Here is a 127213-nt window from a genome sequence, read left to right as displayed (position 1 = left end):
TGCTCTGAACTGTTTTTGTTTTGTGAAGGCAGTTGATCTTCACCCAAGTTCTTCTCTTCAATGATTAGCATTGACACCAAATCTGTGAAGTTGCCAATTACCTTGACCTCTTTGACTCCCCCTGCCTCTAAATTGGCCTCTTCCGCCTGTGTGTTGTTGTTGTGAATCCTCGGACTATTACTGCTCTGCTGACCATAATTTTGATTACCTATTCGGCCACCACTTTGGCCATATCCACGACCTCTACCTCGTCCTCTACTTGCACTTGTGTAGAAGGCCTGCTGCTCTGAACTGTTTTTGTTTTGTGAAGGCAGTTGATCTTCACCCAAGTTCTTCTCTTCAATGATTAGCATTGACACCAAATCTGTGAAGTTGGGAATGTTCTCCTCTCGAGTTTGAATAGACATATTGAACGCCTTATATTGTGGCCCGAGACCACGTAGACACACTTCCACCTTATTATGATCATCTACAAGAACACCAATTGATCCAAGGGATTCCATAATGCCCTTGATCTTTAAGGCATAATCATTCACAGACATATTCTTCTTCTCCACAGTATGAAGCTCATTCTTCAACTGAATCTTTCGCGCCTTGGTGTTAGTTTCATACAGCTTCACCAAGGTGTCCCATGCCCCCTTAGGTGACTTAGAATCTTGTATATGCCCAATCATGGTGTCCTGTATACTAATAGAAAGCCAATACATGACTTTCCTTGCTCCTTGATTCTAATCCTTGAACTCTTTTACATCTGTAGAGCAATTGGATTAATCTCCGGTATCTCCAATTTGTCAATCTAAACCTCTAAGCATGGAAGTTGTTCTTGTCAAGCTTCTCTCTGCAACAATCTGGTTTATTCTATCATTTGACATCTTGTCTGCAACATAAATTTACCAAAAATAGCACTCTTGTTTGACCTGCACAAACTGTTGTATTCTCTGCACAGCGGTACTACACTGCACCCAAACTGTCACAACCAATGAGACCTCAATTTGCATACATACACCCAATGGCAACTTTGAGATCTCTTTGCAGTACACACAGTGTCTGCACAACCAATTGCCTGTCCTGCAGTTCCAAAAACAGGGTTATGCTATAGAGAATTGAAACTTACCCCGCAGTGCCCGTGAATGCTTGCAAACTGAAAAATGGAGATCCAGACACGCTCGAAATGCGTTTTCGGTCCAAAAAAAGTATAGTTTCCCTATAGCTTTGCTCTCGCGACGAAGAAAGCCCCTCAATCAGAGTTCGTTTGCCAGTGCCTCTCAAAGAGCTCCTGACAAGGGTGTAGTAGCCAGGGCAAAGAGGGAAGAGTAGATGAAGCTCTTACCCTCGTACCGCTTCCTGTGCTTCTCTTTCTTGCCACCACTCAGCCGCCCTTAGCATGAACCAGGCTCTGATACCATGAAAAGATGTAAGGGGGAAAAGAGCTTGAGCTTTTGCAAGCACACACACACTCACACAAACCCTAGAAGAGAACACACAAGGTGAGAGGCTGAAAAACCCTTCTTCGTCTTCTTCACACAACAAAAGAGGTCTACAAAGAAGATAAAATGACTAACACACATAATAGAGTATATACAAGCGGTCTATAATGTGAACACGCTAAGAGGAGTAGGTAGATATGGACTAGTCAATGTAGTCCAGTTGTAGAATCTCTGGCAAAGATATGTCAGTGCCAGCTACCAAACCCACTAGTGATGTAAATATTAAATGGTCATGCAAGCGCCTCGTGATTGTTAGCTCATATTGAGCTTGACATCTCAACAATTATAGCACTTATGACAAATAATTGATTGTTGTCATGCATGCATTAAAAATTTGGAAGCATTATCTCATGGGTTTAGAATTTATTATTAACAAAGCATCAAACACTTACTTTCACAACCTTTGATTTTGGATAGACATATTAAGTGGGCATCTTTTATTCAAAGTTTTCAGCCAGCTATTCAATACACTCCTAGATGCAAAAATGTTATTACTGATGCTTTGAGTAAGAGACCTAGCATTAATAACATATTTGTTTTGAGGGTATTTCATTTGATAACATGAAAGGAATCTATGAAAATGATTTTAATTTTTCTAATGCATATAACAAAATGAAGGATAAAGATTGGTTTTCGCATTTAGATTACTCATATGATGATGGATTTCTGTTATTTCAAAAGAAATTGTGCATCACTCGACCATTTAGGCAAGTTATCATTGAAGAATCTCATCAACCTTCTTATGTTAGACATAGAGGTGTCTCTTCTACTTTTCAAATTGTTACTTGATATTTCTTTTGGCCTAACATGCGTTGTGACATTGCAAAGTTTGTTTCTGAATGTGTTATATGTCAAAAGATAAAAAGTCAAAAAGGAAAGAAAATTGGATTGCTTATGCCTTTACCCATTCCCAATGAACCTTGGGAACAAATAAGCATGGATTTCATTTTTGGTTTTCCTTTAATTGCTAGAAAGAATGACATGATTTGCACTTTTGTTGTAGATTTAGGAAACATGCTTATTTCATTCCTTGTAAAAAGACATTAACTGCTTATCAAGCTGCACATATGTTCATTAAACAACTCTTTGTGCATCATGGATTATCTAAGATTATTATCTCTGATAGAGATAGAAAGTTTTGTAGTGATTTTTGGACTACATTGTTTAACAATCTTGGTACAAAACTTGATTTTTCTAATGCTTTCCATCTTGAGTCAAATGGTCAAACTGAAGTTACAAATAGCACCATTCTTGATTTACTTAGATCTTATGTTTCATCTCAGCCTAAGCAGTCGGATAAGTATTTACACATTTTTCAATTTGCATATAACAACTGTCCTCACACTGCTACCAAGAAAGCACCTTTTGAGATAGTCTATGGAAAGGCTTTGCCAACTCCTACAACTCATCTTTCACATTCTATAGAGGTTGCAGACTCCTTTGTTAGAGACTTTGAACAAATCCATAGTTTAGTGAAAGAGAACATTCAAAAATCTCAAGAAAAGTACATGAAATATGCGAATCGTAAACGCAAGCATGTCATCTTCAACAAAGGCAACTATGTACTTCTTCGCATTGAGAAAAGGAAACTCAAGTCTGTAGAGACCAACCCTATACTTAAGCTAGCTCCTAGATTTTATGGACCTTTCAATATCATTGCAAAGATTAATGACAATGCCTTTAAATTGGAGCTACCTTCTCATTGGCATATTCATAATTCTTTCCATGTTAGTCTTTTGAGACCATTCAAGGGACCTCTACTTTCTCATCCTATGCTAGAAGAACCTCCCAAATTAGTAGATGAAGAAGAGATTCTGGAACTCGAGTCTATTATTGACCATGAGACCACCACTACACGTACTGGCAACACTTATGTTAAGTATCTTGTGACCTTCAAGAATCATCCTATTGAAAATGTTAGATGGATGCCTAAGCAATTTTTCCGTTCTTTCCCAGATCTCATATGCTCTTACCAAACATGCAACTGAGGTTAGTTGCAACCCGAGAAAGAGAGAATTTTAGGATGTGTTCCATGCTATGTGCTTATTTCCTCTATGATCAAATGGGGATGCATGTGCAATCATTACTCACACATTGGAATGTGGGTAAAGCCATTATTTAATTCCATATGTGTGATGTATGCTTATCGGGGGGTGCATTTTGTTTTTGGGTTATTCTTGATATCTTTAAGGACTAATGTGTTTAGTTAGTTATGTGCGCTCAATTTAAATGGTCGAGATTAGTTTATTAATAAGTTGTGTGCATTGACAAGTTATTTTATGGTTGGGGACAGGCGATATTTGAGCAGCGGTCATTAGTTCGAGCGGGACATGTGTTGGACCGCAATGGGATTTGAGAGAGGGTGTTACACCCATTTAGCATATTCATATTCTAGTATTTATTGTCTTTGCCAATATCCTTATATATATCATTTTGGTATGCTTACCTTTTTAATATAGGCTCAAACATTATTATTACCCCTTTTGCTATTTTTGTGCACATGTCGTGCAAGCTCTCTATTTTGCAAGCCTTGAGCTATTTTTGTAAGGGAGCTAATTTTGTAAAGGGATATTGTAAATAATCAATTAAAAAAATATGGGTGAGAAGGTATAGGAGCCTCTTCTCACGTTAGGGGAGATTCAAGCCAATACTCTTATCGTCGATGGTTATTTTCCATGCTTGTCAACTATTTGTTTATGTTATGCTTTTGTTGTTAATTTGTGGAGAGTCTTGAGCTAATGGATTTTAAGCATATGAGTTTGAATCTCTTCTCTCAAGTGGTACAAAGATCCTGACAACAGTTCATGTCGTGAAGTAACAGCCTTTGTTTCACGTCGTGAACCATGTTTCATGCCATGAACTGTTTTTGTTTCACACTTCAAAATTTCAGTTTAGAATTGCATTAATCCGAGTCGTGGAGACTCCTTTAGTGCAAATATGGTCCTCTCTTAACTCTGGTATAACAATCCTTAATCTATGAACTCCGTGAAATAGCAGACTACAATTCACGTCATGAAGTAGCAATTTGTGTTTCACGTCGTGAACCAGAATATGGTTCACACCGTGAGCAGTTGCACCACTCTTTCACATCGTGAACCAGCAGACTACAGTTCACATCATGAAGTAGCAATTTGTGTTTCACATCGTGAACAAGAATATGGTTCACGTCGTGAACAGTTTCATTGCTCTTTCACATCATGAACCAAAATATGGTTCACACCGAACAGGTTCACTTCTCTTTCACGAGATAAGATTTTCCATTTCTTTATGTCAGACATGTCAGGATAAGATGCCCTAAATTTAGTAAGGTAATCCCAAAATTTCCAGCGCTAATGGCGAATAGTGTTTCACTTCGGTGAACCGTGTTTCATGCCGTGAAACGCATTCTTGCACTTTCATGTGTTTAATAGTTGAGTCGACATAATGATGTTTTGATTGAATTAGAGTGTGATTTCCCTACCCAAAAGATCCAAAAAAGGTTGTGCCTAGCAATTGAAATGCAATGCAAGTCACCAACACAACCAATAACTCCTTGTTTTTGTAATTTTCGCGATTTTTTTAGAAAAAACATAACAAAGTGTGTCACCACTGCTAGCTCACGGTAGAAAAATTGGTGACGAAAATAGCAAAATTGAAAGGAAATCCCATTATTTCTTTCCTCTAGGAAATACCACGTACTCACCCACACTTCCAAACACACAATTTTGCTCAACTACTCTAATTTCTTCTCTTCCACACAAACCTTATCTACACAATTTTTCACAATGCACCTTTAGAATGCAAAGGCAATAGTGAATCTTGCATAATGGGAGGTGGAGCTCTAAGAGAATGGAAGAAACAATAGTTGTTTCCCTGACAGTGGCGCCAAAAATGTTGGGGGTTACCGCACCTCCCAAGAGGGAACTTCACACATCCACAGTCGGAAGAAGCAATAGACAACACTATCATTGGGTGCTTATCAATGCCTTAAGCTCATGTCCCTTGGGGATCTCCAAGCTTGCTTTTGGAAGCTCCACTCCTCCAATATCCACCTCCACACATGGAGTCACTCACACCACAATGTAAGGCAATCTTCCTCTCACTCTCCCACACATGTGCATAGAAGAGGAACATGCACTAGAGTAAACTCTCTCTCTCTCTCTCTCTCTCTCTCTCTCTCTCTCTCTCTCTCTCTCTCTCTACAAAGCAAGAGCTCTGATAGCACAAAGGGGGATTGTGTGTTTCCATCATGAGAAAATATCTTATATACAACTGGCCCTTATTCATACTTGGGTGCCCAAAACTTACTAACTAAAGCCTTGGCTAGCTAGTATCTCATAATGTACAACCTTTATAGTGCCTTTACATAACACTTATTAATGTCCTCAAATGGAGGAGCATCTTTGTTAATCCAAAATGGGATTCAGAGGGGTTTTTAAATGCACAAATAGCCTATGTGGAAGCTTAAGAATCAATGGCAAGGCAAACCAATTGTTATGGAGTGGTGAGTGTTTGTAGATATTTCACACGTTAGTCACAAAATAGAATGCAACTAACAAAATATCTTGGAGTGGTGGGTGTTTTGCAGATATTTTACACGTTAGTCACAAAATAGGATGCAACAACAAATATCTTGAATTGTAAGTAAATTAACAGAGAAAGTACCCCAAGTGGGGATTTTTACCTATGACTTTGGATCCTTACAATGTTTTTTTTACAAAAGCATGCCTATTTGCATTGCAACATGTGGGGATTTAGGTGAGAGGTATGACGTCACAATTGCAAACCTACCATGCTGAACATGTCTAGATTTTTAGATGAGAGTAGGTAGGGGACATCCATTTGTTAAGCACATATATTTTGTCCATCTGTATGTACTTGGTCTGGATGGAAAAAATAACACGTTTATACACTAGCCACATCTCAAAAAGGAAGACTTGGCTATGATTTTGAGTGCAAAAAGGTCTATCATGGAGTGCTTAGGGAATTTTCGGGTCTATCTCTTTTTGAAAATGTCATAGAGTGGCGCAATCTATATTGGCTTAGTCATTAGAGGGATCACTAAGTGGGATGAAGTCACAAGAAATGTCATTCAACTAGAATATAATATGACGATCAAGGGAGCCAAAGCATCAGATTATAAATCTATTACTTCTGGAGTCATGGGACACATCGCTTCTATAGTTAAACCCACTACTACTAAGGGTAGCACTTTAGTGGTGGAGATGAATTTCATAGATTTTGTGAAAGCACTCCAAGAGGGGATGAAGGCCAATAAAGCTCTAGAAAACGTACATATGTGTCCAAGGAGAGAGCTTCAATGGTGCTTAATCTGTCGACAAGGGCATTCGACTAATGCGTGTCTAGTCCTAAGGACACTATATAATGGAAATTATACTTTTTGTGGATGTTATGGTCATGAGGCTTCACAGTGCCACACGCATTTGCAAACCCTTTCTAATGCTTCCAAACCTCAGTGCTCCATCATAGCCACAAGCTGTTACATCCACCATAGCTCAAGAGGCCAAGGAGCTCTAGTCACCATCTTGCCATAGAGGGGAATGTGGATAACTCCACACTCCTAAGCACTTATAAGGGCCTACCCACCCATACTCCTACCCAGCCGCCCAAGAACTTTGACTTGGGTGCCCTCACCCCTAGACCCCAAATGCACTTGTCGTTTGCACTTTAGCGTTCTAGCTCTGCATCTGGTCAAGCTCCCACATGCTGTTACAGGCTACCTGGTCTAAACAATTTTTATCCGCAAAAATAAACTGAGGAAAGCTTTTGGTAAGCGCATTTAGCTCTTCCCTTCAAGAAGAGCTTTCGTTTACAAAAATGGTTCAGAAAATTGTAAACAAGTGTCTGTGTGTAGACTATATGGTCATCTACGCTTGTAACTTCCCTAAGTACTACAAGGAAATCAAGATACACATCACATATTTTCCTTAAGTACTATGACCAAGGAAACATGCAACACTCGTGTTTCATTTGGAACACCAAACCAAGTCGCCACTTGCAACTATGAAAGATGTCAACAAAACACAAATTTCTACTAAGGCATCAAATAACACAAGCATTTAGTACATGCCAGAATTTCTCAAATCCTCAAGAACTTCATAATGAATGTGCTCGGACATTCAAGGAATTCCTTTGCATGTTCTACAACATCAAAGATATTTTTCTCTTGTGGTTAGAAACCACCAGGACTTTAATTCAATAAATTTACATAAATGTTACAAGTCTTTAGCAAATTGTTCTATAATGTGGTAAAGTTCAATTGACCTTATACATAGTCTAAGGAAAGCTACACTTTCCTCTCTCCAAAAGTTCTTGCATTCTTCAAAGAACAGTTTACACATCTTACAACAAAGATGATTTCCATTACAAACAGCGTCTATGTGATGTATAGTGTCTATGCACTACTAGAAAATCAAGAGAAACGTGCACCAATGAGAGCACCACTCCCAGCCCACAAGTAGATATATGCCTATCCACATGTCTACTCCTACAACCACTTTGGTGGCTCGGCAATATATATCTATGTCTCTACGCCAACCATGTCTCTATAGACATGTTTATAGGCTATATATGGTCACATCCAAAAGCTAATAGCACCATCCAGACACACCTCTACAAGTGTGGTCTCACTAGACGCCTCTACTAGGTGAAAATATCGTAAACCATTTCAATTATGGAAAATGATGTAGCATAGGCATATACAAACTGGGTAAGCAATAAATGAGAATTATGGGAAATTATGAACCATAGGTATATTCAAACTGGGTAAGCATGAGAATTTCTTTATCGCTTACCTAGTTTGTATATACATATGCTACAATATGTGGATTAGGTATGCCTCCAATACACCTTACACACTGATAGATAAAAAAACTTAATCTTTGTACTTTGAAACTCCATCCATTCAACCCCTTTGCAATATTGTTATACTTGTAGAGAAGAGACCGATGTAGGGAAGGACCCACCCTAAAAAGATACTAAAAAACAAGCTATTGATCATGAAGATGATCTAAACAAGATACATATGATGGTTACCTTCAATAGCTGGGGAGCCATCAGATCTACATGGGTTACACCTAATGGTGAGAAGCTCCCTAAGATTTTACCACTACGAATGATTTGGGATTTATCTTATGAGGCCAACAGGATTGGCTGTAGTGAACTTGAGTCCACATGGGATGATTCAAGCACCAATAGTGGTGAGGAGTCTGAAATAGAAATAGAGACTGGAAGGCGACATCAACTAGCACCAATAGTGGTGAGGAGTCTGAAATAGAGACTGGAAGGCGACATCAAACTAGCACCAATAGTGGTGAGGAGTTTGAAACAGAGGCTGGCAGCGACATCAACTCCTCAGCCACAATAAGAATAGAGCTGACAACATCAAAAGAAACTGTAGGGAGTAGCTCTAAATCTGATATGGATTCCCAATCTAAAGAAAGGGATGAAGTCATTCAAAACACCAAGGAGTATCTCTGAAGATGGCAGAGACATAAATTCTATGCGGCAAATCATCATAGAAGGCTGCAAAAGAGACTACTACTGCTGCCCCATGGCTCTAGTACATGGGTGCAGAAAGTTTATAGACGATTGGGGAGAGGAGTTATAAAAGGTCAAGTATTGTAAGCCACCCCCAATTGATAAAGCTAAGGTGAAAGTTTGTGATGAATCAAAATTGAGTTGTTCATCCAAGAGGAAATAAAATTTTTAATTTGCAAAGAAGGAACAAGAGGCTAAGGGTGCAGTTGAAGCAGTTGATAAAGGAAAGGAAAATGAGCATAATTTGTGCCCACACTTAAGCATTACAAGTCATACACCATAGGGGAATGCAAGTTAATGTGTGGATCTCAAGATGGTGAATGCTGCCAATCTGCAAGGATCACTACCCTGTCTATTTTCCAAATATGTGCTAGAGTGAGTTGCAGGCAAGGAAGCCTATAGCTTTTTTGATGGATACTCGGGCTATAATCAGATTTCCATTGCACCTGAGGAACAAGCTAAAATAGCATTTGTTACAGAAGGTGGGGTGTATGCTTATCGTGTTATGCCACAAATGCCATACATGAGAGTACTCCTAAGATGAGAATGACAGTTTTTAGCCCAGACATTGGTGGGCATCTCAAAGTTTTTAGATTTATTGCCTATGTACATGTGTTGAATGAGAAGAGAACAAAATTGAACCCAAAGGCTGAGAAGTGCATGTTCATTGGTTATGCACAAGATAGAAAGTTTACAAATGTTACAATCTGTAAACTAAATAGGTGCTCATTTCTAGAGATGTTGTGTTTGATGAGTTGGCAAGTTGATATGAAAACAAAGATGATGTTATGGTTGATGAGATAGATGCAAATGTGCATGTGAACTTGCCAAAAGAGAGATCTACTTCATTGTGTATGGAAGTGATAATGTAAGTCCATGGCAAGGAAGGTTGAGACATGGCAGTGTGAACACAAGTGGAAGTGTTATTGACAAAGGCAAAAATAAGATTGAAGGAATTAGTATAGCAGGTTATGAGTCATTTAGCTCAGAAAGTCTAGATGAAGAACTTGGCATCCTAGCCTTATGTACTCTAGTAGGTGTAAGGAAAGAGAGATATGTTCCTCCACATGCGAGAGCATAGGGTGTACAAAGGGATCCAGAAGGTCACAAAGGATAAGGTATCCATTGTGGAGGGATTGATATATGATGGGTATGCAATGCATTATGCATACATAACATCAATGGTGAAGCATATGGAACCATCATGTTTTGGAGAAGCGATTGGAAAGCATGTATGGGAGAAAACAATGGACGAATAAATGGATGCCTTCGTACACAATGATACTGGGACGTGGTTACATCACCAAGTGGAAAGAATGTCATTGGTTAAAAATGGGTGTATAAAGTGAAATGCAAGTTAGATGGATCAATAGAAAGGCATAAAGCAAGGCAAAGGGATATGAGGGATATGCACGTACACATGGTTTGGATTATGATGAAACATTTAGCCTCATTTGCTAAGATGGGAATAGTGAAATCTGTGATTGCATTGGCTGCATCAAATGGTTGGGAAATTCATCAAATGGATGTAAAGAATGCAATTCTAAATGGTGAATTACAAGAGGAGGTGTTCATGGAGTGTTGAAAATACAAGTAAATAGGGTGTGTGCGGGAACAAGCCCTTGGTTAGAGGCTGTAAAAGAGAAGATGTAATTGTGAAAGAACCTGTGAAAAGGTGAGAAGAATCTACTGGGAGAGAATAAAGGGTAGCATGAGAGAATTTAGGAGTGTGGAGTTATTCTGGGAGATATTCAGGGAAAAGAGAAGAGGTGGAGAGAATCAGGCAAGAGGTGGAGATATTCTGGGAGTGAATCATGGAGAAATCAATGGGATTTGATGCTTGATGTAAACTCTATAAATTGAGGCATAGCCCTAATGAGAATTTGCTGGTTTTTGAGTATCCATGCCTACATTAATCTATTTGCTAATTACCCACTAATTACATCTTAATTAATTGCTAATCACTTTGTTAATGATGTTGATTCTAGTGTTTGATCATTATGCTAAAATTTCAACATGGTATCAGAGCCATGCCTAGAATCCATCAGGTTTATAAGCCCATTAGTTAATTAATCAAGATTAGGAGATAAGTAAGAAATAATCCAAATTTTAGTTATTTTTCACTTCCCCCCTTCACCCCCAGCCAGTGGAGGACTCCATTCAGCTTGCACACATAGAATTAGGGCAAGCCCTTCTAACATAAGCTAGCCAACTCACTTGGCTTCAAGCACATCAAAATGGCGCAGCAAACTGCGAAGGCATTCAGGAGAAATCGACGATTCTGCAGGCGTATTTTTTTCTGAGGAAAATGAACATTGCAGCTTCATCAAATCAAATTGCTTCAATTCCTCTTAGCCCCGAGGGTTTTCAAGCATGCTCTACAAGTTGGTGAAGACAGAATTCAATTTCATCAAGTCTACATTGAGATCCAAGCTCTTCATCAAATCTGTAGGTGACTTTGGTAAAACAGAGATTAAGCTTTCAATATTTGGTCAAATCTTGTGTTTCTTGGCTTAATCCTCTACTAGACTCATTGCTATTGATGCCTTTGAAAGCATTTGAGCTCATTTGAAGTGTAAGGCACCAGATCTGGACTCCCCACATTCTCTGTTTTTTGCACACAAAACAGAGCATTAATTTGCTAATCAATGATTAATCAGTGCTAATCACTGTATTTTGGTGCAATTAAGGGTTCAAATTAACCATTAGGTATCTGATACAGATCCGTATAGCTTCAGATTGCAAATCGGAGTTGGTTTGATACTCCAACCATCCCGTACAAATTGGTTACCCTTAATTTAATGTAATTTCTGGTGATTTTATGCTGATAAAATTATTGTAATCATCTATTAAACACCAGATTGAGTTGTAAAAGGGTAGACATTGCCCTTGAATCTTGAAATTGGATCAAGAGGTAAGACCCCCTTCACATCACCATGAGTTCAACATAGGAAATAGCCAAATTTAATGGGAAACAATTTTATACATGGCAGACAAAAACCATGTATTTGCTGATGAGGAAAAATCTGTGGGGATTAGTTGAAGGGAGAGATGAATGCCCAGAGAGAGGGAAAAATGAGTGGAAGAGCAGGAATGAAAAAGCATTGGGACTTATTGCACTCAGTTTAAATGATGAAATCATTCATCACATCACAGGGATACAATGGGCAAAAGATGCATGGATGAACTCAATAAATTATTTGGTACACAAGCAAAAAATTCAAAGATAAATCTGTTAATGCAATTCTACAAATTGGACATGAAGGAAAGTGAACCTTTAATCACACACTTAAACAAATATAAAAGCATTAAGCAACAGCTGGCAGCTATTAGCAAAAAGGTAGAAGATGATGAAGCATTAACTGTACTTCTGAAGAGTGTGGACAAAGGAGATTATGAAAACATTGTAGCAACACTAAAGAATGTACCTGAATTGAAGATACACGAGATAGAAGCAGCTCTACTAGAGCAAGAGAGCAGAGGCAAAGAGAAGAAAGGGCTCAACTCAACAGCAGGAGAGGAAAAAGCATTCTTCACCCGAGGAGGATTCTCTCGAGGACGAGGACGAGGAAGAGGTAGAGTAGGAGGAAGGACCTTCACTTGCCACAAATGTGGAAAGCCAGGACACATGGCGAGAGACTGCTACAGCAAACCCAGTGAAGAAGGAACGACATCGGCAAACTTCATGGAGGCTCCAAAAGGAGGTGGAGTCGGATCATCTTTTCTGAGAGAGAGAGAGAGAGAGAGAGAAAGACCCCACAACCTAATGTAACCTGCCCCAACAAAGTAAAACCACCTCTGAGCCACCGATGATGTAGGCCACGTGGTAGATGTATGTGTGAGCACTTTAGTCAAGGTCACGGGCACTTATAGTAGCCTTGGACACATAGAGAGAGAGAGTGTGTGTCAAGGACTATGGAGTTTAGGGACTTGAGACACTGGTTGCGGGCTATCAAGTAAGAGGGAAACTTGGTATAGGGTCCAGGTGTGCTAGGATTATTCACTTGAGGGGAGGTGTTGAAAATACTGTTGAAATTTGAGCATACATGATGAGCTATGGTGGATCATACACTAGAATCAACATCATTAACAAAGTGATTAAGAAATGATTAAGACATAATTAGTGAATAATTAGCAAATAGATTAATGTAGGCATGGATACTCAAAAACCAGCAAATTCTCATTAGGGCTATGCCTAAATTTATAGAGTTTACATCAAGCATCAAATCCCATTGATTTCTCCATGATTCACTCCCAGAATATCTCCACCTCTTGCCTGATTCTCTCCACCTCTTCTCTTTTCCCTGAATATCTCCCAGAATATCTCCACACTCCTAAATTCCCTCATGCTACCCATTATTCTCTCCCAATAGATTCTTCTAACCTTTTCACAGGTTCTTTCACAATTACATCTTCTCTTTTACAGCCTCTATCCAAGAGCTTGTTCCCACACACACCCTATTCACTTGTATATTTCAACACCTCCCCTCAAGTGAATAATCCTAGCACACCTAGACCCTATACCAAGTTTGCCTCCCCTTACTTGGCAGTCCGCCGACCAGTGTCTACTCCTCCCCTCAAGTTATCTCAGCACACCTGGACCCTGTATCAAGTTTCTTTCTTACTTGATAGCCTGCGAGCAGTGCCTCAGATCCCTAAACTCATAGTCCTTGACACTCTCTCTCTCTATGTGTCCAAGGCTTACTATAGTTGCCCGCGACCTTGACTAAAGTGCTCACACATACATCTACCACGTGGCCTACATCATCGGTGGCTCAGAGGTGGTTTTACTTTATTGGGGCAGGTTACATTGGGTTGTGGGGTCTCTCTCTCTCTCTCTCTCTCTCTCTCTCTCTCTCTCTCTCTCTCTCTCTCTCTCTCTCTCTCTCTCTCTCTCTCTCAGAGATTTTCACATGGCTCCTCACTCTTTGGAGCCTCACATCTTCTCTTGTCTTCAGTCTTCTTGTCGTGGGGCAGCTTCTCTCCACGCATCCGTCTCTTCTTTCAGTCTTCTTGGGGCAGCTTCTCTTCTCTTGGCAGCTTCTCTTCTCGTGTCCATGTCTTCCTTCAAATCTTCTTCTCGGTGTGGATCCTCTTCTTGGGAAGAGATATTCTTCTTCTTTCATGGCTGGGCCCATGAGCTCGTCCGTCAGGTCATTTTGCTCCATGTGAGCAACATGTTTCAATGTTTTGCTGACAGTTCCGTTGGGTTTTTGATGTTTATCTTGTTTCATTATGCAATGCAAACCCAATTTTATGCGGGAGGTCTTACCTCTTGCCTTATTCTGGACAAGGGCAGTGTCTGTTCCCATTTTTACACTGATGCAATGTGCCCAATACATAATGCGTATAGCATTCATTCTCATGCACATTCCCAAATGCAACTATGACTGTGAATTATCTTGAATTTGAGTGAGATTTACAGGCATTAACCAAGGATTAAATGCAAAATGATGATTTTCACAAATTTATCAGCATAATTTTACCAAAAAATTACATTAAATCAAGGGTAACCAATTTGTACGGGATGGTTGGAGTATCAAACCAACTCCGATTTGTAATCTAAAGTTATAGGGATCTGTATCAGATACCTAATGGTTAATTTGAACCCTCAATTGCACCAAAATATAGTGATTAGCACTGATTAATCACTGATTAGCAAATTAATGCTCTGTTTTGTGTGCAAAAAACAGAGTATGCGGGGAGCCCAGATCTAGTGCCTTCCACTTCAAATGAGCTCAAATGCTTTCAAAGGCATCAATAGCAATGAGTCTAGTAGAGGATTAAGCCAAGAAACACAAGATTTGACCAAATAATGAAAGCTTAATCTCTGTTTTACCAAAGTCACCTGCAGATTTGATGAAGAGCTTGGATCTCACTGTAGACTTGATGAAACTCAATTCTGTCTTCACCAGCTTGTAGAGCATGCTTGATTGCCCCTTGGGCTAGGAGGAATTGAATCAATTTGAACTGATGAAGTGGAGATCTGCAATTTACTCAGAAAAATCAGCGCTGGAAAAAACGTGAAGTTCTCCTGAACCCGCTTTGCTGCGTTTTCTTGATGGGCTTGAAGCTAAGGATGTTAGCTAGCTATGGTTAGAAGCTTTTGCCCTAATTTGATGTGTGCTAGGTGCTAGAGATCCTCCACTGGCTGGGGATGAAGGGGAAGATGAAAAACTCACTAAAAATTGATTTTTTTGCTAATTATCTTACTAATCCTCATTAATTAACTAATGGGCTCATAAATCTGGTTGATTCTAGGCATGGCTCTGATACCATGTTGAAATTTGAGCATAAATGATGAGCTATGGTGGATCATACACTAGAATCAACATCATTAACAAAGTGATTAAGAAATGATTAAGACATAATTAGTGAATAATTAGCAAATAGATTAATGTAGGCATGGATACTCAAAAACCAGCAAATTCTCATTAGGGCTATGCCTCAATTTATAGAGTTTACATCAAGCATCAAATCCTATTGATTTCTCCATGATTCACTCCCAGAATATCTCCACCTCTTGCCTGATTCTCTCCACCTCTTCTCTTTTCCCTGAATATCTCCCAGAATATCTCCACACTCCTAAATTCCCTCATGCTACCCATTATTCTCTCCCAGTAGATTCTTCTAACCTTTTCACAGGTTCTTTCACAATTACATCTCTTTTACAGCCTCTATCCAAGAGCTTGTTCCCACACACACCCTATTCACTTGTATATTTCAACAAATACAATTGAATAGGGTGTGTACGGGAACAAGCCCTTGGTTAGAGGCTGTAAAAGAAAAGATGTAATTGTGAAAGAACCTGTGAAAAGGTGAGAAGAATCTACTAGGAGAGAATAAAGGGTAGCATGAGAGAATTTAGGAGTGTGGAGTTATTTTGGGAGATATTCAGGGAAAAGAGAAGAGGTGGAGAGAATCAGGCAAGAGGTGGAGATATTCTGGGAGTGAATCATGGAGAAATCAATGGGATTTGATGCTTGATGTAAACTCTATAAATTGAGGTATAGCCCTAATGAGAATTTGCTGGTTTTTGAGTATCCATGCCTACATTAATCTATTTGCTAATTACCCAAATTACATCTTAATTAATTGCTAATCACTTTATTAATGATGTTGATTCTAGTGTTTGATCCACCATAGCTCATCATTATGCTCAAATTTCAACATGGAGTAGCTAGAAGGTTATGTACATCGCAAATATCCCACACATGTATGTAAGTTTAAGAAGGCCTTGTATGGATTGAAGCAAGCATTAATCCATGAGCATTGGTTTTAATGTGGGAACATCAGATTCATCACTATATACAAAGAAGAAAGCACATGGTTTTGTGGTGATTGTCAGTCATCTATGTAGATGACTTGATTGTGACAGGTGATTCAAGCAAGGATAGTGCTGATGTGAAAGCTTCATCATGTGGTGGATTTGACATGAAAGAATTAGGAGAATTGAGATACCTTCTTGGCATTGAAGTGGTGAAAAAAAGAAAGGAATTTGGTTGGTTCAAAGGCAGTATGCATTGAATATGCTAGCAAAGTATGGCATGATAGGTTGTAAGACAATGAGCACACCATTGGAGCAAAATATAAAGCTAAGGGCTGATTGTGTGGTGAAGAGATTGAAGATGTGACAATGTATAGAAAGATGGTTGGTAGTTTGATATACATGACTATTAGTAGTCTGGATTTATGCTATGTGGTTGGGCTTGTGGGTCAATTTATGCAAAGCCCAAGGAAACCACATTTGGATGCAGTGAGAAGAATCTTGAGATATGTGAAAGATACAGTACATTATGGACTCCTTTATGAGTATGGCAAATCTATGGATGTTCATGGATATACAGATTCAGATTGGGCAGGTAGTTCTTTTAACAGAAGATCTACTAGTGGCTATGCTTTCACATTGGGAAGTGTAGTGGTGAGTTAGAGTAGCAAAAAGCAACCTGCATTTACTTTGTCTAGCATAGAGGTAGAGTATAGAGGAGCAGTTGTGGCTGCATGTGAAGTGGTATGGCTGAAAAAACTATTCGAAGATTTGGGACAACTATGTGATGGGAAAGTTTTCATACATTGTGACAATATAAGCAACATATAGTTGGCAAGCAATCTGGTCTATCATGCAAGGACCAAACACATAGAGATCCACTATCATTTCATCAGGGAGAAAGTGTTGTATGGCTAGATAGAGTTGACATATGTGAAGACTGAGGAGCAGTTTGTAGATATCTTTACCAAACCACTTTTGGTAAAGAGAAGTTTGAGTACTTCAAAGAATAGGATTGGAGTACATGAGATGGATATGGTGAGCTTGAGGGGGAGTGTTGAGAATGCAAGCTCATTGGGATTTGGTGGATAGTGGTAGCATGTGGAAACCAGTCTAGCAATGTGTGTGTGGACAATAATGGCCGTGTCCAACTGGCTAAGTGTGTGGGCATTAGCTTTAGGTTATTTTAGTGTGAACTTAACATTAGGAAAATGTGCTGTCTTTTGTGGAGTGCAATGAAGGAAAGCAATGGAGCTTATCTACCTTGTGTGTGTTGATGAAATGAGACTAACTATGGGTTAGTTGTGTCTCTTGTGTATCCCTCTATTCTCTTTTCAATATCCTGCTTGAGGAGACCAACCTTTTGAAAAATGGAGTCTAGATTATATCGGACCAACTAGTCTTGCTCCACAAGGAACACAATCATTGTCGCAACAAATTGCGTTACCAAATGGGCTAAAGAAAGAGCTTCAAGGAAGGCAGATGCCTATGCAATTGCAGGCATCTGCCAAATTTCTTTATGAGAACATCATACCACACTTTGGATTCCCATTTGAGATAGTGAGTGATCACGGGAGTCATTTTATCAACGATGTGATCAAATATCTCACTAGCACTCTCATGATCTCACATTGCAAGTCAACGGCCTATTACCCACAAGCCAACGGTCAAGCAGAGAGCACAAACAAAGTCGTAATATCTATACTTACTAAGACAATAGAAGCTTGACATGACTGGGAGCTTAAACTCACAGTAGCTTTATGGGCCTATCGCCCTGCATACAAGGTTGCGATTGGGTGCACACCCTTTAAGATGGTTTATGGACTTGAGGCAGTGATGCCTTGGGAGTTCATGGTACCTAGCTTAAGAGTGGCTGTAATTGAAAATCTTGGGGGTAATGAGTTAGCTGAATGCTTACTCACTTTGGAATGACTTGAGGAGGAGAGACAACTAGCAGTGCAAACTATGCTAGTTAAGAAGAACAAAAGGAATAAGTGGTTTGGCAAACATGTCAAAGATAGGAGATCTTGTACTTATGTATGGTGTCCAAAATGAAAAGAAAAATCTTAACTATTATGCCCCAAGGGACAGTACATGTGAAACTCTAGGTAATTGTTGGCTTCTTAAACAAGAGTAAATTTAAAAAATACTATGGTCCTCTCATTGAGGAAGCCACTTTGGAATGACTTGAGGAGCAGAGACAACTAGCAGTGCAAACTATGCTAGCTGAATGAAATTGAAAATCTTGGGGGTAATGAGTTAGCTGAATGCTTACTCACTTTGGAATGACTTGAGGAGGAGAGACAACTAGCAGTGCAAGCTATGCTAGTTAAGAAGAACAAAAGGAATAAGTGGTTTGGCAAACATGTCAAAGATAGGAGATCTTGTACTTATGTATGGTGTCCAAAATGAAAAGAAAAATCTTAACTATTATGCCCCAAGGGACAGTACATGTGGAAACTCTAGGTAACTGTTGGCTTCTTAAACAAGAGTAAATTCAAAAAATACTATGGTCCTCTCATTGAGGAAGCATTGCATGCTGCCCATGATAAGCAAGCTATAAAAGAACGGGATACTCAAAAGAAAATTCAAGCTTGAGAGGAAGCTTGAGCTAGACAAATCAAACTTCGACAGCAACGCGAAGAAATCTTGAAAGCTACATAAGCTTATGTAGGAGAAGTTGTTGGAGAAATAGAAGATCACATTGCTCCTCTCAAAGTGTAAGTTGAATTACTTAGGATAAAGTGCTCTACAATGCATTGCTTGATATTGGAGCAAGTCATAATTTACTCTCTTTTAAAATGGAACCAATTGGAAAATCCTCAGTTGTTTGGTAACTTCTCCTTTAAGACTAAAAGGAATCAATCACAAGAATACTAAAGTGCTAGGCATTCTAAAAACTATTATCTATGGTGAAAACGGTGAGCAATTTTTTGGTCATGCCTACCGAGACAATGAAGAAACAAGTCATTCTTGGCCGAGCATGGATGAAAGCTGCCAAATGCACTATAGATTGAGCCATAGGCAGTGTCTACGCTAACTCTACACCCTTACACTCAATGCACATTGCAATTGCACACTACAACACTTCGCACACTAGAATGTTGTAAGGATTAAGCCTCAACATCAACTCAACCCAAGGCTACTTCTTCTATACCAACCTCAACGTCATTACCAAAACTAGGTCATTCGCTTCCAACTTTGCATCCACATCTTTCCCAAAGAGGGACCAATGCCCAACAAGGAAAGAAGCTAAGAAGACTCAACCTACCTTCAAATGGGTTCCCAAGGCTACTCAACCTATTACACGCCTACAAGAAATGGTCCAAAAGCCTAGGAAAAGTCATCGCTCAAGGAAAGCCAATCCTAAGGTTACTTCAAGGTGGATTCCCACTCATCTTCTTCAATCTCAAGGCTTCTACGAAGGTAACGAAAGGATTTGGGTTCTAAAACACACCGTAGTCATTCCAAGAGAAGTTAATGCACAAGCCTCACCAACAGCTTGTAAATCCATCCACCCAAAATCAGACAAGAGAAAGGAGGTCATGATTGAACCCTTACCCTCCCTCCCTCGAAAAGTTCCCAAACGCATTCAAACATTGGAATCTACCTTGGGAAGGAGGGAAACAAAGGATGCTTCCACTTCAGCAACGTGTAAGAGAGGCTTGACATGTAGCTCTTCTTCATTAAGCTCACCCTTATCTCCCACAGGTTTGTACGACGAATCTACTATAATTGATATGCTTGATGTACCACATGAACTTCCACTACCCACATCTTCTCCACAAGAAGAACCCAACCTGATTAGGTCTTACGAGAATCCTTTGCCAGCATTACTTGTAACTAGATGTCAACATTGCTATGGTGCCAAAGTATTCTTCATCAAACCTACATCATCCTCAAGGAAGATGGACAAATTGGCTTCACAAGGCTTACATCACCCTTTGAGAAGTCCACGGATGATGAGAAGTAGGAAGGGGGGCATACAACCAACTTCTATATTTGTACCCCTAAATAAAATACAACGCATACCAAATATTTCACAAAAAAATAAAAAACCCTAGAAAAGACGAAGAACTGAGCACACAACAATACAAAGAGAATGCTTGAAAACACAAGGTTTTCAGAACTCCTTTGGCTAAAGTACATGCCTTGCGCACCAATTCTAGATCTAGATTGCCAAGAATTGTATTATCAGGGAGTGTAGCATACCACCTTTCCAAACACATTCACGTTACTTTTATACACCCTTAGGATCAACTTATTGTGGAGGTAATTTTTAAAATTTTCTTTCTAATTGCCTCTTAGAGGAACTTTAAGGCCATATTCTTTCTTAGACTTAGTAATGTCCATACCTGTCCATGACTGACCTTAAAATATGCTGATGGAGTATGCCAAGTACTCCCACTCACCTTTAGTGACCTTTAGCTCAGTTGTAGGCGAGAAAATAAACAAATAAACAATTTTTTTAAAAGTAGCAATCTTGGTTACTAGTGATGGTACCTTGCGGACCGATGCCTTGTTAGGGTAGGACCTTGTGTCATGAAAAAACTAATAAAAAAAGAGACTAACCCATCGCCATCTTAGGATATCCTTGGCAATCCTTAAATACTCTTGGCAGGTGGTCTCTTGACCATTTCCTGGGTCTCCGCGAGTTGGTGCCTTGTCCCTTATATTATAATTACTAAACCCAAAAAAAGCTGCACACTTAGTGCTAAGTCCACTAAAGTCTGTGTATCTTGGGATTGAACTATAACCGAAGGCATATGACTACTAAGACTAGTTTAGATATAGATAGGCTTCTTACTAACCTCTAAGTTAAATTGACCTTACCTTTCCTCTTCATAGCACAACTTGAAGTTTACCCAATCAGAATGTCAACAAAAATGCATGCGTAACCATGTTTCATCTTATTATTACAAGGAACTCTTTACTGGTTGATTTGTTTTTCATGCAAGTAGCCAACACTTGTCCTTCAACTATCATCAACTTCCTCTCAACGGCATTGACTCATCTTCACCAACATATTCCAAGGACAGAATCTCCATCAAGAAGGGGGGTATGTTAACCCTCATTGGACACCTCTCCAATGTCGACGCCATCCATTAGTAAACGTCACTTCATTTGACCATTGGCATTAGAAATGCTAATGTTGTATACGATCATCGCTCGTCTATGAAAGGCGTGCCATGAGATTAATTATTGAGATTGTATGCTAGATTAAGTGTTTACACAAGCCTAGGCGGCTTTGGATAGCAAGGGACCTATATTTTAAGTATGATCGGCCAAGGTGTGAATGCTTGGGACCTAATAGAGTGCTCTTCTTCTCCATTCTCTTGCTTCTTGCCTAATCCATTATATGCTCTTGTGTCTGTGTGAGTGTAGGTAGTGCTCCTACAACGATGGCAGCCATGAGAATCCCAGCAACCAACATTCAATGAGGTGAGTGACACACCCCCATTTGTATTTTGTGCGCAGGCCATGGTAGATTGGCTTCTCGGTTGAGTTGTTTGTGCTCCCAAGTGTGATTGGGTTTTTCCCCACGACATTTGGTCGTTCCTTGCACCTTTCCCTTGGCGTAAGGGCTCTCCATTCATCTTATTCACATAGTATACAAACCAGTAGTAGTGCACATAGCTATACATCAACTCAACAACATCTAATCCCTGCTTTAAACCCTTCTGAAATACTAGATAGCTCCTACAAATCCAAATTTCCCACATACAAAGTATATCTAAGCAGACTAAAAACCACATCAATTGCTCCCTCTAATCCAGTCAATTTTCCCATTAACTAGTCCTCCCAAGAACCCCCTAGACCTATGTTAGCACACACCCAATTGTCTATCTTGCTCCATAACCCACTGATGCAGGGCATCCCCAAAAAGCATGTTTACCATTCTCTACTGCTAATCCACACCTAGGACAAACCCCTGAGGTAAAGTTCCTTTGCACCAACTTGCAGCCAAGAGGGAGAGCCCACGTACATACTTTTCACAAAAGGTTTTGGGCTTTCAAAAATATTTTTTGACCCTAGAGCAATTTCCACCTCTTCTTCCAAGTACCCATGCTCCACCTTACCCTCCAAATTTTGTTGCAGTAGGCCACATTCAACTCACTCTTTATCATCTCCTCATACAGGCATTTAGTAGTCATCTTCACCAACTTGGCCCCATTTATCCATGCTTAATCCTGCAACCAACATGCCTCATTAAAAGCTGTAGAATTTCAACCCCTCCCCAACTCCTCCAACAGCTTCCAACAGCTTGTCTTGCCGCCTCCAGGTCTATTTGATGTATCCCAAACTCATTCCTTACTTGCCCCAAATCCTTCCACCCCACCTAAGACCCATCCCAACAACCTCCAATCCATTTCATTTCCTTGTTATTCAGCCTCCTGGCTATTTCTACATTTAGCTGGGCTAAAGGAGAGGTGAACTATGTGACCACCATATCCCTAAGCAAAACAAAGAATTATGTGTGACCCTTATACATCCTTTTCACTTCATTAGAGTCTTGAATTCTTAGTGGAGTGTGTGAGAATAGCTTTCCTCTCCAATCCCAGCCCCAATGGTACCAGACCCATCCGATTTTTCGAAAACCATAGAAATGGACTAGGTGGAGATATGGCCTCTTAATGCCTATTGCACATAGGTGTCCACTTCCCCTTACACTGTACATTAGACTCCTCTATCACCTCCCTTACCACTCTAGTCTAGTTGCCACTCTAGCCTTAGCATAAATCGGAAAATGCAGTTTTCCCAGCACTCCCAAGTCTTTGGGAATACTTACTTTCTCCCAAGCAAGCTAGGCTGAATATCCCCTGCTATCCCTGTTCCTTTCTCCAGATGAATCTCCTAATCGGAGCCATGATCCTGTTTCAATGGCATTTTCTAAAGTCCACCCCACTGGAAGTAAAAACATCACATATGCATTCAAAACTTAGTTTACAATAGGTCGGTATGAAAACTCTTGATTTCTTTATTCTCTTTCTATGTGACCCTAAGGCTCCAAGGCCTTTAACCTTAGTGTTAATTAATCTCTCGTTAAGCTCAAGGCTCTTTTGATTTACTAGTTTAACGTTATCCGATGAAGATGATAACCCAGCTAACCCTTATGATCTGCTTGAGATAGCTACGAGAGGCTTCCTCCTCACGATCTGAGGGCAAAAATGGTTGTCCCCAGTTCAAACCCAACATCCGGGCCTCACCACAGAAAACGAAAACCTTCTTCAAACCATGACTCCGCTAATTTGCCAGGTACAGCTCTACATCGTGATGCATGTGAAGTGGGGGTTCAATCTGACGCAATTTTCGCCCATAGATGGGAAGTGGGTTATGGCTTGCCCGCATTCACAACATCAAAGATTGCATTATCATGATAGCCATTGCAGAGCACTAACTACACTTCACTGTAGATCTTTTGATTTCTCCAACTGGCCTAGTTAGCTCATGGGCGACTAGTATGTGCTTGGTCTCAAGGGCTATTTTCAAGGTATTATGAGTTGATGTGGTATCAGTAGCCTTCTAGTAATTGTGGGGCAATGTAGGATATGTACTGTGCAGGAGTCACATTGATCTTGTAGAGTAGGTCTTGTGGAGGACAGTCCATTGATCTTGGGGTCGTGTAGTGTATTCACTGTACAGGAGGATTGCCTCATCATGCATTGATCCCAGGGCGATGGGAGTTTACTGTGCAGGACCATCCACGGATCTATGTAGGGCTTATACTGTGCAGGAGCTCCACTCATTATCCACTTGTCATGGGCATTTATCGTGATGGACGATCCACCCATTCTCTGTTGATCCGGATTCCATGTAATAAATTTGCAGGACAATTCACTCATTATCCATTGATTCCAGGGTTATGTATGGTATGGCTACCCACATGCAAGAGACGAGAAATTTAATCCCCAAGCAGTTTGTGTACATTTCTTTGGACCTAGGTATGTGAGAGAGTAAAAAAGAGATTTTCAACGTTTGACGTAAGGCCATCAGGGCCTATGAGATAAATGTTGCCAAGAGTAGGACCTCCAGTTTGCTAAGACTCTTGAGGCACATGGTCTGTGAAAGTGGCAGGGTGGGATCAAAAGGAGCAAATAGATACAGGAAGGGGCACATCAGCATGAACACCATGGATGACAGAGGGAGCAGTTTGGACAGCTTTAGGCAGGCTTTTACCATTGATAAGCAGCTCAGTATAGCATTGGCCAGGTGCCTAAGGCCTGGTTAATGGCTGGGAAAAATGGGGACATCGACTTTAGTTTGCTTGTTGTGTGTATCGAGATCCTAGTTCTTTTATTGCTGTCTCAATGAGCATGCCAATGTTTTAATTTTAAAATCAAGGGAAAAATGTGGTGGTTTGCCAAATAAAACTAGCCCATAGCAGCACTTGGGTCCTGGGATTCTTGATATATGGTAGCTTCTTTTGCATTGAGAGTAAACCTGAATGACATACAAGTTTGTGATATGATGGTTGAGTTTGCATGGTTTGTCTGACCCTCCTGTTGTATGTCCCCGCTTTTTCTAGTGCAGACTTCAAGAAATCTGAAAGTTTGTGGCTCGCTCCAACTCCTAGCAAAAGATGGGGGGAACTCTTCTTTCTGGGTTATACTCCCTTTTGGCTAGCGTTTTGCCTTGGCATCGTTGTACCATTCCGCTTGTATGAGGTTAGTATCAAGTAGAGAGTCTACCATGTCTTTTGTTTCTGCACGTGCACGTGTACACCATAGTAACAGGAGGAAACGGCCATTTCCTAGCAAAAAGTTGTGGATATTCCATTTCTTAGGAGGAGCATTTCTATTGCCGTTCCCCATTTCTTAATCTCAGTTGAGAATTTTCCCACAAGCTTACTTGGTAAATTTTGATTTTCCCCATCTCTAGTAAATAATTTATCCCTAGTTTCTCCACTATTTCTCTCAACTTTTTTCATCGTTTCTATTTATAGATACTATATAGTGTTAAACACATGCTGTTTCCTAGCCATTCCTAGTTCCAAGCCATTTCCGTGTGGAGACATCATCCGTTTCTAATGCATCATGCATACAACTATGGTGCGCACATGTGCGCGTGCACACACACACACACACACACACACACACACACACACACACACCCCTTACATACATATGTACACTCATATACACAGATACATCCATACACGTGCATGCTTGCAATTCTTGTTGTGTATAAGCTATTCAAAACTAAGGCACTCACCTGATTGCTCCCTTTCAGAAATTTGCAGAGCTAGAGTACTTTCTTCTGGGTCTCGTAGCGGCATTGCCATCTGTCCTTGTGCCTATTCTATATGTCGGAAAGGTGATTATTCCACTATTAAATACCCAAACAATTATTTTTTACTTGATTGTGTCTAAAGAGCAGCTCCTGTTGGCCTTTTGTGCATGTATAAATTCGTGCATCTTGCAAGTAAAGTTGAATTATGCTTTTTGTCATGGAAGTTTGTGCTTGGACAAAGAAAGTGTTGCATATCAACTATAGATTGTTGGTGTTGGACTCACACACTCACACACACACAAACCTGCACATTAGGGTTAGGTGCTTGGACAAAGAAAGTGTTGCATATCAACTATAGATTGTTGGAGTTAGACTCACACACTCACACACACAAACCTGCACATTAGGGTTAGGTGCAGGATGGAGAAGCTCACACACAAATGAGAGAGAGAGAGAGAGCCAAAAGTGTGGTAGCCACAAAATGCAAGTCAACCCTTGCATGTGTGTCACATCCATATAATATAGAAGTACAAAATATTATATGTAGAGTGTCCTTTCACACTTGATATCCAAGGGGAAAAACCACATGGGAAAAAGTACCCTTGGTTAAGCCCTGTTCACACAGAGCACTACCATAAGTGAGCATATGCCTACAAATCCCCCCTGCAGTGGAAGTGTGAACCTGTACAAGGTAGCATATCACTCTCTGTATGAGAGTAAGCCCAAAGCTTTGCGGAAAGCTTCAAACTTTTCTCGAGGGAAAGCCTTTGTGAATAGATCTGCAACACATTATCCTGTGTAGGGCAGTAAGATAAACTGATCTCCCTTGCATGTAACCTCTCTCTGACAAAGTGATAATGAATCTCAATGTGCTTGGTACATGCATGAAATACTGGATTTCGTGCCACGGCCGTAGCACTCTGCACTCACGAAGATCAGCCAATAATCTCCTCAACCATACACTATCTACTATAGATGTGAAGACTGCCCTGTACTCAGCCTCAAAAGTAGATGTGGCAACACTGGGTTGCTTTTTGCTCAACCAAGATATGCATGAACCAAGCTGCCCCCCTTGGGATAGAACAAACCAAGATCCAGGGTATCCTGAAGAAAACGGAAAATGCGTTTAACTGCTTGCCAATGCTTTGTGCCTGGGCTGTGCATGAATTCGCTCAACAAAGACACCCCAAAAGATATGTCTGGCCTCGTGTTACACAAGTAAATGAGACATCCCACTGCCTGGCTGTAAATGCCGGCCTCAAAAGGCTCTCCAATATCATGCATAGCAAGCCGTACACCTGGTTCTACTGGAGTAGAAATGGACTTACATTCATCCATGTGAAACCTTTTTAGCAAACTTTTTATGTACTTAGTTTGCTGGCATAACAATGCCATCATCTGTATGCATAAACTGTAAGCCAAGATAGTAGTGTAAAGGTCCTAAATCTAACATATCAAATTCAGGTTTCGAATTAGCTTTGAAATTTGAAATCTGTGCTTTGCACTCCAAGACTGGAGTATGGGCCTCTAAAGGTAACATTCCTGACTCTATCTCTAATGCTGGTTGTACCCAAGTCCTCTCTGGGACCATTTTCAGGTTACTAGGGATTCCTATGGGTTTTGGCTGCTCCATCAAGCGTAGATGGTCCTGGGTTATGGAAAAAGTCAAAGCCAAGTTCAAGCATTGGAATGATTATAACTCTACCCTAGCCTCTAGACTCTTTGTTTTGAAGCACTATATCCTTCCTACTGTCATATACTTCCTTGCTTGTTGGAGGCCTCCTGAGACACACCTTAGAGAGCTTGACAGGCTCACTGCTGACTTTCTTTGGGGTAACAGTGCCACCAATAATAAAATCCATAAGGTGGCATTAGAGAAGTGTACCCTGTCTAAAGATCAAGGAGGTCTTGGGCTTCTGGACATCAGAACCATGGCTGATAAACTGGCTTGCAAATGGATAGTTAGAAGTGTCTCCACCAGAGACTTCTGGACTTTTTTCATTCACAGAAACTGTGGGCGGTTTCATCATAGGAATCTTAAGGCCTGGGACAAATTTTCCCCCAATGAGATATTTATGTCCAATGCTCCATTTAAGGCTAAGGGTACTACTCTTGCTAACCAGTATTGGAATGCTTGGTTTAAGTATAAGAGTTTGGTGAGCTTAAAGGACAAGAAAGAGCTCCTCTACCTGTCCTATGATTCTATATGGTTCAGTAAATTTGTGCAGCCTATCTCTGATTCTCAGCTACGCAGAGGTCACAAGTTGTACAAACTTGGCTTTTGTAGTTGGAAGGACCTCTGGGTATCTAATCACTGGGCTGACCAGTATGACATCCTTAGCATTGCTAATGTCTCTCCTGCTTGTCTTAATCTTTTAATGGAAAGGTTAACACTTATATCTTCCATCTTCTCTTTGTTGATCCCTACCCCTCCTCAGCCTATTACCCAATTGGTCTGCTGGAACAACAGTAGCTCTCTCCTGCCTGTCCCGAACTTGTGCAGAGATAACTCTAAACTTATCCTCTTGCTCAATGATAAGTGGAACCTTAAGTGGAGTACTAGCCAATGAAGCTATAGGTTTAAGTCTATTTGGGCCTTCTCCCCTTCTGTTAAGCATTCTTGCTTTCTCTGGCTCATCCTCCATAAGGGGATCTGGACAGGTGCTCGTGCTGCCAAGATTGGTAAAGGTAATGGTTTGTGCCCCCGGTGTAATGCTGACATTGAAGACATTCCTCACATGTTTTTTCATTGCAGGTACAATGCTAAGTTTCTAAACCTTCTGTATACCTGTTTTAAGAGTATTCACCCCAACCCATTTTCTCCTAAAGAGGTTCTTTTGAGTGAATGTATGCACCTTGATTCCCCATTGTGGCATATGATCAGATGTCTGTTTCTCCATGAAATCTGGAAAGAAAGAAATGATTATGTCTTCTCTAATGGAGGGAGGAACCATATCTGGGCTTTAAAAGCTCACATTTCTAAAGTTGCTGTGCAGGTTACGGGGGAGATGAAGGATGCAGTGGAAGATTTTCAAAAGACTTTCCAAGAAGTCAAGCTTGGAAGATGGCAGACTTGGAAGTCTAGGCTCATGAAGATCTACTCAAGAGATCGACTGTCAATGATTGATGGAATCCTTTCCTCATAGTACAAGAATCTTGTTATTTTGTTAGAAAGCCCTCAGATGTTCCTATGCTGGACTATGTAAGCAGTTGTGCCCCTCGCAGAGCCTTTATCTCTGCTGTAGCTGTAACTTTTCTTTTCTTCTAATTTAAATCAAAGTTTCTACCAAAAAAAAAAAAGAAATCTGTGCTTTGCTAGTACGTGTAATGAGCATGTTATCTACATACAAGATGACTATGAGAATATCGGCACCGGTTTTCTTCACATACAATGTGCTTTCAGCTGGACTATTCACATAACCTTGGCTGGTTAGATGAGCATGTATTTTATCATACCAAGCTCTTGGAGCTTGCTTTAACCCATACAATGCTTTAACCCATACAATGCTCTTGGAGCTTGCTTTAACCCATACAATGCTTTGTGTAATATGCATACTTTATGTTCCTCACTAGGAACTACAAAACCAATGGGCTGATTTACATATACTTCCTCCTGTAAATCCCCATTTAAGAATGCAGTTTTGATGTCCAATTGATGCACTTTCCATCCTTTATGTGCAGCCAATGCAATCACTGATCTTATTGTGGTCATTCTCGAAGTAGGAGCAAAAGTCTCCTCATAATCTATTCCCTTTTTCTGGGAGTAGCCTTTAGCCACAAGTCTTGCTTTGTACCTGTCAATAGTACCATCAGACTTCCTTTTGACTTTGTACACCGACTTCGTTCCACTGACATGCTTGCCTTTAGGCAATTCCACAAGATCCCAAGTATTGTTCTTCATGATAGAAGAGATTTTAGCTTGCATTGCTTGCTCCCAATGCTCATTCTCATGTGCTTCTTCATAAGAAGGCGGCTTTTCTGAATCAAAGAGACCACCCATGGCTAATGCAGACTCCCCACCACGATGTATATTCAATGCATGGCTGGAAGTAGCCCTTATTCTACCTGTGAGTGGAGTTGCAAGTTTGCCATCTTGCAAAGTTTTCAGCAACCATCTTGGCATTGACTTGGCTGTGTCTATGGCTGTTTGCTCCTCCCTGACAAGATCTTCCACTTCTTCCATAGAAGGGGGCTGAATGGCTGGCTGTTCCACATGTTTTACATGAGGATTTTCTTGTGTAGGGGCTGGCTGATCTGAATCCCCCCTAATTGCAATGGGTAATAGTCCATCAAACATGTCCTGTATGCCTGTATCATTACTTTTATACAAGCTGTACATGGGATGTTCTGAATTTTCAGCAAATACCACATCTCTACTGACAAAAATCCTTGGTGTAGTTGGATTATAAAGACGGTATCCTTTGCTCTCATTGCTGTAGCTCACAAAAATGCATTTCATTGCTTTGTCATCTAGCTTTGTTCAGAGTTGTTCTGGCACACGTGCATATGCTAAACACCCAAATGTATGCATATAATCCACTGTTGGCTTTCGGCTATACCAAGCCTGAAATGGTGTTATGGTTTTCAAAGCTTTTGTTGGACACCTGTTAAGCACATGAGTTGCACACATTATAGCTTCCATCCAAAAATTGTGAGGCAACTTTTGTGCTTTCACCATGCATCTTGCCATCTCCATGAGAGATCTATTTTAGATCAGAAAACTTGTCAATGTGGGTGGAATATGCCTGGCATATACCCACAAATGATCTAATGTCATAAGCAGTCTGAGGTACTTCCCAGTTAACAATCTTGGCCACTTTAGCCGGATCAAGTCGAATGCCTTCGGCATTGATTATATATCCCAAGTAATGTACCTGGAACAGATAAAATTCTGACTTCTTTTCATTGACATAGAGCTCGTTGCTTTCTAGCAACTTAAGGACTTTCTCCACATCAATGTCATGCTGCTCAACTGTAGTTGAAAATATGAGTATGTCGTCCAAAAATATGAACACACACACTCCAATCAACTCCCGGAAAATACGCATCATCATGCGGTTAAATGTAGCTGGGGCGTTCGTCAAACCAAATGGCATGACCACAAATTCATAGTGGGCCCGTTCTGTACGGAAAGCTGTCTTGGGGATGTCCCCCTCAACAATCCGAACCTGGTGGTACCCACTCTTTGAATCTAATTTAGAGAACACCTTAGCTCCATTCAGCCTCTCGAGAATATAGTCAATTCGAGGCATCGGGAATCTGCTCTTGATAGTCAGCTTGTTGAGTGCACGATAATCGACACACAACCGAGAAGACCCATCTTTCTTCTTGACAAATAAGATCGGTGCTGCAAATGGCGACACGCTGGGGCGGATGAAGCCAGCTTGCAACAATTCTTGGAGTTGGCGGTCCAACTCCGATTCCATTGCCTTAGAAAGGCGTTACGGAAACTTGCTCGGGGGTTCCGAGCCTGGGAGGAGGTCAATCTTGTGATCCTCCGGTTTGGACGGGGGAAGCTGGGGAGGGAGACTGTCCCGAAGAAAAATCTTCTGGAACTTTTCATGGAGAACCGAGTACTTCTCGGAAGCACTGGCCACCGTCTGGGCTGTCTGGACGTAAATCATCGCACACTGTGCGCCTTTCCTGACTGCTCGCTTAGCCTGCAAGTGGCTTATGAGCGGAAAGTTTGGAATACCTGGCTCATACTTAATGGTCACCGGGGTGTTTGACACATTCCGGTCAATCTGGAATGTGTGCTTGTCCCACTTGACATCAGGAAGAAACTTGTGAAACCACTGGATACCCAAAATTATGTCTGCTCCTACAAGAGGGGCAACCATAAAGTCACGCACAAACTCTATGCCCTGAATCACTAATTTAGCACCTAGAGCTTCATACTTCACGCTCGTTGTCATACCTGTGCTAAAACCCTCAACTTGTTTGTCCACCGGAGTCAGCTCGAAACGGGCACGCCTAGCGGCCTCTTCCGTGATCACATCCTCCGTGCTGCCGCTGTCAAACAAGACAACGACTCTCTGGCCACCTATGTAGCCAAAGGACTTGAGCAATTCGTTGCGCTCATACTCCTGGTCATGGGCGCCCTTCTACTTATCTTCGAGCTCCCGGCTAATAATTGCTCCAACGGAAGCACCGGGGGTTAAAGAACTAGGGGTAGCCGCTGGGGTCTGTGTGGGAGCTGTGCTCACCACGGAAGCTGTGGAGGCGGCGGCGGCCTTTGGAGGCTTCTTCGGACAATCCCGAGAAGTATGTCCTTTTGTGTGACAAAAGTAACATCTACCCTCCTTCCTGTACTGAGCAAGCTCCTCAGCACTCAACTTGCCACCTGTCTTGCCTGCCTCCGCTTTCTGGTCTGGAGTAAGCTTAGACGCATTGTTCGAGTTCTTGGAGCCAGAGGCTCCCGGGCTCTGTCCTGGGGAAGACCCCGTCTGGTTCTGGCTTTTGCCCCCCGAGGCGTTAGCCTTGGGAGAAGCCGGCTGGGAAGTTTTGGGCTTGCCACCATTGTGTTTCATTTCTGCACTCTGCGCAAGCGAGAGTGCGTCCTCAAAGGTGGCTGGCCTAAACATACGCACCTCCCATTGGATTTGCGTGTCCAGGCCATACAAAAACTGCCCTTTCTTGTCCGAATCAGATAAGCCTAATTGTAGACACAAGGTCGAAATTTTATTGGCAAACTGAAGGACTGGTTGCGCGTTCTGACGCGCACCCCTGAACTCGTCTTCGAGTCGCTCAAGGTAGTGGGGCGGTAAAAACCGCTGCTTAAGGTCACGGACGAACTCGTCCCACCCATAAGCTGCCATACCTGATCTGGTGTGGGCATGAGCCCACTGAGTCCACAAGGAATGGCCTCACCTTCCAAGTACCAACCGGCTAAGATCACTTTGTCAATATCTGATTTCCTAACTGCGGCAAAGTAAGCTTCAAATTGATGTAACCATGAATACAGAGTAGTGGGATCGAGTTTACCATTATACTTACTGAAATTCATTTTCTCGGGAAAATGATTCGAGGGCGCCGCCGGTGTCAATCTGGCGTCCAAAGCTCGGAGGTAACACTCGTGTTCCACTCGTCGCATGGCGTCGTCTTCGCGTTGTCGAATCTCCAATGCGCGCATCTGCATCTCAAGCAAGGAGCTTGGCTGCGGCTGTGACCCCGCGAGAGGGTCCCTGTGATGAGGATCTGGTATCTGGGATACGGAAGGAGAGGGAGGAGGAGATGGAAAACGCGACGCTGGAGAGCGAGAACGCTCCTCCAGAGCCAAAATCCGCGCCTTCTGCTCATCCAACTTGGTTGTCTGGTCTGCGATTGCTCGCATCATCTGCTGGAACATGTCTTGTACACTCAAGCCGGGTGCCCTCGCTGGGCTGCCTGGTGCACTCTGATCCCATGGTTCTGGTTCTCTCTCGTTGCCGAAGTTCGCCATAGCGGGAAAATGCAATTCCTTTCCGGAACGCAATCTGACCATCCACTATCTGTGTGGGAGACTTCCGGAGGCTTCCGGAGGCTAAAAACCAACCGTCCTTCGAGGGACAGGAGTCACTCCGAAAAGGGGTAGTCCAACGGCGTCTAAAAACCAACCACACGAGCGAAAAAATTTTCTGGTTTTCTTTGCTGAATCTTTGTCCTTGAAGTGAGCTCTGATACCACTGTAATATGCGGAAGCTTCGGAGAAGGATCGGTACTTCAAAACTCAGAAATCAGCACTCTTTTCGCGACGGAATTAACGCACAAAACTGAAAGACGATGTGCAGAAAATAGAGAGAGAAGGGGGAGATGGAGAGGACACAGTATTGGGTCCCAATTACCCTCTGTAGGGCCCCCACCACGGATGGTGTATTTGCTTTATTAGAATGATGTAAATCTGAAAACAAATACTAAGTACTTGACCTTTTCTTGGCTGGAAAACCTGCCCTTGACCTTCAGTCCTTCACCCCTTTGCTTTAGCAATGTTCTTGGCTGTCCTGGCCCTTGTTTGCTTGGAGCACTTGGTGAATTATGAGATGAGTGAAATGATTTATGTCTTGGGTATTTATACCCTCTACTTTATGCAGTCGGCTGGCTTCAGGGAGCTCCACGACTGAATTTAATTATTAAAGTGTTTTCACACTATGTTAAACACTGTCCAGCCTGTGCATGCTTCTGGGGCAGGGCTACTGGGCATGCTGCGCAGAGGTGTGGGACAGCTCCCTACACCTGGCCGACTAGGTGGGTAGGGTACTAGACCTGGTCGGCGACCTGTCCAGCAGTAGTACAGTTGGCCGACAGCCCCTCCAGCCCAAGCCATGGCTGGTGGGCACAATGTGGGCCCTCCTGGCCCCTTGGGGATGGTTCTATACCTCCCCCATGCCCATTCTACAAGTGCAAATACAAATCCTCACACTGGGGTAGCCCTATGGGCTGGCCCCATCTCTACATGCAACCTACATGCCTACAGAGGCCTGGCATCCAGTTGCAAACGAGATACTCAGCACATCTGACATCATTCCAGAGGGAGACTCACAGCGCGGACTGGCACTGCTTCATGTGCAGGACAATGCACACCTGACCTCGGACGACTGAAATGGATCCCTGGCTGACTCGTCCCGGACTGGGCTCACATGGGACCAGTTCACCATCCCAGGTCCTGCACCTTCTGTACAGAAATGTCTACGTGGCATCCAAGTGCGGGATGCACGTGACAGGCAGCCTGTATGGGGTGCCCCATACATGCCCTACAGCCATGTAAAGGCTGTAATCTCCTGGAATCTGCCTTATTCTTGCCCTAGGGCTGTCCTACAGCCCCTCCATGGCTGGTGGGTTCAGCCTGGGCCTTCGTGGCCCCTTGTCCTAACCACTATCTACTCAGCGATCTGGCATCCGGTACCATACTAGATACACAGAACCACTGACATCATTCTAGAGGGAGACTCACAGCGCGGATTGGCACTGTTTCATGTGCAGGACAGTGCACACCTGACCTTGGGACTGGGCTCACATGGGACCAGCTTACCATCCCAGGTCCTGCACCTTCTGTACAAAAATGTCTACCAGCACCTTTGGACCGAGGTTCTCCAATAGAGCTTGGACTACCTGGCACCGAACGGGTGTTGCCGTGGAGAGAGTCCCTTATCAGATTTATCACAAAATACTTTACTTAAATCTGAAAATTCACTTACTTGTAGGTTGCAGATTGTAGACCAATACCCGAGGTATTCGTGTGTGTAGCTACTTGAGTGGGATACCAAGATGTAGCCACTTGAAGAAAGAAAACACCGCCTATGGAAAGGAGGTACAACCACCTGGCCACCAAGCAAGTGCAACTACCTTGAAGACGGTACAGCCACCTGTATGGAGAAGAGGAACAGCCTTGTTGGTGATGGAACGCGCAACTGCTATGCTGAGTAGGTAACCGCCTACTGGAGGGTGGCAGACAGCCGCCGGCAAGAGTGGTCAGCAGGCTGGTAAACAAGCACAGACACCTGCTGAGAGCACCGCCGCCTGAGAGAATGGGGAACTGTCGCCTGTTGGGTAGGAAGAAGCGCCTGGTTGTAGAGGAGGAGGAGAAGACACTGGCGCCTGCAGGAGGCAACGCTCAGCCTGCAAGAGATGGTATATGCCGGCTCCGAAGATAACGCACATGCGCCTACTGTGGTAGGCAGCGCAGCGTGTTTGGCTGCCTGTCTGGAGGCGCACAAACACACAGCTGCCTTCTAGGTCACCAAGCGAAGGGAAGGCAGCCTGCTGGTGATTCAACGCAGCCTGCTGGTGAACACGCACAGCTTGAAGAAACGATCGCCGGTTCTGTTTGATGGAGGTGGTGGCTTATTTTTAAAAAAAAAATTAGAGTGGAGTTAGAACCTTAGTGTTGGCTGGCTCCCCACGCTTGCATGTGGGCGGGCAGTTCTTTGGGGGTGTGGGTAGGTGACCATGCACCCACCCCCACACACACTTAAGTGGGGCTCCCCACCTTGGCCCCTAAGTGGGTGCCCACCCACTTTTAAGTGAGTGTGAACAAATGACCTTATAAAACAAAGGGTTAAAATATGAAATATTAAAACAACATGTGCAATATACTTACCACCTGTTCACATGCACCAAAACTCGTCAGAAGACAGAGCAGACTTCACGACTCACTGGCAGGCGTCCTCGCTCAATAAGTGACACGTCAAGCAGGCAAACACAAAAATACAAGTCATGCGAAAACAGTTTCAGACATGCAAAATATGAGTGCATGTGCAAATAGTATCATGGACATATCTCCCGTTCATGGAACAAGTACAAAATATCTGTCGGCACAAAAATGGCACGACGTAAAATATAAAACCTGGTCTTCCTATGGAGTGACAGTCCCATAGGTGTGGGAAATGGTTGTTAGGGTTAGGGTTTTGGAAGGCACATCAACAGGAGGCGTGAGAGAGAGAGAGAGGAACACGCTTGCTCATATATTGATAATGATAAAAAGGAGTACAATAGCCACATAAAAGATGTGACCTAAAATGTGTTCACATGGTCCGGCCATAAACTGTGCCAAGTGGACCAAACCACTTATAAATGAAACTAAGCTAAACTGGGGGAAAAAACCTCCACTAACTGAAGTAAAAAGTGTCCCAGTAACCTACTGATTATCACTAGCACTCCCCTGGGTGCATACATGGCATAAAACCCAACAAACCCCCCTGGAGTGATATGTGATCACTGTACATCATCCACCAAAAGGAAACAAATACAAAGCAGTGCGGAATGCTTCGAATTTCGGACGTGGTAGTGCCTTGGTGAAGATGTCTGCCACATTCTGATCTGTAGGGCAGTAAATCAGACTGATATCACCTGCCTGGAGTCTCTCTCGAACAAAGTGATAGTGAATCTCAATGTGTTTCGTGCGAGCATGAAACACAAGATTCTTGGCCACGGCAATGGCACTCTAACTACTATCAGTATAGATAGGTATAGGCTTCTCCACTTAAATATCCATATCAGTCATAAGACGACGCAGCCATACACACTCAACGGTAGGAGTGTAGGCTACTCTGTACTCTGCCTCACAAGACGAAGTGGCCACTGTGGTCTGTTTCTTGCTTAACCAAGAAATACATGAAGAGCCAAGAAAGAAACAATTTCCACTAGTGGAATGTCTGGTATCAAAATCACCAGCCCAATCTGAATCGCTGGAAGCATATAGCTGCATGTCATCCCCCTCAGGATAAAGCAATCCAAGAGACAAGGTACCTTGCAAATACCGAAATACACGCTTCACAGCTTGCCAATGTGACAATCGTGGGCTGTGCATCAATCTGCTCAACTGAGATACGGCATACTGAATATCTGGCCGTGTAGTACACAAGTAAATAAGGCACCCAACAGCCTGAGCATATAGTGGCATTAAATAAAATACTGTCATCTTGTAGTGACAGTTTCATCCCAGGCTCCATAGGAGTGCTGATAGGCTTGCAATCCTGAAATTTGAACTTCTCCAGAAGTTTAGCAACATACCGAGATTGCAACAACCCTCTGTTATCCTGCACAAACTGTATGCCCAAATAGTAGTGTACGAGCCCCAAATCAGACATGGCAAATGTCTGTTGCAGTATCTCTTTAAAAGCTGCAATTTTGTCATCATTTGATCCCATGAGCAAAAGATCATCTACATAAAGACTGATGACCAGCAGATCTTTCTCTTCTTTCTTTACATACAAAGTGGCTTCTGATGATGGACTGTTCACAAAGCCTTGAGTGAGCAGGAAAGCATCTACCTTTGCATACCAAGCTCGTGGAGCTTGTTTCAAACCATACAAGGCCTTTTTCAGCCTGCATACTTTCCCTTCATGACCATGTTCTGCAAAACCTATGGGCTGATGTACATAAACTTCCTCCTCGAGGTTCCGGACCAAATGGTCGGCCAATTGGTGACACTGAGTCATGCTTGAAACGGTGCAGAAGGATCTGTCCTCGAACCATTACTTCTGCTTCATCCACAATGTCTGGTTCTGCTTCCTTCGTCTTTGACCTCTGAAGGGGGTGGACCTGCATATGGCTTTAACCAACTGACATGAAATACATCGTGCATAGTCCAACTCGGAGGTAGCCTTAACTGCATAGACACCTCATTAATCTTTTTCCGGATGGGAAAAGATCCGAAGCTCCTGAAAGACAACTTTGGGCATCGCTTGCCCATCTGCTTCAATCTTTGATTCATAATCCGAAGATAAACCCAATCCCCTTCCGAAAACTTCATATCCCTTCGGTCTTTATTGGCCTGTCGAGTGTAGGCCTCTTGCACTCTAGCCAATCTGTCTTTTATTGACTCTAAGATCTCCTGGTAAGACTCCGTCACTCTGTTCGCCTCCGGTACTGAAGACGAAGTCTTGGTTAACAACGACTGGAAAGGTCTTCCAAACGCTGCCTCATATGGAGTCCTGCCAATAGATGAAGAAAAAGAGTCATTCAAAACAGCTTCAACTAAAGGCAAATACGATTCCCACTTACCTTGCTGATCATGGACATAACACTTCAGCACATCAAAGGCCAGCTGGTTGTATATCTCTGTCTGGCCGTTTGTCTGTGGGTGGAATGCACTGGAAAAATTCAACTTAGTACCAAAATTATGTGTGCTTCATGTCCTCTAGTCCTGTACCAACAAGATCAAGTCTAGTGGTCTGAATCGTAGACACTTGTCCCTTGCTGCCCAAAGCATCGGCCACTGGATTGGCCTTTCCTGGAAGGTACTCAATCATACCACTGAACTGTTGGAATATCTGACTCCAGCGGTGTTGTCGATCACTCCACTGTGCACTTGGCATCGTCTGAATCTAGCGCAATGCCTGATGGTCAGTGCGAACCTTGAAGTCACGGCCATACAGGAAATGTTTCCAATGTTTCAAGGCTTGTATTACTGCTAGGAGTTCACGATCATAAACCGAGTAGTTCTTCTTGGCGGGCAGTAACTTACGAGACATGTAAGCTACTGGATGAACATTTTGTTGTAAAACACCTCTGATTGCGATGTTACTCGCATCGGTGATCACTTGAAATGGTTCGTCCCATGAGGCAAGTGCTAAACAAGGCGCTTCTGACAAAGCCACCTTGAGGTTCTGGAATGTCTCCAACGCTCGTGGAGTCATTCGAATCTTTTGCCTTCTTGTCTTCACTCCCTTTAGCAGATCGGTGAGATCTGTCGAGAGGTCAGAAAACTTGTCGATGTGGGTGGAATATGCCTGGCATATACCCACAAATGATCTAATGTCGTAGGCTGTCTGAGGTACTTCCCAGTTGACAATCTCGGCCACTTTAGCCGGATCAAATCGAATGCCGTCAGTACTAATTATATATCCCAAGTAATGCACCTGGAACAGGTAAAATTCTGACTTCTTTTCATTGACGTAGAGCTCGTTGCTTTCCAGCAACTTGAGGACTTTCTCCACATCAATGTCATGCTTAGCTGAAAATATGAGTATGTCGTCCAGAAATATGAACACACTTTCCAATCAAATCCCGGAAAACACGCATCATCATGCGGTTAAATGTAGCTGGGGCGTTCGTCAAGCCAAATGGCATGACCACAAATTCATAGTGGGCCCGTTCCGTACGGAAGGCTGTCTTGGGGATGTCCCCCTCCACAATCCGCACCTGGTGGTACCCACTCTTTAAATCAAGTTTCGAGAACACCTTTGCTCCATTCAGCCTCTCGAGAATATAGTCCATTCGAGGCATCGGGAATCTGCTCTTGATAGTCAGCTTGTTGAGTCCACGATAATCGACACACAAACGGGAAGACCCATCCTTCTTCTTGACAAATAAGATCGGTGCTGCAAATGGCGACACGTTGGGGCGGATGAAGCCAGATTGCAACAATTCTTGGAGTTGGCAGTCCAACTCCGATTCCATTGCCTTGGAAAGGCGATACGGAAACTTGCTCGGGGGTTCCGAGCCTGGGAGGAGGTCAATCTTGTGGTCCTCCGGTCTGGACGGGGGGAGCTGGGGAGGGAGGCTGTCCTGAATAAAAATCTTCTGGAACTTTTCATGGAGAACCGAGTACTTCTCGGAAGTACTGGCCACCGTCTGGGCTGTCTGGATGTAAATCATCGCACACTGTGCGCCTTTCCTTACTGCTCGCTTAGCCTGCAAGTGGCTTATGAGTGGAAAGTTCAGAATTCTTGGCTCACACTTAATGGTCACTGGGGCGTTTGACACATTTCGATTGATCTGGAATGTGTGCTTGTCCCACTTGACATCCGGAAGAAACTTGTGGAACCATTGAATACCCAAAATTATGTCTGCTTCTACAAGAGAGGCAACCATAAAATCACGCACAAACTCTATGCCCTGAATAACTAACTTAGCACCTAGAACTTCATACTTGACGCTCGTTGTCATACCTGTGCTAAAACCCTCAACCTGTTTATCCACCGAAGTTAGCTCAAAACGGGCACGCCTAGTGGCCTGTTCCGTGATCACATCCTCCGTGCTGCCGCTATCAAACAAGACAACGACTCTCTGGCCACATATGTAGCCAAAGGACTTGAGCAATTCGTTGCGCTCATACTCCTGGTCATGGGCGCCCTTCTGCTTATCTTCGAGCTCCCGGCTAATAATTGCTCCAACTGAAGCACTTTGCCTCCCGAGGCGTTAGCCCTGGGAGAAGCCGGCTGGGAAGTCTTGGGCTTGCCACCATTATGTTTCATTTCTGCACTCTGCACAAGCGAGAGTGCGTCCTCAAAGGTGGCTGGCCTAAACATACGCACCTCCCATTGGATTTGCGTGTCCAGGCCATACAAAAACTGCTCTTTCTTGTCCGTATCAGATAAGCCTAATTGCAGACATAAAGTCAAAATTTTATTGGCAAACTGAAGGACTGGTTGCGCGTTCTGATGCGCTCCCCTGAACTCGTCTTCGAGTGGCTCAAGGTAGTGGGGCGGTAGAAACCGCTGCTTAAGGTCGCGGACGAACTCGTCCCACACATAAGCTGCCATACCTGCTCTGGTGTGGGCATGAGCCCACTGAATCCACCAAGGAATGGCCTCACCTTCCAAGTACCAACTGGCTAAGATCACTCTGTCAGTATCTGTTTGCCTAACTGCGGCAAAGTAAGCTTCAAATTGATGTAACCATGAATAAAGAGTTGTGGGATCGAGTTTACCATTATACTTACTGAAGTTCATTTTCTCGGGAAAATGATTCGAGAGCGCCGCCGGTATCAATCTGGCGTCCAAGGCTCTGAGGTAACGCTCGTGTTCCACGCGTCGCATGGCTTCGTCTTCTCGTTGTCGGATCTCCAATGCACACATCTGCAACTCAAGCAAAGAGCTTGGCTGCGGTTGTGACCCCACGAGAGGGTCCCTGTGTGTCGAGGATCTGGTATCTGGGATACGGAAGGAGAGGGAGGAGGAGATGGAAAACGCGACGCTGGAGAGCGGGTACGCTCCTCCAGAGCCAAGATCCGCGCCTTCTGCTCATCCAACTTGGCTGTCTGTTTTGCGATTGCTCGCATCATCTGCTGGAACATGTCTGTGACACTCAAGCCTGGTGCCCTAGCTGGGGTGCCTGGTGCACTCTGGTCCCATGGTTCTTGGTCTCTCTCGTCGTCGAAGCTCGACATAGTAGGAAAATGCAATTCCTTTCCGGAACGCAATCTGACCATCCACTATTTGCGTGGGAGACGTCCGAAGGCTTCCGGAGGCTAAAAACCAACCGTCCTTCGAGGGACAGGAGTCACTCCGAAAGGGGAAGTCCACCGGCGTCTAAAAACCAACCACACGAGCGAGAAAAAATTCTAGTTTCTTTGCTGAATCTTTGTACTTGAAGTAGGCTCTTTTCGCGACGGAAATTAACACACAAATTGAAAGGAGAAGTGTAGAAAATAGAGAGAGAGAGGGAGAGGTAGAGAGGACTCAGTATTGGGTCCCAATTACCCTCTGTAGGGCCCCCACCACGGATGGTGTATTTGCTTTATTAGAATGATGAGAAATCTGAAAGAAAATACAGCAATCTTGAACCTTTTCTTGGCTGGGAATACCCTGCCCTTGACCTGAATCCTTCACCCCTTTGCTTAGCACCCTCTTGGCTTTGTCTAGCCTCTTATGCTTGAGCTCTTGGTGGAGAATGAGATAAATGAATGGGATTGTGGCCTCCACTATTTATACTACTTCCCAACAGAGTCGGCCAGTAGATAAACAGGCAGCCAGCACAAATGTCCCACGACTGGTGAAAAATCAGCAATAAATGCTGAAAATATTCACATAAAATGCTGCCTTTTTTCCTTAAAAGGCTGGACATGATGCGCTTGCTTCTGATTGGCTGGACACAGCTTTTGCCCACAATCCAAGGGCTGGGCAGCCTGTATGGGGTGCCCCATACATGCCCTACAGCCATGTAAAGGCTGTAAACTCTTGGAATCTGCCTTATTCTTGCCCTAGGGCTGTCCTACAGCCCCTCCATGGCTGGTGGGTTCAGCCTGGGCCTTCGTGGCCCTCATGGGGGTGGTTCTACACCATTCCCATGCCCACACTCAGATCCAGGGTAGCCCTATGGGCTGGCCCCTTGTCCTAACCACTATATACTCAGCGATCTGGCATCCGGTACCATACGAGATACATAGAACCACTGACATCATTCTAGAGGGAGACTTACAGCGCGGACTGGCACTGTTTCATGTGCAGGACAGTGCACACCTGACCTTGGACTCATGTGCAGGACAATGCACACCTGACCTCGGACGACTGAGATGGATCCCTGGCTAACTCGTCCCGGACTGGGCTCACATGGGACCAGCTTACCATCCCAGGTCTTGCACCTTTTGTAGAGAAATGTTTACATGGCATCCAAGTGCGGGATGCACGTGACATTACATGCCCAAAACGAGCATGCCATAGCTCTGCATCATGCATAGCAGGAGTGTGGGCAGCCACTGTATTTGCATCATAAGTACGCTTGTCATAGCTGTCCATCTTATACAAGCCTTTGTATCGTGTTCCAGAAGTGACTATTTCATAACCCTTTGATGGGTCTTTTACCAAATACTTTCCATCTTCAAATTCAACCTTTAAATCTTGGTCGTTTGTGGCTGAGACGGAGAGCAGATTTTTCTTTATCCCTGGAACATACAATACATTTTTCATACATATATTGGCACCATTGGCTGCAATAAGTATGACATTGCCAATTCCCTTTACTGGATATGTGGTATGATGTGCACATGATAGAGTGCGGCCATTTGAAGCATAAACCAAGTGCTGAAATACATCTTTGCATGAAGTGATGTGGCTCGAAGCACCACTATCAAAATACCATGATACATCCTGTCTGTCAAATGCAATGCAAGACATATCATTGTCTGAAGCACTTGGTGTGTCACTAGTGCATGTGACCAAAAAAGTGTACTCTTCCTGAATTACATTAGCTGATTGCTGTGCTTTGTCATTAGAAGAGTCTGCTACTGCATTGCCTGCTTCTTTCCTTTTCTCTTTTGCAATCCGCTTTCTACATTCACTGATGTAGTGTCCAGGCTTATGGCAGTAGTGACATTTGCCCTTCTTTTTGGGCTTGTTTGCATCCCCTTTGTCAGACTTTTCACCACCAAAAGAGGGCTGTCCATGACCAGCCTTGCTAGACTGTTGTCCCCCATGCTTAAAGCTCTTTGCTTTACCCTTATCCTTGGCTGTAAATGCCTTGTCTCCACCACGGTTGCTCGATAAGTTTTCTCTTGTTTGCTCTTCCTGCAAGAGTAGACCCACCAGCTCTTCAAAAGTGACGGGATCACCACCTCCTCTCATAGAGAGGTTGAGAGAGGTGTGAAAGCCCAAGTAGGAAGGTGGTAAAGAATGAAGAGTGTTGGTGACCAGCTGTCTGTCTGGGATAATCTCATCAATGTTGAGCAATTGTTCCTGCAAATCTTTCACTTTGGTGAGATGATCTGCCATGGAGTCACCCTCATCCATAGAAAGAAGATCCAATTGCCTCTTCAAGTAGGCAACTCTTGCCTCGTTGCGTACCTGATACATTGCTTCCAATGTGTCCCATGCAAGCTTCGATGGCTTGCAAGAACGAATGTGCGGAATAATAGTCCTGTTCAGTGAAAGGGCTATCAATGACATGGCTTGTGCATCCCTAGAGTCCCATCTCTTCTGCTCTTGTGTGGGAGCAGGTTCTACTTCAGGAGCTCTTTGAGCACCTTCCCTTTGAGGCGTGGTTGGCTGTATGGTAAGTGGGCGTGTGTCACCACCACACATGATGCCCCAAAGCCCTTTGGCTACCAGCAAATTACGGATCATGAAACTCCAGAGGGAGTAGTTAGATCCATCCAACTTGTCCTCCTGGGTGAGCACACCAAATACATCTGTAGCATTTTGAGCCATGTCAACAAAATATACCTGCAAGCAAACCAAGCACCAATGTGCACTGCCAGGCAACCAAATGTCCTGTGCGAATGTTTGCCTGCAAACTGAAGCAAGTGTAAACCTGCACCAAATTGTCCAATTACACACAATGTGTATACATCTGCGACAAATCACAGGTGTAATGCCCAATTACATGCTCCAATCCGAAAAGCCCCAATTTTTATGCACTCCAATCGCTTCAATGTGCAGTTAATTGGCCAATTTTCACAAAAGTCCCAAATTTCTGCAATTGAAAGAGGCTCAATTTGCTGATTTTGACCTCAATTTGGAAAACCCCCAAATTCCAACCCAAACAGCATGAATGACACCACCTGCAATTTTTTTGGCAAAGGGGAATCTTGGCAAACCCCAAAAGATTGCTAAACCTGCACCAGAATGCCTGCAAACTTTTTTTTTCTTGTTTATTGTGTTATTTTCTGAAATAAAAGTACCTGCAGGCCAGTACGCGGATGGCATAGTACGGAATGGGCGCTGGCGTCAGTCGGCCAGGTACAGGCGGCACCGTGAGCTGGCTAGCTGGTGTGACCACCTGCAGACGGAGGCGTAGGCGCTAGGCGCGAACAGTAGATGGAGGCAGTAGGCGCAGGGCGAGCACGGAGGTGTAGACAGAGGCCGCAGGCAAGCCGCCTGTGCGGAAGGCCGAAACGGGCGGCGGCGTGGGAGCAGCAAGCGGGCCGGCCGAGGAAGCTGAGCCGCTGACGGAGTGAGCCAGTTGGGAGGCGCAGGGCAGCGGCGGCGGTGGTGCCTGCAGCACTAGTGCCACTGGCCGGGAGGCGCTGAGAGGCGGCGGTGGTGCTGGTTGCACTAGTGCCACTGGTCGGGCTGGGCAGAAGAGGCGAACAGCTCTGTTGACGGAAGGTCACAGGCGACGGATGGACTAGCTCCGTCGACGGAATTCTACAGGCGACGGACGGAATTTTGTAGGCGACGGATAGAACTGTGCAAGCGACAGAATTTCGTAGTTTTGGACGGAAACTCAGAGTTTGCTGCAGATTGTAGGGATAGAACTCCACAGGCAGCCCCCAGCTCTGATACCAATTGTTGGTGTTTGACTCACAAACTCACACACACACAAACCTGCACATTAGGGTTAGGTGCAGGATGGAGCAGCTCACACAGAAATGAGAGAGAGAGAGAGAGAGAGCCAAAAGTGTGGTAGCCACAAAATGCAAGTCAACCCTTGCATGTGTGTCATATCCATATAATATAGAAGTACAAAATATTATATGTAGAAAGAAAGAAAGAAAGAAAGTTATATTAACGTCCACGGGAGGCCGAATCCGACCTATGGGACAGATAAGGTACATCCATTTACATTCCACTCTGGGTATCGATGCCAAAGAGGCATAAAACTGAAAAAAAAAAACTCAAAATGAACTCTTAAGACTCTTAAGAGTTTAAATTACAATGGGTTCTATTGCATCTAGTTCGAAATTGAGGTTCAAAATAAAAATAGCTATATTTCATCCATGGATGGATTTGTTCTTGAGGGGGGTGGGGTACGGAATTCTTTAATGATTGCTTGTCCTCCTCTGTATATTGCCCATTTGACATTCTTTCTTGCTTCTTTAACTTTATTCAGCTCTGCCGATCTGTTCTTGAGTTGTAGCGGGGTGAGTTCATCAGCTATCCATACCTTTGTCCCTTGGAGAGACCTTGTTTGCTTCATCACTGCTATTTTCTCATTGTTGTCCATGTAGGAGACTTTTGCCTGTGTACCCTTTACTATAATAGAGATAGGGTCTCCTAAGTCCACGAAGGGGACTACTTTGCTCAGTTGTGCTGTAAGTACATCTGTATCTAATATGTAGTCTTCTCGAAGCTCTTGAGCTATGTCTGCCCTATCCTAGCCTTGAGGAAGACCATTGACTCTGATTACCTTTTTGTTACTTTCCATTCGTTCCTTTTCTTTGACCGCTGATATGACTTCTTTAACAAAATCTAGTGAGTTAACTGAATTTACCTTTGAAATATGTTTTTTTGTTTCTGTTTGTAGTGTTGTAGGTATGGGTCCTTCTTGTGCTTCCTCTTTCTTCGTCTTCATAGCTTGCACTTGCACTTTCAGTTCATTGATTTGTTCATCTTTCTTGATAGTCTCGTGTTTCAGTGCTGCTAATTCTCCCTGGAGTTTCTTCAGTTCTTGCATGAGGTAGGCTTCCCATGGTGTCGGCTTGCTCACGGGTGGAGGAATGGGTGGTAATCGTTGTGAAGCGGTGACTGAGGCAAAAGACTTCTTACTTTCCATGTGTTGCTGCCGATAAAGGAGAGGGCTGTTGGTGGAACGAGTCCCGCCTCAAGGGTACCCTCTCCCCTTTGGGGGAGACTTAGAAAATGCGACCTACAAGATGCTCAGCTACAGGTTTAGGGGAGAGTTATGTTGCTGCCTTGGGGGCTTGAGCAAGGGTGGGTGGGTGGATGGGTGGGTGGGTGGGTGCGTGGGTGGGTGGGGAATGGGTTGCAGAGAGAGAGAGAGAAGGCGGGTGGGAAGAGAAGCAAAAGGGTGGGGAAAGGGGCGCAGAGGTGCAGCCGGGCGAAATGCAGAGAGAGAAGCGAAGAGAGAGAAGGCGGGTGGGAAGAGAGAAGCGAAGCGGGTGGGAAGAGAAAGGGGGGCGAGGCGAAGGGAAAGGGGGCACAGAGGTGCAGGCGGGCGAAATGCAGGCAGAGAGAGAGAGAGAGAGAGAGAGAGAGAGGGCGGAGAGTGAAGTGACGGGCGAACAGTGAGAGAGGGGGCGGAGAGTGAAGCGACGGGCACAGGAGGCGACACAGAGTGTCCTTTCACACTTGATATCCAAGGGGAAAAACCACATTGGAAAAAGTGCCCTTGGTTAAGCCCTGTTCACACATAGCACTACCATAAGTGAGCATATGCCTACATAGATATTATGGGAGACGTACAGCTTTGCACTTTTGTGGTTGATCTCTATGGCAAAGAAAAGAATTCAATGTGATCTCTGTAACGATTGCTTTGAAGTGCACCTGCAATAGAAGCTACACGGTTGTTGGGCATTCGAAGCCTTGTGTGAGTGTGTGTGTCTCGTGTATGAGTCATCTTATGTGTGTGTGTGTGTGTAACCTTATTTATGTGTTTGTGTGTGGACACTTGCTGAGGTGTGACTATCCCATTATATCTGGATAAGATAAGTGTGACATGTGTCGTGTGTATTTGCGAGTGTGATTAAAAAGATAAGGCCTATGCCTATAAAAGCATTGTACTTGATGAGCTTCATCACATCAATCAAATCCCTATCATTTTTAGAGCTTTGTTCTCTCTCATCTCTCTATCTCTCTCCCATGGCTCACCATTTTTAACAAACTCAAGTCTCAATGATGAGATTCATATGATAAATCGTGCGGTACCATGGCCTTCAGATTCTTAAAGTGTACAGTTTGGCAGCTACATGGATGAGGTAAGTGCAATTTAGAGAGGACGATGGGCAAAAGATTTGAGATCCTGTGTATTTAGATAGTTGTGTGTTATTCATAAGTATGCATAGTTAAAAGCTCAGGCTAGGGCTGAAAGTAAGCTGTAAGTTGTATTGCTGTGTGTAAGTATATCTGGTCCATATTATGTGTTGCTGATGCTTTCTGTCTGTAACTTTTGTGTGTGGGTTTGTTTATCAGGGGGATCTCGGGAAGTCTTTGTGCAATCGCTACTGGGTTAAGGTTAGTGGAACCTAAATCTTTCCTTTTGATTGGAAATATGCTGTAATGAACCTGTCGATTCTGTTGTTTTTAACCAGTATTACCATGATGCATTGGCAGGCCTCCTTGTGGATCGCAATCTTTAGCTATGTTGGGAATTTCTTCTGGACACACTACTTCTTCACAGTCCTGGGTGCTTCTTATACATTTCCATCTTGGAGGTTTAACAATGTCTGGTTCTAAACCTCATTTGGGCTCACATACAAGCTTTCTTAAAAAAAAAGAATTCTGATTATGTGGTAAATTTATCTTTATGGGTAGTATTTTACTATGGGCAAATAGTTTACAAGTTATATAAAGAGAATTTCTCAAAATGTTACTGTATGATGGGATACTTTTATTTTTGTTTGAAGATTAATTAGACAAATGCTACATATGTGGACTAGTTGAAAGAAAGGAGCTAGTGTCTGAAGAGGACGACTCTTTGATGGGCTTCACAATCAACATTTCAGAGAAGGGTTTGCTCTAGATCTCTTGACCCACACTTGTGAACCCCTTGATCTTAATGCACATTCAACATCCTCTAGGCCCTTTTGATCCTCACATTTGTGTTGCCATACTTGAGATTGATTACTCTTGACATGGAAAAGTGGCATGAGAAAGTTGGTTTGGAATTCACAACCCATGGCTTTTGGTGCTGCTCCTTTGAAGTAGTTTTTTCTTTATATTGAGTGTGACATGAAACCGGCTTTAGTGGCGTGGTCTAGAACATAGTCATCTCTCACTAGAGAGAACATAGTCATCTCACAGTTGTGTAGTATAGCCCCTTGGAGGATCATCCTCCCTTGGAACCGTTGCCTTAAAGTCTTTCCTTGTATGCCCCAAGTGGCATCCGACTCACAGGACTGCCATTTCCCTTGGGTCTTGTGCACCAACCAACCTCCTGGGAACTTGTTCCATGTCTTGTGTTACTCTCCTTGGACTGTGCACCTTCATCTGGGACACCATCAAACGTTTAGCCTTGTTGAGCCTGATGTTGAAACAATGTTGCCTAGTCCCCACACCACCAAAAGATCAAGACATGGGCGATGGTTTCATCCATGTGCGATGCAGTAAGGCTAGGTGACACATGGGCAACAACAATATCTTAGAACCAGCCTAAAGCTCTGATAGGGAGGGTCTTACCACTTGCCTTGTAGATTGGTCAAGGGCAGTATCTACTCCATAATTACAACAAAAGCTTTTGTGCATGTTGGTTACATGATACCCATTAGGGTTTGAAGGTACAAACTTAATGAAAGTGAGTAGGTGGTTGAGGTAAATGCTCAAACCAATAAGGTACATCAAGGTAGAGCACTTAGTGATGCTATGCTCGACCTTACAACTCATCTTAGAAGATGAAAATGTTGAATATGCAGCAGAATAACATGCCTTGGGCTTGGGAAATGAGAGCATATGGCTTATGACATGCCTATGTCTCTTACAAACAAGAGCCTCAAGGGTGATACACGAAAACATTAAAGATGAGCACTTAGTGTACATGTGCCCAACTTTAAACCACTCAAAAACTGAGTTTGTTGATGAAAAACCAGAAATCTTCAACCTCTTTGACTTATGGGACGAAGACAATGGCTTATGGTTTCACCATTTCTCCTTGGAAGATTGCCAAGGTAAGCATAGAAGCGGGTTGATGATGAAGACTTATAATGTGGCACTTATGGTGTGTGCCCGGCCTCCAATGTTGATGAAGAAGAGCCTCCTTAGTGTTAAAGATCTCCTCCTTTGATGGTTAAGACCACATTAGTGTTAAGCAACACTTTGTTTGGTGATTATGATCACCATTAGTGTTTTAAAACACGATTAGTGCTTAAGAGCACATTTTTAGCGTCTAATGACACTTGTATTGGTGATTAGATTCACCATTAGTATTTAAGAACACTCTTAGTGTTTAAAAACACTTTGGAATAACTCCCCTTTGTTGGATTAGAAGCCTCATTAGTGTTAATCAACACTATTAGTGCTCATAAGCACACTTTGAAGAGCTTTGTGAACTTGAAGATGATGAGGAAGCTTGATGACGTTTTGATGAATGAGACTTATGAATGCCTCATGTGGTTGGCTACCGCTTCAAAATCAAGAATAGGGTCAGCAACAAGCCCTCACAAGATTACTTAGGTGATTAGAGCAAAGAGGGGAGGATTAGAGCAAGAAAAGACTTGGTTTTGAAGCTTCAATGGTGAGCTTCAATGGCTTTGAAGGAGTGCAGCCTAGTTTTTCTGCTGTAGCAGCCGCGTGGATATACCATTAAGCGTGAAATTTGAGTTGTAGACTCCTTAGCGTATGGGCTTCAAAAGCCCTAAGCCTATGCATCCTATTGTGCGCTGCAGACGTCGTATTACTGTACGACATCGACAGCAGCCAGAACCTGCGCTGACCTGCACAGGCGGCAATGCCGCGATGGAAAGCGATTGATTGAGCTGTACGAAAGTATGCGCCCAGGCCTCCTCTTCACTTCTCCAGTTGAAATCTCCCCAAGATATTGCCTCCACGAGTAGCTAGAGGTCCTCCATTGGCAGGGGGTTCAGCTCCACAAAGGAGAAGATAAGAAAAAATGACCTATTCTACACCACAAAGGGACCTAATCAACCAAAGCTCTAGATACCATGTTAGAATTCGTGGTGCTCATGCTAGATCAAGTATGTGGAGGAGAGGGACTCACAAAATACAAGAAAAATATCTTGCTTATTAAGTTGCTCAAATACAACTAGGCTTCTTGCTCAATACCAAAAAAGCCTCCTAGCTCCACCTTTAAATAGATGAGCTAGTGGACCTTAAGTCCCTTCACACACACACCCTTCTCTTCCCCTTTTACATAACCTTAGTCTCTTAATATGCTGCACTAATTAGGGATTAAGCCTGTTCATGTTGAAGATTAGGCATGGCATGGGTTTGCACGTGACAAGCATCCTCTACCTGACCTGAAGTCTGCGCTGGCCAACTCTGTAGCTGCAGCGGAACAGGTTCCTGTTCCACTACGGGGTTCTCTTGCACACCATTGAGCCTGGCTCATGCCCAAAACCTCTCTTTTTGTGCCGCCTATCAGAGATTAGCTCCTGGAACGAGCATTCACGTCTTGCACATGACATCCCAGAAGTAGTACCTTGTTAGGAATATTTGTCGTACGCCGTGACCCCATTATGAGCCCTTGGTCTAGGGACAGTTAGGCAGGAGCTACGTTGGTCAGTCTCTGAGCCATAGAGGTTAGTCAAGAGTTAGTCCTCTTAACCCACTTGGAGAACCCCATCAGGTAAGTGCACGTAGCAGTCAGCCTTAGCATTAGGTTTGCATTACAATCATCGTTAGCATGTAGGCATACTTGGGCATGAATACGAAGGTGTATTGGCAGCCCTACATTAGGCCATGGGCAGCCCATGCTCATGGGCACTCTTGGGCAGCCCATACAACTGCCAAACCAAGTTGTAAAGCATAGTTGGCAGTCCTAGCAGTAGATGGGACTGGTCAACAACAGCTTATATGCAGCAATTATGGGCATTAAGCTTGGCTGCCAGCAATATGTGGGACACCAGATCTGTGCGCAACATTAAATGCTTTACGTAGCATTTTTGTCCAATAAGAACTGGCCAACAGCTATTGCAGCTGGCCGACCAACAGAAGCCCAGGGCCTATAAAAGCATGTGCCCAGTTCTGAGCATAAATCATTCAAGCATAACTCAAGTCATCAAGCAGAAATTCAGGCATCAAGTCAGCAAAGAGTTTCCTTCCTCTCCAAGCAATCATTGAAGTCCTCTTCAACATTCATCCAGCATATGTGCAGTCCTATAGCTATCCTGGACTTGCATAAGTGGCCTAGAAGAGTCTTCTATAGGGCCTTTGGATTGGTGGATTCTTAGCTGACGTACGGTCTTGTGTTGGGCTGTCTTAGATCTTGTTCTAAAGCATTGTAGAATAGTTCTCCAAAGAAGTAATATAAGTAAATACTCCTGCTTGCTGCCGGGGTGCGGGCGGGGCGGGGGGGGGGGGGGGGGGGGGGGGGGGGGGGGCTTTAGAGGGTATTTGGGACCCAATACTGTGTTTACTCTCTCTCTCTCTCTCTCTCTCTCTCTCTCTCTCTTTCGTTTAGAAGATATGTTACCAAAATTACTTTACAAATGGCTACATGGCCGCCATGTGATGTACTAGTTTTCCCTCACTAATTACTCCGAACCACAGGTGTAGCTCGGAGTACCCTCATCCAATATATAGCCGTGTCATTCTCCACCAAATGAGCTGACCTGAAGGAAGAGACTTATGACAATAGTAGCCCTTTTATATGACCTATTTGAGCTGTAATACCAACTTTTGCTATGAATGCATTCCTAGTTAACCAGATATGCCATAAACCTGTCCACTTGAAAAAATGAAAGAAAACTGAATGTTCTGGGTTATCTGGCCCATTCGGAATCTTGCTAAAATCCCAGTCTCTAACCTTTACGGGCCTATCTGTCAACGAAGTCCATATGCGAGAAAGGAAATCCCACACCTTCTTTGACACCGGACATGAAATGAAAAGATGCGGACATGTTTCCAAGCATGTTGTACAAAACACACAATTACCAGAAGCAATCCACCGCTTTTGCAACTGGTCCCCCAATGGCAGGTCTCCAACTAGCATGTGCCATAGGAACACCTTCCCTTGATATGGAATCTTAGACCACCAGCCTTGTAAGATTACTTCTTGATGTTCCATACTCTATTAGCCTTCTCAGTGATCCAAGGCTTATCTTCTACTATCATATGGTACACTTGATTTGTTGTATGTTGGACGATGTCCTGAGACTTTCTAAATGCCCAATCTAACCAAGGTTGTTGATCCTCCAACTGAGGAATATCACCAAACGGTGTAAGTGTTTCCCTCACCTTCTTCCATAACTGTACATATCCATGTGGAACCTGAAAATATTGACGGATTTTCTAGAAAGACAACAAGCGGCCTCTACTTGGTAACAAAGCATCCAGAATTCTCACTAGTCCCAATCGAGCCATTCTATTGAATTTCGGCCACTCGACAAGGTTGTTAGGCCACTCCAGAAGTCATGAAGTAGACAACACCTCACCTGCCATAGAATTCAACTGCAACCGTTGATCTGAAGGCTTCCATTTAGCATAGTCACAGGGAATGGACATTTTTAGACTCGGGAATGTTAGGGATGGCAGCATCTTCCCATTCTCATTCCCATCCCATGTCACTCTGTAGTCACAGGGAATAGCCATTCTCAATCTTTTTCGTCCCTATTTTTTGTCCCCATTTCGCGTCCCATGTGACTATGCGATTTAGTGTGTGTCAACACCTCCTTCCATGAGATTATCAAATGAGAAAGGAGAGGTGAAGCCACCACTTGAACCTGTTGGGAACCATTCACTATATTCCACCATGTATCATCAATCGTGGTATTACCATGCACATCCTCTATGAGGGCCTTAGCCATTACCACCCATGGCTTTTGAGATACACACATATCTTGCAATAAAGGCCATCTCCTAGCGACCATATATAATCTGACATCTAATAGGGCTGCCCCTTCACTCCTCTTTGGAGTAGTAACATGTTCCCAAGAAATCCACGTCTGCCCTGGCTTAATTCTTGCTCTTTTCCATAGCATAAATCGAATTGGTTGTTGTATCTGATGTAAAGCTTTGCCCGTCCATGGAAATAAAGGCAAGAAAAAAGATATCATGCTAATCATAATGGATTGTGCGAGTTTGAGCCAAACATGCATAGGCCAACCTTGAGATTTCCAATACACAAACCTATCATTTATCCTTGCAGAAATCCATGCCAACAAAGCCCGTGAATCAACATCAACTCTAATCGGATAACCCAAGTGGCGTGTGATGCATCTCCTTTGTATAACCTGTCCATTCCATCCCAAACCAAGCAAATTACTCTCGGTACAGCTTATTAGAGCAGATTTCTGCATATTAATGCATAATCCTGAAGCAAGACCAAAAGTATCCCAAACAGCCGTAGCCTTTTGAACATAATCTCTTTGAGCCTTAAGGAATATGAAAGAATCATCTGCCAATGCCTGGTCAGCCATCTGCTCTCTGTTTGGAAGTGTAAGCCCTACAACTTCACCATCCTCCACTAGCTTATCTAGTCGAGATAAGATTGGATGTGCAACAACTGCAAACAAGAGAGGGCTAAGTGGGCATCCTTGCTTGACCGATCTCGTCAAATGAATGGGCTCAGTCACCCCACCATTAATTACAAGCCTTGCCATTGCATGTTGGCTAATATTATAAATCAAAGAAGACATCGAGGGCCAAATCCCATAGCTTGCATAAGCTGTAAAGAAAAGACAAACTAACGTGATCATAAGTCTTTTCAATATTCACGTTAGTTGGTATTTTGTCCAAATCCCAGCAATCTTCATAATCCATCAAAACAGAAAGCCAATCAATGAGAGGTATCACCATCGGCCTCTCTTTTCTTAAAATATTGCACAGGATCCTCAATGCCTTTTCTTCAACTGTTCTCATACTCTTCATAGCAAAACATCCACTTGTTCCTTCTCACCTAAAGTACAGGCATCACTAGGTGATGTATGCTGTCTCCACTTAACATCCGGATACTTCTTGTCCCAGGCTGAGACCGTAGCCCCTTTTTTATCAAATAGAAGAGGAAAATTTAGCTGATTTTCTTTTGTAACTCAAGGTCTCAGATTATACCAAAAGTGTGATACCCTGCCTTGGTGATCTTTCTCTTGACTCCATCTTGCGGCACTAGGACGAAATGATGAAGAAGCACCATGCCCAGCACCCACATTTTGATTACCACTAGAAGTAGCTGTCTGGCGAGCGCCTCTCTTCGCTGCCACAAGCCAAGGTCTATCTTCTGTATCTGCCAAAACTTTGTTACCTTTATCTACCACTTGCTCACTTTGTTTGGTTACTTGTTTGGCCTTCTCTATATTCAAACCAGATGGAAAAACAGGAGCTAATGTATCCTTATGAGTCGGACCTTGGGACACATTTGGTTGTGGCTGAGCATTCATCTCCTCTGGGCACTCTGAAATAAAGTGACCCATCTCCCCACAACGGAAGCAATGGCCTACAAACGATCCCCACTTTAATTCGAAATACAAAGGGTCGAATCCATCCACACATAATCTCAATTGTTGAGGTCGAGGCTTTCCAGTATCCCACAGCATGCAAATCCTGTTTTTATTCTTGGATGACATTCTGGGCTCGACCAACACCTCCCCAATAGTACACATGGCCAACGGTAATAATTCCCACATAGTTGATGGAAAGTCTACAACCTCCATCCAAATAGGGCATGCCTGGCGCAACATATCTCTATACTCTGCCATAGGACGCCAGGGTACAACATGCATCAACTGTCCATCTAGAAATTATGGGACTTTTTACATAACCAAATCTTGAACTTGTTTGGATGAGAATAGGATCTCATAGAATCCTCTGGGACCGTCAACGATCTTCTCCACAAAATTACCATCTAATAAATCATGTAACCAATCTGTAATCGTGTTGAAGAATGGAATTTGTCCAGTAAAAAAGAAAATTGTAGCCTTGTTATGAAAGGATTTCACTTGTGCCACAAACCACCATGTTTCCACTCGAGCATCTACTGCTTCCTCTATTGGAACCTTGGTAGCCCTAACGTGATTTGCCATCACATATGGCCGCAAAATCTGATTAGCTTTTGCAACTTGAAAGTCAAAAGCCACCTTGTGGTTCTCTTCCTGAGGTGCATCGAGAAGCAACGTATCCTAAAGCATCCGACTAGCCTCCATATTCACCGCCAATCAATCTTTGCCTTTTAGCTTGATCTTCAGAATCTGGCTCTGGCCCTTCACCCTCAAACTTCACTGCATCTTCTGTTGAGACATGTGCCTCTACCATATCTATGGTTCCATGACTCATTTCCATTGCTCAACACTGAAAATTAATGCTTTCATCAGAAGGAGAAGGGTTACATTTTAGTCTTGCAAACTAAGAGGAGAAGATCCACTGCCTGCATGGAGAATCTGTCTGCACGAGTGGCTTTGAAAGGGAGGTAAAACCCAAGCACGGCCGGTGGAACCGCTTTAGGCTCACCCACAGAGAAATTAGGGCAAACACAAACACTGTGCAAGTTGAAATTCTGTGCGCATGGCCGTGATCGTGAATTCTCCACTGCCCGAATGGAAAATTTGTGCGCATGAATGGCTCCGAAAGGGGGGTAAAACTTGAGCACGGTTGGTGAAACCGCTCCAGGCTCACCCACAGAGAAATTAGGGCAAACACAAACACTGTGTAGGCTGAAAATCTGCACGTGGCCGCGATCACAAATTCTCCACTGCTTGGATGGAAAATCTGTTTGCACGAATGGCTCCGAAAGGGGGATAAAACCCTAGCATGGTTGTTGTGAAACTGTTTCAGGCTCACCCACAGAGAAATAAGGGCAAACACAAACACTGTGCAGGCTGAAAATTTGCACGCGGCCGCGATCGCAAATTCTTCTCTCTTTCTCTCTCTCTACTTAGTGAATGGATGCTAAAGATCTCACCAAAGTAAAGGTTTAAAGAAGGCTTTGTTGTGTGTTACCACGATCAACCTCACTGCATGTAACAATGATGAGGAGGGGAGGCAAAGGTGCAGGACTTCTGCTCATCGCTTCTCATTTGAATGTCTTTATTGATTGTTGTGGAGGTGCTTGTCACATGCACAACATGTGGACATGCTAATTTCCAATTTTAGGCTATGTTTAGGCACTTTTTTGGGGCAGTAAACAGCTAGGATTAGGCAATCAGAAGAAATTGGAGGACATTTACTAACAGTTTGGCATTTTATGTTTCTTTTTGCATTTTGTGTGTCCAAGGACCTACCCAACTGTGTTGCATTGGCCGACTGCAGCATAGAGGTAATTAGGAGCCTATAAATAGGCAGGATATTTCCATTGTACCATCTGATCCCTGATAGGTGGGGCAAGTGGACATGTGCAGGCTAATCCCAGAGCTATTTCCTTGGAGGGCAACAAGATAAAGAACAAGGGTAGAACCAGTTTTGGACCTGATTCAGGAAGGTGTGGTCAGTCAAGGCACTGGAGAAACCCAAGAGGCTATCGGCCAGCTTTAATCGAGTGTTATCTGAGTCGGCTGCAGCATGTGAAGGTGGTTTGTGAAGAGAAGTCTAGATGGGCTTTTCTTTGCTATAAATAGCATTTGGCTGAGTTCTTGTTGGGTATTCAGTCCTTTCTTGGGCTGGGTCACTAGATTCGCTTTAGATGAGGACTCTTATGAGTCTAGACCACCTTTTGATAAGGCAACCTATGGCTGCAAGACTTGTACACCTTTTGTACATTATGAATATATTGAATACTCAGCTCTCTCTCTCTCTCTCTCTTCTCTATCTTCTGTATGCGTTTTGCATCAAGCATGTTCCAGGATGGTGTTTATTGCTGAAAGAAGACTCCTAGAGCTTCCGCATGTGACACAACTCTTAGGCTTAGGTGTTTTGCTATTGGAGGCCATGTTGGCTAGGATCTATGTACACATGACACATATATATAGAAACCACTGTTATAGCGACATCTCTCTCCCACTCGCCGTTCATCTTTGCGTTTGCACATTTCTTAGTATGGGCAGTTCTTCCGCAGGTTACATTGGTATCAAAGCCTGGTGGAAGTCCTAGAGGTGCTGGATTATTGTAGATTTTGAAAACACTTAGTACAAAGGTGGCTGTTTTTGGTCCATATAGGAAAACGCAGCCAACTGGTTCTTCAACATGAGGTATCCTGGTGGTGCCAGAATGAGAGCAACCATGGGGTATGGAGCCCCTAGGTGGGTGTCATGGGGTATGAAGCCCTTGGATGCTCAGCCCAATAGCCATGGTACAAGGATGAGGGGAGGAACAAGGGGTTGTAGGTTTCCAAGAAGGGACCCAGCTCTCAGCCCAAGAAAGGTACAGGTCTTCAGCCCAAGGAGGGGACAAGAAGAACATGTGCACATTTCTCAACGCAGAACATAGTATTAGAGATTGGAGCAATCCAAGGTTGTCGTAGAAGGTTTTCAAGACAAGGTCTAGGTGATCAAGAATGCCTTAAGTTTTGGAAGCAAGATGCCAAGGATGGAGTCCACATGCGGTAAAGGGATAATGTGAGTCATCCAAGATCAGTTAGATTCCCATCGCATCAAGCTTAGTAGGAGGGATGTCACATTCACTAAGCTTTAGAGATTACATATCTTAATGATGTTACTAACGATGCTTACATCTTAATGATGGTAATGCTATGCTGTGGACATGCTAATCTCGAGTTTTAGGCTGTGTTTAGGCACCTTTTTGGCGCAGCAAACGACCAAGGTTAACGTTAGGGATTCTACCCGAGGTAGTGATAAGAAGTTGGAGGACATTTACTGGCAATTTGGCATTTTATGTCTATTTTTGCATTGTGTCCAAGGATCTGGCCGAGAGCTATTGCATTGGCCGATTGCAACATAGGGGTAATCATCACATTCAACCGAGAACGGTTTATGCAAATCTGGCATATGCTACAGCAACATCTCTCTCTTCTTTCTGTTCATCTTTTCGTTTTGGACAGTTCGCTAGGAACATATGCACATGTGCCATTATATTATATAATAGCCATCATGATATGAGCTTCAGTTTGCCCTTACTTGTCTCTTAATTATGGCTACGTATCTCAATATAAGACTTCACATTTGAACAAGTAGTCAGTTTGATGCCAGTGTTTCTTAATTCTGTTGTGCCTTGAAGTGTCATCATGTGCAGGCTATGGGAATGTTGTGCTTACAAGCAACGATGTTCTTATACAGGTGCCTTGGACCACCTTTTTCTTGGCACACTGCTGCTTTCTCTTTTATCACGTAGTCTCCAATCTTACGTTAAGGCGTCTAAGGCATGCATTGGGGAATGATTCGATGAAGTTGGTCCGATGGACAGTTGAAGCTTTGTGGATACTTGCTTTATCATATGCCACTGCATTTGCTGAAGCATGGGCAATTTCAGAGGTAAGCTTACCTATTGACTTAATAAGTAAGGTGAATCAATGTTTGTGATTATGATTAACTGTGTTGTTATCCTGGAGTATTTTCATTTACAAGATTAGTATGCACTTTATTGTTTGTCTTGCTTGCTGCTTTGAATTAGCCAGTGGCTTGTTCACACAAAAAGAGATGAAGGTAAACTTAGTACTTTAGAGTGTAGACACAATGAGAAAGGTACTTAGAAAATGTAATAGCTATGACATTATACCTGTATGCTTATTGGACCTGCAGCCGGAGCGCATTCAAGACAATCTTGAGCAGGGGGTATCACAAAAGTAGGCTGGGGCTATTTCCAAGTGGTTTTTGACTCTGTTGAGATTGATCATAGTGCCCTATACTATAGTCCTATTGCACAGCACAATATCTCTGCATACACGAGCACAAATTCATGTGGAAAGAATGGGAAAGTTGCTTCATGGTATCATGGCGTTTTGCTGACATGGATGTGTATTTCTCTGGTATAGGATTCCTGATCTCAGTTTGCTTCCTGGGCCTCCCAACACAAAAGTGTTTCTCTCTTTGCCTCCCGGTCGACTTCTCCTTGACGTCCAATTGCTTGAAATTATAATCATGAACTCACCTGATTTGTTTTGATTAAAAACTCATTCCCAATGAGGTAGTCTTTGTCGTGACACAGGTGACAAGGCCACAATCATTTAGGCTACTGCTTAAATGAATATAATGTTGATTTGAATTCAGTGTCACCACGTGCACCTGCTGCACTAAGGTGCCACATGGCCATACCTGTGTAGAGTGCAGAGTTTGAAACCTTTTGGAGCACTGAGCATGTTTTGAGCCCTAGTCCAGGAACAAGTCTCCAGTTGTCATCAAGTTTAGGTCGTAGGGTTCACTTGGATTGTTCATTGTACACCTATGCCAGGCTCAACAAGCAAGTTATTGGTCAATAAGTTGGCTGATCTGAGCACAGTGGGCAGGGTGGTCAGCTCTGTGGGCAGCCCACAAAGCAAGGGAAAGGCCGGGTACAACAGCCAGCGTTGTCTACACATGTAAAAAGAACCTCATAGTTACTTGTGGCTAATCATGTGAATGAGTTTTCTTAGGACATGTTGGAGTCTTAACACAAGGACTTATCACGATGCCTTAGAACACACCTAACTCAAGGACTTGCTTTAGGCAAGCTAGTGCTCTAATACCATTGATTGTGTCCTGATTAATGCTGATTAGAAGGCTAATTAATGCAATCGAAAGCACAATTTGAATATACACAGAGAAGAGGAGAGATTCACCTAATCTACTATTTGTGGACCTCTGGAATTCCTAAACCCTAGGGTTAGTGCTTACAGACTCGGGAAAAGGTAACTGGCTGTGCATGGCTGATTTCTGCTCCTCCTGGGACTGCCTGCTGCTGATTAACACTTGACTCTTCTGTTGCTATGGGATGTTCGACCCCTGGGCCCTGCCTCTGCTCATTTATTTATATTATTCCAGAAGGCTGGTTGGCTGGTGAGCCAGCCCACATCCCCAAAAACTCTCGTAATTAGTCTCCATACTTCGGTGCTTGGCTTTGACATGGCTGGATGGCCATGGGCTATTTGGACTGTGCCTATTCTGCCCCCTAAATCTACCCTTAAGCCTGCTAATACTGAGAACAATGTCCATGTGGCACTCCATTAATTGGTGCACATGACAGGCACCCCTAATAGTGCGGGCTACTTCCATGCCACAAAGACTCCTGATGGGACTGCTCAGTAGACTTGCAGGGTGGCAGGTTTGGAGGGCTTGATGCTGCAAGTCCATAAAGGACCTGTCCAAACGGCACACATGAATTCTGCAAGAGGTGTGGGCTTGATGCCACACCTCAAGCCCACACCTCTTGCAGAATTCCTGTGTGCTGTTTGGACAGATCCTAGGGCTATGCAGGAACAGAGGACAGCTTCTCTTTACATTTGGCACCTGGGCCCTTTTTGTCTGGAGGAAGGATGGGATCGATTGGTGCTACAGGCCTAGTGTGGATTCCAAGCACTCTCCAAGCCTAGAATTGGGAAAGCAGCAGCAGTTTGCAGTGAAGGGTAAGGTTGAGAATTGTGATAGAAAGCTCCTTCACATGCTTTTTTTTTTCCGGGAAAAATATCCTTCTATTAGTTAATGAAAAAAAAGCCACGATGGGCTAAATACAACCACAAAGGGTAGATACAAACTTGCCTCATCTACAGGGTAGGGATCAAATAATCAAAGGGTCCGGCTGGTTGCTCCATGAGGAGAAGGCTATCTCATACACGGGGGGGGGGGTGGGGGAGGAATAACTACACAGGTGGTCTGTAATGCCAAGTGGGATCACCACCTCTATCGGTGAGAAAAGGGCTAGGTCGCCAGAGCCTCAAGAAAGCTTCCCGCCGCTTGTGCATGCAGTCAGAGCCACCCTACAACTTCCCCCACTGACCGTGGAGGTTATGGATGATGTCGAGCCAAATGCTCTTGATAGACTCTGTAGGCAGAGTGTGGGTACACTCGAGGGCTTCGCTGCATCTAGCTCGCCATATGTGCCAGTTGCTTCACATACTTATATGGAGTGGGCTCCAGAAATAAGTCGCTGGGGTGTTTATTTAGGGAAAAAGTAGTTAAAACGGCCTTTAGCTTATCAGCAATCAAATACATCTAATGATTATTTTACATCTAAAAAAAGCTCTCCCGCCCTCATTTAACCACTTGAGCTGGAGCTTGCACCATGTGATAGATACATTCTTCCCACTTCAGTTGCAAAGAGGACACAGTGGTCTTCCCATCTTACAAGGCTCGCATATTCTTTGTCACACCTCTAGTGTAACGCGCGGAAGCTTTGGGTAGTCTTCTTTCAGCCCTAAACACTCTTGAAGACCTTCTGATGCAAAACGCACCATCTGATGCAAAAACGCAGGTAGAGAGAGAGTAGAGAGAGAGAGTGAGAAGTGCTGGAATTTCAGTATATACTATGTACAAAAAAGGTACAATTCTGTACAGCACTTGGCTGCCCTCTTGAAAAGGTGATAAACCCTAATTCTGGCCCCCTATGGGACCCTCCTACTGACTCACACCCCTAGTGGGTGGAATGAATAATACCTAGAGCAAGTGTGCCTTTTTATAGGCCCCTGGAGCATGTAGGAAACTGGCCGACTGCTGGTCGGCCAGTTCTTGATTCATAAATTCATATAAATGCCACCGACTAGTGCTGATGGTTGTCCTTGATGCGCCGGCTGCTGCCACTCCTTCTGGTACAGTCCACCATTCAGCCGACAGCCATCTGGTCTGCTGATGTCAGCCTTCCTGCAGCCGACAGCCTTCTTGATCCCATCTTGGCTCCAAGTTCTGCTCCATGTCTACTTCAGATGAGACACCTGAAGCTTTGATCCTTCTGGTTCATCTACTGTTTATACTCTTTATCTGGCTGCCTTTTCTGGATCTAGCCCTGAGAAAGTCCATGGCATTGCTGATGCACATGACATCCCCCTCTGCTAAACTTGATGACGGGAATCCAACCTGCTCTTGGATGACTGTCATCATCCCAATCCTGTTCCGAAGTCCCTCTGTCATCCATCCATCCTTGGCAAACCTTTTTCTCTGAAACTCCGTTCTGTTCTCCAAACCACTCTGTCTCCGATGAAGATCTATGCATCTGGTCTTCCTCTAGTCCACAATCCATTCCTGCCCTGGCTCTGAACACCGTCTTGGTCTTCGTTCCTGGAACTGAGTCTGGCACTCTCACATCACCCTTGGAGGATCAACCTCCCTTGGGACCGTTCCCTTAGAACCCATCTGGCTCACGGAACTGACATCCCCATCTGGCACTGTGGAACACCACCAACAAACCTCCTGGGAGTTCTTCCCGATCTGTGTTCCCGTGTACTTTCCTGTTCCTTGGACCTGTACACCATCATCTGGGCTTCGAATCCGTGTACTTTCCTGTACCTTGGACCTGTACACCATCATCTGGGACTGAATCAGCGTTTAGCGTAGCTGAGCCTGATGCTCTGATACCAATGTAACGCGCGGAAGCTTTGGGTAGTCTTCTTTCAGCCCTAAACACTCTTGAAGACCTTCTGATGCAAAACGCACCATCTGATGCAAAAACGCAGGTAGAGAGAGAGTAGAGAGAGAGAGTGAGAAGTGCTGGAATTTCAGTATATACTATGTACAAAAAAGGTACAATTCTGTACAGCACTTGGCTGCCCTCTTGAAAAGGTGATAAACCCTAATTCTGGCCCCCTATGGGACCCTCCTACTGACTCACACCCCTAGTGGGTGGAATGAATAATACCTAGAGCAAGTGTGCCTTTTTATAGGCCCCTGGAGCATGTAGGAAACTGGCCGACTGCTGGTCGGCCAGTTCTTGATTCATAAATTCATATAAATGCCACCGACTAGTGCTGATGGTTGTCCTTGATGCGCCGGCTGCTGCCACTCCTTCTGGTACAGTCCACCATTCAGCCGACAGCCATCTGGTCTGCTGATGTCAGCCTTCCTGCAGCCGACAGCCTTCTTGATCCCATCTTGGCTCCAAGTTCTGCTCCATGTCTACTTCAGATGAGACACCTGAAGCTTTGATCCTTCTGGTTCATCTACTGTTTATACTCTTTATCTGGCTGCCTTTTCTGGATCTAGCCCTGAGAAAGTCCATGGCATTGCTGATGCACATGACATCTAGTAAGGTGCACCAGCAGAAGTTCTCTCTTCCTTTTCAACTCCAATAGAGTGTGCAGTGAGGAATTAAGCAGCAGCTAGCAGTTTGTACTAGTTTTTCTCTCATTAGTAAAGCAAATAGTGGGGTTGGGTGGGTTTGTGCATGCGTGAGTGCTGACACCCAGAAGTTGGTCATTCACATTGCCTTAGTGGTATCCAATGAAGAAAGTGCTGTATAGGTTTTCTGAATCCCATCATGAATCTGGTTTTTAATGCTGTTTCAGCATTTAAAGTTGATTTTGTCCTAAAACTGTTAAGAGTTAGATCTTATCCAAGTGACATCCCTAGCACTCTTCTGTGAAATTGTTGATCAAAATATGAATGTTCAGACTCTGAAGATTATTTTGCAGTTTTCTAATGCTGACATACTGCCACATGCAGTTTCCATATTATGACTTTGTTGATAGAGAAGCTATGTACAAAGTGGGATCTCTGTTTTATGCAATATACTTTATTGTCAGCTACCCGATGTTCATCAGGTTAGTTCATCTTTTGGCCTGTATACAACCAAGTTCATGACTAATAAAGCATACCTAGGGTGCAAAAATGAAGTATGAAGTTGGATTTTACATATAAAAAATGCCCCTGTTGATTGTTTGGCAGAGATTCTTTTTAGAATGGTTTTTATTTGATTGCTCAGCATTTTTTGCATTCAGCGCAATAGAATACTGAATATATGACACTTCATTAATAACCAGCTCACAGCCATGCAGACACAAATAGCATTGAAGGGAGCTCTTCATGGCTGACTGCTTTGGAGGGAGGTGACATCAAAGGGGTAGTAGTGGCCTTTAGTGTCAGAAGGTATCTTTCTCATATGCAGAAAGGGTAGGGGTTGAGATCAATGCAGATCGAATTCTATACTGATACATGACCAGCCAAAATGACTCATTCACGTGAACAGGGCGTGTTTCAAATTTAATAATGTGATGTCAGAGGAGGGCTCGTGGTGGATGAGATATGGCAGTCATGCAGTTTCTTCACCAGGCTCCACCTCTAGAGTAGAGTCGGAAGCTCCGCTGCCCGAAAAGATGCTCCATTTATGATTTATGCTCTGACTTGTGAGTCAGTGAGAAAGGGGTCAGTGTGGACGTGCAGTAAGTGTTCCTGGAAGCACTATTGCCTGAAGCATGGCACTAAGGAGGTCCAGGCTTGTCTGGAAATTAAAAAATGGGGGATGGGTTTGCCAATATGTGGCAAAGACCCTTCTACCCCTAGCCGTATATGTCCTCTGTGAATATTGGCTATCATCTCATAACCAAACATTGTTTTTTTCTGGAAACAAGAGCCTTCTATTAGTTAACAAAAAATAGCCTCAAAGGCTAGATACAAACTCGCCTCCATGTACAAAGCAAGGATCAAGAAACAAGATGAGGGGAAGGATGCACTTCTCCTCTGGCTGGCCTCTCTATGAGGAGAAGGCTATTTCATACAAGGGGTGGGGGAGGGAATAACCTCAGAAGATCACCCTCTTTTTGTGGTTGCTGGCCCATCGGAGTTTGGTAGTTGGCACATGGTTGGCCATTAGTAGTAGACCAGACACCCTTGTCGGAAGCTCTTCGGGAGGCACCGGCAAATGAACTCCGATTGAGGAGCTTTCTTCATGGGAGCAAAGCTACAGGGCAACTATTTTGTCCTTTGGACTGAATTTTTCGAGCCGTAAACGCGTTTTGGGCGCGGCTGGACCTCCATTTTTCAGTTCGCAGGCATTCACGGGCACTGCAGGTAAGTTTCGATTCTATGCAGAACTCTATTTTTTGAAACTGCAAGAAGGGCGATTGGTTGTGCAGACACTGTGTGTGTTGCAAAGAGGTCTCAAAGTTGCCATTGGGTGTATGTATGCAGATAGAGGTCACTGGTTGTGACAGTTTGGGTGCAGTGTAGTACGTAGTACCTTTGCAGAGAATACAAGAGTTTGTGCAAGTCAAATAAGAGTGTTGTTTTTTGGTAAATTTGTATTGTAGATAAGATGTCAAATGATGGAATAAACCAGATTGTTGCAGAGAAGCTTGACAAGAACAACTTCCATGCTTGGAGGTTTAGATTGATCAATTTCTTGATGGGAATAGGTTACTGGGACTACATTGAAGATGGACATGAGAATGCACCGGAGATTAGAGGCCTCCACTTTGGTGTGCAAGATTGTTGGTAGCCGCCCGGCACGCGGACAGCGCAGGGATCTCTTATAGGCTAGCCTCCTTGGCATTCTTGGAAAGATTACTGATATTCATCATTTGGGGCGAGGCTACTACCAGGTTGAGTTTGACTCGCCAGTGACGTTAGATAGAGTCATGCAACTGAGCCCCATCGAACTGCGTCCGGCCCAGGCCTTCTTTACGAGGTGGCAGCAGGGGTTCGACCCAGCATCCGACTGAGTGGCTAGTGTTTCAAGCTTTCCCATGACAATTTGCTTCCTAGGCCTTGGGAAGGAATACCTTCCTCTTCTCCCGGTGATAGGTGGTGCTGTCGGGAGAGTGATGGAATCCCCCCCCTCCCCCCCAAACACGGCTTCGGCTCTTGCTCGGGCGGCCGAGATTCCATCCCTTCACATACATGCCTAGGAAGCGCTTGTACCATCCTGAGGCATTCTAGACTAGGCGGGACCAGGCTCTTTAAGAAAGGAAGAGTAGTAAGGATGACTGTAAGAAAATCGGCCTTGGTGGTTGGCAGTTGAACCAAAAGGTGCCCAGCCTAACATATACTCACTATGAACACCACGTCAGTTCTACCCACTTATAGATCCTACTTATGTTTTTTTAAAAAATTGGATCAGGAGAAGTGAAATCTGGTTGCATTTATTTGATTTTTTTTCATTCTACTAATGACTTTTGACCTTAAGAAAAGTAAGGACAGCTTTGAAGACCCCTTGCCCTACTGCTGCTCTAGTATTAAGTTCACTTCATAATCTAAGCATCTGCATGTAGAAGCCAATAATGCGCTTCTATTGGAAGAATGTAGCCTCAATTAATGTAGTAGTTGAGAGAACTCCCTTAAACTGTATATATTTCCAGATTACTCCTCTTGGTTGTACTAAGAATTTCGAAATGAAGTCTAGGAAGAGTAGAAAACTTGGGGCTTAGTTGTTGGATTAAAAGATAATTGATTCTATCTAGGAACAGGAGCTGCTTTTGGAGTTTCTCATCTGTAATACGAAAGGGAAATAAACTCTAATTTTATGCCACATAGGGGACTCCTAGAAGAGGTAACTCGGAAGTAAAGATAAATTTTATCCCCTCTCCACCTTCATAAGAGTCTACTAAAAATGCTTCATACCATTAACACATCATTAACACATCATATATGGCATGGCCTGCAGCCTAATGGTGACCCCTGTGATAAAGAAACCTTCTGCTTGGCTCCTTTACGTCATGAATGTATATACCTAGTCTATCCTTGTGGCTATGACCAGCTGAAAGGGAGATGACCAGTTATAGTTGTTCTTTGAAGACTTGGATACTTATGTAAACTTTTGTAGCTCATTATTATGCATTTCAATTATGGTGTCAATCATACTATGTTTATGTTGTAGGTTGGACGAGAACCCCAAAGATCCATGGAGCTTATCACGAACAGCGATTGATTCGTTAGCAGCCGCAATGTTGGTAACTATAATTCTTGATGTTTGGCGTCTCCTAATTGGGCCCATTGTAGACATTCCCAATACACCCACATACACAGAATGCCTTAAGTACGGAATTCCATGGATGTCATAAGTGCAAAACATGGATGACATTAGTATCACACGTGCATTCTTCCCCTCAATCCTATCAAATGATTTGGTTAAAAGCCCTTACATTTTGGGAATAATACATGCTTTCTTATGCTCAAAATTGTAGTCTAGTTGGGGCTCTTTTTTGTTGGAACTACTTTGTTATAACTGTTTTTAATGGAAATTTTAAGAGATGGATACCCCCCATCTTGGGGGGTTTATCCTCCAAGCATAGTGGGTGTACATTGAAGCCTTGCAACGTAAAATGGATGTTAAATTGTTAAATTGTTGTATCATCTTATATATATTTAAATTTTGCAGTCAGCAGATGTGCATCAATATCAAAATTCAATTTTAGAGCTCTTACTAGGCATGATATGTTTGCAAACTTGATGCCAGCTTGATTGCTGAGCTTGCCTTCAAAGACTTCAAGCTAGTTCAAGGTCACCGCGAAACGTTTCACTATCGAAACGAAACGATGTTGAAACGATTTATTTTGGAACAAAACATTTCAACACCAGGTAGGTGGACAATGAAACGTTGGACCGAAACGATCATATACATAAAATGTGAAGGTATTGGCCAATAGTTATAAGATGATATTAGCATATTTATCATCGGTAAACAAAGAAGACATACAAAAGTTAAGAGAAAAGAACAAATAGGATGAAAGAAGAAAAGAGAGAATTATAAAAGCTAAAAAGCATCCAAAATCACAACCTTTTTTCTCACATGAAATGATATGGTTTCAATGTGCACATTGAAATTAACATTGAAACGTGAAATGAGCTTCAAAGCCACCGAAACGAGTTTCATGGTGACCATGAGCTAGTTATAATTTGTTTTCATAAGACTCATGTAAAAGCTTTAGCAAGTGGTGGACCCCTCCTCCCCTTGTGCGCATCTCTCTCTCTCTCTCTCTTTTAGAAGTGAAAGAGTAGATTCTCTATGGATCCTTGTAGGGCACACAATGAAGATTCAAAATTAACAAAAGCTTGAAAGTGCTACCAATAGTTTATTGAACTAAGAAACCATATGGAAGCAACAAATGCTAAAATGTACAAAAAATTGCAAGGGATACAAATAATGTATCCTAGACAAATGGTAAAATAACCAAACGAAGGATGTCTCATGATTGCCAAAAAATATATCGTAGAGTTGTGGGTGTACTTCAAGAAGTTACAAGGCAATGCAATGATAGTAGCCAAAACTCTTGCAGCGAAGATGAATGTACAAACAAGGGGGGTGCTCTGTTTGAAAGACATTGTGGGCCAATTTGTTAGAAGTCAGACACCAGGGCCTCTGTTGTGGGTGTGCCCGCCCTATATAGGTGTTTTTATTATTTTTCCTCACTCCTTGTATTTTTTTCCCATTTTTCCATGGTGTGGATGGCTGCCACACAGGCTGGCAGGAGACTTCAGATACTGGCTGACTGCACTCTTGTACACGTGGAGCTGGCCGACCTGATCAGAAGGTGTTGTGGAGTTTTTTGCTTTGCTGGCCAACTGGATGTGCCCAGTCGTGAGGGCTGGTAGCGCATGCTAGCACTGGCCGACTGCATGATGGGGCCATATAAATAGGCCCCATTGCCCCACATTGTATTCATTCAGTCTTTTCCTCGGGATCTTGTGTATAAAGAAGAGTTATACGCCTATCTCTCTCCTTCTCTTGTGCTGTCTATTTTTTGCACTCTACTTGCTCTTGTGGTCTCAGATTTGGTTGTCATTTTCGCTGCGTATTTTGACATGGTATCAGAGCCCTAGGCTCTTGAGAAAGATCTTGGGAGTTTTCTGAGCAAGAGGGGGATTGTTACGTTGCTGATTGGTGGACTGTTCGGGAAGAGAAGTAGCAACAAGAGGAAGGCGGGCTAAGTTGTTGGACAGCCACTTGCAGGTTTAGAGTTTTTTTTTCCCAGCCACCTACCCTTTTAGTTACATCCCCGCGATGGCAGATTTGTTAGAGATGGCTGAGAAGTATGTGAAGATCCCGACTCTCTCCACGTTCTGAGTGGACCGTCAGTTAGATAGGAACAATTACGGCATTTGGTGGAAGGTTATGATGGAGTCTATGCTGGAGTCATATGACCTTGCTGATTTCACCGTTATCGAGGTTCCACGGCCGGAAGCAGAGGAAGGGGAGTTACTATCAATGAAGGAGGACCGCGAGGCACATGCACAAACGTGGGATCGTGTCAACGCGAGGGTCCCCAGTCATTTATTTTCCTCAATTGCACACCACAAGTAATCAATCACGTAAAGCATATGATGCTGGCCAGAGGTATATGGCAGCACTTGGCTTCTCTTTATAACAGGGTATCACCCATGAAGAGGATCTCCTTCGAAGTGCAAATGCGGGTTATGAACCCTGCAAAGTCGTCAATGATGCGGGAGCACATTAACAAGCTGCAGGCCCTTCAGCAGCAGGAAGTCCTCCAGGCTGGGAAGGAGATATCATCTGAAGACATGGCCATTACTTTGCTGTCCCACTTGCCTGCTCATATTAATATATTAACTAACATCACATATTGATAAAGTCAATTCTTTTAACTATATTAATGCTTCTTTTGTACATGTAAATGTGAATAAGAAAAATAGAAGAAAAAAGATCATACACAAGATATGGAACAAGTTTCCCCTTAAAACTATGGCTATGAATAAGAAAAATAAAAGAAAACAATGATACACAAGATATGGCTGTGAGGTTAAATAAGTCTCTCCTTAAAACTATAACCATGGAAAAATGTGTCATTCTCTAGTTTAGATTGGAACTTTTATTGAAGAAAGTGGAGGATAGAAAATTGTTACATAGCCAAGTTATAAGGGTTTTGTTCTTAATATAGTAATAGCTCTTGTATTAGGAAATACATTCATTGAGGGAATATTGCAAAATGAAGTTTAGTGTAGAAGCCAAGGTATGTAATGCTACAAATTGCATGCTATTGAAAATTTAAGGCTCACTTCAATGACCAGCTTGCTAACTTGGTTCAATCCTTCTAAATTTGTAGGTATCTTTTATTAATGGACTTTTGAGTTTCCTAGGATTGCAGCTAGAGAGTTTGCAGGCAACATTTTATTCCGAGCAAGTGAACTAGATTACAATCCTTGTTTGAGAACACTTTGCTATTCCTAGCATTCTAAATAGCCCATAAAGCTTCTACTCTTAAAACATGCCACATAGTAAAATACAATCAATGTGAAACATGCCACATAGTAAAATACAATCAATGTACATCCCAACAAGAATTATTTTCCAAAGTATAGTCATAATACGTTTGATTAAATCATGCATCAAATCCCCTATGGATTTATGTTTGCAGAGATTTAATTAGTCGAAGAAACCAACTCTTTTACTTGTCAATACTTTTAATCTAGATTCTTATGAACTTGGTATATCGCTAATCATGATCCAATAAAGTTTTCTATCTTCTATGAAGCTAAAAATGGAGCCTTGTTTTAACTATCATTGGCTAATCTACTTGTACTCATAAAGATCAAATTTGTCTAGATGTAGTAATAATGGGTCAAGATCCTCCTAGAGAGAGTTCTACTCTGGATGGTTCTATGCTAAGGGGAATACTTTAGAACTACATGTCTTCTTTGATTCCTACTGGGTAGGTGATGATGATACATGACAGTCCACATCTAGGAACTGCTTCTTTCTTAGCAACTCATGCATCTCTTGGCCAAGCAAGAAGCAACCAACTCTGGCAACATTGGCCTGTGAAGTTGAATATAGAGCAACATTCATTTTTTGACAGTTGAATGTGTATGTTTGAGAAGATTGATGGAGGATCTTTGTGTCCCTTTAGACACCCATTCTCACACTGACAGAGCCAAAGTGCAATGATGGTATAGCCAAGAATCATGTCTTTCATTCCAAGACTAGGCACATTGAAGTGCGCTACCACTATGTTAGAGAGAGACTCCATTCAAGTGAGATCAATTTGATCTATTACAGTACACATGACAATAGATCTTTTCATGAAAACCTTATCACATGAAAATTTTGAGACCTTCCACAAAGCTTTGGGCCTCATCCCTTTTAAAGACTAATTTGCAATCTCTGTAAACCTCACATTTGTACTACAAGGGATTCTGGTAGATATTTATAGTAGTGCTATAGTGAGGCCATGTATTGATGCCATAGGAACTTTTGTCACACTTGGTTTTCCTCATGGCCATCTAGGTGTGAACAGACACCTTAGGGTTAGCTAGTATATAAGCAGCCTCATCCATTGCTTAGGGTTGTTGCTCATTTGTACTTTATCCTTTGCACTTGCAGACAGCTTAATCTCTCTTCCATTTGAGCTAGCCATTCTCTCTCACACTATACTCTTGTGTTCTATTCATTGAGCAGTGTGTTATTGTGAGTTAACAGACGCATGATCAAACTCTAGGATAGTCTCGTTTGTTCATAACAAAGTTTCAAGCTTTTTGAGATTCTAGTTTTGAACAAAGCTATCTCCCCTCCCCACCTCTCCACACAATCACCTCACCTCTTGTGCTAAATAACTACTTTACCATTTTTAGGTTGTCCCCCTCATTGCATAAGCATTCCTTCAAGTGGAACTTTGACCCTATTATATGTCAAATTAGGCATGGTCTCACAAGAATGAATTTGTGCAGTTGATTCCAAGTTTTCCAACAATCCAAAGAGCTTTATAATACGTAATTCATGTATACTAACATTTTTTGCAACATGATTTACCACCACTGCATACCTTGTGTTAGAATAATTATAAAAATCAAAACAGAGTTTGATGAGGTAGGTTGATTGATGCTTCAAAAATAATGGATCGAAAAAATCCAAGTACTTAGATGCAATTATTTATTGTATAACATTGGCCCAAAGTGATAGCGTTTGGAGAAATATTGATAAACTTTTTTTGGTAGTAAAACCTTTCATCCTTTGCTTGTGCCTAGTAGATCAAGAGAATTTTGTGATTGGTCAGTTATATTGGAGATCCTTTGATGCTATTAATAAAGTTAAAGAATCGCAATGCTTTACCCAAAGGGAGACAACAATGAATACACCAAGTGAATATAAGAATATAGCTCAACAGAAAGAGATAGCAAGACAAATTAAAATAGACAATGCAATAGATACACAATGGAGAGAATTTAAAAAACTTTGATTATACCAAAGAGGTACAAGTGATGGTGCTGTCCACCCGTGCGCTCTCAAGTAGAGCTTAGATGGCAATCTAGACAGACTCTAGATGGAGGATGTATGAAGTGTCGAAGGGGGTGGATACTCACAAGCATTGGATACCTTAGCTCATGGCAACCATGTGCATATATAATACTGTAGGTGATGTGGTAGACGCGTATACAATGAGGGCTGTTACACTGCATAGACAAGGTCACCGCTCGTGTATCAAGAACGTGGCCCACCGACCTCCGCCAACTAATGACGGACATGGTATCCGAGGGAATATTTCTCATACCATTGCCCCAAGCTCGTTTCCCTGACCATCTCCTAACCATCATCAAAGGTCACAATAATGACCCCATTGGCGTCTAAGTCGGGGTTCCCAATAAAGACATATACACCATGGCTACTCCTCATAATGGGGGCCTAACAAATGTGCATTATACATCAAAGTGAGATACATGCTGAGAGTGGAACTTCAATGAAAACAAATGTATACACTTAGTGGAAACTCAATGAAAATAAAAATGTATACACCTAGTAGAAACAAAGGTATATAACTCAAGGAGAGAGAACAATGAATACATTAAGTAGAAACTCAATGAAAACAAATGTATACGTATACCTATACATGGTGAAACATTTATCTTAGATCTAAAGTTTGAATTTATCAACATTCAAATAATTTTGAGGCGATGAAGGATTTTCAGGTGATGATGGATTTTAAATTTGTATGCGCATAAATATTTCCTAGTGATCAAGGTAAGGATTCATGTATATGCCCACTGGTGTTCAAGATAAGGACACATTTATGCACTATGCAAACCATGAAGGTATGTTTGGGAATTCATGGTGGTATAGTGAAGGAACTTCTAAAATGTGTGCCTCAATTTGGTGGAAAGAGTTTAGAAGTAAAGTAGTCAAGCTATGATACATAGCAATATGTGCATAGTCATGATTGCCACATCTTCAAGTAGTTGTAAGGGTAATTGGTCTATGTGTGAGTTTATTCATTCAAAGAAGTACAACAAATTGAAACCATCAAGAGTGGCAGACCTTGCCTACATATTAATATGTTTATCTTAGAGAATCCATGTCCACCAGTGGCTCTTATGTGGTAAATATTGAGAATGCAAAAAATTGATCCGACAAACACATAAAGCTATGTCAAAAAATGCAACAAGTGAGGATAAGGATGAATAAGAGTTGCAAAAATCAGGAGCAATGATATGGAAAAAGTGGATGATCACTAGTGCTTGTTTAATAGTTAATATGTTAATTAATATTTTATATGAGTTGTTTTAGATCTTTAAGTGATATTGATATATTAGTCAATATTTTGTTTAAGTTATTTTAGATCTTTAAGTGATCATTGATATATTTATCAATATCTTGTGTAATGTTTTTTGATTCCATGTAGTTATCAAATGTGTTTGCAACACAAACCATTGATATATTTATCAATATCTTGTGTAATGTTTTTTGATTCCATGTAGTTATCAAATGTGTTTGCAACACAAACCATTTTCGTATGACACATTGTGTTTTCTCTTAACTCTCCTTAAATTTACATTTTTTTAAATCGCAAATGTATACAAAAGATAAATACTTGATACCGAAAAGATATATTCATATTACTTTATCAAAATTACCACAAAAGTGAAGCTTTCATGTTACATTCAATTATTGATATTGTCTTGAGTAATGTCCTATGTTGGTTGAAAAGGATCAATAGGCTTGTTGGTAGCTTGAGAAGGACCATGAATATTTGTAGCAAGAATACCATCTAAATTTTCCATAAGGAAAGCTTCCAAAGTCTTCAAGAAAATGTATGTCATCCTTTATCTCTTTAGTTCACCTGTAACCTCTTTATTCATGACTCTAATCTTGAAATCCTTTCTTTATAGATATGCATTCTCCAATCAGAAAGCTCATTTTAACTTCTTCAGCTTGCGACTCTAATCTTGAAATCCTTGCTCTCGGGGGGGGGGGGGGGGTTTCACTCATAAATATGTAACCGTAGCATGTGGGTTTAACAAAAGGGATTTTTAAAATCCCATTTTTATACATTTTTTACATAGAGAAGGGTAGATAAGGGATTTCTAAAGTAGGCCTTGAATGCACGTGATACAGAGGGTTTACTTATAGTGAACCCCCTGAGTCCTTGCTCATAAATCTCTGCTCTAACAAAGCTTCATCTTTGGCCTATATTTTGGCACTCTTACCCATATTATAAGTGCATCTTCTTGAGATGCTAGATTTGTCATCAAGTTGGGCACCTACCTGATAATATATTTATTAAACTAAATACATTAAGATTTGTGTATTGTTGAGAATTATCTTCTCAACCTTAATAAATTACTATAATTAATGTTTTGCAAGGCTGATGCATTGGCAATCCAAAACTTTTGGAGGGAAAATATCCTTGGTTTTATGAAAGAGAGTTTTTTGTTCTTGTATAAATCTTAAAAACCTCCTTCAAGCTTATAGGAGGCTGATTGATATAATGAGAATTGTCGGGTGTCCTGAAAACAAATCCAATGGATTTTATCTTCCAAAACTCACAAATGACTATTCAACTATCCATTTAGCTTTGTCACATGATGATTATTATTGACTACCTGTTAGTATACACTCAATGCCTGCCTCGCAGCATGTATCTCACATCTATATTTGGCGCACATTTGTAAAGGCCCCATTATGAGAAGAAGCCATTGGTGCACATGTCTTTGGTGGAAACCCCAGCTTAGATGCCGATGGGGTCAGTAATTTGTGACCATTAATGATAAGGAGATGGTCAGGGGTGCAAGTGTTAGCTATCTTGGCGGGGTCCACCGGGGTCGCGAGCCCCCCCACCAGTGGAATATTCTCCAGGATACCTATGTTCTTTATTTGTGGGCGGTGGACAGTTGGCTACATTCTTGATATACGGATGGTGATCACATCCATATCGCATAACCATCCACGTTGTATATGCATCTACCACATTACTTGTTGCACTATGTTATTATGTATGGACACAATTATCACAAGCTAAGGTATCCAATGCTTGTGAGTATCCACAACCTCAACACTTAATACTTCCTCCATCTAGAGTAGTCTGTCTAGATTGCCATTTAAGCTCTACTTGAGAGCGCACGGGTGGACATCACTATCACATTATACATGTATTTTTTTTTAAAATTATCTATCTATTGCATTGTCTATTACACTTTGTTTTGCTATCTATCTTTCTGTTGTGCTATATTATTATACAGTATCAGAGCTAAGGTGGTCTTAGTAGAAATAGTACATAAAGTCTAGGCTATCTTTGTATAGAATACTAAGAGTTATAGCTTCTACCTCTACTGTTGCTCTGCTGCTGCACCAGTTTTGTTGTGTATTCGTCCACGAGCCTTCACAGAAGGCAAGCTTGATGGGACAAACTACACTCTCTCGAAATAAAAAATTAATGCCATTCTAGACTCTTATGAGCTTCTGGAAACTGTTATGGGAACATATGTAGAACCATTGGGAACCCCCGATTCGAATGATAACGTGAACACACTTCCACCAGATGCTACACTTCTTCGAGCATTTAAAAGCTGCAATTCTGGTGCACTTTGTTTCATTGTGAGTGTTACAAGACACTAAGCGAACATAACCAAGCAAGCCCTAAACTCGAGCGACTGCAAAAAACCTATAGTGCTCTAGGTGATGGATCCATCCGGACATCCAAAAACCACTAGGTCTTATAATAGATTTTGAATATATTAACACGTATTGTCATTTAAGAGTTCTCAAATCAACATGCAGTCATAAAAGGTGAATCACACAACATACTCAGAGCACTGAAATGATCACAAAATAGATGAAACAACCGATGTTTCCTCACCCTACAACCATGTAGTTTTCAAGCATTCATTCATATTGACAATCTATCAATGCATGCGAGAGCCATGAACCAAATAAATACTAAATGGAATTTAAAGTGTACATGTCATGACATCAAAGAGAGCAAGAGTATTCATTTGAGAGGATGGTTGCTAGCACACTATCTAACTCTCCTAACACTCATCATCCACATAAAAGCATGATGCTTGATGATGTGCTTGTGACATCCTTTTGTACTTCTTGTCAACAACCGTTATTTGAGCTGTAACCTTCGCATAAGAGGGAAATACACTACAATGACAACAAAAGCACACATGTGTCAATAATACAAAGCCTTCATTGAATCCCAAAGAGTTAAGGGTATATTTGTTAATTCCATTTCAACCGAACAACCAAAAAGAGTGTGAAAAAAAGGACATCACTAATTTTGATATAAAATTAAGTTTTGATGTCCAAACTACTAGTGCCAAGAACAAGCCATATACCCAAAACACAACACAAAAATAGTCATCCATTGTCACATATATTGAAAAAGAAACACTCCATATGACAGAGACAGACATAAAAAAGGAACAATGGGAATGTTAGTGTAGTAGAAAAGCTCTACCCCAAATCTAGCAAAAAGAACCAAAAAAAGTCAAAGAGGGACTGTCAAAGCTCACTAGTCATCATAGGGGTTTACCCCCTGTATGAGGATCGATCTCAACCTCCGAGTGCTCATCCACTCTCATCCTCACAGAAGAGCCTACACTTGTGTAGCTGCACAAATAAGTATCTACATAGCTTGAGATGATGGCATCATCTACGTCCAATGAAATGCATGATCTCATTGAACGGATACATGCCTTGAGAGCAAGTGCTGTGCCATACCCCAACTCCAAAACAATACCCCCTGGATGACAAAGCAACTCCAAGAAGCATGATAGAAATGTATGTCTCATCTCTAGCCCACTGCGAAGCTCCAATCCTCCACTACTGATAGTGCACTCACTCACCAGTGGGTAATGTATAACACATGAGTCTATGGCTCCCATTCACAATTCCCGAAACAATGGCTTGCTTGCCGGAGTGAAAGTGGGTGCAAACATCCTTCTTTTGCGAACAAGGTACATCATAGAAGTTTGAAACTACATTTACATAAGAGGCACACGTATAAACTTAACCATGCAATCAATGATTTTATATTCACGTGATCACATTTTTTTTTTGTTAATAACATGTGTTAACATGTTCCCAAAAAAGCCGGTGGGAGATTCCCTGGTAACCGACTAAAATCCCGCCGGCATTTTTGCAATACCCGATGGTCCCGTCGGGAATTTTAAAACCCTGGCGGGTTCGCCGAGAATTTTAAAACCCCGGTGAGCCCGCCGGGGTCGTCATTTAGCCCGGCGGGCTACATTTTTGTATATATACGGGCCTGGGGGACCCTTTGCTGACAGTATACACAGGTAATGACAGTTGTGGATGTGTGTGTGTGTGTGGGTGTGTGTGTGTTCGTGCGGGCAGCTGCCCATGGTCGCAATGCGCGGTAGGATGTGGGTGGTCTGCCACACGAGGGGTGTGTGTGTGTAAGGCCATTCTTCGGAATGGTGCTTATCGTGGGGCACATAGTCGGTAATGCGGCTGGTTTGTGTCCTATGGTAAGCATGGCACGCCATAGCGGTACTAGTCGGTAACGCGGCAAGCATAGTATCGTTATGGCGATGTCACCTTCCCTTCCCTTCCCTTTGTCAAATGCAGGCATATGGTCGGTAATGCGGCCAGTGTATGTCCGTATCCTATTCGTATTCCCATAGATTCGGGTGGTATTTTATCGTTAACGTGGCAAGCTGGGGTCGTCTGCTAGTGCATATATTGTTTTTTGCATATTGCGGCATTTGATCGTTAACGTAGTCGAAAAAATGTCGTAAATTTGCTTGATGCGGCTTGTATTGTTTTTATTGTGTGTGATCCATGCGATACTTGGTTGTTGGTAACGCGGCATGTTGGTGTCGTCCGCTAGTGCATATATTATTTTTTGCATATTGCGGCATTTGATCGTTAACGCGGTCGAAAAAATGTCGTAAATTTGCTTGATGCGGCTTGTATTGTTTTTATTGTGTGTGATCCATGCGATACTTGGTTGGTAACGCGGCATGAGTATTTCATGGATCAAAGTTTACATCATATTGTCTTTAAGTTTAATTTCATGATGTCGTGACTCGTAAAAATGAATCTCTCTCTCTCTCTCTCTCTCTTCCTCCCCCCCCTCTCTCTCTCTCATGATACACTTCACAACTCTCTCTCTCTCTCTCTCTCTCTCTCTCTCTCTCTCGATACACTTCACAACTCTCTCTCTCTCATGATACACTTCACAACTCTCTCTCTCTCATGATACACTTCACAACTCTCTCTCTCTCTCTCTCTCTCTCTCTCTCTCTCTCTCTCTCTCTCTCTCTGTCACGATAGGTTTGTAGATGAGGAGTTCTTTTTTTTCTCTTAAAATATACATAATCCCTAATAAATTACCTTTTCTCTCTCTTTTCTTAAAATATAAAACAATACTAAACATTATTTTCCTCTCTTTAGGAACTCACAAAACTATTGAAAATGTCATCTAATGTTTCTTCTCTCTCTATCTGTCATGACTCTCTCTCTCTTCCTCCCCCCCCTCTCTCTCTCTCTCTCATGATACACTTCACAACTCTCTCTCTCTCTCTCTCTCTCTCTCGATACACTTCACAACTCTCTCTCTCTCTCTCTCTCTCTCTCTCTCTCTTATGATACACTTCACAACTCTCTCTCTCTCTCACGATAGGTGTGTAGATGAGGAGTGCTTTTTTTTTCTCTTAAAATATACATAATCCCTAATAAATTACCTTTTCTCCCTCTATTTTCTTAAAATATAAAACAATACTAAACATTATTTTTCTCTCTTTAGGAACTCACAAAACTATTAAAAATATCATCTAATGTTTCCTCTCTCTCTATCTGTCACTCACGACTCTCTCTCTCTTCCTCCCCCTCTCTCTCTCTCTCTCATGATACACTTCATAACTCTCTCTCTCTTCCTCCCCCCCCTCTCTCTCTCTCATGATACACTTCACAACTCTCTCTCTCTCTCTCTCTCTCTCTCTCTCTCTCTCTCTCTCTGTGTGTGTCATGGTAGGTGTGTAGATGAGGAGTGCAACATGTATAAGACACTCCAAAATCTAACGATAGCTTTTATTATGTAAGTGTAGGTTTTTGGGTATGGCACTTTCTTGTCAAAAACAGACTTTTTAGATACATAGAATGAAAAGATGCAGGGGGGAAGAGAGCTTGAGCTCTTGCAAGCACACACACACACTCACAAAACCCTAATAGAGAACACACAAGGTGAGAGGCTGAAAATCTTCTTCTTCTTCACTCAACACTCAACACACCATATACAAGATAAGAGTACACATAATATGAAAGGTACTCAACCAATACATACACGGGTTCTCTATAGTGTGAACCCGACTAAATGAGCTGGCGCTATAACTATGCCAGTCTCTAGAATGGCTGTCACATAGCCTGTCATCCCATTGGCCGCATATCACCCAAGATCTCACCAACCATGCCAATGGTGTAAGTGTGGGGCCTATCCCCCAGGCGGGTCATCAGTGTCCACCGCCTCACTGGATGAGCTCAATATCTCAACACTCCCCCTCGAGCTCAACTCCATCTCATGTATACCAAGCGAAGCCCTGAATCTGCGGAGCTTCTCTGTACCCAATGCTTTGGTGAAGATGTCAGCTACCTGATCCTCTATGCTGACATAAACAAGGTCAAGGTCTCCTGCCAAGACCTTCTCTCTAACGAAATGGTAGTGAACCTCTATGTGCTTCGTACGAGCATGAAAGACTGGGTTCTGGCCAATTGGATACTGCTAATGTTGTCACAGAAAATGACAACTTGTCTATCCACTGATAGACCCAAATTTGCAAGTAGCTTCCTCAACCAAGCTACCTCACATGCTGCCATAGCAGCTCCTCTGTACTCGGCCTCTGTACTCGATAGAGCAACCGTAGGTTGCTTCTTGCTGCTCCAAGTCACAGCAGCACTCCCCAAAGAAAACATGAAGCCACTGGTAGATCTTCTATCTGAGATACTACCAGCCCAATCATCATCTGTGTATCCATGTACACATATCTCTGTCCCAGTCTCATAGAATAGTCCACAATGCAAAGTAGACCTCACATACCTCAGTATGCGTCTCACTGCATCCAAATGCGGTTTTCGTGGAACCTGCATAAACGGACTCACCAATCCAACAGCATAGCTCAAATCTGGTCTGGTGATCGTCATGTAGATCAAGCTTCCTACTATGCGTCTATACATAGTAGGATCCTCCAAGATCTCTCCTGAATCTGCACTCAACTTGCCATTCTGATCCAATGGCACTGAGATAGGCTTACAGCCTGTCATACCATACTTGGACAACATGTCCAAGCCATACTGTCTCTGCAGTAATCCAATACCATGTGGTGACCTAATCACCTCAATGCCCAAGAAATATTTGAGCTCCCCCAGATCCTTCATCTCGAACTTCTATCTAAGCAAGATCTTTACATCAAAGATCTCTGCATCATGGTCCCCCGTAATGATCAAGTCATCTACATAGATGACAACAAGCACAACCCCTCTATCACCATGTCTTACATACAATGAGAAATTTGCATTGGCTACATGAAAGCCAATAGTGACAAGATATTCAGAAATCTTGTCAGACCATGCTCTTGGTGCTTGTTTTAAGCCATACAAGGCTTTCTTCAACCTGCAAACATGCTCGGGGTGACCCACATCCTCATAACCAGGTGGTTGCAACATATACACCTCTTCTTGCAAATCCCCATGCAAGAATGCATTCTTTACATCCATCTGATGTAAAGACCATTGCTTTGATGCAGCCACTGCTATCACAACTCTCACCGTTGCCATCTTGGCAACTGGGCTGAAAGTTTTCTCATAATCAATGCCATATGTCTGCGCATATCCTTTGGCTACCAATCTAGCCTTGTACCTGTTTATGCTTCCATCACTGTTATGTTTTACTTTGTACACCCACTTGCATCCAATGGCTTTCTTGCCTTCAGGCAATTACACTAAATCCCAAGTCTCGTTTCCATATAGTGCATCCATCTCCTCATCCATAGCTTTCTCCCAACACACATTTCCAACAGCCTCATCAATGCATGTGGGCTCAACAACCTGCACAACCTTTGCCATATATGCATAGTGATGTGCCACATAACCATCATAGGTAAATCTTTGCACAGGATTTTTCACTCTCCGAGATCTTCGCAGCTTTGCATTCATGGCTCCCATAGCCTTCTTTACACCAGGTGTTCTCATAGCTGGGATCCCAAGCTCCTCATCAAGGCTCATATCTGAGCCACTAGACTCTCCATCAACATGAGAATGCCCTGCAGAAATGTCAGGCATACCAAGGGGCTCAACCACTTTCTCTTTTCCTTTACGTGATGTACTAATCACATTTGCAGGACTGGTATTATGACACAGCCTGCCACTCCATGGTCTATCAACTGACCCACTAGATGAGGACTCTCCTGGTCCACTCAAAGACTGTGATTGCTGACCTGCATTCTGTGCAACCACACTTCCACTCACATCAGCCCCAACAGCTTCTTTTTCAGCAGCATACCAGCTGCTCATCTCATCAAAGACAACATAACTGCTTACCCTCAACTCACGTGTAGCAGGGTTATAACACCTATATCCCTTTTGCTCAAGGGAGTATCCAATAAACACATATTTTTCAGCTTTTGGATCCAGCTTAGTTCTCAGCTCATCTGGCACATGCACATATGCAATGCATCCAAAGACTTTCAGATGAGACAAATCTGGTTTTTTGTCAATGTGCATACATACACCCAATGGCAACTGTAGACCTCTTTGCAGCACCCACAGTGTCTGCACAGTCAATCTGTCTTCCTGTAATTCTTAAAACAGAGTTCTGCAGAGAATCGATGACTTACCCGCAGTGCTCAAAATCGCCTCCTTTCTGAAAAACGGAGGTCCAGACGCGCCCGAAACGCGTTTTCGGCCTAGAAAACATTGTCCGCAAGATTGTATTGTTGCCCTATAGCTTTACTCCCGCGAAGAAAGCTCCTCAATCAGAGATCGTTGCCGGTGCCTCCCGTAGAGCTCCCGACAAGGGTGTAGTCACCAACACAAATAGGGAAGAGTAGTTGAAGCTCTTACCCTCGTACCGCTTCCTGTGGTTCTCTTGCTTGCAGCTCAGCCTTTACCACAAACTAGGCTCTGATACCATGAAAAGATGCAGGGGGGAAGAGAGCTTGAGCTCTTGCAAGCACACACACACACTCACATAACCCTAATAGAGAACACACAAGGTGAGAGGCTGAAAATCTTCTTCTTCTTCACTCAACACTCAACACACCATATACAAGATAAGAGTACACATAATATGAAAGGTACTCAACCAATACATACACGGGTTCTCTATAGTGTGAACCCGACTAAATGAGCTGGCGCTATAACTATGCCAGTCTCTAGAATGGCTGTCACACAGCCTGTCATCCCACTAACCGCATATCACCCAAGATCTCACCAACCATGCCAGTGGTGTAAGTGTGGGGCCTATCCCCCAGGCGGGTCATCAGTGTCCACCGCCTCACTAGATGAGCTCGATATCTCAACATAGAAGATATTTACAAAGTAAAATGACTGTAGTAGAAAGAGAGAGGAGCAGGCACATGAAAAGAAGATAGAGGGAGTGGGGTAAAGTGTGTGCCACTCACTCTAGCAGGGTAACCAATTTGTATGGAATGGTTGGAGTATTAAACCAACTCCGAATTGCAATCTGAAGTTATAGGGATCTGTATCAGATACCTAATGGTTAATTTGAACCCTCAATTGCACCAAAATACAATGATTAGCACTGATTAATCACTGATTAGCAAATTAATCCACTATTTTGTGTGCAAAAAATAGAGTATGCGGGGAGTCTAGATCTGGTGCCTTAGACTTCAAATGAGCTCAAATGCTTTCAAAGGCATCAATAGCAATGAGTCTAGTAGAGGATTAAGCCAATAAACACAAGATTTGACCAAATATTGAAAGCTTAATCTCTGTTTTACCAAAGTCACCTGCAGATTTGATGAAGAGCTTGGATCTCACTGTAGACTTGATGAAACTGAATTCTATCTTCACCAGCTTGTAGAGCATCTTGCAGAGCATGCTTGAAACACCTTGGGCTAAGAGGAATTAGAGACCTTTGATTTGTGGAAGCTGCAATGTCAAATTTTCTCAGAAAAAAATGCGCCTACAATTCAGGCTGCCGTCAGCGATTCACGCTAATTTGCTTCAATTCCTTCAAGTAGCTTGTAGCCCCTTGAGTGTAGTTTAAGCTCCTAAAAGGGCTTGGCCTAATTTGAAGTGTGCAAGGAGAATGAACTCCTCCATTGGCTGGGGGTACAGAAGCTAGTTGAAAAATAACTAAAAATTAGATTATTTTCTAATTATCTACTAATCTTGATTAATTAAATAATGGGTTCATAAACCTGATGGATTCTAGGCATGGCTCTGATACCATGTTGAAATTAGGACATTGTGATGAGCTATGGTGGATCAAACACTAGAATCAACATCATTAACAAAGTGATTATTAAGACATAATTAATGGGTAATTAACAAAGTGATTAGCAAGTAATTAGTGGGTAATTAGCAAATAGATTAATGTAGGCATGGATACTCAAAAACCAGCAAATTCTCATTAGGGCTATGCCTCAATTTATAGAGTTTACATCAAGCATCAAATCCCACTGATTTCTCCATGATTCACTCCACCTCTTTTCCCTGATTCTCTCCACCTCTTCACTTTTCCCAGAATATCTCCACACTTCCCAAAATATCTCCACACTTCCTAAATCTTCTCATGCTACCCTTTATTCTCTCCCAGTAGATTCTTCTCACCTTTTCACAGGTTCTTTCACATTTACATCTTCTCTTTTACAGCTTCTAACCAAGGGCTTGTTCCCGCACACACCCTATTCACTTGTATTTTCAACAGAATCCTGTGCAAAGGTTTACCTATGATGGTTATGTGGCACATCACTATGCATACATGGCAAAAGTTGTACAGGTTGTAGAGCCCACATGCATTGATGAGGTTGTTGGAAATGTGTGTTGGAAGAAAGCTATGGATGAGGAGATGGATGCACTATATGGAAATGAGACTTGGGATTTAGTGCAATTGCCTGAAGACAAGAAAGCCATTGGATGCAAGTGGGTGTATAAAGTAAAACATAACAGTGATGGAAGCATAAGCAGGTACAAGGCTAGATTGGTAGCCAAAGGATATGCGCAGACATATGGCATTGATTATGAGGAAACTTTCGGCCTAGTTGCCAAGATGGCTACAGTGAGAGTTGTGAGAGCAGTGGCTGCGTCAAAGCAATGGTCTTTACATCAGATGGATATAAAGAATGCATTCTTGCATGGGGATTTGCAGGAAGAGGTGTATATGTTGCAGCCACCTGGTTATGAGGATGTGAGTCACCCCGAGCATGTTTGCAGCAGCCAGCAGGTTGAAGAAAGTCTTGTATGGCTTAAAACAAGCACCAAGGGCATGGTCTGAAAAGATTTTTGAATATCTTGTCACTATTGGCTTTCATGTAGCTAATGCAGATTTCTCGCTGTATGTGAGACACAGTGATAGAGGGGTTATGCTTGTTATCATCTATGTAGATGACCTAATCATTACGGGGGACCATGATGCAAAGATCTTTGATGTAAAGATCTTGCTTAGACAGAAGTTTGAGATGAAGGATCTGGGGGAGCTCACATATTTCTTAGGCATTGAGGTGATTAGGTCACCACATGGTATTGGATTACTACAGAGACAGTATGGCTTGGACATGTTGTCCAAGTATGGTATGATAGGCTGTAAGCCTATCTCAGTGCCATTGGATTAGAATGGCAAGTTGAGTGCAGATTCAGGAGAGATTTTGAAGGATCCTACTTTGTATAGGCGGATAGTAGGAAGCTTGATCTACATGACGATCACCAGGCCCGATTTGAGCTATGCTGTTGGATTGGTGAGTCAATTTATGCAGGTTCCTTGGAAGTTGCATTTGGATGCATAAGATGCATACTGAGGTATGTGAGGTCTACTTTGCATTGTGGACTATTTTATGAAACTGGGACAGAGATATGTGTACATGGGTACACAGATGCTGATTGGGCTGGTAGTATCTCAGATAGAAGATCTACTAGTGGCTTCATGTTTTCTTTGGGGAGTGATGCTATGACTTGGAGCAGGTATAAGCAGCCTCCTATGGTTGCTCTATCCATTATAGAGGTCGAGTACAGAGGTGGTGCTATGGTAGCATGTGAGGTAGCTTGGTTGAGAAAGCTACTTGCAAATTTGGGTCTATCATTGGATAGACAAGTTGTCATTTTCTGTGACAACATTAGCAGTATACAGTTAGCCAGGAACCCAGTTTTTCATGCTTGCATGAAGCATATAGAGGTCCACTACCATTTTGTCATAGAGAAGGTTTTGGCAGGAGACGTTGACCTTGTTTATGTCAGCACACAGGATCAGGTCGCTGACATCTTCACCAAAGCATTGGGTACAGAGAAGCTCCGCAAATTCAGGGCTTTGCTTGGTGTACATGAGATGGAGTTGAGCTCGAGGGGGAGTGTTGAGATATCGAGCTCATCTAGTGAGGCAGTGTGGACACTAGGGGATAGGCCCCACACTTATACCACTGGCATGGTTGGTGAGATCATGGGTGATATGCGGCCAGTGGGATGACAAGTTGTGTGACAGCCATTCTAGAGACTGGCATAGTTATAGCGCCAGCTCCTTTAGTTGGGTTCACACTATAGAGAACCCTAGTATGTATTTGGTTGAGTACCTTTTCATATGGTGTGTACTCTTATCTTTGTATATGGTGTGTTGAGTGTTGTGTGAAGAAGAAGAAGATTTTCAGTCTCTCACCTTGTGTGTTCTCTTTAGGGTTTTGTGAATGTGTGCGTGCTTTGCAAGAGCTCAAACTCTCTTCTCCCCTGCATCTTTTCAAACCCTTGCATTCTCTCAAACTCTTCCTTTGCATGAGGATTGATCTAATCCTCCTTGAAGACCAATGATGGCCCATGCACTTTATAACCATAAAGAGCCTCAAGTAATGACATGTTAATGCTTAAATGAGAGATATTGTTATAACAAAACTCAGCCAAATAAAACCACTTATCCCAAGTAGTTTGTGTGGCATCTCCAAGCACTTTTAACCCTCTCCATTTGGCCATAGGTTTGAGGGTGATAGGCACTGCTTGGAGTAAGCTTGGTGTTTAGGCCTTCAAAAATAACTCTTCTAAAAATAACCCATGAACGTAGAGTCTCTATCACTTACTATTGGTTTAGGCATCCCATGTAGCTTGAATGCATTCTCCATGAATTGAGAAGATGAAAATTGGATCTTTCTTGGAATGAAGTGAGCCACTTTGGTAAGCCTATCCACCATCACATAAATGGAATTTCACTGCATGCTTTGTAAAAGGCAAACCGGTAATGAATTCCATAAATATACGAGTCCATTTGCCTTATAAAATAGGCAATGTCTAAAGAAGACCACTTGGATGATAAGCAGAAGGGCCTTGTTTTATTGGCAAGGTAAGCATTTGAAACATAGCCATATACATCCCTCCATAATCTTTCTAATAGAAGCTTTCATAGGTTTTGTAGAGATCAAAATGACCCAATAGTGGTGAATAATGCATCCCTTGCAACACTCTTTCCTCACATGAACAACTAGGAACCAAATACACCTTCCCATGATGCCATAGAAGGCCATTGTGCACCTAAAAATGAGGAAACTAATCACTAGCACCATGCCATAGTTTTTGAGACATAGGACCAGCCACTTGATCAAGTAGGTACTCCTCTTGTACTTCCATAATCCAATCTTTTTAGACCTCCCAAATAGAAGATAGAGAACATTCCCACATACGTAAGAGAGCATGGGCCTCCACATTGTCTTTTCTAACTGTGTATGAGATCTCAAAGACATAACTTTGAAGAGTGCCCAACCACCTCCTTTGCTTGGGAGATAGACTGGGTTGAGACAAATATTTGAGTACCATGTGATCACTTCTCACCTTGAAGTGGCTCCTATAGATATAATGATTCCACTTTTTGATTGCACGTATGATTGCCAACATCTCTTACTCATATGCATGCAAAGACCTCTTATATGCAATCACAGCATGCTCTCAGTACAAATCAATCCCAATACCATTTCCTTGAGCTCTTGGAAGCTCTTCTCCACTATTTCATCCCAAAATAAAGCCTCTTTATTAAGCCTATTTGGTGCGAGGAGCGATAATGGTGGATGCATAATGCTCAATCAATGAGCCTCCTATAAAAGGAAGAAATCCCCAAGAATCTCCTCAATTGAGTAGTGTTGGTGGCTAGAGTAGGCCATTCTTTAAATATTTCACCTTGTTTGGATCCATCTTGATGCCTTCATGATTCAAAATGTGTCCCAAATACTCCACCTCATGCTCCATGAAAGAACATTTACTTTCTTTAGCATATAATTTATTCTCCCTTAAGGCATTTACTTTCTTTGGCATACAATTTATGATCCTTCAAGGCATCTAGCACTTGCCACACGTGTAACAAATTCTCCTCTCTTCCCTTGATATAGATCAAAGAATACTAGCACCCACTTGTAGAAGTGAAGGTGAGTGCTTGGAATGTGGTAGGAGAATTTGACAATCCAAAGGGTATAACCATGAAATGGAAAGCCCTCTATCAGTGCAAAAAGATGTCTTAAACTAATCCCCATCCCTCATCCTTATTTTGGTGATACCCCAAATTTGAGATCTATCTTGGAAAAGGACTTAGCTCCCTTGAGCTCATCAAGTAGATCATCAATTCTAGGTACAGGATATCCCTATAATCAATGCACATCCTATATGTGCCATCCTTCTTCTTCACCATCAATAGCACAGGACTTAGCTCCCTTGAGCTCATCAAGTAGATCATCAATTCTAGGTACAGGATATCCCTATATTCAATGCATGAAATTCAATTATGCTAAAAGTAACACTTTGTAATAAAATAATCATCTTTTATGCATACCTCTATGCATGAAATTCAAATATGCCACATCATCCACATCAATCCACATTATCCACACATCCATCAATGTCTTCCATACATCCATCCACATCAATCCACACGTCAATCCACATCATCCAAACATCCATACACATCAATCCACATTATCCACACATCAATCCACCTCATCCATACATCCATCCACCTCATCCATAGATCCATCCACATCATCCACATCAATCCACATCATTCACTCATCATACACACACCAATCCACATCATCCATATCAATCCCCATTATCCACACATCCATCCATGTCTTCCATACATCCATCCACATCAATCCACACATCAATCCACATCATCCAAATATCCATGCACATCAATCCACATTATCCACACATCAATCCACCTCATTTCATAAGCATTCCCATTCTCGTCTAATCACATCTTTTTCTATCTCATCACTTATTTCCTCATTTATCCTCATCAGATCTCACCCACTTGCATCTACCCATAAATCTCATCACTTCACATACATTAACATCTATCCAGTTTACATCGCATCTTATCACATTCATTTCACATCACATCTCATTCATTCACATCTTGATTCACATGCTAACACATTCATTCATGTCCCTTATCGTTCATTCACATCCCGATTCATATCACATCACATCTATTCACATTCCTTATCATTCATTCACATCTCAATTCACATCACATCACATCCATTCACATCCCTTATCATTCATTCACATCCCGATTCACATCACATCACATCCATTCACATCCCTTATCATTCATTCACATCTCGATTCACATCACATCACATCCATTCACATCCCTTATCATTCATTCACATCCTATATCATTCATTCACATCCCGATTCATATGCTATCACATTCATTCACATCCTATATCATTCATTCACATCCCTTATCATTCATATCTATCCAATTTACATCACATCTCATCGCTTCAATTCTCGTTCATATCCATCACATTTACATCCGCATATATTCTCCCACATACATCCACATCCATACTTATCACATACACATCCACATCTATCCTTTCACATACATCCACATCCATACTTATCACATACACATCCACATCTATCCTTTCACATACACACATCCACATCCATTCTTTAACATACATCCACTTCTATTCTTCACATACATCCACATCCATCCATCCATTCATTCACATCTATCAGATTCACATTACTTCTCATCACATCTATTCACCTCACATTCTCGTCACTCCTATTCTCATCACATCCATCCATCCATTCATTCCCATCTATCTGATTCGCATCCCATCTCATCACATCTATTTACCTCTCATTCTCATCACATCTATTCTCATCACATCTATCCTCATCACATCTATCCATCCATTCATTCTTATCTATTTGATTCGCATCACATCTCATCACATCTATCCATCCATTCATTCTCATCTATTTGATTCGCATCACATCTCATCACATCTATTCTTATAATGCAAGAGAATCCTTATTTTTGATATAAATATTCTTTACACATCCATTTATGCATAATTTCAATTTTAAGGAGAATAACTCTTTTGAATTAAAAATAAATTTCTTTATACATCTTTCTATGCATAAAATCAAAATTGATGAGAATAACTCTTTTGGAATAAAAATAAATGAGAAATTTATCAAGGAATTAACTAGCTACTCGAATCCTAAGATTTTTCAGTTTGATTATTAAAACTCCACTGATTCCAGCCTAACCCCATCCGGCCCATGGGTTAACAGATATGCACACACTCCTCTTTTAACTTTGATATAAAAATAATCCATTGACAAAACAAATATGATCACAGATTTTATAATTCAAAATTTTCATTCAATCCCTTGTTTCACAAAAACAGTACCAATCTGGACTCTCCGTTGGGACCAGCTGGTCAGCAACGAGATCCAGTAAAACAGATTACAATAATCATTTCGTCAACATACATATATATATCTTCCTCGACATACATATGGGTGTCCTAAGTACCGCGAGCCCGTGCATCGCCTGGTCAGAACCCTCCAGGATCCTCCTTAGGTGTCCTGGCACTTCACTCAGGGACCGCTTCGTCGGCCCTCGCCCATCGTACCGGAAGCACACCATTTTTCACCATACCCAGGCTGGTCAAGACCTGGGCAGGTTTTTGCCGCGTGAGCTGTCCCTCGAACACTCCCCGCCAGCTGTTGCAACCGAACTTCCCTTAGTTAAACACATATGCAAAATACTCCCTCCAGCTTTCTGGCGTAAGACAGTCCTCTAAGAAAATAGGATTTCTATGCTAGTTTTGATTTTGTTTGAATACCATGAATAAATCTTAAATCCGTATCCCAATACTTCTAGATCCAAGTCTGAATTCCAGACAGAATTCCTCAAGTTCTGTTAACTTCCTCATATCAAAATCAAAAGTCTTAACTTAGTATCGGATTCGGTGGGTGTTTTGAGTGCATTTTTTTTGAACTGGGCACATCGTCATTGATTGAAACTGACGAAGGAATTAGGTCTTGGTCAATAGTCTGAATCAGAGTTTTGGGTCTGGAAAGGTTCTTCCTAAACTATCTTTCTTGAAAGGTAATATTTCAATTTCTCTTTTTTTAAATTTCGTTCATTGAATATTTGCTTACAGATTTCTAAACTAAACATGAATTCCTAGGAGGAATAAAATAATCATTTATCTCGATCTCCGACTTCGATAGTTTATTTGAATTTTCTCATTCCCATCTTAGTGAATATAAAACGGTAGAATTTCCTCTCACATATTATCTAATTTATTTTTTCAATTTTTACGAAAATTAACAGAGGATTAAAGAGAACCCTTATTTAATTATAAAAATTCTATATGCATCTAATTATGCATAAAATCCAATTCTGATGAAAGTCACACTTTTATCATCATAAAAATCATTTATGATGAAAATCACTCTTTTACCATGAAAGAATTTCTTTTATGCATACAAATCATTTATGATGAAAATCACTCTTTTAATATAAAAGAATTTCTTTTATGCATATGTTTATGCATACAAATCATTTATGATGAAAATCACACTTTTAATATAAAAAAATATCTTTTATGCATAAAAATCATTTATGATAAAAATCACACTTTTAATATATAAAAATATCTTTTATGCATATATTTATGCATAAAAATCATTTATGATGAAAATCACACTTTTAATATAAAAAAATATCTTTTATGCATAAAAATCATTTATGATGAAAATCACACTTTTAATATAAAAAAATATCTTTTGTGCATATGTTTATGCATAAAAATCATTTATGATGAAAATCACACTTTTAATATTAAAAAAATATCTTTTATGCATATGTTTATGCATAAAAATCATTTATGATGAAAATCATACTTTTAATATTAAAAAATATTTTTTATGCATATGTTTATGCTTAAAAATCATTTATGATGAAAATCATACTTTTAATATTAAAAAATATCTTTTATGCATATGTTTATGCTTAAAAATCATTTATGATGAAAATCACACTTTTAATATTAAAAAATATCTTTTATGCATATGTTTATGCATAAAAATCATTTATGATGAAAATCACACTTTTAATATAAAAAAATATCTTTTATAAATATGTTTATGCATAAAAATAATTTATGATAAAAATCACACTTTTAATATAAAAAATATCTTTTATGCATATGTTTATGCATAAAAATAATTTATGATAAAAATCACACTTTTAATATAAAAAAATATCTTTTATACACCCATTTATGCATAAAAATCATTTATGATGAAAATCACACTTTTAATATAAAAAAATATGTTTTATGCATATGTTTATGCATAAAAATCATTTATGATGAAAATCACACTTTTAATATGTTTATGCATAAAAATCATTTATGATGAAAATCACACTTTTAATATAAAAAAGTATCTTTTATGCATATGTTTATGCATACAAATCATTTATGAGATGAAAATCACTCTTTTAATATAAAAAATATATCTTTTATGCACCCATTTCTGCATAAAAATCATTTATGATAAAAATCACACTTTTAATATTAAAAAATATCTTTTATGCATATGTTTATGCATAAAAATCATTTATGATGAAAATCATTCTTTTATCATCAAAATAAAATTTCAATAAGCTTCCTTCTATACATAGAATTTAATTCGAAAGAAAGTAACACTTTCTTTTTATAAAATATTTTTAGTAAGCATTTTTCTATACCTAGGATGAAAATAACACTTTAAGAATACACATACGATGGGAATTACTCTTTTTGAATAAAAAAGTAAAACTTATTTTTCACAATTTTAGTAAAAATTCTCCATAACCTCCTTTGTATGGCTGACCATTTTTCAATTTTTAACTCTCTACAATTAATTAGAAGTTCACCAAGAGTATTTAAATCATTCTAATGTAAACATTTTCTACTTTATCTAAGAGAAACATTATGGAAAACTTGATTTTATCCATTAATCATTCATCTAGGATAAGAATGGTTGGATTTACTAAAGAAGAGAGGGGAATGCCTTTTTTCAATGAGGCATAACATCACATTCAATGTAGAGAAGACAAAAATCATAAAAAACCATAAAATGAATAGAAAAGAGAAGAATCTCCAACTTACAAAGGAATTTGAGAGCTTTCCTTTGGCGTGATGGTTTGAGGGTTCTATTCTTGTTGAAACAAGAGTGGCCCACCAATCTTTAGAAGAGGGAAGGTCAAAAAACTAATGAATTATGAGTAAATTCACAGTTTTCTGGCTCTTGGGAGAAGTAGGGTAACAGTGCAAAAACACTATTAAACTTCAACAAAGAGGAAGGCTTTTATTTATAGGAAAAAGTGAGCTTCTAACCAAGCCAACTGATTCTAGAATTTTCCAGATCAGTTTGGTCAAATTTTGACCATTTTTGGGTTAATTTAGTCCACTTTTTGGATCTAGTTGAAATAGGAGAGAGGAGGGATAAAAATATCTCATTATTTGGGAGTTTAAAACTCTCCCACACATGTGAAATAGGAGCCTCCTTCATGAGGAAAATTCCTCCATACTGAGGTGTCAAAAATGCATCATTTCATCTAAATATCTCTCTTTTTTAACTTTTAACCTTGCTTACTGCTTCAGCCATGGACACTGGCTTGGCATTTTTGACCAGTGTGTCCAAGGGTTCGTTCATTCTTCGAATGAACCTGGCATGAGTTGTTCTTCATCTAGAGGTGAATAATATTTGAGTAGAAGAGCAAAGGCCTGGTGATATTCCTCGATGGTTTTGCTCTCCTCCTTTAGCTCTAAGAATTCATTCATTTTGATTTCCAAAAATCCAGGGGGACAAAATCTCTTTCTTAGATAGGTTTTTAGGTCGTTCCAAGACTGAGTATTTCTATCCAGACGGTTGGTGTCATAGTGGTTCCTCCATGCTACCCTGGCTGTTTCCACTATTTTCAGCCGGGCAAGAGCCATTTTGCTCCGCTCATTGTACCCTGTGACGTCGAAATATTCTTCCATGGCTTCCACCCATTTCTCCATAGCCTCACCCAGGTTCTCCCCTTCTCCTTTGAATCTCGGGTCCTGGCTGAGTCCTATGAAGAGCCTTGCAAACATCAGGGTCAAGCTCGTCATCTTCAGAGAGAGGGTCTGGCTAACGGCCACGTTTTTCTCGTCTCATGATTCTGCCAAAAATTTATATATTATTAAATTTTTATTTAGATATTATCCACGAGATCCTAAGACTTAAGAGGTTCGAAAAATAATTTCTTAAACAAGACAATGATCTCATTGGAGATCTATGACATATGTCTGATAAAACAGATTTTTCTTTCTCAGATCGTCCGTAAACAATCACTTATTCAATAGGGACTTTTTCTTCAGAAAACATTTCTATATTTATATAAAAGTTGCAATATGTACATAGAGCAGTTCGGCTCCAGAATCACTGCCTCAGTGGTAATCGTATAAAGAAGCGAAACTGTGAAGAAGACATACCATGGTACACATGATTCATTACACAAAGAGGTGCTCTAATTCTATTTCTTGGGATAAAGCGGCTAAGAAGTCTAAAAAATTGGCATGAAGTTCTAAAGTTCCTGGGTGAATGATCACAGAGTAGAACATGCTGAACAAGCCCTAGTCTTATCAGAATCATGGCCAAGGAAATATTTTGCTTGAGCCTCTGACGTTGACTGGTACTAATATTAATACACCGTCCTCCACAGAACCACATATACCGATGTCGCTCAAGAGGATCAGGAAAGTAAAGACTCTCAAAATGGCGAGCGAGTCTCACTCTACTCATTCGGGTCGCAGAGTTGATGAGGTGATCAAATGCAAAAGCTATCATATCCTGACTCTGAGAGAGTCCAAGAATTCCAGATAGGTTCGGGGTGTCCATCTATAAATTTCCAATTCAATTTATAAGTTTTTAATTTTTAAAGTTTATTCTCATACTAGTATTAACAAGTGAAAAACATTTCTTTCCCAGATTTCTATTAAAAATTTAGGCAATTTCTGCTCTGATACCAACTGTGAGATCCCTCTACCCCCTCCGCGCACCGGACTCCCGGTAGCTGAAGCAACCCCCTCATGCGCGCGGGGCAGGGTTTCTCACTCATTAGGAACTCAATGGAGTCTTCTTGGGCAATTTTATTTGGCAGTTTAAGGGAGTCAAACCTTTTCTCTTAAGAAGAAACGTTTTCTAATTTGAAGCTTCAAAACGGCTACTTTATTCGAATTTGAATTTTGAGGAGAAAATAGAATTTAAAATATAGTGGATAAAACCATATCATGTAACATATCTATGGAAAGCTCTTGATGCGTAGATCACGGATCTGTAATCTCTGCTCAAATCAGAGCTTGCATGTAGAAGTTATGGAGGTCCGAAAATTGTAAAATTGCTCCCCCCCCCCTTTTGGGGGAAAAAGTGCACCCTTTGACCACTCTTACACCTCTCTTACAAACCCATGGTTTTTGCTTACATGGCGGGCTCCTATTTGTCAAAAAGTTAAACGTTTCCATAACCTCATGGCAAATTAAAGGGCCCAAAAAGACTCCATTGAGTTCCTAATGCGGGCCTCACCCACGAATGTCCGGGCACGCGACTAGGTTGGTGGTCACTCCGAAAACCAAAACCGAGAAAATTTTCCATGCCCAAAAAGCGGAGATGATTCCACCTTTTTGAATTTTTCTTAACGAATAAACCAGATAGAAGAAAACTATCGCTGATAAAATTTGATCATTTGAGTAATTTCAACGCTTTTTTCCTAATCAAGATCAGGCACAACCATTGATCCACTCAATTGAGAAATTTATCAAGGAATTAACTAGCTACTCGAATCCTAGCATAGTCCTAAGATTTTTCAGTTTGATTATTAAAACTCCACTGATTCCAGCCTAATCCCATCCGGCCCATGGGTTAGCCACCACCCTGCCACCACTGGAATCGGTAGATCCAAACAAGTACTCACCCACCCATAATTGAAATGCCTTTCTTAACTTTAGCTTTAGAAAATAGATACGCACACACTCCTCTTTTTAAAACTTTGATATAAAAATAATCCATTGACAAAACAGATATGATCACAGATTTCATAATTCAAAATTTTCATTCAATCCCTTGTTTCACAAAAACAGTACCAATCTGGACTCTCCGTTTTGGGACCAGCTGGTCAGCAAACGAGATCCAGTAATAACAGATTACAATAATCATTTCATCAACATACATATATATATCTTCCTCGACATACGTATGGGTGTCCTAAGCAACGCGAGTCCGTGCATCGCATGGTCAGAACCCTCCAGGATCCTCCTTAGGTGTCCTGGCACTTCACTCAGGGACCGCTTCGTCGACCCTCAACCATTGTACCAGAAGCACACCATTTTTCACCATACCCAGGCTGGTCAAGACCTAGGGCAGGTTTTTGCCGCGTGAGCTGTCCCTCGATCACTCCCCGCCAACTGTTGCAACCGAACTTCCCTTAGTTAAACACATATGCCAAATACTCCCTCTAGCATTCTGGCATAAGACAGTCCTTTAAGAAAACAAGGTTTCTATGCAAGTTTTCAGTTTTGATTTTGTTTGAATACCATGAATAAATCTTAAATCCGTATCCCAATACTTCTAGATCCAAGTCTGAATTCCAGACAGAATTCCTCAAATTCTGTTAACTTGATCCTCAGATCAAAATCAAAAGTCTTAATTGTTTTGAGTGCATTTTTTCTGAACCGGGCACATCGTCATTGATTGAAGCTGACTTAGGAATTAGGTCTTAGTCAATAGTCTGAATCAAAGTTTTGGGTCTGGAAAGGTTCTTCCTAAACTATCTTTCTTGAAAGGTAATATTTTAATTTCTCTTTTTCTAAATTTCGTTCATTGAATATTTGCTTACAGATTTCTAAACTAAACATGAATTCCTAGGAGGAATAAAATAATCATTTATCTCGATCTCCGACTTCAATAGTTTATTTGAATTTTCTCATTCCCATCTTAGTGAATATGAAACGGTAGAATTTCCTCTCACATATGGGACCTTGGCAGCTTTTGAGGATCCTTCGACTTCCTTGTGTTGGTGTCTGGCCATCCACCGACCTGGCAGCCTGAGCAATTGCTCGTAGGTGTGCATGTACCATTGTGGGCTGTTTCTCCTTAGCCCAGGTGGCTACTATCTTCGCCAAATTTTCTTTGTAAATGGTGTCCCAATTTATTTTTTCTCCTGCTTCTGTTGCTCTAAGCAGTCTATAGTTTTTATTGGACATGTCCTCCATCTTGCCCATAAACATGACGTTATGTGTAAGAAGAATGTAAATTGTTCCTGTCGGGTTTCATCCACCGTGTCCTTCACCTGATGCATGTTTCCAGTCTTAGGAATTTCTTCTTCCACCCTCGACTTCAAATTTTTGTCCATCGCACCATCCATTGGTAATCCCAATGCATGATGCACTACGAGCTTTGAAACTTTTATATAGACTCCTTCCCCTCTATGTGAACTATGTTTGTCTCTAGAAAATGATTTATCAGTTTTCCCCCATCCTCCGGGTCCTGCAGCTCTTCCCACTGGTGCTCTAGCAGTTTTTCAAACCCACACTTCCTTGCCCACTCCTAATTCTCTTTCTTCCTCATATCGGGGATGATCATGGGCATGCAGAGGCTTTTCTCAAGCCTTTTTTCTGGCCTCTGAGACTTGTTGATCTTTGGCATGGTGATGTTTTCTGAGAAAGTGTTGCAGATGGGCATGAGAGTTGTGAGCAAGAGGGCAGATTGTGAATGTGTGTTTTTAGACTTCTTGTGTTCTTTTTTGCGATGTTTTCTCCTTTTTGCTTCCTTTTTGGGGTGGCGGCATCGTTTTTAGCTTCCCGATTTTGGATGTGATGTGACCCTTGATTCATATCATGGCCGTCATCTCAGCTTAATGGTATTAAAGCATTCTTGATGTCTTTCCATCTTACCATTGCGAGTGGGGTATTAATGATGTTGTGGCATCTATCCTTCATGCAGTTGCTTATGCCGACATCGTGGCCTTTTGAGTTGTTGATGTGGATCAAGCTAGTGCACACTTGGTCACTCACGTTTTTATTTTCTTGGCTTTGATTGGTTGCAGAGATATAGGGTTTTGTGATCTGGCCACCCTTGTGGACTGGCCATCCTTCCGTGGCTTTGTGGTCTTTGAATTTTTTGTATCCACCTCCACTAGTGAGATCTTGCCATTGCATATGCTTCGGACTCGCTCCTAGTCTTCCGCTTCTACTTCTTCGGTATAATCACCACCATGTGGCCTTAGTATTTTCTCATCCTAAGCCATTTACTATCTTTGGAAAAGGTGTACCATCCAAGTTTTCTAAGGTAAGGCATTCTGGTTGGGTCTTTCACTACTATGAATAGTTTGATCCACCGGATTTTGAATTTTCTAGGGTGAGGTCCCAGCTTGGAATTGTAGACCAATACAAGATCTCCTTTCTCAAAAATCATATGCTTGAGATGCCTATCAGTCCAAGCCTTCCTTCTTTGCGACACTATCTCCACCTTTAGAGAGTCGATTTGCCTTTCTTCCTCTAAGGCTAAGAGTTCCTGTATTTTGATCTCTGAGATTCTTCCATTGGTAGCTTCTCTTGAATGGCCACTCTCCAATTGGGTACCACGAATTCCATAGGCATAATTGCTTCCAACCCATAGACCGTCTTGAATGGTCTTTGCCTAGTTGAGACTTTTTAGGATGTGCGGAATGCCGAATGCCCATAGGGTAGAATCTAGCTTCTAGTCCCAATCATTTTTGTTAGCATTTACAATTTTCTTTGGAATCTTAGTCATAATCTTGTTGGTTCATTCCACTTGTCCGTTGTACTATGGGTAGTAGGGTGAGGACTTATTGTGATTGATCAGGTATCTCTCCATCAACCCTTTCATTACTTTGTTCATGAAATGTGTGCCCTAGTCTCACTGACTATTTCCACTGGCAACCCATGCCTAGCAATGATGTCCTTGAAGAGGAACTTCACCACCTCTTTGGTGGAGTTTCTCTTTACCACTCTAGCTTTCGGCCACTTGGTAAAATAGTCAGTAGCCACAATGATGTACTCACATCTGCTATTTTTTTGGGTGGCTTAATTGGTCCCACAAAATCCAATCCCCACTTCATGAATGGAGATAGCGGCAGTATAGGTGAGATGGGCAATCTATCAAAATCTTCGGGTTGGCCCATACACTGACACACATCACAGTTCTTTGCTTCACTGTTGGCATCCCTTATGATAGTTGGCCACCACAAGCCTACTTGCAAAATTTTTTGGGCTGTTATTTCTCCACCCATGTGTCCTCTGGTGATCCCACAATGTGCTTCTCTTAACACAGCTTGCTGTGCTCATGATCCTGGACATGTCTACATAAGATCTGGTCTATGCCTCTTTTGTAGAGCTACCTAGTAATCATGGTGGTGAAATTTCTACTTCTTAAGGAAATTCTCTTTTTCCTGTTAGCGGTGTACTCCATCTTCCAGAAATTGCATCACGTCATAATACCAGTTTTCTTCCACTTCAGCTCTGCTGCTATGAATAAGTTGGTTTCTGGGAGTTGATATTCTACACCCCCTAACCCCCAAGGCAAGTTCTCCGGAATCTAGTCTAGACAAAAAAACTACCACTGCATTTTCTTTTCCGGGTGTGTGTTGGATGGTGAACTCAAACTCTTAAAGTAGAAGCATCCATCTTGTCATTTTTCCCACCAGAAAAGCTTTGTTCACTAGATAAAGGAGAACTTGATTGTCCACATGGAAAACAAATTTGTTTCCCAAGAGATAGTGCCGAAACTTGGTCACAACATAGATCATTGAAAGGGCTTCTTGTTCTGTTGTGTTGTAATTCCTTTCCACCCTTGTGAGGGCTTTGCTGGCATAATGGATGGGCTCCATATAACCTTTTTGTTTTTCCTGCATCATGAGTGCACTTTTCTGAAGCATCTACATAAACATGGAACATTAAATTCCATTTTGGGTTGGTCATTACTCGTGTGGATGACACCATGCTTTTTAGCCAATGGAATTCCTTCTGATGGAATTCCTTTTTAGCCAATGGAATTCCTTCTGACACTCCATAATCCATTCATACTTTGCATCCTTCTTTATAAGTGCATATAATGGGTAATCTATATGAGCTAGATACTTCAAAAATCTCACATGCCACTTCACCTTGCCAATGAATATTTCAAGTTGCTTAATGTCTAGGGAGCAGACATTTTGGATATGGCCTCTGCCTTGGCTAGATCTATAGCCAATCCTTGAGCTAACACAATGTGTTTTAATAGTCTTCCGGATTTAAATTAAAAAGCACACTTGGCCAAATTCAACTTCAACCTTGTATCTCTGCAACTCTGCAAACATAGCCTTAAATGATAGATATGCTTTGCCTTATCTCTGGACACGCTAAAATCATCCACAAAAGCTTTCATGAAGTCTATCAGATAATCATAGAAAATATCCTGCACCATTCCCCGGAAGGTAGCAAGTGCATTTTACAAGCCAAACATCATAATGGTTGCCACAAAGACACCCCATTCGGTGATGCACAGTCTTTATCCATGTCTTCCAAAGCCATCTTCACTTGGTTGTATCTGCTGAAACCATCTAAAAAGGGGTACATCTCCTTTCTGACTACCTCATCCAGCAAGAAGTCTGTGAATGGGAGTGGAAAGGGACCTGAGTTAGTTATAGCATACAGCTTTTGCGGTGGTAGTCCACACAAATTTTGATTTTCATAATCTTTTTGGGGACTACATGATCGGGGATATCCAAGCAGCTTTTTCCACTAGCACTATGAAACCCACTCTCAGTAATCTGTCAATTTCTTCTTTAACTTGTTTTGCATAATTTGGGTTTATTTAGTACCTTTGATAGGTATAGCACCCTCTTTCAAGTTGATGCTATGCTAGAAGAATTTAGGGTCAATGCCCTCCATGTCTTCGTCTGACCAAGCGAAGACATCTTGGTATTCCTTTAGCAAGGATACCAACTCCTGTTTGAATTCATCTTTGAGTTTGAGGCTAATCTTTACATGTTTTTCTTCTTTTCAATCCCCTAGATTTACCTCTTGTAGTTTGTCCGGGTTTAATTTTGTGACATTGTTTTCCTGGTTCTCCTTTTGCATTTGCACCCAGTCTCGGCGGATCTCCTGGATCTCTTCTTCTTGCTCCAGATTTCGGGCTCATTCGATTTCTTCTGAGGCTTTTTCCTGCAAGTTTTCGCTCAATTTTAAGCACTCTGTCTTTTCAGAATCTGCTTCTTTCTTCATTTGATTGTCTGGTGACTCCTTATTTTCACCCTTTGCTTCTTCATGAGGCCTGATTACTTCATCCACATTCAACATGTACAATGGCACCGGGTGCGGGTGTTTATAGAGTATTCTATTCTCTTCATCATTATCAAATCCTTCTAACATGTTGAATGGTTCAGCATGGACTCGTCTCTAAGTAGGCTTCATTGATCCTCTTGCATTAGAGAGATCAACATGCACTTTTTGCTTTCCTTTTTTTATGGTGATTCTGTTCTTGCCCCAGTCTTGCTTCACCTTGCCATGTCCCAACCAGGGCCTTCCCAATAACACCTGGTAAGACCCAGTGTGGTAACCACTAAGTTGACCTTGAAGTCAACTTGTTTGATTTTCTGTGGTAACCACTAAGTTGACCTTGAAGTCAACTTGTTTGATTTTCATTGGGACATTTTTATGATTCCTTTAGGTACTACTACCCTGTTATTTTCCATTCTTATGTTGAACAGAATGGGCTCCCACTTGAGACCCAATCCCAATGTAGTTTCCTCGATGATGAAATTCACTTCGGATCCTCCATCCAACACTACATCATTGATGAGTACATTGTTTAGTTGAATTGTGACTTTGGCCACTTCATCATCTCTGGATACCAGGGGTTCTTTGGCTTGTATATTGTTGCATTCTTGGGTTTCTTCCTCTATTGAGTTCTTCAATTCCTTGCTCAATCCTTCAATGCCTACCATCGGGATTTTGGCCTTGAATCTTGGGCATAAGTCTGGCACTTGTCTCAATTGAACCTATCTATCCAGCAGCATTGACATTACATTGGTTTGTAAAACCAATCAGCATTCTTCTGGATTTCTTCTAGGCATTCCTTATTGAGGTGCTCTACATGCTTGCTCCCACTTGTTTCCGATAAATCTGCAATTATTTCACATGAGCCATCCTCCTTTTGCTTACCTTGCCTTCTCTCTATTTCCTTAGTAGTTTTAATTCTCACCTTTTCCTGCTAGTCCCAGTCCACATCTACCTTCTTGTGGGCTTGGGATGAGTTTTGGTTATGTAGCGGAGTTATTACGACACTAGATCATTAGATGTCATGCACCTCCTTTTGTATGTCATCTGCCTCCTGCATCATGTTAGTACTTGTGGGTGGCAGATTTTCTTTAAGCTACATCAATTCTGGTTGTCTTTCTTCATCATGCTTTTTCATCATGGCACATTCTACTTTGGTGTGTCTAGGTCGTTGACAATAATAGCACGTGAAGGTTGTAGAACCACCAACTCATCCTTGGTTTCTCCTTCCTGAATAATTTCCTCAGCCTCTATTTCCATACCTTCCCATTCATGGGGTCTTCTTTCCTCTCCTTCCATGTTGTTCACCATGGGAGCTCTATTTTTCATGTTGTACCTGTGCAATTCCAGTACTATGATTGTACATATTACAAATGGTACAAGTTGGTGGCAATATGCATTCCTCCTTGAGGTGACCTTCCTGCTTGCATTAGGAACAAAACACATTCTTGCAGAAGTCTGAGCCCTTGCTCTTTTTCATTTCTTGAATTAGCTACTTTACTTGTAGCATCAATTCTCCAAGGCTTCCTTGTGCCTTCCCGATTTTCCTCTTTTTGTCTTTCTTCTTTTTCACTACCATTGGTGTGTCCTACGAAGAGTCGTTTGAATCGTCCTCTTCAATGGTGACACTCTTTTTGGGCTTCTTCTTTTGTCTCCTTTCTCGACTTCTTTTTTCTACCATTTTGGCCATCTCCACTAGTTCCTCAAACTCCTCTTCAGTTTCAACTTGTTTTGTGCTGACCTGCTGTGTGGATATCTAACTTAAGCCCTTGGACAAACCAGCCAGCAACAATTTGCATAGAGGTTCAGGTTTGTTCCACCACTCTCTACCTCAAGCTTGGAAGCTTTGTTGCATAAGCTTCCACATCCATATCCTCTTGACAGAGCTCTCTCATTTGATCACAAAATTGAGTTACAGACTTTATGAATCTTCCTAGAAAAGAAATCATGACCTCCTCATAGGTATGGAAATGGTTGTCTTGATATCTTGACACCCACTCTGTGGCTCTGTCTTTGAAGGTATTCATGAAAGCATCTCTGTGAATTTCACTCAGCTCTAGCTCTTCCACATCCCAAGGCATGAGGAACTCAATGGAGTCTTTTTGGGCCCTTTAATTTGCCATGAGGTTATGGAAATGTTTAACTTTTTGACAAATAGGAGCCCGCCATGTAAGCAAAAACCAATGGTTTGTAAGAGAGGTGTAAGAGTGGTCAAAGGGTGCACTTTTTCCCCCAAAAAGGGGGGAGGCAATTTTACAATTTTCGAACCTTCATAACTTCTACATACAAGCTCCGATTTGAGCGGAGATTACAGATCCGTGATCTACGCATCAAGAGCTTTCCATAGATATGTTACATGATATGGTTTTATCCGCTAGATTTTAAATTCCATTTTCCCCCCAAAATTCAAATTCGAATAAAGTAGCCGTTTTGAAGCTTCAAATTAGAAAACGTTTCTTCTTAAGAGAAAAGGTTTGACTCCCTTAAACTGCCAAATAAAAGGGCCCAAGAAGACTCCATTGAGTTCCTAATGTCTGGCCACTTTTCAGTATTGCTCACACCTCCTCACATGCAGATCTGCATCTTCCCCTTTCTCTCCTGAGAACACTGTAAATTTTTTGGCTAATAATTCCATGGCTCCCTTGAATCTTTTCCAGGGGTTTTGTTGTGGTTAATCTTCCTAGTTTTGCTAACTGCTTCTTTTACATGTGTAAGCCTTGATTGCATCATGTCCAATCATTTCCTTTTAACCAAAATATCTTTTTCGTAATACACTTGGGTTGCATGTAGTTGTATCTCTTTGTTTTATAATTGGCCTTCATAATGCACTTAGGCTGCATGTAGTTGTATCTCTTTTTTTGTAATTTCCCTTGCAATTTCCCTTGTAACTCCTATATTTGGGCTATACTTGGGCCTTTTGGGCTTCGATTTCTTTCTCTCGTGAAGATGAAAACTTTATGCTTATCAAGTTTTTATCATTCTCCATTTCTCTAATTTTATGTTGAGCTCCTTTGAGATCCTCTGTGTTTAGCTTGTCTTCTTTGCAATTGTTATTGTGAGCTCCAAGTATTTTTCTTCGAGGAAGTCCATAATTCTACTAATAATTTATTTGTACATTTTTTAGTTGCGATCCATGAGATATGTGGATATTGCAATTTGCAACCTACTAGTCTTCATGTCACTTGTTTGTACTACGCATGGTATTCATCAATGTTTTCATATTAAGAAGTCAAGTTATGTTCAATGCATTGTAACATTGAAGTTAGCACACCTTGTGTGACTTCAATCGGAAACTTGTGGTAAATTGAATATTCTTTTCCTTTTTGCTTCCTCTTTATTATTTGAGCTATGTGAGTTCTGCTTTGTGACTTGTGTTGTGGCCCTCCTCCTCTTGGGCTTGGTGAATTACTTAAGACTTATATTTAAAGCTAGTTTATTGGCTCCTAGCTCCACAACTTTTTGCCTTAATAATTTTTTTCTCCTCTTGGTTCCCTCGTAACTAGATTGTCCACGCCTACCTCCAATTATATTCCACCTCCTTCCTAACTATATTGTCCATGCCTACCTCAATTGTATTTCACGTGCCTTAATAAAAAAATTCATCTTGGTCCTCTCTTAACTAGACTGTCCACACCTACCTCTAATTGTAATCCACCTCCCTAACTCTTGTGATGTCTAGTTCCATAAATGGGAAATCAACCACCTGCCTCCCATGTGAGTTACCTTTCTCCACTTATCCTTCACTTGTACACACACACCTCTAGCCTTAGAGTATTAACCTTCTAATTAAATTCAACAAATATCCTTAGAGTCACCTTTCTCCACATATCCTTCACTTGCACACAACCTCCAACCTTAGAGTATTAATCTTCTAATTAAATTCAACCATACAAATTGCCATTCAACCCAATTTAATTGTAAACCTTAAATGTGCACACACATACCTTGTAAAATCCATATCTCTCTTGTGTTAGCTCTAAATTGGATATCATGTGAACCACCTTTGTCCACATTATCTTAAGAAAATTTTATTTAAGCCCAAAATAATTTCTTTTAAAATATCCACACGTAACTCTATGTACACATTTACACCCCCTTAAATGGCCTTTTATCTATATGGTAAACTGAGGCCTCACATCCACCCCTCCTTCAAAGGGCTCTATTGTCTCAGGGAAAAAAATGGATACTCTAATAATGTTTATTTACATCTTCCCACGTGGCATCTTCCATGGGGTATAGCTCCCACTTAAATAATACTTCTTTTACTATTCTATGTCTAAGTGTTCTTTCTGTCATGTAGATAGAATACTCTTGGGCTTAGTAGATATGGTGCTATCTTCCTAAAGTCTAAGCATGTCATCCAACACACAATCCAAGTTAGCAACATACTTTTTTAACAAGCTCTCACATAATACATGGTGGTTTTAAATATTATTAATATGCAAAAGAGGTAAGCTAGTCTTCCATATCTCCTCATCATTAACTTGAATGGATCAACATATCCATGAGATGACCTCTTGTCTCATCACAACTTCAAATTGTTTTTCCCTAGGTTTCACCCTAAGGAAGACCATGTCACCTTGAGCAAACTCTCCATGGGAATGATCTTATCATAAAATGGCCTTTTGTCTACCTTGGGCTTTCTTTATATGAGTTTTTATCAACTTCATCTCTTCTTCCATCTTCTCTAAAATCTTTCTAGATACATCTATACTATTGGTTGGAAATTAGCTAGTGTGTACAACAATCTTGTCCATGTATGGCTTCAAATGGAGACATTTTGGTAGAAGCATGCCATCAACTATTATAAGCAAATTCAGCCAATGACAAAAATTAAATCCAATTGGTCTGCATCTCATTCACATACAAACTAAGCATATCCTCAAAGATCGTAAGCTAAGTCACTTACTTTCTTTGAATTCAGATAAGGCTCACAATATCTGGGGGATAACTTCTTATACTCCCCAAGAGATAAAGAACTTCTTTTGGGCCTTACTCGAATGAAAACCAAAACCTTCGTATCCAAAACACCGATTTTCACTTCTGAACTCATTGTTCTGAATCCTTAAAACAGGTGGGACTCCTGAGAAGTATTCTAGGGAAAGGGTCTTCCTTTTTTTTAAAAAAACAAAATTTTTCTTTTATTTTAGAGAGGGAATAATTATAAGATCAGAAAGGGAGATTCTTACTCTTGTATACCTCGAAGGCTGGGGAGGAATCTTACATTCTACCCCACTTAAAAAAGTGCGAGATGTCCTCATCTCGCAAGGTAGAGGACAACTCTTTTTCTTAAGATCCAATTTTATTCTAGGGTTCCTTATATTCTGGTCAACCCAACAGAATACTGGAATAAATATCCCTTATATAGAACTCATCATTAAATAACAATTCATTTAGATCATATCATCCATATTTTTAACACGATAATGGTCCATTAGACTGAAAAATTTCTTTCTGAACATTCTTTCACGAGAATTTCAGTCAAGCAAGTTCTCAATTTGTCATCCCTTAACTTGATCTACTGAGTCAAGTGTTAACAGTAGCAATTTGACAGCACAATCCACTAATCTCATAGTGATTTACTGAAATCATTATCATCATCCTAGTTATGAATATCATCACAGGGACTCGTCTCGTTCATCCTCATTATGGTTTCGTTCAGGTTATTATATTTCAACTAAATTTTAGAAATCATCATTTTTCAATCAGAATCCAAATCAATTCATCAATTCTCAAACAGAATTAAAAATCATATCAACCACATTCGAAATCATCATCTGGATAGCATTAACGCTTATAATTTCAAGTCTTAGATTTACTCATATATACTGTCAGTAAAGAGCTGCAGTTATACTCTCGGTATATACGGGTAGTCACGGTCCTTGGAATTATAAGGTAAATACCATCATGTCTAGGCCTCAAGCAAGTCAAGGATTCTATATAATTGCGGTACTTCCATTTGAAGACCCAATTACCAAATTATGAATTTCAGTTTGAATATCAAATTGTATGACTTATATCACACAATTACAACCTTTTTGTGTTTCTCGATAAATTTTTGACATATTTGTCTTCTCAATTGATCTTTATTAGCCAAATGCTCTGATACCAACTGTGAGATCCCTGTTCCCACCGCGCAACGGATTCGGGGTACTAGCAGCGGAAGTAGCACTTCTTGCGCGAGGTAGGGTCCCACACTCGGGGCCTCGTCCACGGATATCCGGACAAGAGACTAATCCGTCGGTTTTTCCAAAACCGGACTTGAAAAAACTTCCCTTACCCGGACTCAAGGGCCTTTTCAATAGTTCTCCTAGCCCATAATACTCGGCAATATAATCACTTATAAAAAAATCAAGATGGACTCTCGTTGAAGATCAGCAAGATCAACCAACAGATCCATATAAAGAGCCATGGACTCGTCCATTGAAGACCAGCAAGGTCAATCAACCAGATCCATGCCCGGTTTCAGAAAACAACTCTTACTCCTTGTTCCAATATCTTCCTCGACGCACATGTGGGTATCCTAGGCGACCCAGAGCCTGAGCACCGTATGGTCAGCACCCTCTAGGATCCTTCATAGGTGACCTAGCGCTTCACTCATAGGCCGCTTCCTTGGTCCCTCATCCACCGTACCGGAAGCTCACCATTTTAATCGAACCGAGGCTGGTCAAGACCTCGGTCGACTTTGCTACGCGAGACGTCCTCCATTGACTCTCCGTCTCAGCAGTTGCAACTTTATCAGTTAGGTCTCCACGACCTTAATCACAAGATGATCAAAATTCTTCCCCAGCATTCTTGACATAAAACAGCCCTTTACAAACATCATTTACAAACAGTTTACAAATACAGTTTCTATATTAACTCTCATTTTTCCACATTATCCCTCATCAATCCACATTGCTTATTCCACATTCCATTTATATGTGTACTCATCCCATCACATCATTTTCCATCTCATCACTTCAAATTCCTTCACATCACATATCATATATTCACATCCATACATATATCCACATCCACATCCACATTCACATCCATAAAGTCAATATTAGATAAAATGGGAAAAATCCCTCAAAATGGGAATGTATTTAAAATTTTTGGTTTTGCCATAACTTGAACATGCAAACTCCAAATTTGTCGGACAAAGTAGATCTAGATTCTACTTTTCAAGCTCTTTCCAATGATATGTCACATGAATATGTTTTGACAAACTTTTGGATGAGTTTACCATACCCCCACTTTTTTCATGGGAATGGGATTTTTCCCACTTTATCTAATATTGACTTCATACATCCACATCTACATCCATGCATCTATTTTCACATCCACATCTACATGCACATTCATGCATCCTCATCCATACATCCACATCTACATGCACATTCACATCCATACATCCACATCTATATGCGTACATTCACATCTACATACATACATCCACATCCACATTCATACATCTACATCTACATGCATACATCCACATCTCCATGCATACATCCACATCCACATTCATTCACATCCATACATCTACATCTACATGTATACATCCACCTCCACATTCACATCCACATCTATACATCTACATCTACATCTATACATCCACATCTACATCCACATCTATACATCTACATCTACATGCATACATCCACATCTCCATGCATACATCCACATCCACATTCACATTCACATCCATACATCTACATCTACATGCATACATCCACATCTACATCCATGCATCTATATCCACATCCTCATTCACATCCATACATCCACATTCACATTCACAACAACTAAATGCATACATCCATACATACCCATCCACATTCACATCCATATTCTCACCCTATCACAACCCATATACATCTTATCCCATCACATACACTTCTTACCTCATCCCATACACATCCTATCACTTCTTAACTCATCTTATCACATCCTAACTCATCTCATATGCATCTTATCACATCTTATCACTTCTGTAAGATTCCTCTCCCAACCCCTTTTTGATGTCTAGTATCTTCCCCTGTAATCAATCCCTCTTCAGAAATATAAAGACCTTGCTTCTAACTGTTTTAGCCTAGAGAGAGAAAATTATTCTAGAGAGAGAATATTCAGATTATGAATATTTTTGGATAGAAAAATAACTCATCTTATTAAAATAAGTTTCCCTAAAACAAAAATTCAAAAAGAATTTTCCAATGTGCAATTGGAATTAATTGGAAATAGGTATAAAGAACCTTAGTCTAAGGGTCTAGATTTTCAGAAATTTTTGGATTATGGTCCAATTAAGGTTCCTATGGGCCAATAGCATCAATCCATGTGTAGGGAGGAGATAAATCCAAATTGTAAAAGAAGATACCCAAAAATGAGTAAATGCTCACATAAGATGAAGAGTTGAAAATGTACAAGGTTTATTAGTAAAAAACTATGAGCAATAAAATTTTGACACATATGTAAGGAAGGGGAGTTCTTTAAAGAAGGTGCATATTTCACATAAGATGAAGAGTTGAAAATGTACAAGGTTTATTAGTAAAAAAACTATGAGCAATAAAATTTTGACACATATGTAAGGAAGGGGAGTTCTTTAAAGAAGGTGCATATTTCACATAAGATGAAGAGTAGAAAATGTACAAGGTTTATTAGTAAAAAAACTATGAGCAATAAAAGTTTGACACATATGTAAGGAAGGGGAGTTCTTTAAAGGAGGTACATATTTCACATGCTTGAATGAGTTTTAAACTCAAAAATAATGTGATATTTTTATCTCTCATATCTCTTGAACCAAACCAAATCAAAATGGAACCAAATCGAATCAAAAAGTAATCAAACTAGGTCCAAATCTAGTCCAAATTCAACCAAACTGACTTGGAAAACTCTAGAATCAGTTTGTTTGGTTAGGAGCTCAATTTTTCCTATAAATAGAAGCCTTCCCTTGTTGAAAAAAAATATAGTGTCTTATGCTTTGTTACTCTACTCCACCTAAGCCAAGAACTGTGAATTCTTTAATAATTCACTAGTTTTTGACACTTCTCTCTTTCTTCAATCCCCATTGGTGGCTCCATCAACATACTAAACCAATTGATTGGTTGGGGGCCTCTACCGTGATCAAAGAATCAAGCAAATTATAAGATAAGTATAGTGAATTTTGATCTTTTCTATAATTTCTCAATGATTCTCTCTTCTCAACCCCTCTCAAGCTTGAGAAGCTTAATTGATATGGTTTTTGAAATGCTATTGAAGTTAATTAATTAATGATAGTAAAGAATTACATAAAATTCTATTTATATTTAATTCTAATGGTTTTTCTCTCTCTCACTTAAGAAATGGTCATACTCATGACCCTTTTCAATCTAAATGAAGCTTTTCATAAGGCTTTTCCTTAATCCAAGATTAAGCTATGCTTGAGGCCAAATTAATGCCTTTTTTCTATGCTTTTAGTTTATGTATATCGATGATTCAATCCATTATGGATTGATGATTCAATTAGAGACCATTCTAATTATTTCCTTAATGATAAGCCTTATCCCTTAGAAAAAATTGAGATTTATCAATCATAGTAGCGGAACTATGGCAAAATTTTTATAGAAATTACGCATAAAATAATTTCGTTCAAAGCATAAAAAGAGGACTTCCTACCATATTCTAGGAACTATCATCCTAGATTAATTAAAAGAATTTTATTATGCATGTAGATGTATAGATGAGGATGTAAATGGAGATGTGGATGGATGCATATAGATGTAGATGTATAGATGTAGATGTGAATGGAGATGTGGATGTATGCATGTAGATGTAGATGTATAGATGTAGATGTGGATGTGGAGGTGGATGTATGCATGTAGATGTAGATGTGGATGTGGATGTGGAGGTGGATGTATGCATGTAGATGTAGATGTATAGATGTGGATGTGAATGTGGAGGTGGATGTATACATGTAGATGTAGATGTATGGATGTGAGTGTGAATGTGGAGGTGGATGTATGCATGGAGATGTGGATGTATGCATATAGAAGTAGATGTATAGATGAGGATATAAAGGGAGATGTGGAGGTGGATGTATGCATGGAGATGTGGATGTATGGATGTGAATGTGCATGTAGATGCGGATGTATGGATGTGGATGCATGAATGTGCATGTAGATGTGGATGTGAAAATAGATGTATGGATGTAGATGTGGATGTATGGATGTGAATGTGGATGTGGATGTGGATATATGTATGGATGTGAATATATGATATGTGATGTGAAGGAATCTGAAGTGATGAGATGGAAAATCATGTGATGGGATGAGTATACATATAAATGGAATATGGAATAAGTAATGTAGATTGATGAGGGATAATGTGGGAAAATGAAAGTTAAAATTGAAACTGTATTGTAAACTGTTTGTAAATGCTGTTTGTAAATGACTGTTTTATGTCAACAATGCTGGGGGAGCATTTTGACCATCTTGTGATTAAGGTCGTGGAGACCTAACTGATAAAGTTGCAACTGCTGATGGAGAGTCAATGAAGGACGTCTCGCGTAGCAAGGTCGGCCGAGGTCTTGACCAGCCTCGGTGCGATTAAAATGGTGAGCTTTCGGTACGGTGGATGAGGGGCCAAGGAAGCGGCCTATGAGTGAAGCGCTAGGTCACCTGCGAAGGATCCTAGAGGGTGCTAACCATACGGTGCTCGGGCTCTGGGTCGCCTAGGATACCCATGCGTGCGTCGAGGAAGATATTGGAACAAGAGTAGGAGTTGTTTTCTGAAATCGGGCATGGATCTGGTTGATTGACCTTGCTGGTCTTCAATGGATGAGTCCATGGCTCTTTATATGGATCTGTTGGTTGATCTTGCTGATCTTCAACGAGAGTCCATTTTGATAAGTGATTATATTGCCGAGTATTATGGGCTAGGAATTAGGAAACGGCCCCTGAGTGGACAGGTGGTGAGCGTCCTAGTTGCCAATGATGCCATAGATACTCTGATGAAGGAATGATGGGAAAATTAAGAATCAACTGGATAAATTGGAAGATGGTGATCAATGATACTATGGTTTTATTAAAGGATTGTTTTAAACTGGTTGAATATGTGAAAAGGCAATTTCATATTGGGTGTGCGAGTGGTGTGACTAGTTTTATTTTTGCATGAACATCCGGCTAGGGGGCCTTGGAACTCTTTTCCTTGGTACCCGGGACAAAACCTAACCAAATTCTTAATTGGATCCCATCACTACAGTGGTTGGGCGGTTGGCTAACCCATGGGATCGCGGATGGGGTTAGGCTGGACTGATGGATCCGTAAATCGAGACTCAAACTTTTGTTTTTATGATAGATAAAATAAATCCCGGATAGTAACTGTTCTATGGATAAGAATCAACGGCTGTGCCTCTTGAATGGGGAAAAAAGCGTTGATCCCAATGATCCAAGTGCAAGTTTCTTCCTTGATCTGACCAAGTATCTTATAGAGGTAATTGGATCAGCTCGATCAGAAATGATCTTGACTACGTTAGAGTAAAAAGTTATCCTGGTGGAATCGCCCGTGCTTTCCAGTAAAGGAAGTTTTTCTGGGTTCGATTTTGGAACAACCGATGGATTAGTCTCTTATTCGGATATCCGTGGGTGAGGCCCCGAATGTGGGACCCCTGTCCCGAGCGAGAAGTGCTACTTCCGCTGCTAGTATCCCGAATCTGTTGCTCGGTGGGAATAGGGGTCTTACAACTTCCCATATCTTTTATGCATACCTCTATGCATGAAATTCAATTATGCTAAAAGTAACACTTTTATAATAAAATAATCATCTTTTATGCATACCTCTATGCATGAAATTCAATTATGCTAAAAGTAACACTTTTATAATAAAATATTCATCTCTTATGCATACCTCTATGCATGAAATTCAATTATGCTAAAAGTAACACTTTTATAATAAAATATTCATCCCTTATGCATACCTCTATGCATGAAATTCAATTATGCTAAAAGTAACACTTTTATAATAAAATATTCATCCCTTATGCATACCTCTATGCATGAAATTCAATTATGCTAAAAGTAACTCTTTTATAATAAAATATTCATCCCTTATGCATACCTCTATGCATGAAATTCAATTATGCTAAAAGTAACTCTTTTATAATAAAATATTCATCCCTTATGCATACCTCTATGCATGAAATTCAATTATGCTAAAAGTAACTCTTTTATAATAAAATATTCATCTTTTATGCATACCTCTATGCATGAAATTCAATTATGCTAAAAGTAACACTTTTATAATAAAATATTCATCTTTTATGCATACCTCTATGCATGAAATTCAATTATGCTAAAAGTAACTTTTTTATAATAAAATAAAAGATGAATTTTCTTTTACTAAATTCTAAAATTTTTGCCATAACCTCCTTTGTATGGCTGACCATTTTTTAATTTTCTACGTCTTTAAAACTAATTAAAAGTACACCAATATTGAAATTATCCTAAAGTAAACATTTTTTTTCCACTTAATTGAGATAAACATTATAAAAATTTGACATTAATCACTTAACCATTCACCTAGGATAGAGAATGGTTGGTTTTGTTAGAGAAGAGAGGGGAATGCCTTTTGTAATGAGGCCTAAGATTATAGAGAAGACATAAAGCATAAAAACTATTTAAAACCATAAAAATCCATAAAATAATTGAAAGAAAGAAGAATCACCAACTTACTAATGACTTTGATAGCTTTCCTTTGGCTTGATGGTTTGAGGGTTCAACTCTTGTTTGGACAAGAGTGGCCACCAATCTTTGGAAGAGGAAAATGTCAAAAACTAATGAATTATTAACAAATTCATAGTTCTTGGCTTGGGGCATTAAACATTGTTAATTTCCAACAAGGGGGAGGCTTCTATTTATAGGAAAAATTGAGCTCCTAACCAAACAAACTAATTCTAGAATTTTCCAAATCAGTTTGGTTGAATTTGGACTAGATTTGGACCTAGTTTGGTTCCTTTTTGATTTGGTTTGGTTCAAGAGAGAGGAGAGATAAAAATATCACATTATTTTTGAGTTTAAAACTCATTCAAGCATGTGAAGTATGCACCTCCTTTAAGGGACTCCCCTTCCTTACATACGTATCAAAATGGAATCATTATACCCAAAATATCTCATTTTTTTAGTAATACTCATAGTTTCTTAGTAATAAACCTTGTACATATTCAACTCTTCATCTTATGTGAGAATTTACTCATTTTTGGATACCCAATTTATCTCATTTTTTGATATTACTCATAGTTTTTAACTAATAAACCTTGTACATATTCAACTCTTCATCTTATGTGAGCATTTACTCATTTTTGGGTATCTTCTTTTACAAATTGGATTTATCTCCTCCCTACACATGGATTGATGCTATTGGCCCATAGGAACCTTAATTGGACCATAATCCAAAAATTTCTGAAAATCTAGACTCTTAGGCTAAGGTCCTTTATACCCATTTCCAATTAATTCCAATTGCACATTGGAAAGTTCTTTTTGAATTTCTGTTTTAGGGGAACTTATTTTAATAAGATGAGATAATTTTCTATCCAAAAATATTAAAAATCTGAATATTCTCTCTCTAGAATATTTTCTCTCTCTCTATGTCAAAACAAGCAGAGACGAGATCTCTTATAATTCTGAAGAGGGAATTGATTACAGGGAAAGATGCTGGATATCTTGAGAGGCTGGGGAGGAATCTTACAAGAAATCACTTGCAAAAGATAACATTCAAAACTTGGGAGGTCATCTTATATAACGAACTCTGTTAATTTTCAACAGTGAAGATAATGATTCTCGACAGGTGCAGTAATCACTATGAACTTTAAGGTTTATAGTTCATAGGCTTTAAAGTGAAATAATAAATATTTCATTTAAGCTCATCGAATGACAAACATATCAAATATTTGATTTTGCTGTTATGATTGCCAAGCCAGTGAAATCCTAGGTGCAATAATTAATATTTCATTTATGCTCATTCAATAACGGACATCCCAAATATAAGTTGTTTTATAATAATTTTCAGCACACAAAGCCAAAAATCAAAACGCTTTTGAATAATATCAAATTTGTTTACAATCTAGAAATGGGATTGATCATGGTGAAGGACATAGATTAAGCATAAGATTAAGGTGGATTAAACCACACTAAAAACTCCATGAGAGAGAGAGGGAGATTGCAATCTCACTACAATATCTTGCACCTCTAGGGTGCTTTTCCACATACACACAACACCGCGATTACATCTCTCAACACCCCCTTTTAATCGAGGTGTTCCACAACTCACCCATCATCCATCACCCATATCAATGTAGCATTGCACAAACGCAATCGCTACCTCTCAACACTCCCCCTCAATGATACATTGGAGTGTCCATTAACCAAACATGTGTGCCCCTGTCTACCATCTTAGACACCCATTCCATTTTGAGCCGACTCGCTCACAGCGGAACCACTGAGTCCGATTTGAACATGAAAGTTCGGGTGGGAACCAACCCATGTGCATGCACCTCACACATGCATCGCTCATGCACACATCATCAATAACCTTTTTGAGCTTCTCAGTGAGCTCGGGCAGGGCGACCCTCATACCATGGATGGTTTACAAAATTTTGTTGTTTTTGAGCACGCATGGTTGTGGATTGTCCATCATCATATTTGGGTGAAAAATAAAATTACAAACCCCTTGGTCGCAACCGGGCAAGGGACCCTCGATGTGTGTGTGAACATGTATCAACTACTTCTTTCACTTGTGTTTTTTCAACAAGTATTCAAAGACCATGTGAGCTTAGGATTAAGAGGGAATGGTGTGAAGCAACCCTTACTCATTAAGGGTAAATTGAACCAAACGATAAGGAAAATTTAATTTTTATTTATTTAGCATCTGTGCGTCAGGCAGTTGGTGCTACCTGTCGTTGAATGCACGAGTTTGCAGCACGATCAAACTACGTGCCAATTTTGGGACCCACAACCAATGGGTCTTCTCCTTCCTTGCCTCGCCAAGCTATGGCGATCTTCCTGCTGTTGCAGTTCACAAAGAGCTCTGATGTGCTTTGCACACAAGCTCGGTAGAGATGACGAAGTTGGAGCGCTTCCAGCCCAACTCCTTGATGGCATGCCCCATCAGTTCCTCCGCCTTGCCAAATGCGTACACCTACACATTGTCAAAGAAGTTGATGCCATACTCTGTACTTGCTCATCAGTGCCTTTGCAGCACTTTTCTTCTTGTCTTTCTCTCTCCTGCTACTGTCACCAGAGGTCGCCACAGTAGCCCAACCAGTTGCCTTAGCGTCAGTCAGCCAACTTCAAGTGGTCTGATGCGCTGGCTCACTCTGTCTCTCTCTCCTAGGTGTTGCGTGTTCTTCAAAGGCAGATTGCCTATCTTCTGTCTTCATCGTCTATATCGAACAAGTCGAGGATGGGGACATCGTTCTGATGCGCTGCGTGTGGATGCTGGTGATTGTCCTTTGTTATCCAATCACCTGCTGCTATTGAGCGTCTCTTAGATTTCGGTCTGACGTACTGAGAAGGGACGATTTTAGAGCTGCTCTCTGCAAGCAGCTGCACTCTCTCTGCCTTGCTTGTATAGCTGTGCCTAACTCTTCCTCCCAACCGCCCGTGAGACTTCCTTGTATTCATTTGATTGTGCGGGCTCGTTGCTTTGTCATGCAATCAAGCTTCATATGCAGATCATTCCTGACTGCACTTCTTTTGCCTCTTTAACCTCGAAATTGAGGTCTTCCATGGCCATTGACATGGCCTCTATGAGCTCCAAAATTGAGCTCCATGATGTGTATGCTTCATCCCCACACACCATCTTCAAGGGTGCTTCTTCAAAACAGTTTCTCATAAGAAACCAAGGTGCATAAACATGTGGAAACTGCCAAGGTTTCCATCCCCTTCTTTGCTCTCCTTCATTGAGCAAACATTCACAAGTGCATCCTCTTCTTGATGCACACACATGTGAACTCCATTGAGTTCACCATCTCACTTGCCATTATCTTGACAAGCATGCACCTCCACACAAGATTCATGGGATACACAAATCCCATACATGGCAACCCTTCATAGAGCATTCTTCCATGCTCAAACATAAAACTTTGAGGCAAAACTTCACAAAACCAACCTTCTTGAGGCATAATCAGCGGCATATCTTCTCTTGGTAGCTTCTCCTTGACGATGATGAAGACTCCATAGCCTTCATAATGTTGAAATCTCCATTTTCAGCTTTCTTGATGATGAGCAAGCTCTCCATGTTGCAAACCTCCGTTTGCAACTCTCTTGGGCAGCTTCTATGCAACCTCCTTGTTGCAAATCTCCTCTCAAATCCTCTCACAAATGCAAATCCAAATGATAATATGAGTGTGCATAATTTTTTTTTATAATAAGCTGAAAATAATGCTTAATCAAAGAAACACACAACCAAGCTAATATACATAATAAACACCATGACCAAGAGCCCATTTGGCTCTGATACCAAGTTAACAATCTAGAAATGGGATTGATCATGGTGAAGGACATAGATTAAGCATAAGATTAAGGTGGATTAAACCACACTAAAAACTCCATGAGAGAGGGAGGGAGATTGCACACTCAACAAGACTCTATTCCTCTTGCATATCACAATGAACCATACAATGATATAGGCTCTCTAGCCTTATCCCACTTTACACATCATCATCCATGTGGCAACTCCTTTTTTCACTCTTTTGGTCAACTCTCACACACCATACAATATTACATGTGGCATTTCTATCTCACCATAATATCTTACACCTCTAGGGTGCTTTCCCACATACACACAACACCGCGATTACATCTCTCAACAAAATTGACATTTTAATATCAGTTTGATATCAAATAATTGTTTTTGCTTTTTTCAAACAATATCAAATTGACATCTTGTTGCTTTTTTCAAACAATATCAAATTGACATCTTAATCTGGCCAGATTAGTAGTGGGGAAAGGGACATGCCATTTATGTTTTCGAATAAATATCATATTGACATTTCAATAGCCCAATTTTAAGGATTTTTTAAATTTAAAATATAATAGCCAATGATTTCTAAGATCTTGGGCATCAGCTCTACCATTTTAATATGTATAATATAATAATATTTATTATAACTCTTCTTGAGCTGGATTATAATAATATTATAACTCTTCTTGAGCAGCATTATAATATGTAACTTGAAATAAAATTGCTCAAAATTAGCAAATTAGCCAATCCTAACTTATTATTGGAAGATTGTTTTGGGAGGTTGCCACCAAGGAGGTCGACTGCACCATTGTCATCGCCATCGTCATCTAATTACCTTCGCCATCGTGCTTGCAAGTTCCGCCATCACTCGCCAGGTCTACCATCGCTTGTCTTCTTTTTGTTTTAGGCAATGAATGGGACTGTTTTCCCTTGTTTGGATTTCCCTCTTTTATAGTTTACATTGAAAAGCACTATGGGCTATTCATGTTTAGGAATAAAGCCCCCTCTGTTGCATTTTCCTACTTACTACTCAGCTATACAATTTTCTCCTCCTCTAATAGTTTTGAAATGTACTCAATGCAACTTGTTGATGAAATAAAGCCATTTAATCTCAAGGTTGGTTTCTTCTACAAATAGAGAAGATGCCATTGGTGTGTACTATAACTTCTACTCCCTTGGGCTCCTCTCTATAAACCCATAAGATTCTTACCAATGACATGGAATTCTCCATTGATTCTTATACCTTAGATCTCCTTATTGGACTTCTTCTTCCTACGGTGGTTATTCCATGGTCCAAATCCCCTCGTTGGTGGTTTTGGAGCTGCTGAGGTATATACTCCTTGGCCAAGGCCCCTCATTGGTGGTTTTGGAGCTGCTGAGGTATATACTCCTTGGCCAAGGCCTTGGCAATGGCCATGGCCATTACCAAGGCCTTGGGACATGGCCATTGCCAAGGCCTTGGGAGAGGCCAAAGAGAAAGAGGTTATGAATCAAAGAAAGAGGCCCACACCAATATTATGGTTGTTCATGGTTGAGCATGGTTGTGCATGCATGGCTTTCTAAAATGATTGTTCAAGGTTGTTCATAATAATATATGTGAATTATTGATGCTAAATTATTGATGATAATTAATTAATACTAATATTGATGAGAATTATGTTATTTGGTATCGACAACCATGTTTTGTCATGATTTGTTGTTATTATATATGAAGTCTCTTTTAAGTTCTGCAAACAGCTTGATGTTATGTTGTGTTTTGATTCAGCTGGTGGAATACATGTCCTCCATGCATGATTGTTTAGTAATTGTGTTTTGTGTTCACAAGAAGATGGAGGGCAAAACTATAGACTCATCAAAGAGTTTGGGGAAACAAAAACAAACGGCAAGAAAAAAGGGCAATTGAGTTTTGCTGAAGGAATGCAACAAAGAAATTGTGGAGAAAGTTAGTCCTCCATTGATTGCTGAGTTGAATGAGGCTGATGGACATGGGAGTAGGATGGATGAAGCAAGGGGGGGGGGAGGGGGAGAAGAGCAAGTTGATGAGACTCAAATTTCAATGGAGGCTTCCCTGCAAATCATGCCATATGTATCCAGCTTTATGAATGAGCCAATGTGCCAGTGGGGAAGGGGGCATCACCATGACTCGTGTGGTGAGTACATCATAAGCAGGACAAAGATTATGAGCTCTACAGTCTGCCCACCTATCCCTTTATGTCTCTTGATTCCACATGTCAAAGTCCGTGGGCTACGAGATAATGTTTCTTCTCTTAAGGCAACCTTTCAACACGAGGGCTACATGGGGGAGAAGGGGGATTTTATAGTGTCCTTGTGTACATCACATGAAGAGGAGAGCATGGTCACTAATGACATTGAGTAGAGTTGGGATGAGCACTGGAGGATTGTCAGTATAGATTTTGAAAATGACAGCGCGCATAGTGACGAGTTGAAAATCTTGTCTTAACACGTTTTTTATGTCTAGGAGGAAAATCACAGGACAATGACATGGTCATCAATATCATGACAGAGTTCTCTGCTGACACAAAGAATTAACATGTGAGAGTGTTTTGCACAATCATCGATCCTAGGAAGGTCAATGAGATTGCATTATTGACCGGACTTCAAAGAATGAGTATGTAAGTGTTTTGTGTTTCGTAATATTTTAAAAGTGTGGTCTATTTTTGAGTTTCTTGTAAAAATTTTACCTTCTCATTTTGTTTTTACTGTGTAGTCTCTTAGTGCAAGCCCTTGTGGTGCCCTCTCTCAAAGACAAGATTGTCAACAATGCAAATATTTTCAGAGCTTCTAGATTCTAATATGAAGATAATAGATGCCATTCGTCTCTCAAAGAAACACCAAGGGAGTCAAACCATGATTTCCCTTTACATGGGGACACCCCGGAAAGCTTGTGTATAATGTAGGTTTCCATGTGCATGTTGGATAACTATTGTATGGATTGTGTTGAGCTTTTTTTGAGTGTGCATGTGTGGTCTATGTAGGTGCAATATCAAAATGCATTGGAGAAGAGCTTGGTCCTTTCAAAGATCAAGTTTCTAATGAGGAGTTTGCTAAGTTGGAGAATAAAGAAAGTGAAAACCTTACTCAAAAGTACTCAGACAGAATAGGCAAGGTATATTTTTGGTGCATTCTTTGGCTTCTATCTTGCAATGCATGTCTTGAAAGTATAATCACCCTAGAGTTAAAGATTTCTTTGGCTTTGACAAATCTTGAATATTTTAGATCCAAAGTTGGGTGATGAATGGAAGAAGGCAGTACTCTCTTTGAAATGGAGTGAGGATAGTTTTGTTTTGTTGGAGAAGCTTAATTTACTAGCTTTGTGTGATGTGAGCACGGATGTGAGGTTGCGATGGCTTTCACTTTTTGAAGCAAACAAGACTACAAAGGCTATGTTTTCTCTTCTCAAGGTCGACCATGAGTATAGAATGTGATCTTCTAACTTTATTGGTTTTATGGGTAGTTTCATTTCATATTTTATTGTTACATATTAGTTTGATGTGTTTTGGTGTACTGTCCTCAGGTGGCTCCTAAGAGAACTTGTTCTAGACAAAATCCAAAAACATTCTCTAGAGATTTTAGCAAACTATGTATCCATCCCAGAGGGCATTATGTTTCCATCTGATTATACACTCTAGGATTATTATGAAGTGAAGATAGAAGAAGGGAGATATATGTTTCCATTGGTGAGAAAGACTAAGGTCCATTCAAGAGACAAAGAGATGCAGGCTCTAAAGAAAATGGATATGGTGCAGATGGCTACACAACATCTAATGTTCAGATACATACAACCTAGCCTCTCCCTTTGGATCCCGCTTTGCATGGGTTTGTATATTGGTTGTGTTTTGGACGAGTTTTGCATGTAACCTGATTGTGCATTGTTTTTTCGGAATATATTTACTCTAATTGAAGGAGATCCAACTTTTGGGTGGCCCTTGCGTGTCTTGGCAAGGCAATGGATCTTTATAGTGGATCTCTATGGGCTAATGTGGAAACCACCATGTATCCCCAAAATTTTCATTCTCTCAGCCACCATTGGGAGTTGGATAATTTTCCATGGTGGTTGTACATGGAGAAAGGCCACATCCTTGAATGAGAGAAAGAGGCATTCAAGACGCATTCTATGATGAAAAAGGATGCATCGGATGACACAGTTTGTTTATAAATTTGTGAAAACTAAATGTGAAGCATGTTATTTATTCTTTCTGGGAGCTTGTAGGTGAAACAAAAAAGTGGGTAGCCGGCGTTGTTGAGCCGCATCTAGACCACATTAATAATGACTTGTTTACCAATGAGAATGATTTGGCTCGTATTTATGAGTGGGTGGGTTCCTTCACTCGTATTTGATGTGAACATTGCATCGTGGTGCTTTTGTGATGGTTTTTCATTGTTTTGTGCTCTTGTGCAGAGACTCTTTCTTCATCTACTCTACTTTGAAGCTTTGGCAAACCTTTATTTTTTTTAGGAAGCACACTATACGCTTTGATGGTGTCTCTACATGCATGGTGGTTCATAGAGACTACATTATGATTGGCAAGGCTTTTGCTAATGGTCAGAGAGACCTAGTGTACACACGTATCGATGAGTTATTCACAAACAATAACCCCATAAGTGGTGTGCACACTAGGAAAGGAAAGCAGGTCCCATGGTGGGCGGGCAGACTTTGTTATGTTGAATCTCCCATTTGGAGGGAGTCCCACGGGAGTGCACAGAGGCCTTGATGGGATATGTTCATGGAGAACCATGTCCATTATGGCCTATCTTTGGCGGATGCTTCTCTCTTCGATAGTGGTTGGTTGATGGTGGTGTCCTACATGGCAAGTTAAAGCTTGCCTTGAACTCAATTTCCACCAATTATTTGTTGTAGGTTCCAACTTGGTCAAAAGGTTTGTGCATGAGATTCTATGGGGTGGATTGAGTGTTACTCTAGAGTATATGACATGGAGGTTTAGCGACATTGTTATCTTTTATCACTCGACATACGGTTACATTGAACAAGAGGGCAGCATGGCAGAGGTAATGTGACTTGCTTTTTTAATTCCCTATGGCAGTTGTGTCGTTGTTTCTATGGTGTTATGTAACTGGATTCTATTGCATGCAGGGATTTCATTAACGTCTTCACAATTTTGTGATCATGTTAACAAAACCTGTTATTTATTAACATATTAAAACTTGTGATCACATTGTATATTCACATGACCTGATCAATGACCTGCCAAAACCTACTAGTCCCAAAACCCCACTGGGTTTTTTTGTTTCTCGATGGGCCTGCCGGGATATTTCAATATCCCGGCGGGCCCGCCGGAAAAACAAAAGAAACCTGACGGGGTTTTGTCATGTTTATAAACATTGCTCGTCGACACCCATCATGCAACTTTTGGGGAGATAGTCCTTGTTTTGGGGGCGTGATATCTCTCCTCAAAGTACTTGTAGAGCTCTCGAGTTGCTAGAAGTGTCCTCTTGGGAAGAATGTCCTTATCTTAGGGGTTGTCGTCTTTCCTTGTAGGCACTCCTAAGGCTATTGAGCCACTCGTCCTTAGTTCTTTGAATTGGGGGCAGGGTGTGGTTCGTAGCTAATACTTGCGGAGATTTAGGGACAAAGTTGGAATCATTCAGCTTTGCATTTGAGCTACATAGGTAATCTACCTCATTCTGCTTTATGAATGGTTTGATGGAGCCAAGAGTCCTGCTTAGGGACTTGTATTGGTTCTTGATACTTGATATAGTTTAGAGTAGACAAGGGTTTATTGTCCTATACTAGAGTATTGGGCAAGCATAGATCTTTGATTTTCTTTGTGAATGTTAGAGAAGGTCTATTGTCCTATACTAGAGTATTGGGCAAGCATAGATCTTTGATTGTGTAAAGTATCCTTAATTGGGTACAAAAGGCATCCTTCATTGGGAGTGCAATGTGCATTGTATGCATTCTATCAATTATATGTATCTTAATCTTAGAACACACATTTATGCATTCGTCTTGTTGTGATGCTAAAGGTTTAGCAAGGATTAATATTTATGGTTATGTAAGTATCCAAATAAAATAATTCATGGTCTAAAAACTTTCAGCAGTCATCCTTTGCATTTAGCATGAATCGTCATGGATATCTTTATTTTCTAAAGTTAAAACAATAAACTACGTATATGATGATAATCCTTCATTGGGGGGTGCAATGTGCATTGTATGCATGCTATCAATTATATGTATCTTAATCTTAGAACACACATTCATGCATTCGTCTTGTCGTGATGCTAAAGGTTTAGCAAGGATTAATATTCATGCTTATGTAACTATCTAAATAAAATAATTCATGGTCTAAAAACTTTCAGTCATCCTTTGTATTTTAGCATGAATCGTCATGGATATCTTTATTTTCTAAAGTTAAAACAATAAACTATGTATATGATGATCATCCTTCATTGGGGGTGCAATGTGCATTGTATGCATGCTATCAATTATATGTATCTTAATCTTAGAACACACATTCATGCATTCATCTTGTCGTGATGCTAAAGGTTTAGCAAGGATTAATATTTATGGTTATGTAAGTATCCAAATAAAATAATTCATGGTTTAAAAACAGTCATCCTTTGCATTTAGCATGAATCATCATGGATATCTTTATTTTCTAAAGTTAAAACATTAAACTACGTATATGATGATCATCCTTCATTGGGGGTGCAATGTTCATTGTATGCATGCTATCAATTATATGTATCTTAATCTTAGAATACACATTCATGCATTCGTCTTGTCGTGATGCCAAAGGTTTAGCAAGGATTAATATTTATGGTTATGTACGTATCCAAATAAAATAATTCATGGTTTAAAAACTTTCAGTCATCCTTTGCATTTAGCATGAATCGTCATGGGTGGATATCTTTATTTTCTAAAGTTAAAACAATAAACTACGTATATGATGATCTTTTGAGTTTGTGAACACATTAATGAAATCCTTTCTCATTGTAAAAACTGATTGTATAAATTACCCTATATATTAGAACTGTGGATGAAATTCTCCATATACGAATGCTGACATTGGAAATAACAATAGCTATGGTAATGTCCGAAATCAGAGTGCATGAAAGATCATGCCTGATGAAGCTGTAGAGACATCAAATTGGTCTAGACAGTAGAACTGTGGGTGCAATCTCTAAGAAGGTAGACAGAATGAGCATGTCAACTCTTGGTCCTACGGAGCTTAATGGTGTTGGTACATTTTCTCCTTTCACCTCCACTGGTATGTTCTCATAAGCATCAAAGTGGGACGACGTGCATATCTACTGCATCTGCTTTGACCGCAATAACTGGCTCACTAGGATTTAGAATTGACATGCTGATTCTGCCCATTGCCCAACTTCGGCCATGACCTTCATACAAACTCTAATTGCAGGCATTACCATAGTTGTTATTTCCAATGTTAGCATTCATATATGGAGAGTTTCATCCATAGTTATGATTGCAAGCCTCATTGTTTTTGTAGTCAGACCTTGCAAGATAGTTTCAAAGTAGTTTTGTGTTATGTGATGATCTTTTGTGTTTGTCAAGATAGTTTCGAAGTAGTTTGTCTGCTGATGTATGTTTTGTAATACGTGAGTGACTTTGTTGTTTTTTCATTTGTGTATTCATTGTTATATGCTTGCTTGAATAGGTTATTTGAGATGGAGGACAATGTTGGATCCAGTGATACCTCCAATAGAGTCCAAATTCCAAATAGTAGGAAAAAAAAGGCACCTGGGATAGAGTGGCAATATGCAATTAACGTCGGTGATCGATTCATAGATTGGGAGTGTAAGCTATGCCACACAGTTAAATCAGGTGGGGCGCCTCGACTAAGAGAACACTTTTTAGGTGGAGCGAAGAAAAAGTCATGTACCCACCCCTCTACATCTGTAGTGGCATAAGAGAAGAAATTTAAAAGAAAGATGCAAGAAAACATTACACTCCTACCGTTAATGTATCAAGGCAGCAAGAACACTATTGTTCTAATCATTAAACTCCGACTACATCTCCTGCTTGTACTCCGAACGTCAATGTGCAACCAGCAAGTAATCTACCCAGTGCATCTTTCTGCAAGCGGAACTGTGATGTAGGAAATATACCCATGCGTCAAACTTCATTGCAAGAAAGCCTACGTCAAGGTCAGCTTGATGATGCACAACTCGCCCTTGCTAAGCGATTTACTTTTCTGGGAGTGCTATGATGATGCTGGACAGTGAGCATTGGAAGAGAGCATGGAAGAAAATTGGTGAGTTTGGACCAGGGTTTTCACCACCTACGTACCATGCTATGCGAAATGATCTATTAGAGAAATGTTATGCGCAAGTAAAAGAACGTGTACAAAGAATAATTCTTAGCAATATAGAGCTTTCTGGATGTAGTATAGTAAGTGATGGATGGTCCAATGTATAAAGAAAACCATTAATTAATATAATGGTTATTTCACCTAGAGGTGAGACTTTCATCCGTGCTGTGGATTCTGCTGGTTCAATCAAAACTGGGGCTTACATTGCTCAAGTCATTGGCTCTGTGATAGAGGAAGTGGGTGCCAAAAATGTAGTCCAAATCGTCATGGACAATGCAAAGAATTGCAAGAATGCATCCAAAATCCTAAAGCGGCACTATCCACATGTTTTTTCGGTAGGCTGTAATACTCATAGTTTGAATCTTGTATTAAAAGATTGGTATAAAAGTGATGATACCAAATGGTTTGCCTCAATCGTCGACAGTGCTTGCCAGCTTGTGAGATTCATGCTCAAGAGACAGAGAGTGTTAGATATTTTTCAACCTCGCATGTCAGTTATGTTAAAGCTTCCAGCGGAGACTAGGTTTTGCACTCACTTTTACACTTTTGAGTCTCTTCTTCGAAATAAAGATGCAGTTTGCGAAACATTTACATGTATGACATTTCATGACTGGGAGAGCACTCAACCTGAAAAAGTGAAAGAGAAAATCAAAGTCTTGAAGGCAGCGCTTTACGAGAAGAAGTTGGTGGAACAGTGTGATGGATGCATACCAGCATGTAATGATGCCTGTTATGTATGCCATACGAAATCTTGATCAAAGAGCGCCTAATCTCAGGAAAGCATGGATGCAATGGTGGACTGTCCAGCGGAGTTTGGAGTGTCTTGAGAAATTAGAGCATTCAGTGGTGGAAAAGCAATGGCGTGTACCATTCTCCACAGTAGACAAAGAAAAGTCCTATTGAAGTACTTCCATGCTAGATGGATTGGAGCGCATTCACCACTACACAGTGCTGCTTACATGCTAGATCCTAAATACTGGAATATGGATTTGATGTCCAACGTTGAGGTGGTTCAAGATTTTTATAAAGTGGTAAACACTTTTTATAATAATGTTGATGATCGTGTAAAGTGCATAAAGGAGATGACCTCATTTCGATTGAAAGAGGGTTTATTTTCCAACTCCCTTATTCAACAAATGGCTAAAGAGCAGCCTGCATGGAAGTGGTGGATGATGAATGGTGGTGAGCACTATGCTTTATTGCGCAACCTTGCGATGAAGGTTCTAAGTCAGTGCTCTTCAAACTCAGGCTCAGAAAGAAATTGGAGCATGTACAAATATATTCACAGTACTATTCACAATTGACTTCTTGCAGATCGAGCATTGCAGATCGAGCAGATCGAGCAGATAAACTTGTTTACATGTATTGCAATGAAAAGATCTTGCGAGACATTGAAAGCGAAGAGTATGAA

The 127213-nt window shown here is 41.2% G+C and overlaps 1 protein-coding gene across 1 annotated transcript; it reads left to right on the top strand.

Moving 5' to 3' along the window:
* Positions 1–23256: 23256 nt before the first annotated feature.
* On the top strand, positions 23257–67289 carry LOC147622650 (cycloeucalenol cycloisomerase-like). Its single transcript, XM_086822195.1, has 8 exons — positions 23257–23550; positions 24826–24959; positions 25525–25608; positions 47532–47573; positions 47673–47783; positions 58391–58585; positions 63677–63774; positions 66825–67289. The coding sequence occupies exons 1-8, from the start codon at positions 23463–23465 to the stop codon at positions 67006–67008; spliced, it is 936 nt and encodes a 311-aa protein (XP_086678321.1). The 5' UTR covers positions 23257–23462; the 3' UTR covers positions 67009–67289.
* Positions 67290–127213: the final 59924 nt, after the last annotated feature.

Source organism: Cibotium barometz, chromosome 28 (genome assembly GCF_041138505.1).
Source record: "Cibotium barometz isolate CiBa-2024 chromosome 28, ASM4113850v1, whole genome shotgun sequence".
Taxonomy (NCBI): Eukaryota; Viridiplantae; Streptophyta; class Polypodiopsida; order Cyatheales; family Cibotiaceae; genus Cibotium; species Cibotium barometz.
Note: the sequence above shows the minus strand (reverse complement) of the source record. Positions and strands in the feature narration are given on the sequence as shown.

Excerpts from the sequence above, each read along its gene's own strand:
- LOC147622650 (XM_086822195.1), top strand. The coding sequence starts at position 23,463 with ATGGTTGTCCCCAGTTCAAACCCAACATCCGGGCCTCACCACAGAAAA. Across the intron at positions 23,551-24,825 it reads TGACTCCGCTAATTTGCCAG|ACTTCAAGAAATCTGAAAGT; the intron begins GTACAGCTCTAC and ends TTTCTAGTGCAG. Across the intron at positions 63,775-66,824 it reads AGCTACCCGATGTTCATCAG|GTTGGACGAGAACCCCAAAG; the intron begins GTTAGTTCATCT and ends TTTATGTTGTAG.